A 144,179-nucleotide genomic window follows, 5' to 3' on the forward strand; every position below is an offset into this window, starting at 1 on the left:
TCTCTCTCCTTGTTTTGGTAGCTGTAGCCTTATTTATTTATTCAAGGAAAAAGAAGAATTCTGTGGAAAAATTCTAGACAAAACTTCTATTCTTCTATAAGTCAGTTCTTACATGACGAGATTATTTCTATCTTCATATCCTTTCCTGACATAAGTATAAATAAACAAAACAAACAAACAACCCCTGTTATTTGACAAAAGTCAAATAACCAACAGGAAACATCAGAAATTCCTCAGAGAATGACTTATTTTTTCTGCTTGCAAGTCCAATAATTCCTCAACTCATAATATTGTTGGACAGGACAACTACTTGTAAACCATATCTGAAGAGTTCTTGTTTTTAAGATTTCCAGAATCAAAGGTTCAACAATCCCTACAAGAAAGTAGTCAGTGAGCGCCTCACTGTCCTTCACTATTAGAAAGCATTTTCTGATATAGAATTAGAATTCTCTTTCTGCCTTTTCTACTTAGCACTTTTATTTTTTTGATTTATCATGGTGCATTGAGTTTAGAGGGCAAGGTTTTGCTGGCAGGGGGCTGCAGGGGTGGCCTCTGTGAGGAGAATCCAGCTACCCCATGTTAGGTAAGGGCCAGCTCCAGCCAGCTCCAAAGGGACCCGCCACTGCCCAGAGCTGAGGCAATAAACCATGTTGGTTGTACCTCTGTGAGATCAGATTTAAGAAAGGAAAAACAAACAAACTAACCTGTAGCTGGGAGAGAGGAGTGAGACCTGGTCCTGTAGCTCCCATGGTCAGTGCAGCAGGAGGGCAGGAGGTGCTCCAGGCACGCAGCAGCAGTTCCCCTGCGGCCTGTGGAGAGGCCCCTGGTGGAGCAGGCTGTCCCCCTGCAGCCCATGGGTCCCCCATGGAGCAGATCTCCACGCTGCAGCCCCCCCATGGGTGGAGGAGCCCCCGGTGGAGCAGGTGGATGTGGCCTGGAGGAGGCTGCGGCCCATGGAGAGCCCCCGCAGGAGCAGGCCCCGGGCCGGCGCTGCAGCCCGTGGAGAGAAGCCCACTCAGGGGGGAGCAGGGGGGTCTGGGGGGAGCTGCCACCCAGCCGTGGGGGATCTGTGCTGGAGCAGTTTGCTCCTGGGGGATGGATGGACCCCGTGGGACAGAGCCATGTGGGAGCAGGTCTTGGAGAGCTGCTGCCTGTGGGAACCTCAGACAGGATCAGTTTGGGAAGGACGGCATCCCATGGGAGGGACCCCATGTGGAGCAGGGGCAGAGAGGCACAGTGAAGGAGCGGTGGAGATGAAGCATTAGGGACTGACTGCAGCCCACATTCCCCTGCCCCACTCAGGGGGAGAACAGAGAAGAGGGTAGATGGGGAGAAATTATTTTTTTTTAGTTTCTCACTGCTCTATCTTGTTAGTAATAGGTAATACATTTCTTTAATCTCCCCATGCTAAGTCTGTTTTACCCGTGATGGTAATTGTTGAGTGATCTCCCTGTTCTTACCTCAACTCTTGAGCCTTTTCCATCATATTTTCTCCCCCTTTCCCTTTGAGGACGGGGAGTGAGAGAGCAGTTGTGGTGGAGCTCAGCTGCCCAGCTGAGTAAAAACACCACAGATGGACACAAGAATAATTTTTCCCTCTGCTATTAGAGGCTTAATGCTTCAAGTTACTATATCCTCTCTCACAACTCTTCCGGATTATGTTCTTAAAGCTAAATAACCACAACTTGCTGAAATTTGAGGGAATCATGGTAAAGGTTTCCAGAAAAAAAGGTTCAAGTATTTACAGGATCAAGGTTTTAGCTTTTTTTTTTTTTTCCTCCTTTGAAGAAGCAATTTATAAAATGTATTAGGGCAGTTTTTTTCTTAAAGCTTTAGCACCCTAAAGTTTGTCTGTTCTGGTGAAAACAAAAGACATCTGTAAAGAAGATACGGCTGCCAGTTTAGAAGACATCGCAAACAATAGGACGTCCTGTTCATCTGGGTGTGATAGCAAATAGCCACAAGGTGGTAATGTTGTTCTACTTGAGAAAACCCGTGCATTAGATTTTAAACAATACAAACGTTTGATTTACTTAGAATTGTAATTACAAACACCAGTAGAGTCTTTACAAACTAGGAAGTGAAAACAGACAATAAAGCATTGCATGTTTACTATTAGAGAGAAATGCAGTGGCTAAATGTCATATCTACTGCAAATTGACAAAATTTTGTCTCTGTATCAGAGTGAAAAAATTAAAGACATCAGTGGAATAAAGGCAGGTAAGAAAAAACACAAGAATCTTGTGCAGTGGCCGTCTGGATGCTTCACTTACATTTCAGTGAGAAATAATAAAGAGAAAAACACTCGTAAGTCAGGCCTTTTAAACTTGACCAAATGAAGTAGAATGACTGCATCAGTTATCTGTGATAATTAAATGATTGTATCATGTGATTAATTTTTTCACTCATCTTCTAGCTATTGAATTCGTAGTTAATAAGTGCTCCTTGCACATTCTTTACCATAGGGATCGAACTCAAAAACATGCTATTCATGTGAGTACCTGTGCCACATCTAAGCAGCGAAATCCCCAGGAGGTGTTGGGGAGGTAGTTTCTGGGCCCTGTCATTCTGAGGGGATCCTGACCTCCTGCTATACTAAAAATTTGTCTGCAATGTACAATAGGAGGCTCTACAGAGACATCCACACCTCACAAGCCAAATCGACCTGCTTCTCAGACCAAGGATTTCAGCATGGTCCTGCAGTATGCTAAAGAGGAATAAGCAGAATTAGCTCTGTCCCCAGAAATCAGTGGTGTACACAGATGAATGCAGAATCCAAACGCGTAGAGCTGCCTGCTTTCTATTCCTCACTATGGCTATACATACTCAAGATAGGCTACCTGGAAAAGATTAACAGCTCTTCGGGGATCATTCTGACAGAGATTAAAAGAGCTGTGTGTGCCCCCTCAGCTCTTTCCTTACATAAGCAGCATAGGCAAATGCCACATCTTTCTTCTGTGCAGTGAATACATTTCATATTCTGTTGCATTATTAGTGTTATTAGAGTGCTTATTGTCCTGAATGGTCATCACAGTACAGATCTTCTGAAATAGCTAGTTCACAGAAACCAATTTAGAAAGTTACATCTTAATTTGTCATAATTCATCTGATACTCCTTTTGTATTTACCACGGAGAGATAATCAAAATCCAGTCAATCCAGCATTAAGAGTATCAAAAGAGGACTGAGCTGAAGTAGGCAGAAAGGGATTAATGAGCGGGTACAGGGGAAAAGCCTGCCAATTCTCTTTAACAATTAGGCTAGCATTAGTGTGTGAGGTGGATGTGAATGGGATTAAATTATTAATAAAAGATCAAAGCTACAACTGATATTACATTATCAGAGCTTGTTTGAGCAAATTGTTAGAGATTGCTTCAGTTTGCTTGGGAAAAGATGGGAAAGAAAAAAAAGGAGATTTGGGACTGTCTGTAACAACAGTTCATCTGTCCCCTTCTGAAAGTCAGCAGGAGGTGGGTGGAAAACTTGTTTAAAGCAAGCACAGGAAGAGAAAGGGAGCTGTGATATAGTAGGACATTAAAAAACTTGGCCAAGGACAGTGGACTTTCTGCAGTGCCTCACTGAAACATTTGAAGGATTGAACACTACAGTATTGAGGCCTATACCTGATAATCATGGGAAAACACCTGACAATCCGTAAGACAGCTAAGGAGCAAGGAGATTGACTTCAATTTCAAAAAGGGAAAAAATATTGGCAGGTGGAGCAGGTTGATACAGCTAGAGAGGGACGGTTAGAAGGTAGCAAGGGTAAAAGCAATCACTCTTCTAATGAAAGGAAGCAGAAGACCAAGCAGAATAATAGTATTGTTTCCCCTGGAATCTGGTAAGTGGAGTTACTTGTGGATACAGTATAAGACATAAAGGGCAAGCAAGTAACGAACACTATTAAACTCTCAGGAGCAAATTATCCCAAGAGAGGGGAAATGTATTTATACAGAAAAACAACCAAACAACACATTTTTGCCACTTCAGTAGTTTAAGTGCCTGAAATTTGGGAAAAACAAAACAAAACAAAACAACAACAGAAAAAGATGGGGGTGTTCAGGAAGGAAAAGGTCTGCAGTGAGAAAGAGTTCACAACAGGAAAGAACGCAAGAGCCAAAAAGAGAAAGTACTGTGCTTACAGAGAAGGACAAGAAAAATTATAGCCTGCTGCTAAATTGAAAGGAAGAGACAGTTAACACAGAGAGAATCATCACTATTCCATTTTCCAGGATTTGGCAGATTAGATATTGAATAAACCAATTTATTGCTAACCCTAATAAAAGTTATTTTGATAAAAACTCTTTTTAACAACTCTTTTTAATATAGGAAAGTCAGAGGCCAGACTTCATCACTTTGAAGATTAGTTCATGAAATACCATCCTGGGTTTGCTCAATTAAAATAAATAAATAAATAAATAAATAAAAATAAAAAAGAAAGAACTGATCAGCAGACACACACAATAATCTACACAACAGAGTTGGGTCAGTCTGTTTATATTTCTTGTCCATAACCCAGTTCCTGGAAATGTAGATCCTTCTAGTTAGTTAAAATGAACCAAAGTTTCCCCTTGGGGATATGATTTTTCTCTTTTAAATTTCCTGAATTCATATTGCCACTAAGTGTGAGCAGATCAGCTGTGGAAAATTATTTTCTTTCATTTTTATAACTTCAGCTAGACCATTTTGGGGGAGGAAAAGTTACTTCTGTATTCTCACCATCTTTATTACTGTTTCTGTGTTAGCAGAGCTGCTAGCAGAAAAATTAAACTGTAAGGTATGCTGAATTTAACATGCAACAGTCCAGACCTAGAAAGCAATCCTATTTTCACTGTTTGCAAGATGTACATCTCTGCACACAGTGATATTTTGTACATTAGAGTTCATCTTTTTCTGAAACGTGGGAGAACAGTTAATTTCACTTCATTGTCAATTGTCAATACAATTCACATTAGTGCAGTGCAGGTTTCTGTCTATAAAACAAACGGATAGCTTAAGCTAACCTCCTCAGGGAGAAGTTACCCTACCCCTCTATCGTCTATAACAAGTATGATATTTAATAGTCAACAAAGCAGTGTGCTCACACGTAGGACCCTGATATTTCTTGCACTGAGTTATCTCAGCTGTGACCTTGAAAGACATACAAATGAACCTTTTCACTTTTCCCCTCAAAGAATAAACTTTTAGATAGCATATTTAACACTGTGTGCATGATGTGATCCTCAGTAAATTGGAAGGCTTTCCTGAAATGAAATTGTGCAAAGAATTAATAAACATTAAAACCTCTGTGTGTTAGGGTTTTTTGTTGTTGTTGTTGTTGTTGTTGTTGTTTTTGTTTTTTTTTTGCCTAACAACATGTCACACGGATCAGTGGAGTGAGACAGACAAATCATTAAGAGGAGTGCTTCTCAAAGTCTGTTTTAACTGAAGAAAACATAAGTTAATTAATTAAGTCCAGACTAGAAACAGAAGAGATCTCATAGCCTGAGCAGACTGGTTCATGGAAAAAATAAAAACCTTGATTTGCAAAATGCTTACTTATTTCTCATTACAAGCTATGGACAAAACAAAGGGTATTAAATGTTAAAAATCAGATCTGAAGTTTTCTGCAGTGATGGTCCCCAAATTACAAAAATTGTGAAACAATTCCCTTTGTAGAACTGGTAATACAGTTCTGGATGTAGAACAGGTACTGAGAAGGCCAAGTAGGGAGTAGATTCCATTAGAAGGAGAAATTAAATACAATAGATAGCTTCTGTTTAGAAGGAATATAAACAGATTATTAAAATTTGACAGTTCTACAAAATCACAAATAGGGAGAAAAAGGCAGTATGGAACAATACTTGTACATTTGTCATAATGCAAAAGTTAGTGAGGTCAAGTTAAGCTAATGGAAATTAGCTATGACTTTGTCATAGCACATTGAAGAGCTCATTACAACAAAAGACTGCAACAAATACATGGACAGATTAAAATCTAATCCCTGATGGAGTCTGTCTGATTACTAAACCTGCTTATCTAGATGCATTCTTTAACGCTGGTGACCTCTTGAGACTCAGAGGATAGAGAAGTCTAACTCCTTAAATGCCTTTTTCCTCATGGTTTTCTATAAATATCTGCAACTAGCCATTATAAACAACAGAATGCTATGTGTGATGACTCAGAATGAATCTTGTGCTCTTAGGGCAGCAAAGCTTTTACATAAAAATTAAAAGCAGCTCATATCTAAGTTCAGGATTTTGCATATGCTTAATGTTTGGAATTGCAGAGCAAAACACCAGCATATCTTTAATGTTTTAAAGCAAGATATGAAGTTATTAAAACAATCAGGTCTTTTCAGATGAAGTCACTGTTTCCGAGTGGTAAATATTTGTACAACTGCCCATTTTTCTTGGAACAGTTTCAGTAACTTATTTATCACATACCTGGTAACTCTCTGAAATCGTAATTGAACACAGAGAATAAAGAAAATCATTTGGTTAAAACAAAGTCTAAAAAGCACTGTAATCACTGCTAGAGAAAAATAACATCGGATTCAATTTGTCAGAATATTACCAGTTTGAGAACTAAAGAGCATGTGTAGTGATACATTTAGACCTTGAACTGATACCAGATTTGAAAATAACACTCTCCTGCCTCACCACAGGAAATTACATTTAAACAAGGTTTTTGCTGCATAGGAATGCATTTGCCTGTGTTTTCTGGACCTGGATAGTAGATGAGGAAGCCTGTGGAAGATGAAGTTGCAGCTCATCTTTCCTTTCATCATCCCAGTGAGAGAGAGGCAACTGGCATATGGCATTATGACATCTTGATGCTAGCCCAAGATTGTCCTACTTTGAAGAATAATCCTATGACCAGTTAAATTTACCTCAGACCTATTGTGTGTGCACCTCAGAAATATTTTTATTTCAAGCTGAACCACTTAAAGATCATTCTAATAATGTCTTAGCCTATTATAAAACTCCTTAAGCAAGTCCGACTTCAGACATTGGAACTCAAAGGACAGGTAGCATTACAGCAGTAACTCTTGGGCTATCAATCACTCTGAAATGTTCTTGAAATACTGCACATAAATCCTTAAAGTCAAAAGAGTAGGTCAGATGTAGTCCTCAATTTCTGGAGCAAATCCAAAGATACTGAGTAGATGATTAATCCTCTCTTCTTCAAGCACATTATTAATTCAAATGTCTTGTTTTCAAAGGTATTTTTAGAGGGGCTGCCTACTCAGTGACATACTGTTGGCAAACAGAAGAAAACTTCAAATTCTTCTCAGTTATGACTTACAAGCACTTGTCTTTGCCTGGTTATTAATATAATGAGATGATACTTAGAGAAATCTTCATAGTAAGCAATCACTAAAGCAAGGATAGCACTAGCTAGCCTTAAAAATAATGAGAACTGGCATTTAAAATCCTGTAACAAAATGCTTAGTTCAGAATTATTTATTTAGTGTCACAAGAGCCACATGACAAAACAAAAACAAAAAACATATGCATGTTCCCTTCTTCTAAAAACGTGCAGCTAAAGTTTTATTTTTTTTTAGCTTGCATAAAATCTTATAATCTACAGACTTTGCTCTCATAAATGCTTCCTAGCCAAAGAATTTCACATCATCTTTCTAGTTTTAAACAGCCGATGGTTCCTCCTACTTCTTCACAAGAAACTATATCACAAATTCCCAAAATTGAATCAGTTCAGAGGAGTAACAGCTAAAGATCCTGGCCCCTCAGAGCTAAGTACCATTCTTTTTCCAGCATACATCGCTCTGAAAATTTCCTCAGACAAATAGTTACCTTGACTCTGAAAATACCTTCAGACAAATAGTTACCTTGACCTCATCTGCAATCTAAGTACAGCCTGCAAACCAAGACTCTTCTCCAAACCACATCAGACAAAGTAGTGATTGTGAATTGAAGATGAAAAGGAGCTGTCAATAAGTAACTGTGATGGATGTTGTAACTGTTGCTCATTTTGTGATCTTGGAAGATACATTCTGGGTTACTCATTTCTATTGTACATACACAAGTGAGAGTGGCACCTGAAGGGGAAGAATCTCTGAAACATAAACCAGACATCTTCTAGTTCTAATCACACTAAACTATGGAGCTGACTTCAAGTTCCCAGAATAGATTTTTCTGCAAGAAGTGATTTCAGTTCTCACATTCTTTCTTCTCCATATCCACACTTCTTATAGCCACCATACAGAATGCGCAGATTATACAGAGAAAAGGAGATGTGAGTTTTCATGTGAAATACCATCCTTTTACCTGTACTATGCACTTTTCACTCTCCAAACACTCCACATACACGTGGTGGAAATAAGTAATTCCATTATAAAGCATCACAAAGCCTGCTAAGATTGTTATTTAATTGCATTACTGACATGCATTTTGTTTATGATATTGATGATTAATGACATTACTGAGTTGAGGTAGGGGCAGAATTCATCTTGCCTAAGTTTAGCTAAATAGAAGTCACTTACCCAGTCCAAGCCAGTTGCTCAATTTTCCTCTCCAGGCAACGGAAAAGAAGCACCTCCAGAGGATGATGTAAGCTATTCTAAGATGAGATCAAACCATCAATGAAGGAAGAGAGAAATAGCCCAGAAATCAGTTAATTGTCTTTGAAGTCTCTCTTGCTCACTTTCTTTCTTCATTGATGGTTAAAAGAGACTATACAACTAGCTTAGCAGAAGTGCAAAAAGCTTTACAGCACTACATTATCTTCTGTCCTGTACTGATGAGCAGACCCCAAGTACCATGTCATTTCTTTATTTAAAACACTACAAGAATAATTTGGGCTATTTAATCTAATTAATTGTCTGAGCAATGCAAATCTCAACTCATGGTTACTGCAATAACCTTCAGGTTATCTGAGACAGGAGCAGAGCCTTGTCTTTTGAAGTCAGCATTGATGTTCTGTACTAGCTGCATGATTATTCCTCTGTCTGGACCCAGTCTCTTTCATACAATTTATGCCTGTTGCTTTGAACTGGATGCTGTGTTAGAACAGTTTGGTGTTGGTAGTTCTAACTCCATGGAATTATATACTCTGCAGAGGATCTATTCCCTGGTTTGGTACACCAGCTTAAATTTAGGGGAAAATTGATTAAGGCCAGGATTTTTCAATTCAGATTTTTTAGAAATAAATTATTAAGTGAAGGAAAAATGTTAAAACATAGAAGAGACAAAAAAAAAAAAAAAAAAAAAAAAGATGTATGCCTATGCATTTCTACTAAAGCTAGAAAAAAAAAAACATGTGTGTGTACATATGATTGGAAGGAACAAAAGAAATGATCAACAACATACACTTACTCCTAGAGACAGAAAAGTGTTATGGCACTCCCCTTAATGTAAATAAATAAATAAATCTGATAAATTCAAATACCAATGTTTTTGTTGCTACTCTAATTTTTACAAATAATGGTGACTAACAGAGCTCTATTAACAATTCAGATATCATTACCAGACTTTGACAATACATAACCTATACCCTTCCATAATTATATCAGCACTAGCACTGACAGCTTCCAAATCATGGCAGACCTGCAGCAACCTCTGATTATTATTATTATTATTATTTTACTCACTGCAGTCAGAATCTCTCATGAATTACCTGTTTCTGCTTTTTACAGTATCTAAATCTTAATAGGCTTCTAAACAAGGCATAAAAGATAAGCAATGAAATGAATCTGGATTAATGATATGAAAATGAAAAACATGTAAGTAGGGACAACTCCACACTGAAATAGCTTTCTATTGTCCCCAGTCCTGCTGGGAGAAGCCCTATATCAGAGAGGTATCGTATTCTCTTGTATCACTTCTCATCATTATAAATATATAAATAAAATAAATTATTTTTGATGTAGTTACTTTGATCCTATTTGATTTCTAGTCATTTCAAAGGAGCCATTCTTTTCACCATAAATATTGCTAATAAATGACAACTACATACAACATTTGCTAAGATGCTTGCATCAAAGGAATTTAGCTTAAATTGACATTTTTCCCACCTGTTGTGTTAACTGAGCAATCTGTACTCAGGTGCTGGGCTTTGTAATCAAAGCAATTTGGTGCACCAGACTGTTCTTTTTAGTTTTTTACTTTGTATATTCCACCACTTTTTTATTTTCTTTTTTCTTTTTCACCTCTCTCTTACTCCACGGCTATCAGCTTGCATCCAGCAATTCAAACATGACATATTAAGGCAAGAGAAAGTAAAATTTGCAGGCAGAACTTGCATCAGGCATCACCAACCCAAGCTGCAGGTCTCAAACGACCAAGTGGCACCCTTTGTCTATGAATTTTGACACTGCATAATATCAGCTTTTCAGTATCCCTTCTAGACTATTTAGGATTGAATTGCTTAGCTAAATTTACAGGGAATGGCCTGTCCATTGTTTCTCACCTGTTATATTAAACATCTAATAATGTATAAGAGAAAACGTGAAATGTCACTTTTCCCCCCAAAACACAAAGAAATTTAAAAACTCAAACACAAATTCTCTAGCACACAGACTAATTAGAAGCTGGTATTCAGGTCTGCCATGTGAACAAGTTTTTACCTATTTTACCTCAGTGTAAAAATAAATCCATACCAGCTTCTCTGGACCACCCAGTTTAAAGAAAAATGCACATTTTGCATAATAAATCTACTTCAAAGACAGAAAACTGTGATTTTCAAAGTACAGAACAGAACCCCATTCACTTGTTTCAAATACATTTCCTCCATACTGGTTAACATAAGCACAAAAGATTTTTTTTTTTTAATTATTATTATTATTTTTTTTTTACCTTTAGGTAGCAGGAATTTGTGGCTAAAAACTGACTTTGTTTCCATGTTCTGTCCAAATGTGAAAACTTCCCCTCCCCCACCCAAATAATGTAATTATACCTTAATGTTTCTCTTGTTACAAAGAATTGAAGCATTACATTGCCTTTTACCAGCCTCCTTGCTAGGACAGAATACAGAGGGATGTGTTTCTAGCTGCAGTAATTACCTTAATTTTGTAGGAACATAAGATTGCTGTGTAATCGGCTATTACTAATGCAATTACTCTGAAAAAATGACTCACAATGAGATGTGTCAGGGGTGCTTCTACATCAGCACAGATTGTAGTAATTTAATAATGAGTCACATTTGGTCTCTGAAGTGGATAATACTGAATGGCAAATATCCACACTCCAATGAAGATTTATGGAAGCATTATTTTGGGGGGTATGCTTATAGGATATGCTACTGTTTTTTGCAAATTCACCATATACCTCTTCCTCTCCTTCACATGTTAGCAGTATTGCTGCAATTTTTACTACAGTAGACACCTCAACTGGGATCTGGGCCCCACTGTGTTAGGTCCGTGCTCAGGATCAGATATTCCTGACTCTTTCTAAAGGCCTAAGATCCTACTGAAGTAAAGGGAGAGACTTTGGATGGATTATGGACTGAGACCTAAGTAACTGGCAGACTAAAGAAAAACAGTAAGGGGGCCTGCTATCCTGCTTTACAGAACAGACAAGAACTATAATTCAAGAAGGCCCTTTTCCCTAAATCACAGCCACAGAAATTCAGTGAATCTCTCTCAAGACCAGACAGGAAGTCTAGAGCAGAGCTAAGAAGAGAACTCAGGTCCCCGAAGTCTCCGTTTTGCTCCTTAGCCACAAACCATGCCCTTTCTGTAACACAGAGCTCTGTGCTGCGCAATGAATTAATAACATTTGTTAACTACTAGCACTTCTCAGAAGGCCTGTCTGACATAGCTTCATTAGTTACTGACTAGGACGGTAAAAAAGAACTCTAATGAGTAAACAGCAAAGTATGCTACAGCAGGTTGCCATGCTGCAATATTTGGGATGGAGACCATCTGTGTACAGGTACCCTCTTCATTGATTACAAGCAGCTCTGCAGAATGAAGTGACTTAATTGCTTTACTCCAGAAACAGAAATACAGACATGCACCAAACATCAAACATTTATACAATTCTCACTGCAATGGCTATTGTAATTCTTTTTTCCTTTTTTCCTTTTAATTCCTGCAACTAAAAAAATAAAAAATAAAGAAAAATCACCTAAAGACAGAGATCAAATGATGACACTATCCTAGTTCTATCACACAGTAAGCTATTGCTATCAGTGCAGTAAAACACAATGCAATTAATCTAACAATTTTAAGTGTGTACAAAGTTCATCACTTTCAGTAATATTCATTACTTGTTAAGTATGCATACAGATACCCAGACCTGTCCAGGGTTAACCCAACAGGGCACCAGTGTGAGAAATTGCCAGATTCTGTAGACAAGGGAAGGGCTAAAAGTCAGCAGACCAACCTCAACCTGGGGCTAAACTAATAGGATAATAACAGAACAAATTTCTAGATGTAAAATGCTGAAAGTGCAGAGTCAGGAACTCCCTTTGTGTGAAAACTGAAAAGACAGTGAAAGGATATGTGCTGACTTAGTGGGGTCAATGGCAAGGATGAAACTATCAAACGAGGATGGAAAAAAAAATCATTAAAACTGGGAATAATGGTAAAAGAATAAAATGGTGGTGGGCTGTTTATTTGAGAGGGAGTAAAATGGGTCCCTGCTGAAGAGATCTGTGCCTAATCAAAACAACCTGGAACAGCACAATAGAACTATTGTTCTGACCATATTCTTAAGACCCCAGTGCTATGAGAATCCTTGATGGGGGCTCCATTATCACCGAGGAGCTCCATTTAAGCTCAGGCCTTTGCTCCTTCCTGAAATACTTAACAGATACAACCCGGCCCAGCTATATACCATGGTGATGCTGACTCACTGATTTAAATTCCTGGTATGACATTGCATTTACTTCATCACTATGGACTTGTTGGACAACAAATAGGACCATAGGCTAATTTTGTTACAGTCACAAGAGCTAGTTTGCTCTTTTTGATGAGGTACCATGCATATTGTTGGTGTGGTTTGTAGGCACGCAGGGCTGGATCTTCAAATGTAGTCCCTTGCAGCTGCTGAGTCTTGTCTGTGTTCGGTTTAGAAGGGCCCACGGAACATCCATGTTACATTTCCCAAATGTGCCAGCAATTTCTTGTACATTTCACACATAAATCAAGAGATTCAAAACAGTACTTACTGTGCCACAGAAAGAGTCAGAGACTGAGGGCACCAGCAACATCAAATGACTTTGAACTGGCAGAACATTAAAAACTAAAACTAAAACTAAATTAAAAAAAATAAAAATCCTAGGTAGACCTACATTACATAAGAAAACAAACAAAACAAATTCCCCTGAATTTCCTGTCTCATGTGGCTGAAAATTCTTTCATGATCCCAAAGTGATTAATTCAGGCCTGCACATTTAGCATTCTAATACCTCTGAGAAAGTGAATACAGTCTGCCTGCTTCTTGCCTCAGCATCTGTTCATGTTCAGTACTTAGGGGTTCTAAGAATGACATAGCAAGAAGTATTGTTTCTCTGGGTCCCAAAGCTGAGTAGTAGAAACCCTAAGTATGAGATTCATGCAAGGCAAATATAACATAATCTACTGGCTCTGCTTTTAAAAACCTCTTGAATATGCCAATGTACAAGAACCTAAACTCTTGTAGGACAGACATAACATACTGTCTCCAGGAAAAATGTTTTAATTATGCAATTCTTTTCATATATTTATGAGGTTCTATTTTTAAATTGTTCAGATTCCTGGCCCACACTATATCCAGAAGAGTATTCTGCCCCTTTCTCCTTGAATGGTTACGATAATTTATTTTCCATTCTAAATGTATGTGATTTGTACTCACATCTTTTATCTAAAATGGCTTCTATTCCTCTTTGATATTTATACACTGGATTTATTTATAAAGAGTCATCGTATCTCCTCTCTGCCTTCATTTGCCTAGATAAAGCAGAAAATCTCCTTTGTTTGTTTCTAAAGATAGATATTCCACACACACACATTTTCAGAACTGTACCTGATCCAAATTAACTTTTATCTTTCTTAAGCACAGATGACCTGAACTGTACTTGGTACTCCAAATGAAAACTTGACAGCATTTTATAAAATGACACAAATGTTTTCCTGTGTCTACTAAAATTTTCCAATATTCCCCACAAAAATAAAGGTTATTATTATTTATTTATTTTTAAATAGCATGAATTCTTACCTACTATTCTGGCAAGATTATTTTTTATAAATCAACATGACATGGAGAATATCTTTATTCTTTTCAGCACAAAAGTCAGAAATATTCAAGCAAATATTATTAACCTAGCATAAATACATCTAAAACCAAACAGCTTTATTTTTGATATAATCTGTCAAATCATTTAGAAAACAATATGGCAGCAAATAGCAGAAAACATATCACAGAGAAGATAAGAAAATTTTACACATTTTAGTTTTTATACATACTGAGTGTGTAGCATTTTAGATTTTAAACGTACCAAAAATAAATAAACAAGCAAAAGTTATTCAAAACTTTAAGGGAAACTGGATTGCAAAGCTAGGTTTCAGCAAATTTTAATTCTGTATAAAAGATTCATAAAATCTTTTCATAAGATTTCATAATCTTAAAAGATTCATAAAAGATTCTTCTGTCACATACTCTTGTACTTTAAGATAGGAGAAAAAAGGACGTCAAATTCCTACTTTTTATTAGACAGGCTCTATGTCTACTAAAGCTACTGTTGGAAAAAAGTTAGGGGGAGGGAGTAGGAAGTGAGGGAGGAGGAGGGAGAGTGGCACTAAGAAAAGGATGCTAGTATTGTTTTAGATGTTTTTTTCCAACAATGAACACCAAACCAATTGACAATGTTGCTCTCTTTTCCAAAAATAGTACATCAGCAGACAGGAGAAATAAGTTGCCAAACCAGAGAAGATCCAAAGCCAAACACAGCAGATTTACCTACTACCACTGGAAATTAAATTGCTTCACCATTCACATAATAACCAAAATAAGACAGGAAATTTTTACTTAGTTTCTACTGGATGTCTACTCAAAAATATCCAAAGTCATTTTAAGTTAAACTGACTTCTAATTAGAGTCTAGGTAAAGACTGGGCCAATTCTTCAGAAAATCATAAGTACAGAGAAAATCTTTTTTAGTAGGAAACGTAGTAAGCTTTCTTTTGTATTAAGTTACTTGAAAAAATGTTGGATATTACATGGATTTCACTTACACCAGCATAACCCAGAAAGAATTCATGAGAAGTCAATGAAATTAGTCCTATGAAAGATCAAGGTAAGATCATTAAGCAGCGGCACTGTGGAGACTGACAATATATCCATATTAATACTCATTGGCTTTATAATACATGGAAAATTATTGAAAACCTTCAGCCTTGCAGGTTTTAATTATGCATGTAAAATCTGGGATAAACACCTCCCAAATTCCTCCATGATCATGCGTTCACCTAGACAGTCAGAGTATCCTCGTTTTTCTGCCTCTTCAGCTTGCACCATGAGACAAGTACATGTTGCTTTCACTTCTTCCCAAGATAGATATCTCAGTCTGACAGAGAAAAAATAATTTAGTATAAAATATATCCATTTTAAATACAGAAAATAATTTAAAAGACAAACTTCAAACTTCTTAACTAAGGTACTAACAGTAAATTCAGCCTACTGCTGGCAAAGAAAACAGCACCAAGTTCCTTAAGGATTCCCGAAATGGCCTTTTACCACCCCTTCCTTTGAATAAACTCTTTAAACTACCAGTTGTTAACATTGTATTCGGCTACATTATTAACATTATTCTTTCTTTTATGCAATTCAAATAAAGGCATAATTTGGCATCATCTACCCCATCTATACATTATCCACAGCAGAAATTATTCAAATATTTTCAAAATTATTATTGTCTGAACACCACAAACATAATAACAACAATTTTCTTACTACTTCTTTGGGAAAGGTTTTGTTAGAAATGAACAGACTGGAGGGGATTATGAAGAGAATTAATTATGTGATCAACACAAAACTAACTTTTGTTTTTAAAGCAGAACTAATATATAAGTCCTTGAAGTCTCCATACTACATTCCTAAGGGATAGGAATAGTCTCCCCTGTATGTATTTATTTAATTAAGAGGGAAAAAGCTATGTGAAGGTAATTCCTTTTATACAAACTACCTGTCATTTTAGTCATTATTTCTTAGGTAAATATGATACTGGTTACATGACAAATTACTGAAGATAGACCAATGGGTTATGCATTACTATTTCCAACTATTCACCTGTCTTTCTCCAATTTTGGTATTATTTCCATTGCTGATGTTAAAACTGGGTTATTTCCTTCATTACTTCCTATGTCCATGTAGTTTAGTGCAGTCAGCTGTGGATTTTTATCTGGACTTTCTTCATAATTTTTGCAACCAATGCATTTACAAATAGAGGAACACATAATTTTAGCCTGGCAAATACAGAATATTTGTATAAAAATTATATAAAACTTAAATTAAACATACAACTGAAGAATGACTAGACCTATATCACAAGGGACTTATTCTAGATATACTGGTCTATATTCTCAGAGTGAGACTGTTGGTATCAATTTGAGGAAGCAAGTCAGTTCCCTCCAAGGATTCTCTGTGGAGAATAGTGATACTCCCTTGCTCTGTACACAGACATAGCACAGACTGCTCCCCTTCAATTTGTGGACTGAGCAATAAAGCTACCTGGATTGGCAGAAAACCTTGCCTGCATTCATGATATTATGAAGAGTCTTCCAAGCCTGGTGAGGCCTGAAGACTACCACCCATTCCTACTCTTTCATGTAGGATCTAATGAGGCTGCAACAAAGAGACTCCAAAATATCAAAAGGGACTTTATGCCCCTCAGAAAGATGTTAAAGGGATCAGGAGTACAAGTAATGTTCTCCTCCATCTTCCCATTTGGAGGCTGGGACCAAAGAAGAAGGAGATGAACAGACCAAGTGAACGATTGGCTGCATGGCTGGTGCCATGCTCAAGGTTTTGGGTTCTACAATCTCAGAGATACTTTTAAGAGACAGGGCAATGCTGTCACAGGATGGGGTGCACCTGACCAAGCGGGGCAAGAGTGTTCTGGTCAGCAAGCTGGCTGGCCTTTTAACTCATCAACTTCAGCTAGATTCAGTTCTCTAAAGTCAAAGACATGACAAGAATGAGACTGTGACCCCTATGTTCAAAAAATGTTATGATCAACAATTCAAAGAAAGAACCAGTTACAAAATAAAATCAATGTTAAAGTAATAATCAACAATAGGAAAATTCACCTGACTCACCTCAAAGCACTCACAATAATTCTTGAGACATCCTGAACGCCTGCAATTGCATCCTTTGTTATGGTGAGGTTTAACTTCTCCCAGTTTTGTTTGCCCAATCTTTGGTAGGAAAGCTTCTGGGTTTCTATCGAGACAGACCTGAAACAAAAAATGTTAAATTATGAGACATTCAAAGACATACTTTGAAACACTTGAAGAGTGTCGTGCAATATTTAACTACGAATTTCTTACTTTCTACTCGTCCTTGGTGACATGAAGAACATATATAAAAGAGTCTTCTACAGCATGTGAAAGCAGAAATTCAAAGATTCCAGAATATTAAGCTGACTGGGCTATATCACAGAAAGCAACTCAAATTGGTCAAATAATATCCTAAATGACCCATCTATTATTCACTTGGGGCTGGTTTTGTCTCGCTGCTGACCCTACTTTCACCAGAAATAAAAAGTTGCCAGTGAAAAATAGTGCACATATGGTCATGTACATCTCATGAGTATTAATGATACTTATTAATGTTCCAATACAAGAACATTAAATGAAATCAGCATTGGATACTCCATTGGAAATGTAGTTTTTTTCACATCCTAAGACCTCACAAATGCCATGGACTACTAAAAGGCTGATTAAAGGGATTCTATACACTTTATGTCCAATATTTATGGATGACACAGAAGCTAGTATGCTTTCCTCAGGCACAGACAAGATCTCTTATTCTCTAACAGGATGCCATCTGCAACAGTGAAAGACAGTCATCCAAAGACGTCAACAACCCCATCAGTACAACTACTGAAGAGCATTTGATTTGAAAACCAGTTGTTGCATGTTGATCCCAAAAACTGATGTAGCTTCCACTGGTCGAATGCAGCAAAGTAATAAATCTAATTAGATCAAATTCTTGTACCATCCAGAGATTATCTGAATGATACAAAAGAGCTCTGGAGAGTTGCATGCAAGAATAACAAAGCCATTAATATATCCTAATTTTAAAGTATCAGCAGTAGAATAAGACCTTTCATTTTCACTCTAAACTTTACAAAACATAACAGACATATATACGTCCAAGATTAAATTATTGCCCAGATTTTGAAGTTTGAAACACAAACAAAAATCAGCCCCCATAGTACTCTATCTTTCATTAATAAATCAACCAGAAAGACTGGTACAGACAATTGCAGAAGATCTGTCAATGAGAATAATAATTTGGATAATGATAAATTGTTTTCCTTTAAATACCTCTAATTTGGGGACACAATAAATTTTCCTTTAAGTGAAAACATTTCTGAAATTAAACTTGGGGTTCCATACTTCCTTCCAAGAATGAAAATTATCATTCAGTTATCATACCACCAGTTTTAATCCAAAGTATCAGAAGTTCTATAAAAGGAAATTAAATATGTATATATAGGTATTTATTTATGTAAGAAAAATATAGAGACACCACAGTGCTATTTAATATAAAAATAACATTTCAAGGAATTTTACTGGAGAAAAAACAATACTTCTGTATTTTTCATACGTATTTTTCACAAAGATGATACTGGTCTGTATTATTTTTTTTTTTTACCTTAATGGCTTTAAATCGTTCAGTTTCATGAAGTGGATTGTTGTAACAATTATTGCAGTTGCAATTGCAGCAAAAATCACCATTGGCAAAGCAATCACAATATCTGTGATTAACATATAAGGCAAAATAAGAAATGAAAAGATTAACTGCTTTTAAATGTTATACTATTTCAAGACAGAATTTATAGTTTCTACTCATGAAAAATGTCCCCTTCCTCAGTCATTTAATCATATCCAAACCCATAAAAAATCCTTCTCTCTTTCATTCAATTTTATGTTTTGTAAAACAAGCCCACTCCACAAATGAATCAAATTGTAATCATTATGTACACGGCTCCATGCATCTTATTTAGGTAAATAATGTTTATGCATGTAAACATAATAATACTGTGTGCATAATATTTATGCATATATTATTATGCATAGCAGCCAGATAGATACTTCACTACACAGCAATTACATTCCGTAAATTATTTTCTGGATACACATTGATCAATACCTTCTAGCTTCTTATTGTATTTTCCGTATTTTTTATTATATTCAGTCATCCAAAACTCTGCACTACATTCTGAGCTTGTGTGAACATTAGTTTACATAAACTGTTGATCTTGGAATAAATGGAATACATTTATTGTATGTTTCTCCTTTCATATATACACTGCTACTAGCATTTATGAAATGTTGATAAACTATTACTTACAATTTAAGACACTGAGATTTTGTGCAGTTACATGGTTTCTTAGACTTTGTAAATCCTGAACGACAAGGTAGGCTACACAGGTTGAAAAAGGAAAAAAAATAGAAAAAAAAAATACAAATACAGCTACTATGAAATTTAGTCTATACATTTAAAACAATAAAAACCTGTGTTTTTGTTTTGTTTTGTTTTGTTTTTCCCTCAGCACTATTGGAGCTACTTAACAAATGTAGAGTCACAGAGCAGGTGACAGAAAGAGAAGACTAAATAACCTGTAATCTCCTGCTACCCACCAGCTGTCTCTACCTGGGGCAAATCAGCCCCCAGTCACAGAATCCAGTGATAACTGAGCAACTACAAAGCATTCTCACCTCTCACCTTGGGGTTGCATCTGCCTTGTATTTAACAATTATCTCCAATTAAATATTATTAAAAGAATTCCATTAGTGTTAGAAATATGGGCAAAGCACATTACTTACATTTGGAAACATATTCACTAATTCAGAAAATTAAATGTTTTTCAGACACATGGACACCACAACTGCATTGATCCTAAGAAACCCTGGAAGCATGCTAGACAGCCTTGACCACCACCAACAGGCTTCATGACCACTGAGATATACACAGAAAGCATTTGTACAGAACTGCATTTGTATTACAAGAGAGAAGCAGCCATGTAACACAAAGATGTCTAGGAGTCATTTCCAGTATAAAATGCAGAAGTCATCATGGACTAAATGTTTCACTCATCTTACCCAGCTGAAGGCACTTTCACTTGCAGGTTTGATTCTGGCTGGAATGTGGCAGTGCTAGCTGCCGATTGTAAGGATCCATGTTCAAACTGTTTAAGATAAAATTCATATAACTAGTTTATGTTAAGTTTTTAAAAAGACTCTCATGAGTTAGAAGAGATAAAGTAACACTGAGAAAACGCTCCAAGGATGCTTTGTTTGCCATGAATAGTGATAAAACTCATAGAAGTTTAAAACCATTAAAATTGCACGCATGTCCTCTGTGAAACTGCTTGGTATGTCAGGATCCCCATTTCCCCTGGCGTGAAGCACCAAGAACAGCTTTCAGTGCTGCAGTATTAGCGTACTGTTTTCAACATACTGATAATTCTAGGTTCAGTTGCTTTTATTTCCAGTAGTCAACTGAAACTGGCTAGTGACTTGATAATTTACATTATGTTCATCTACCATATGACATCTAATTGGTTGAAGACTAAGCAAATTTTTAAAAAAGAATTAGATCACAGGCCAACAAAACAGACTGCAGATCTGTTGTCTCTTCAGATATGCGATTAATAACAGCCTGGTTATGGAGAGAGAAGGGAAGAACAAATAGGATTATGCTGTTAATACACGTAAAATGAGGGGCTGTGAGTAACTGTAAATCATGGTTATTTTAATTGGTGATTAATCTAGCTGGCCATAAGGAAGAGGAAAATTAATATATTTAAAGCAAGAGAAGAAATTTAGGGAACAACAGACTGAGGATAAAATTAAAGAGAAAAGAATAGCTGTCCAGCCTATATCACTATGCCAGAATGTTTAGGCACAAATTTGCTGATATACTACTTCTAGTGCTGAAAAACTCTATAGTTGATTGTTCCTTCTAGCCCTTGGGTTTTCAGTTCCCTCCTTTATGACAGTGATTGCTATTCACAACCCATCTGCTGTGCTTGTACTGACGTCACGTATTCATTTCACATAAATCAGAAGTTAACAGGTAAAAATTTGCAGTGATTTTTACTAACAGCTCTGTTGGAAGTAACACACTAGAAATCAAACTTCTGCAAAGATTTCTGGTCTTCTGTTCAGTTTTCATTTTTAAAAATAAATTGAAATGCTTTTCTACCACTTACTCCGTCAGCAAAAAAGAAACATGAAAGAATTATGATTTAATCAGATGTAATGACTACTAAATCCTAATCATGAGGAGAATGTAAAGAATTTTACTGGAAGAAAACAGTCCCCTTCTTCTGTAAAAGCCAATATGCCTTCCTACTCCCTCCCCCCAAAAGAGTTGCATAACAGTTCTGAGAAATAATATAATCTATTTAAATTCAAAATTCAAGTTCTGAAAACTGGAAAACATTTATTTTTCTCAAGGAAAACTATTTTTAATTTTGGTATTATTTCCAGAAAATTCTGAAACTGGGATGAGAGGCAATGGGCACAAACTGAAAAACAGGGAAGTTCCATCTGAACATGAGAAAACACTTCTTTACTGTGAGGACAACAGAACACTGGAACAGATTGCCCAGAGAGGCTATCGGGTCTCCTTCTCTGGAGATATTCAAAACCTGCCTGGATGCCATCCTGCACAACGTGCTGTGGGTCACCCTGCTTGGCATGAGGGCTGGAGTAGATGATCTCCAGAAGTTTCCAACCTCAACCATTCTGCTATTCCATGATTCTGTGATACCTTTATTGTCCTGGTTTCAGTTAGGACAGAGTTAATTTTCTTCCTAGTAGCTGGTAGGGTGCTATGTTCTGGCTTAGGATGAGAAGAGGGCTGATAATATGCTGATGTTTTAATTGTTGCAGAGCAGTGCTTACACCAAGCCAAGGACGTTTCAGCTTCTCACTCTGTCCTGCCAATGGGCAGGCTGGGGTTGCAGCAGGAGCTGGGAGGGGACAGACCCAGAGCAGCTGACCGAAACTGGCCAAAGGGGTATTCCATACCATCTGACATCATGCTGAACAATATGTAGGGGTGGCTAGCCATGGGGGGGGAGTGGACTGCTTGGGGTTAGGCTGGGCATTGGTCAGCATGTAGTGAACAATTGCATTGTGCATCTCTTGTTTCATACACATTATTAGTAGTAGTACTATTATCATCATTATTGTTATTATTATTGTTGTTATTATTATTTTTCTGTCTTATTAAACTGTTTTTATCTCACCTGACAGGCTTCACTTTCCTGTTTCTCTCCCCCATCCCAGAGAGGGAGAGGGGAGGGTGAGAAAACCGCTGTGTGGTGTTTAGCTGCCGGCCGGGTTAAACCACAACAGAAATTGTATTGGATGCAAAACTAATCTGTCCAGACTAACTAAACTGTCTTTAGAAAATTCATAGTTGTTATTCCTGACATAGACATAATAACCCTTATTAAGGAAAGTAAAAAGAATGTATGCTGCTACTTGATAAATGCAAAGAATAAAGCTTCTTTACCTCTTGCTCATTCAGATCCAGTTTGCCTGAAACAGGCAAATACTGCCCCAGTACAGCTGTTACAGAGTTGCCCACATCTGAAAAGAAGATATTTACCTGAAGACTGCAGAACTACTCCGTGTATACAGTTTATTTTTTGCATTTTTTTTTTAATTAAGCATACCTGCAAATAGGTAGCTTGAACTTCTTATACTAATAAAGAAATATTACTTCCCTGACACTGTCTGTCTTCTTTCTGCACCTCCTGTTACGATCTACTTTAGAAACCAAACTTACTCTACAATTGTGTCAATGAATGGATGAATGAATTGTGGCCTAGAAGTTCTCAGTTCTCTCTCCAGGAATGTTTTTTTTTTTTCATTGCAAAGAACAAGAATAAAAAGCTTATCACACACACACACAAAACAAAAGCAAAACCACCACCTCCAACAAAAAACTTAAAGAAGAATAAATCGCCAATTTGTAAGCTAGGAATTTGAGCACAGGTTGTTTTTACTCTATGACACCAAGAACATTAAAAAACAAATGGCATAATGGCATAGAGTTATAATATTTTGATAAGATAAAAATGGCTGAAACGTGTTTATGTATGGTGCCTAATATTAAAAGGCTTTCTTTTCACATTGACATCAACATACAGCACTGTAATAAAGTTAATAAAATAATACATAATTATCAACAATTTAAATAAATAAAATGTCAGTGATAAATAATGAAATAAGCCATGTTTATCTTTCTGAGGAAGCTATATTTTGGTAAAGAAATATTCTCTCAAGTGTTGTATTGCTTCTAAGATGAAAATGTATTACTCCACTAAACATCAGAATAGCTAAACCATTAACTTTAGGGCCTCAGAAAGCACCTTCCTTAAAAATGGATGGTAATTCAAGTTCACCAAATGATGCAAAAATCAGTGGGACATTTTAAATCCCAAAGCTAAAGTATACCTGAGAGCCCTTGAAGCTGCTCTTGTTTTATACAGAAACAGTGACACTTGGTGGCAAGCTATGGTAAATGCAAATGTATGCAAATATTTATGCTTGCATTGTATTCTACATATTCATTTCATCTTTCTTATTACATTGAAGTGCCTAGCATTTTTCAGTTATAAAATAATGTAATAACTTGTGATAGCTATGCTAACTGTGGCTCATCTCCCACTGTCGCTGCGTAAGAACATAAACACATGCAGTTGCACATTAACCATGATGTGCTTGCTATCTGACATGTTAGAGATAATTTTAACTTTCATTTTACCAGATTGAAGATAATTATGTTGGTCTTGATACTGGGGCAATAGATAAACTGGTTTTAGTTCCTGTGTGGCACAGTTGTGTATGCAGAGTATTTGAGTACCTCCTTCCAACTGACAGATTACCTGGAATAAATAACTAATGATTAGCTTTTGTCTAAGAAACTTTAATTCTTAACATAAAGATATAAAGGTTTTCATAAGGGCAATGCATTTCATAAAGCTGCATAATCACAGACTGGAGTCTCTCAGACAAACTCATTATTATGCATTAAGTTGTTTGCTTTTTAACCCCTTCACTTTGGTTCTGGAAGCAGTTCTTGAGGTATCTCCTCAATCTAGTTGAGATGGACTCCTGGTTCTCTAAACTGTTGCATGGGGAGTGTTTTGCATGTTATGCATTTTTGTTGTTTTGTTTTGTTGTTTTGTTTTTTACTCTAGTTTTCTACTATGCTGGTCTAAGATTTGGTTCCCTAACCAGAAAACACCACATTCTGTTTCAAGGTTTCATTTCACTTACTTAGAAGTGATTCCTTTGTGAGGTAGTTTTCATATGATCATATTTGCTTCTAGCAAGTATAGATAAGTAGAAAATAATATGTTATATACAAAATAGCCCTGTACTTGATAAAATTTAGACTGTGAGTCTGAGGAAGTCTTATTAGTCTTGACAAAGGGCTTATTAAGTAGGATTTTTTGGTGCATGTGTGGTATAAATAAGTTACGAATTTTCTTTAGCATACAATTCTGCTATCAGTTACAGAATACAATCACCACAGGGTTGGTATCATTTCTGTGTAAACATCTGGCTTCCTCCACTACACCTTGCAATGCTAATAACTTGCAGCCAGATTCGCCAACATTTGAACTCTGAAAAATTGTTCTGTCTTGGTAATTCTCAATAACATTTCTAACTGCCTCTCTTACCTCAGTCTGAAACATCAAGTATTACATCTTAATAGCCATGCTTTAAAATCTACTTTGAATTCCAAACAAATACAATAAATTTTAAAAAATAAATGCATACTTACTATTTCATCATAGGCAGAAGCATTAGTCTGAGGTAAGCCACAAATACCGCTGGAAGATTCTAGTACATAAAATAAAGAATATTTTGTTTACTAAGAGATCAGTGTTTTTATACCAAGAGATCATTTATAGTGTTAATAAAGGCAGATTTTCATGTCACTATGGCATTACAGTCTTATGAAAGAATATTTAATATTCTCTTGTGACAGACTTGGGAAAAACAGACTTCAGTATGAGTTTGTTTGATGTCTCTAAAAGGTTTATTGTGCCCATCTGGTAAAATTCATTTAGCAATGACATTACGTTAGCAAGGCAGATGAATATGTCAGCTTCCATTGTAAAGACTGTATATTGCTAACATACAAAGGATGGCTGCGGGACTAAATGCATTATAAGGGACATTATATGCCAGAAAGAACAACTTGAGAACACTTGCTTTGCTAGATAGCATCTACATGACAGTAGGCTGTCTGTTTAACACTGGCTGACATACAAGGCTTGGTATACAAAAAGGAAACTCAATCATTCTTTTGAGGGATACAAAAAACAACATGGGCCATGAAGTATCACCCTGCAAATACAGAATATTTGTTAAATAAGTCTCCTCAATGCCATTAGAGAGAGCAGACTACATTCCACATCAAAAAAGAAGGCAACTTTCTTCACTGCTCTTGGTCCACTCAGACTTCAGGAAAAACTACCCTTTCAGACCAAATCTAGCAGTCGGTTTAACCCTGAGCATGGTTGTGAACAGGCAGAATACACCAACTCAAGAGCTTACTATCATCAGCAGTATCAGTGCAAACCACAGTTTTAACACCTCTGGTCAGACTTCAAAGTGAAATAAAAACATTGTTCGACAAAATCCAAAAGGGAAATTTTGTTGCAAGAAGGAATATTTTCTTCACACTCCCCTGAATGAATGGAGAAAGGGTACAGGAGCAAGGAAAAAAAAATCAAAAGTAAGACAACTACATGGTTGAAGCAACATGAACATACACAAAGAAATGGTGATCCATTTCAAACCTTGTTTCCTTCCAAGCCTTCTTAGCTCTACTAATGTTTTCAGAAATGGCTCAATGGCTCATAATGCAATTTTCCAAATCTAGAAACTATGTTATTTAGCTATTTAAATGCTTTTCTAAGGTTACTGAGAAAAAAAAAATCCCACTCAGCCACTTGAGGCACTTACCATTTAAGCAATCTGGCAAGTTTTTTGACTGCATGGGGCTGGTTTGGATTCCCTTATATTGGTCATAACAAATACAGTTATTCTCACCTGCAACTGGAGGTATTAATGGTCTAAACGCCTGAAGAAAAGAACGTTTAATTTATAACTATTTTATATATTAAATGTCTCATTTTTAAAAAGCCAAACAAATAAACAAAAATGATTTATAGTGGCCTTCAAAATTAGAAATTATTTACATTTTCAAGATATAATTAAGCACATAAATGCTGCAAACAGCATTACCAGATACCACTGAAACATGAATATTATTTCTCCATTTTCTGTTCAACATGTAGCAATGGTTCAGATCTAATATACCTGTAACTATAATAGCATCATACCTAACATCTACTTTTGTATAAATAAATAATAATAAAGCAAATTAAGAGAAAATGGAAAAGATAAAACCCAACTATTTCTTAGTCTCTAATTAGGATTGAGATTGTTTGAATTGGACAATTTGCTCTCTGTCTTTATGTTCCCTACTTCCTCCACATAATATAGACAGCAGTGTGGAACGGTAAGTAAGCAGCACAGACACAGCCAATCAGCTTTTTTATTTTAGTAAAAGTATGCATAACCCAATTATAATTTTGTTCTAATACCTTCAAGAAACAGGACTGATTAAGGAAACACAGATTTAGTGTGATAAACTCTGAGGGTAATAGGAAGGCAGCTGGTCCAAAAGATTTTTTCTAAATCTTATTTTTAGACCCTTGTATAGAAGACCCAAGGCTAACAAATGTTTGTTACCTGCAGCTTGATTTTGAATAAAGGAACCATTGTGCCTTACTGATACCTCTATTTTCTGGAGAAATTTGAATCTTACCAAAGGTCAAAAGACTTAAGATGATTGTTATTATTTTGATTATTAAAGAACTACTGATAATATTGAGCATGAGTGTAGAGAAACTCCCAAGCCAGAGATCCTTTTAAACCATAACCTGAAATCAGAAAGAAACCTAAAACATGTAAGGTCAATATCATGGTAGACTTTGAGCATCTCCAGATGATATGCCACTGTGAAATGCAAAGGGCTGGGTAATGTAAGCAATAGGTTCTGTGATGAGAGGTTTCCTGCACAGGTAGCCTCACATCTGCCACATGACTTCAGCCTAGCACCTTGCTGGGATTTCAAAATAGTTTCTCAGACTAAGCTTTGGTGCTCCTCTAATAGCAGCCCACAGAGCAAAAACAAAATGAGGGGATTTCTGCAGAAGATACTCTACAACCATAAAGAAAGATAGAAGCACACAAAAGTATTCTAAATATGATTAGTCTGCATAAAGTACATGGATTTGGTCCTGTGAGCATCACAGAAAGTTTAATGATAGATAATACTTTATAGATAGTAACTGAAGCAACACAGATATTACCTTCAAAATACACAGAAAAACTTTGCCAAATGTAGAAAGTACACCACTTACAAAACTACTTTCTCTACAGAGATTTAACAATATAGACCACAATTTACTGTTGCAAATTAATTAATTGTTAGCTCATTTGGACCATAGTTTTTAAGATGCCTACTGACTCACCTGTAGAACTAGAAATTAATACATTATTTGTAATTTGTACAACTACCTAATACTTGCTAATACCAATGGTAATATATAAAACAGCAGTCAGAACTGCATGTTCAATGCATGTTATTTATGGTAATACAAAACATAAATTTATTTCTGTATTTACTACGAATTTTGTTATAGTATAAAATTTATGATGTAACTTCAGACATAATGTGGATCTCATGTAAGTTTTAATGTGGTAGTTCCCCACATTTCAAGCACAAATAAGCACATACAAAATTCCTATTTCACTTAATCTTACTGGTACAGTTCTGACATTTTGATCGACTGTTCCTTCCGAAGAGAAAACGCTTGAATTTGGAACACTGCAATTTTTATGCTGTGTCATGACAGAAGAAAGAAAATGGACACCATCTGAAGGCAGATAAGGTGAACATGTATGTTCATCTTCTTCTGGAAGATTTAATTCCTTGTAATTTCCAAGATCTTCATTGCCACAGCTGTTGTTTCCATGTGGATATATTTCAACTTTTGCTATTGCATTCTGATTTTCCACAGTAGAAGGATACTTAAAGTGATCCAACAGAGTCTCTCCCGCATTTACAGTGCATAAATGATTGCCTTGAGTAGATGACAATCCTTCTTCAAATTGATTATTTATTACTGCAGTTTCCAGATTAAAATTTTCAGAAATAAGAGGAGTATTTTGACTAAATATGTCAGTTACAAGTCCACCATCTATAACTGATCTTATATCGAGCAATATCTGATTCTCCATAGTCATAGACAGACCATCAGCTCCTTCTCATTTATTTGAAGGTAATTACATTTTCTATTTCAGTATTCTTCTGAACAGCTTTTATATCTAGAAGTGAATGAAATAGACTAAGTACACACAATACTAAAGATTGATTCAATTACCATGAAACTGAAAAATATAACACTGCAAGTGGTCGTTAGGGTCCTGAATCTGCTTTTTAGAAAACACAGGCCACCACTCCAACGCAAACAGCTGCTTGTTACCATAAGAACATGCCCTTGTAACTTTTAAATACGTTAACAGCATTAAGCTGCCATCGCTCCTATTTCTGGATTCAGACCATACCAACGCGGGGAGGCTCAAGCGTTAGGACACTCCAGACAGGGACGGCTGAGGTCTCTCAGCCCCACATGCACCCATCACGACCCCCTCGGGGACACCCCCGGGGCAGGACTCGCCCCTCACTCCACCTGCAGGGCCGTGGGAGCCCCCTGCCCCTTCCCCAGGGACTTCAGCTCCCCGGGGGCCGCCGCCGCCCCCTCAGTGAGCGGGGCACACACGGCCTCCCCCGGCCGTTACCGGAGGCCGCGCACGCGCCATAACGCCCCGCCCGCGGGCAACGGCCGCTGGCTCTCCACACAGGGGAACCTACCTCCCCTCACAGGGCGCCCAAGGCAGCTCGAAATGAAAAACAAACCAAAACTATGAAGTATTTCCAGGCAGATGCCGAAAGAGTAAATCTTAGTTCACTACTGTTAGGCCAGCTGGTACCAAAACACAGCAGGCACATTACAATTTCCCACTGTGTCCTGAGAAATGCAGTAGTTACTCTCCCGCTGTACAAATTCTGACCGAGCAACTGCATTTCCTTCCACTATACACTGCATAAACATTAGAGATTGCTTTTCTTTACCTCTTAAAAACAAATAAGTTGTTAAATATGGGGGAACAGCAAAGGCTGTCACTTTAATTGGTGGCAGTTCTATTTACATTTCAACTCTTGTTTCAGGGGTCGTCCTTCAATGTGGAGCTGGAGGCTCTCAGATGGGAGTTGCTCTCCCTCCCCTCTTGGAGATTATCTCACATTACAAGAAGTCAGAGTCCCAAAGCCCTGGTACTAGATAAGCTATTGTTTGTTATAGCCAAAAGGTATAATTTGTTATGCAGAAGACTGCTACTGATCAGTGGTGAGACCACACCTGGGATACTGGGTCTAGTTCTGGGCTGCCCCATACAAGAGCTACAATTGAGCTACTGCAGAGTGCCTGAAGAACAGCCACAAGTGATGGAGGGAGTGGAGCGTCCCTCCTAGAGGGGAGACTGAGAGCTGGGCCTGTTCAGCCTGGAGAGAGCTTGGAGGATTTTACCAGCATCTGAGGGATGGTGCAGAGGTCAGAACCAGGCTCTTTTCAGTAGTGCCCAATGCAAGGACAAGAAGCAATGGGCCCAAACTAGAACACGAGGGGTTCTCTCTAAACATCAGGAAGTCCTTCTGTGCTGTGCATGGAGCCCTGGCACAGGCTGCTCAGAGGCTGTGTGGGGTCTCCACTTTGGAGATCTTCAAAACCTACCTGGACATGGTCCTCAGCAACCTGCTCTGGGTGACCCTGCTTGAGCAGGGGTGGGACCAGATGGGCCCAGAGGCCCCATCCCACCTCAGCTATCCTGTGATTGTGTGATTCTGAAATAGCTGGCTTCCAACTTCTGCTCCTAAAGCCCTTTCTACAACTCACTACTCTACTGGATTATCATCAACTGTAAAGCAAAAAACAGTGCTGTTTACTGGCTTGCAGACAGTTTCACAGAAACTTTCCAGCAGCTATTTGTACCTCATAAAAAAAAATCTGGACTAAAAACTTATGTTGTTTCTTTCTACTGACCCTGAAAAATTGTTCATTACCCAGCAAAATATCTACAGAACTTCTAAAACATCCCTGTAACTACTAAAATACGCTGAGTAGTCTCCTACTACCATTCCTAACTGGATTTAACAGCAATTATTTCACAAGCCCAAAAATGGGAGCAAGGGAGCCAGCAAAAAAAAAAATACAAAAGACACAAAAACATTTTACTAAGTAGTGGTAATTGTGAAACTTTATTTTTTGAAGTCACAGAAGAGGGTAGAACATTGACACAGTGTTGAATGTAAATAACCAACCACAATAGAGTAAGTGAACAAGATAAAAAAAAAAACAAACAAAAAAACAGCTTAATACATTTTATACAAGAAAGCAATTGGTACAAAGGCTGAATTAGAATCATGATTTTCAAGGTCAGGCACACACCTCTTTCGTCCTTCAGAAGCTCAACCCTTAAAAGAATATTCAGTTTGAGTGGTGTTAATTCTGGACAATGGTAGCCTCTAAATGAACCAAAGCTCTCCTACTCTGTTGCATTAAATAGCTGAATCAAGAAATTCTGAAAATGCATATTCAAGGTATTCAATCAATTCCACACTGCTATTTAATACACAGGTTAATTTATCATCATTCAACCTGACTTTTACTACCTAGTCAATCCTAACCTGAACTCTTATCACTAATCAAGAAGTGATTCATGGGATTCAAGGTTTAGTTATGGATGAATCATTTTTCCAAAACATTTTACTTCAACAATAAAGTACATTGTACTATAAAGTTCATTCAACTCTAAGTAATTTCAATTACATTCCTATGGCTTTAGAGCAAAGAAGCAAGTAAGTTTTACTGTATGTACACATATCAAACATCAAGATTTAAATTAATTATTTATTAATAGCCTACATTCACTGTGGATTGCTAAGATTTACATCCAAAACGCATATTTTATTTACACGCTGTTGACGTTTTTAAGGAATGAAATAAAATCCTATCTGTTTAGGAATTATGATCTATCCCAAATTAAAAAAGAAAAAAAAAAGATACATTTAACACCACTTTTAAACATTTACAATTACAAAAACAACTTTGTGCCAATTATGCTTACTCTAAGAATGTAAAATTGCATTGATAACTGCACTAACTATAATTAGACTTAAAACATTTAACACCTGAGAGTCAAATCTAAACTTTTTTTTTTTTTGGAAAACCTACAAGCTAATATGCCCTATGTTAATTTAAGTATGGATTGGTCAGTGGTCAATACAAAAACAGTGCATTATTTCTGCAGCTCCAAAGGAATATATCACTAATAACGTTGTTGCAGTAGTTTGATAAATGCCAGGCCTGTCAGCTGCAGTAAGGCTTATTTCAAAGTCTCCTTTCCCACACACTGTACCCAATCGAATAATGAGAGTCTTTGGCCAATTTCTATGGGGGGTCCTTTATGTAAGCATATATTTGCTTAAGTATGCATACTGGATCTTTAAGGTTTCCTACCTCAAACATACACACAGAAGTGTTTTAATATCTAGAACATTGCAAAAAAAAAAAAACAAAACAATAAAAAACAGGAAAAGGCGTATAAAGTTAGAAATACTGGCCAGAAAACATCCAAAAATCTAATGAGAAGTTTTGTATCATTCCCCAGAATGCTTTCAAAATTAGCACAGCTCTGGAGCAGCACTTACTGTATTACTAAACATCGTGTACTTTACATTCCCAGAAAAATAAATTTGTTGCCCTACCACGTACACTGCATTGCATGATCTAAAAAGTAGTGACACCAATAAAGCCTGAGGAAGAGAAGCATCACATACCAAGTTACTTCAGTTTTGTAGTAACCATTTTACTTCTGCACTTGGAAATATTATGCCCCCTTTTCAGTGAAATTGTCCACCCTACTTCCCTACCCTAATTGCTTGTATCCTCCAGAAACTGCTTGATCAAGGGCATCTCCCAGGAAAGATTTGATAAGGCTAGGATTTCCCCATTCTAGAGTTGATTTCTACTGCCTTCACAGCTTTTCTCATGTAGATAGCTGGCCATACATAGTATTGGTCCTTCCAGGCTGAAAGAAGGAAGACTGCAATTGCTCAACCTCTACAGGCAGCCTTGATTCCCAGACAATCCAAGAGGCTTGCATTTAAATAAATTTACAGTTCCCTGGGATTCAAACTTACCTCAGCTGAGCACCGACACTATTCAGCAAAAATAAGCTGATGAGTATCTGTAGCTCTGAAACAGTTACTCCTACATTTCATAGAGAATGATCTTTGCTATTTAATATGAAATTATTTCATTAGAGCTTTGAACCTAGCTGCACCATACACAAAGATATTCAAGTCTACTTATGTCATACCCACCTAGTTATAATTTCAGAACTTGATATGCATTACTACTTCCCCTCACCCATCACTAAAATAATGTAAAACTGACTCCCAGCATAAGATTTTTTTCCTGGGTTTAGATTTTTTTTTTTTCTAAGGCACTGGCATGAACAAGCACACAGGTCCATTTATATGGAAACAAAAATCAACAATGTGGCAAATGTGCTTGTAAGTAGTAAGAAAAATGTGACACCTTCTAATTTACATAGTATTTTACTACTCACTGTAGCACATACTTTCCAAAAAAAAAAAAAGAAAAAAAATCCACTACACTAGTTGAGTGTGATGCACAGGTTTATATTATACTAGTGGGGTGTGATTCACTGTGTGTGCGTATATATATAAATATATTTATTTTTATTTATTTATTTATTTTTAACATTTTTAAGAAATTACTTTTAAGGAAGTCAATGAAGGTAAATAGCCACAAGTTTTGTCATTCATTGACATAAAGCAGCAGATACTTTGAAGAACATTCTACTATCAATATATACCAAATCAAACCTTTTGTAGGACTTGAGTTTAAGACTTGATATGTTTTATCCTTTCCATTCAGGAAGGGAAGTAGACTCAAATAATTATAAGAAAGGGAAAAAAAAAAAAAAAAAAGAACAGGGGTATACAGAATAAGGGAAAACTGCAGGAGTTAGAATACACATACCTTCATGCAATAATGCTATACTTCATCCCTAGAAACATACAAGATTTCAAAAGACACCCTTTGTGGAAATAAATTCTTCCAAAATATTGGAAAAAAAAAAATCATGAAACATTCAAGCCACTGCTAAGGTTTTCATAGATGATCAATAAGATTGTGACTCAGCTTCTTCACCAGCTACTGTTTGACAAGCCTTGCTTTCATTCACTGTTCAGAAGAGTCCCCATTCCGACAACAGAAGGTTGATTTGCACCAATAAGGCAAATCACTTTGTACAGTTTTTACTGTGGTTAAATAAACCCATGATGTCAACCATTGCTTTTTGGATGTTCTTTCCAAAGCGATGAGAATCCTTAAAAACAAACAAACAAGAACTGTGAGTACAGTCAGGCAATGGTTATCTTTTAAGCAAAAGAAGGAATTTTAACATTAAATTTTAGAACTTTCGGATATAAACCACAGAAATTCTAATGCTATATAAATTAATCCAGGTATATGCTGTTACTAACTGATGAGTTCTTCATTATGTATTTGTTTCCATACAGAGAAGGGAGAATCACCTTTTCAAAACATGTGCTTATAACTATGTATTACGACTTCAGAAAAAAGACAACTATTTTATACATGAAGATTTTGTAAAAGCTGATTTTTAGAAGACAGAAGAATCTTCAGAAAGTGTACGACACAACTTAGTAGTTGTGAAAAAGCATAAAAACATTTTTCAGTTGAGTTTCTACCAGAATCCTGAAATTATTACCACTGAAGAATTACATGAAATATTGAAAATGAAAATTACATTTACTTAAGTGCAAACAAAGTCTTCATGCTGTCAGATGAATGGTACAAGGAAGAAACTAAAATTACAAATATAAATCATTAGCTACATTATAAAACCTACTGCAGAGACAGCTTAGTATCAAGGCCAAGCACATGAAGTGCTGCTTTCCCTGTATGGACTTTTGCCTTGACTGATAAGTAAAATTACAGGGAAATCTAATGTATAAACTAAAAGTTGAAATTGTTTTTCAAGTGCCTATGTAAGAACAAAGTCGCATTTTCTAATATTTAATGATTAACTGAAGGCATCGAGATCTCTCGGACAAGTTAAGGTCAAAAGAGGAAAACTAGTTCAGCTATGTGATCCTGCCAAAACTGAGCGTGTCATAAGACAAAGAGGAAGGATGAATCAAAGCTCACTCAATAAACGCTTCTGAATCAGCAGGATAGTGAACAGATGCGACATTCTAATAGATGGGTGTTAACTCTGATAAATTATGATAATTATGTTTCCCAAGCACAGGTTACAATTTATGGGTCAACTTCCTTTCAGAACTACTTAGACCAAGCAAATTCAAAGAATAAAGAGCACACATTTCATTATCTTTACAACTGCAGTCAGAGGCAAATCAAACTGAAAATATAAAACAAAACCCAGGAGATTCCTATCTTACTGTTTATGGGACAGGTATGAGTCATTTCACATAAATTCCAGGAACTATACCTACGTAAAGATGGCCTTCCTTATGCCTGAAAGCGTAAGTGAAGTAGCATATAGTTTCCTTGATTCATAAAGCTATTAAGTTTATAGAAGTTGAGAAAAAAAATTAACATACAGCATATGTCATCCACAGAAACAGGTGTAACAGGCGTCAAAACCCACAGTGTAACAACATTGCAAGTCCTACTCATTGTCTAAAAAATTTAGTAGAACAGTTTTACAAGCAGATATTCATCAAATTCATTAAACCACAGGAAAGAATTGTCCCTTACTGTCTCAGAACAGGAGATTTTGCTGGAGACATGGAAGTGGATAGAGTTTTCATCCAAGATAATGTAAGAAACACCATAACCATCATCAGCCACCTAAAGAAAGACAAAAACAAGTGCTAATTTTTTTCCTTCATTTTCTACACGATCTTATACATAGTTACACAAAACTCTCACCGTGCAGTTTTTAACATCGGTTGCAGTTTTTCCTGAAGCAAAAAATAAGCTTTAACATTTAATCCAGCATTTCTGAAGACTGCTTCCACTTAAAGAAACAGCTCTGCTCTCATTTGAAGAGTGAAGAACATGGAATTAACTGAACTGTCATGTTCCCAACATTTTGAAGTTCCATATTTTGAAATATGCTAGTTGTTCAAAGAACTTCTATCAATGTCTGATCCTAAACAGCTATACAGCTTCAGTCCTTAAGTACAAACGAATATATATACACCTAAACATCCCGTTTCATGGAATCACTCTGCAGATGTAAAAAAAAAAAAAAAAAAAAAAAAAAAAAAGTATATACATATGGAGCATAAGGCCTTTATATTACAAGAACTTCCCCGAAGGCAGTCATCTAACATGACAGCAGTTGTACAATTCTGAACACCCATATCATGAGCAGAGCTCTGGTCAGATTTAAATATTAGCAGCATTACCTGTCCCAAGTTTCAGCCTGATGTTATACTACGTATACCTAGTAAACATGAAATATCCTGCTGCCACCCTCCTTCCTCTGTTTCCTAAATCATAGGGTCTTTCACCTCATCCTTCCAGCTCTTTGCTGCTGCTGAGCACTCTGAAAGCCTTCTCTCTATTAGTACAAGGCCTTGTTCTACTGAACACTTTAAAAAGACAAACCAAAACAAAAAGGAAAGAACAGGGAAAAACAACAAAACTAATAAAAATAAATAAATAAAACAGCCATTGAGGAAAGCCTGATGTACAGAATCACTAGACTTCTCCAGCATGGCAACGCAGAGTTTTTGGAAGGATGCAAGAAATGAAGGAAAGTACATAAACAGTGATATTTGGAAAGGCTGACAACTGAAGGAAGAAAAAAAAGAAAGGAATGAAGAAATAGTAAGAAAGAAGTGGTCAATGTAGCATTACCAAAAGCAAATGGAGAAAATAACTGTTAGAAATTGCAGCAGTCAAAAACTATTTTACTGTCGGAAACCCCTCATTTTCAGAGATTCTAATAAGGACTTAATCTACTACAGAAAGCAGCATTATAGTGATCGAATGGATGCTTACAAGGATGAGCAGCATTACAATTCATTTAAATTATTTCCAACTTCTCAAGAACTACTAAAAGTATCAGAAACAAACCTAAAATTAAAAAGACAAATACCACCACCAACAAAAAGAAGACCATAAAACTAGCTTCCATCTTGACAAACCAACCAAAATAGACTAACTATCATAATTTCTAGGAGCAATCATTTAGTCCCTCTCACTGTTCTTTTAATACAAATGCTTTTGGAAACAGACAAATCTAGTCTATCGCTTGGTAAAATCTACTTAACAGACAGTGCTGACACGTATATTATCAACTATCACATTCAAATCCTGGTAAAAAAATACTACAGCAAAGTCAGCAGCTCTTTAAATTTCTAAAAACACACTAGTTTCTTTAAAGGCTATGAAAGTTGTAGAAAGTTGGATATTTTTTTTTTCTAAATCTAGCCACTACTCACATTTAGGAGGGCTAGCATACCAGTTTAATTAGCCTAATTTGGAAAAAAAAGCATGAATATGTTTTTAATTAATCAGGAAATAATAAAAAAAGTGAAATTACTTCTACAAATGCCAACCTTAAAATCTAGTTTAAGTAATAAAGCATTTGTCTGTAATAATAGCCTGGCATAATCAATGTCTGGGCATAAGTGATGTGATAAAAGCCCCCAGCTTATCAGAACATGGAGCCCTGTACCGCATTCGGCAACTGTGCATTTCCTTACGAATAATCCATTCCATAATCCCTTGGGACAAGGCAAAAAACATGATGTTTCCTCTAAGCACATCCACCATATCTTGGAAAACATTAAACATATACATTTAAAAGTGCAGCACGTGCTTTTAATGCACAACACTAAGGTATTACACCTCTGAATTTTTTAGTCTGAAACTGTTTTCAAAATAGACACTTGTACTTAGCAAACATACTGGTCCAAATCCTCCACCGCTGGCGAGCATCTCAGGGTTCTTCTTCAGATCAATGTGTTGCTGTGGTGTCTGACTTGTTGACAGCCTCCAAGGCTCCGACAACACCTTTGTTAGACAAGAAAGGGATGCAATCAAGTACAACATTCCGCTTAAGAACATGAAGCATGAACGTGAACATTAAGAACATACTGCTTAAGAACATAAGGTAAGTTACTAAACATTCAATAAGCAATTATTAAAGATAACTCCAGTTCATGTTAATGGAACAATCAATCGTGTTAAAAGAAACAACTGAACCTATCCCGATACGCAGACCATATATGAGGTCTTGATATCAATTTCTCAAAAAATAGCATTTCTGCTGCAAGAAATGTTATTTCAAAACAGATAAATCTGGTCTATAACCTGGTAAACCCTGCATACCAGGTCTTGTTAATAAGACCAAGAATGGCAGCATTCAAATCCCAGTGAAATACTATAGTAAGTCATTAAGTTTGGAAAATCTCTAACAATATACAAAAGTTTCTTGAAAGGTTGCAGAAGTTGTACAAGGCTGTTTTATTCTTAACTTAAAGAAGGAATACACTTATTTTCAAAACATGTACTTTTTTTAAAAAAATAAAAATAAATCCCAACCTTAAAGCCTGGTTTAATAAAGTATTTGTCACTGTAATAAGCAGTGGGAAAAAATCATAATTAGTGATTTAGCTCACATTAACTTATAACGAAGTTTTTTTGCCACAATTCCAGTAGAACATTCTTAAGAGAAAGCTTGTAATACCTTGAAAATATGCTAAGAGCCACAAGCAGACAGTATTTTTTGTAATACATATTACATCTCTCTTGTAAACCTCTATAACCTGTATATAGCATTACTAAAATGCCCATTAGTAAGTGTAGATTTAAAGCAAAACGAAACCAAGTTGTAATCTACCAGTAAACATTAAGCAGTGCTACCTAAACACTTACCTATTTTTCTGAGGAAAATTGTAATTACGTAAGTATGTAAGCAGATACCAGAAGACACTAAGTAAACACAGATTATTTACTGTAACCAATAGACACCAATAAAGATCACTTACTTCCTTAAGGAAAGGAGAATCTACAGAAAGGTACTTGGAAACAACATAGAGGCAGAACAGATGGCGGTCAATGCCAGCACCAGTCATGGCAAGACGATATAAGTGCTGATGTTTGGTAGCTGCAAGCCGGAAGAATTTAAGCTTATTTTCATTCTAAAAAATGAAATAAAGAAGAAGAAAATCAGGTAATGAACTGGATTGAGGGTGGAGGTACAATAACTAAGTTACAGCAATGGCTCCTGAGCCTAGAGCATTTAAGGACAAAGTACAAGACAAGGCAGGCAACTAAGAGCAAATACTAGAATTCACTCACTTTGCAACCTCACATATTTTATTTCAGTATTAGCTATTACCTGCTGTAAACAGTACAAAAGGAAAACAAAACAATATTTTAAATGTGATATAACCACAGAAACAAACATGATTACAACTGTAGTTTATTACTTTGTATATTTCGCTTCTTAGCTACAGAAAAGCAAGTCTCAACATGACTTAAGCAGGAATTTCAACAGCTATTTTAGAAAGCTAACTGACAACAACATATGAACGTAATGCAGAGGCTGACAGAAATTATTAGTTCCAAGCTCATTTTTAGATAGCTATTTTAAGATTTTTATAATATGGAATGCAATACTGAAAACATGGCAACCTGTCACTTCTTATGTCTAGCATCACTGTATTTTATGCCACAAGCCATTCAACCCTCCCCCTCCCCCCCCCCCCCCCAGTAAAGTTCCTTAATGGGAATCAAAGTGATTCCCATTAGTTCCAAGTGATACCACAATTACCTGAAAACAATTAACATAAACCTGTAGGTTGCTAGCAATAAGCTGGACATTATACATAGTAACTTCAAACTCAAAATAAATAAATAGTGTTTTCTTTTCATTTTAAAGGAATAGTTACATATTGAAGATCATCCAGGATCACTATTTTTATTCCAGGTCCACAGTAGCAATAATTGGCATTTCTTAAATTAATTTTCTAATGAAGTGGTATATGAGCATGTAATTTTTGGCTCTTACCAATGTTGACAACGTATAATAGTCATTTCCAAATACTCACTTCTAAATATATACACATCATCTAATCAGAAAAAATAAAGTTAAACTACAACATAGTGTTTTCCTGCATGAACGTTTATTCACAGAATCACTGAGCTGGAAAGAACCAGAACTGTTCATCTACTTAGACTTCTTCTCTTCCCTAAGATCAGATCAACTAAAGCTCCTTCCTGAAGAACCATTATGTAACTTACTTTAAGAGAAAAAAAAAAAAAATCTGTTTGAGGCTTCTGACTATTTACTTTGCTACTCATTATCTATCCTTAGTAGCAGAAAATGTTTCCCTAATGTGTTTCGTGCCAAAATTTAAGTCCATTACCTCTTGGGAAAGAGAACATCATCTTTCCATCAGCTTTTTTTTTCCCCCCACTTGAGGACAACCTGGCTTCCTACCTCTTCTCACTACACTAAGTTCACTTCTTTAGACTAGGCAAGAATAAAGAAGTTCAAGTTCTCACAGATCCTGTCTGGATCTTTGTTACTTTTGTTATGACTCTCTCCAGTCCATCCATACCTCAAGTGTGGTGTCCAAAGCTGGGCATACCCTGCCAGCTAAGGTCATAGTAGGGGAAGGAAAAAATACAGGGGGAAAAAGGACTAATAAAAATAATAGGGCAAGACAAACTAAACTGAGTGCTGACACTTTCACAATGGTGTAACACTGAGCGTGCTACATCAGTGCTGAGTTACTGATTATTATAGTCCTACATCTTTGTCATTAGAACCTCTACCCATGCAGATGGAAACTCCCTTTAGCTTAGAAAAACCTGCAAACGCAATGATTTATTTAGCCTACTCTACCAGTGAAAACTATGACTATCAGTAGAATGAAGAACAGACTGCCATCAAGATGACTATCCTCCACACCAACTGTCCTGCATCCTTCCATTTTGACAGCAAACATCTTTAACAGCATTGCCCAAGTTTTCAAAACCAAGCAGCTTTCCTCTAGGCCATACTTCGTTTGTTTGCTCATCAGATCACAAGAAGGACTAAAAAGCCCACTGAAATCAAGATATGACAGCAACTACTTATTTCCTATGAATAATGTAAGCTTCCCTATCAGGGAGGAGAGCCTAACTGGCATGGCATTACTTGTACACATAACAAAAAGTCACAAATCATCTCTGTTTTCTGGAATTCAGGGTCTGTAGAAGTTGGTATTCTGGTGGTTACTGCCATTCACCTTTGGTATAGCCTTCAATTCCTGTCATACTAATGGAGGATGCAGACAATTATCTGATGCTACACTTCATTCCTCAAAACAAAGGCATAGATCTTTCCTTAAATCTTTTAAAACAATTCAGGAGCTTGTATGAATAAGTACCGATAGCCATGTGACTTATGAATTGTATTAGGAAACAACACAGTAAACTTACGCTTTCAGTTGGATCTTCCATGGTTCGAACAAAATTGCATGATTCAACAGTACATGAACGGACGGTTTCAGTCCTGCCTTCTCTGAACAAGCGCGTCATAGAGGCTTCATATGTCAAAGAAAATTTTCCCATGTCCTTTAAATTTGAAAAATAAGGACTTAAAGGTTTATTCGAACATAGCCCCTTTCTTAATCAACAGTAAGGTTCAAGGTAAGCACACAGGATACGAATCACTCCACAAATTAAATGTTAAGTTTTTAGTAGCCCACCGTTAACAATCTTATCTACAGATGATTAAAAAAAACAAGATTAATAATGGGATTTGATAAATACTAGTTGAACAACCAAACCAGAAAGGACTAACAAGGACTACACCATGCATTTTATATCCAGTCTTTTTCAGTCTGTTATAAACAGAAACTAATTAAAAAACTACCAAAAACCTATAAGAATGTTCAGTGGCTTCCTAATTAATACAACTATGGTACATAATCCATAGAAGATTATGACATCCTAGAAGACTGTGACATTCTTAAGAATATTTTCAACCCAAAGTTTAATAGGATGTAGATGCATGGAAGCATGGGGATGGAAAGCATGTGAAAGAATGTGATTCAAGGATGTGAAAACTGAAAGTGAAAAAAAAAAGTTGTAAAAGCTTATCTAACGCATTAGCAACTCTTCCTGATCAAAATATACATCAGAACAGATCACAAGTCTGTTCAGCTTAAAATAAAGAGGATAGGTGGTTAAAAGAAAAAAAAGGGGGGGAAGGAGGGAAAATAAATTAAAATTTCACTACATTGGCGCTTTCTGAAAACAGACTGCAGAAAAAGTGAGCTACAAGAAAAAGAAACAGGCAGGCACTTTTACTAATCTTCTTTGGGAATGCCCCTGACTACCCAATTAAGGGGAACTTCCAACTAAAAGATAAGTTTAATACCATTTAGATAATAACACTACTGGAAAACACACATGCTAGAATTTTCATATCTACAAAGTATCCAGAGATAGAACAACTAACGGGAAAAGAAAAAGCCGCATTAGCACCAATAAGCCAACCTTTGGACACCGAATTTCCAGCAAGTAATCTGTTTCGCATTTCTATTAACTTTCACGGAATGACCTTGCACAAGCAGTGCGAAGTTAAAGTACAGCGTACTTTACACAGCCACGTGTTTTAACCACAACAAACAGTTGTGTACTAATAGTACGCAAACATACTATTCCCAATTTAATGAGATTCTATAATCTAGACGACCGTTCTTGACAGTTGGACTAGATGATCTTGGAGGTCTTTTCTAACCTGAACGATTCTATGATTCTATAAGCCAGAAGCAGTCTGTTCTTACCCGATAGTGAGCAAGCTGCAGGGCAAGCTGAACGAAGGCATCAGGGCTAGTTTTTGCTTTCTTTATTAGTCCCTTCCCAAAAACGTCAAAATAAAATGAACAGAAGTCCACATCATCTGCCAAAGCCGTGGCAGTGCTCAGAGACCTCTCAATCACTTCTTGGCACTATAATAAAAAGAGACATTGCTTACTTATATGCAAATATATACATATGCATGCATTAGAAGGCATCTAAGAGTAATGTTGAAGAAGAGCATGCATTTTTAACTGACACATAAAAAATGTTGCCTTTCTGTGTGCCACGAACATCATTGTCTAATTACTCTTCCTTTGGAGAAGCTATCTTTGCGTCAAAGTTAAGATTCAAAGAGCTTTAAAAGAGTTTTAAGCCAATACTCATTTAGAGCCCAAAACTGGGCTTAAAAAACAAAACATACTTAATTAGATGTATCACCAGCCATTACCTTTTAAATTAAAATAAAATAGGGTTATGGCAGTTTCTCTTGAACTCATGAAAAAAATAAAGAAAAAGCCTTCTGTACAGAACTTTTAATACTTAAAGACAGCTAATCAAAAGGAAATGTTACACAAGCACAACAACGAAACCACAGCAAAAAACTCTATTGCCATACAGTTACTGTTTACAATGGATGGCCACTTGTTTTTGATATGTTGCCAAGCAAGAACATTTCTAGTAAGAAGTTGAAATTTCCTGACCAGAATTTTAAAAAGCGGGTGTTAAAAACCCTGACATCATTTTAAGTGAACTGGGTAAGGTAAAATAATATCTTACAGGGGTCAAGGAAATTCAAGCTATTTATGAAGTTATCAGTAATTACCGAACTGATTTGACTGCTCAGAAAAAAAAAAAAAAAAAAAAAAAAAAGGACCTCCTAAGGACCTCCTTCCCCAGAGCACTATCTGCTCTGTACTTACTTCTTCTGGAATGTCCCACTGTAGTTTGGTAGGCATAGGAATATTTTGATTGGTATCTCCTTTGCAGTGTCCATCCTCTGAATAGCCCAGTTCAAGGTACTCAGTTGCCATTACATTCTGCAAAGATACATTTTCAAAATTGTAACATATTGCTATGAAATTAGAATTTTGAAGTCAGCATAATACAATTTCAATAGATAGTGAAGTATAGTACACGGTCTGTTTTCAAAGAGTGAGGATGGATGCTTTCCTACTACTTTAAGGGATTTTTGCCTGTCTTCTTCACAGGAAAACGTGAGATATGTACAAAATACCTGACTGCTGCAGTGCATTTTGTTACATGGTACCGAAATAATCAGTGTTTTAATTAAAATCCCACCTCCAACTTAGCAGTAGTAACAAAAAGTCTTAGTCTTATATTTCACAAACTTTGTTCAATTTTGATTCTGAAGAGTTTCTGCAAGGTTATCATCTGTCTAAATTTGTTTGTAAAAAAAAAAGTTTTTCAGATTAAGTGCATATCCTTGCAAAAATTTTATCAGAAATATTTAATTCTCTTTAAGATTTGCATCCTATTCAGTGTTTATATATGTGCATTAGACTTCTTGTGTGAGGAAGTGGAATGTTTTCAGGATGGACAATACAACCTGAACGACAGGATAAAAAATTTCTACCTCATATGATTTCAAATGACATCCTCAACGTAAAAACACAAAGCAGAAGATTTCAATCTGCTCAACATGGAAAGAAAAAAACTTGACAAAAGTCTGTTACACATACATACATATTTCCAGTCTCTTAATTTAACTTTCTCACTTAGATGACAGAACATGCTAACTATGAAAAAAATCATATCTACAAAACACACCACGTATAAACACCTAACAATAGATAATTTCCTAGGAAACTGAATTCTTCTCAGTTTATTTTGAGCTTTGTAATTCTTCGCAGAAAAAGGAAAAACTAAGAGTAAGTACAAACAAATGAACTAAGTATATCTTAGTATATTCACCGAAAAGTAACTTTTCCATTACCCAGAACAGCTGGTCTGAACTAGACAGTCCAGTCAACCTCAAACAAGTTTTGACATTCTCCCCTTGTTAGTGAGTGCAATTAGGACTTCTTGTTCTTACAAATAGATGCTCTCAGGTAATAAAATCAGGACATGACCTGGGGGCATCATTCAGGCCTGAGTCCCATTTGCACAAATACATAATGAAATTAGAATTAGCTAATATTTATGAGTGATTGAGACATAACTGTTTATAGGCTTAAGCTTTGAGAGAAAAAAAAAAACATTCAAATAGGATTTCAGGCAATAAACTATGCTCATGATGGAGAAATCTGTCAAAAAGTGCCTTCATCCCATTCATTGCAGTGAAACGAGCTAATCTAAACAACATACCAGTCTACACCTCATAAAAAATGGCTTAGAGGAAAAGTCATACTCCAGCCTATATCTAAGTTTTACAAATAAGCACGGGTTTTGGATAGCACAAGGAAGCTTAAAAGCTTCAGAAGCATGCATATATGCACCATAAAATGCTGTGTCAAACAGGCAACAGTGTATTTATACTGAATACTATAAACAAGTGGGATGGAATGCCATATCACTTTTCTGCGAATGCATCTGTTGTCATTAAAATACAATTAAGACTTAAATTTAAGGCACAGCAACTTCCTAGGCATTTTTTAAAAAATTCTGTGGTTGCTGTGTAAAACCGAAAATAGACAAAACTGAAAGAGGTCCGTAAGTCCTCATCAGCTCAATAAATGCAGGGGACTGAAGACAAACCCAATGATCTTCAGAGGACCAAATAATGTTGTTATCTTCTACATTCTTTTTTTTTTTTTTTTTTTTTTTAAATAAAACACTTACCTCCCACAGGTGTCCAACAATAGGCGCATCTGCCCAAGAATGCTCTGCATTCAGACCTATCCTGCCATTTTTGAATACTACAAGAGTAAATGTTTTATCAAACCACCTACAAAAGAAATTGAGATTATGTTATGGATTTTTATACTCTAAAAACATTTTTACACTGTATCTTCATCTCGATCAAAAAGACATTCAAATGCAGAATGCTTTTTTGTTTGGGTTTGATTTTTATTTATTTTTTAATAAACAGACAAACTTATTGGCTTAGAAGTCACTAATTCACATATTAGCCACATGAATTAGCAAAATTCTAAAAATAAGATGTTTTCCACAGAATCGATACTGTACCTGTCATAACATCTGCCATGTATTAGGGACTTCGCATATGTATCCAGTGACTTCCCTGGATCTTCCTTCCTGTACCCTTGCTCGATGTCGTCCAACGTCACAAAAAATGCTGCTTTTTCAACAGCATCTAGAGACTGTTTGTTCTTTCCACGGCTAAAATAAGTCTGTCGAGCCTTAGCCCATGGTATTCTGCAGAAAGAATTTGGTTTACAGCCAAGTTACAAAAATCAATCAATATTTTATTACCCTTAAAATCACTATGCAACATTTCTCCTACTTTTATTAAATTCAAAGCTACTACTTTCACTATGTTTAAACTACATCAGAAGGGGAAATTCTAAGAACACAGATATAATGCAAAGCTAGGAAGCAATTCATTATCAATTCCAAAGTGATCTTACAGCATCCTTCCAGTACTTAAAGGGGGCCTACAGAAAGCTAGAGAGGGACTCTTGATCAGGGAGCATAGCAATAGGATAATGGTAATGGTTTCAAACTAAAAGGAACTAAAAGAGTAGATTTTGATTAGACATCAGCATGAAATTCTTTACTCGGAGGGCACTGAGACACTGGAACAGGTTTCCCAGAGAAGTTTATGTTATGTCTCTGGATGTGGCTTTGAGCAACCTGGTGTAGAGGAAGGTGTCCCTACCCATGGCACGGAGGTTGGAACTTGACGAACTTGTTAAGTCCTTTCCAACCCAAACCATCCTATGATATCATCACACATGCAAAGCTTACTCTTCAGAAGTTCAACATGTCTGCTGCACCCGAAACGTATAGCATAGATCTACATTTAGTAACTGAACAAATAACTGATATTGCACCTAGAACTGAGTATATACTGCTTTATTTTGTAGGTGCAAGTCATAAATATAGAACAGCAGTTACTGAATTAACATTATCTATCTTAAATTTTAGGATATTCTTTAAGATGCCAGGAAGCCTCAGAGCAGATTTAAGCTTTAGTTCAATATGCTTAACACTGTAAAGCTTCAAATTACTATTCTTACAGCAAACAATTAAAGCAGAGTTCCCCAGCTTTTCAGCTAAGTATAAGGAGCCTGTATACAGCACTGACACTGCAAAATTACTTTTAACTCCCTGTTATTACAAAGGACTGTACAGCCGTTACATGTCAGCAATATACTTCTTAATATATTAATTTTTAAAAAATGATAATAACCATACCTATCTCCTGCAGTAAGAGCTGCTAGTTTTGCTTCACCAGCCTGAGGCTCTGAATCATCATCAAGAATTCTTTGCATCTGCTGTTCAATTTCTCGAGGTTTCAACAGTCTACCATCATGGTACAGCCACACTTTGAAGTAACGCCCCTTATGGTACACAACGATGTGCTTGCTGTCTTTCACATGCTGGAGAGTATCTAGAATTGTAATCGCTTACGTGAAAAGAAAGCTGAAGTTTCAAAATACCAATAACACACTATATAACATCAAATGCCTGCTGTATGTATTACCAGTTAGCCACAGCTTGCTTATTTTAACAAAGAAATAAAATGTGGAATAAGAGGTACCACTCCCACACGTTAATTCAGGATTTTAGTACACAAAGATTGCTGCACAAAACAGTCAAATACCCAGATTTGGTAATCACGTAACAGTTCCACGGTGGAGACAACTAAAGCAACTACATCTGCATTTCTGTATCCAAAAAGTAAGCAGTACCAGTGTAGCCTGATGAAGCAGTCAGCAAGAGAACATGCTGGGTAAGTCTGGCAGAAGGTACATCCATGTTCATAAGCTTTTTTTCATGCTTACCCTGGCACATGCAGACAGAATACTACCTCTATAGTCATGAAGTGTCACATCACAGTAGTCAGTGAAGAAGAAACCTAGGCTGCAAGTTTGTCCTCACTTTATTTACAAATATAAATCCACTTGGGATAAGCCTAAACTTATGTCATGAAGGCATTGTGTCAAACCTCAAGTGAAGGTTTGTAAGCTGCCAGGAAAAGTCATCATTTGATAAAAACTGTTCGGTTCTTTCACTACTCCAAAGAACTGTTTACATTCTTATGCATCTGAGGAGACCAGTTAATGAGATGGTAAAGAAAAAAAGCCTAAGTCCTGATTCTGAGAAATTTGAAAACTGTTGCACCAGGAAAGAGTGCTCAGAGCACTCAAAGTATAGAACTCTTAATAAAGTATAGAGCACTTAATGAAGTTTAGACAGGTATGCTCCATCCATTGATCAGAAGCATTTTCATGCTTCTGTGAGCCTATTATACTATTAAAGAGCACCACTATCACTTGGAAAGCACAATCGAACATGCAGATTCATCACATCATGGAAGGCATTTTAAGATAAAAATAAAAATTGAGGAGCTGGAGTTACCCCAGAGTTACATGACTAACTTCAACAGGCATAGGACCTAAAGTGAAAATGAGAGGACCTAAATGAGAGGACCGAAAGTAAAATGTGACAAACCCTGCTTTTCTATCTATAGGCATTATTAACGAACACACAAATCTGCGTTCCCTCAAGATGTATTCAACTTCTGGTGTCTGTAATGAGAGCATGTTTACACCTACAATGAGAATGTACACATGAACTATCTTGTAACAAACTTGAACTAACTTGCAGATACAAATGTTTTTGGGGCTGAGCTAATATGATTGCTTGTGGTGATCATATAAACGTATTTGTAATGTTCCGCAGTATGCAGAAGTTGCAGAAGGAGACTGAGGTAAAAATGACCCTACTGTAATTCAACAGCTGCCTCCCTTTATTCAACACTAAGATGTGAAAATGTAGTTACTCATCACTTAGGATAATCAGACCATTACTAGAGTTAGGGTAGGACAGGAGCTCTCACCACCAACAACACTGTATACATTTTCTTAATGCATTACACAGAAAGTTTTGGACAATCTCCTTATTACAGGTGATTTCACTTATCTGGTATCTTACAGTGCATACAAAAAGTGTCAAGACAATACTGGCATTGAAAGAAACTGACAGGACTAAGCCTGCCTGTAAACCACATAAACAATACTGTTGCTCATATTGAAAAGAATACATTTCGATGTTATTGTGAATAATAAACAGAAAGGAAAAAAAAACAAGAGATGACATATTTTAAAATAACTTTGATAAAGGAACACAACTTTCACAAAAAAACAGATATCAAAAAGGAACCTGAAACAGCAGAATGGAAAAAAAGTAAAGGTTATGTACACATTAAAAATATGGGGCAAACAATTTATTGAAGTCATCTTATAAAGGAAGAGACCAAAAAAACACTAAACTTTCAAAATTACTCTGAAAGAGAAGTCATCTGTACACTTTATGTCAATTCATTACTTCTTCAGAAACAACACTATTGGTGTCCTGCCTTTCAGATCCTTACATGGGAAAATACAATTTTAGCAGAAAATTCTCCCCAAACTGTAAATTCCATGATGATGCTTTTTCTCCTTGAATGGTCCTGCTTACCTGATTCCACCCCTGGAATACGGGACGTGTTAAACATCCGCTCCCACTGAGCTGAGCAGAGCGGAACAGTTGATCCCATCAGAAGAATCTGCACCACAAAAACACATTAAATTGTAATTTGTATACAGTTAGAATATTAACAAGGAAAGAAAAACACAGTCTGGTTAAAAAACAGGCTGTAGAACAATGAGATTTATAATGCATCTGTTTTTTTGTGGTCTTTATCTTGACTTCAAACACATGTGGAAAGTTTCATTGACATTCCAGTAGCTGCATTTCCACATCCCCCCTCACCTTACCAAAGCTCTCCCTTCAGGAGGCATAACTAAAACTAGTTAGCATCAGAAATCCAAGGATCTCTCTATGGTCAGTCTGGATGCAAAAGATACACGTGCAGCAAGCATTACCTCTTCACTTCTTTTTTTGTTCCTAAACAGCCAGAAGGAGGTTTAAAAAGTTCCAATTTCTCAGACATGCAGTTGCATACAACTAATTGCACCCCTGCCATGATCTTCAACAGAACTCCTTAATTGCTTTAACAATATTTGTTCACTACAACACACAGTCACAGAGTGGGATAGAAATTCAGAATGGGATTCATCTTGCCTATCTCTGCTGCCTACAATTCAGCACAACTCTCCATAGGATTTTCGTGTCATCTACACTTAGGCTACCACTGGCCTACTCTTAACCTCAGGGTCCACTCCTTGCCTCAGCCAGCCCTTGCACTGGCAGTGAGTGCAGAGTCAGAATGGTATGAGGTACATATCTAGTGGAAATCAAGTGTTTCTACACTTCTGTTCAAAGACTTTTTTTTTTAGTTTCTCTAGCATCATTGTTGCATCAGGTTAAGAAACGAGTAAGTTCAGCTATACACTGCAGATTTTTATTTCCCACCTTGATAAATTAAGTAAATACATTCATCATATTTGGTGGACCTGCTAAGCTAGATAATTATGAGCAGAAATCCAAAAGAACAACATGAAAATATAGCAAGAATTATGGCATTCAGTGTAGCATACAACTTTCATATGCTACTCCACTTAAAAGCCATCCTTAAAGCCAGTATTAGCAAGAAATATGGAAATGTTTTCCTATGAGATTTTCAGACTTCAGTGGCTTGGAAGTACCATTACGTGCTTGGTACATACCAATAATTTGTGAGGTGGTACACTTAACATACACAAGTGGAAGATCCTATTTTCTTCTGGGCAAATAGGTACATCAGTTTCAAATACTGAAGTCAGTTAGCATGACTGAAGTCTGCGTTTCTGATAGCTGGTACTTTCTGCCTACATGCAATTCAGGTGATAACCAAAACGTTTTGAGATCACAGATCTAGCTGCACCTTACTTATTGTTCTGGCATAAGATATTCCTCTCCTTTCCTGCTCCAAAAAACAGATCAACTTCTTACAGGCTGTGCTGGAAGAGATCAAAAGCCATTTAAACTTATATACATACTGGCTTGATTTCTTGTCTGTCCAGTTTTTTCCGGTAGAGCAAGATGGCATGGATAACATTACCAGCTCTAGCTGCCTGTAGGGTTGTGGGTGTTAAATAAAGGAAGTCCTGTAGAACAAATAAGAATCTTAAGTTAATTATCACCATACTACACTGGGAAAAAAAAAAATACTTAGTACTTCTCATTCATTTTTTTTCTTACAGTTTATTCTGATCAGTAAAGAAGAGGCTTTAAAATATGACGGAAGTATGCTAGTGCAGTGACTTGATGACTTCAAACTTAAATTTCTTCAGTAGTCAAAGTCTCCATAAACAGCATCAGTCTGAAAACCTACATGACAGCTATTAGTCATCCCAAATACTACTACTAAAAATTTAAATACAAGACTACAGTATTTCCTAATTTTGTTTTTAACATCAGGATCTTTTGCAAATGTCTGTACAAGAAGTAAAATTGTAAACAAGAACATGCAGCTGTGTTACCAATGAAGTTTTACACTGAGATTTTAAAGATCGCTTGTGGCAATAAGTACAGAACTGGATAACAACTCATTACTGCATGAGTCTGCTTAAATGACAGATGTGCTAAGTTTATTATGAAAATAGCACTGTACTTAAGATATTAGTTTCAGGTTATACTCAAGAAAGAAAATCACCACATACTGGAGTTCCAAAACAGAAGAAATGAAAAAAATCACTGGCAGAAATTTTACAGTGGTTCTATGGCAGATAAGATGTTCACAACATTTACCTACCATTGCAAAATAGTTACTATTAACCATAATTGGTCCACGTCCTCTAAGGTAGATATATTCTTCCCACCAATCACTAACCTGCAGCATGAAGAACAAGAAAATGAGTAAGACCTCATCATTTCCATAGTTTGTGTTTATGTTAATGACTCGACAACACTCCACACAGAAGCAGCATGAAAACTGATAGCTTGCCCTTTCACTTAGGAAACACACAAACAGACCAAAATCCTCCACTAAATTCTGTTAATATTTATGGGAAAACAACAACAAAGGTTGAAAAAAAAAAATAAATTCAGCTCTAGCTCACTGATCATAGGCTTCTGAAGACATCATCTTCATATAATGTTTAAAATGCATCAGATCTCCTGAATGTGAAGTATGCCAGGGTAACTGTAGAACATCATAGTTTACCTCAGACTAATTTGTACAGCTAGATTTTAGATAATATCTCAGGAAGGAATTATGCTGCACAGTTCTCACTATGGTATTGGAGTCTGGATTTTCTTTTTGATAAAAAAACTACGTATTTGTTATGATTCTTTACTTCACTTTCATATGCTTTACCTATTCTATATAAAAAAATTGTTCTAAATCCTTCTTCTACCTGGTCAGCCACACCCAGTGTTGAATTATAAATCTTAACAAGGTAACGAACAGCTTAAAAGCAATCATTACAGCTAAATTACCAGCTCCAGAAGAATAAACATAGAAATGAAGATCCACTCTTTCAAGTTCCATTTGCAACACTGTTTACTAAATCCCAGATCAAATCATTTCTGTGCAAATCAAGTGGTCTCCACTTTACACAAATATTAGTCAATTTCAGTTGCTTTCTTCAACATTCATTCCTTTTTAAATGTTAAGCCAAAAATGCAACAAAGAACAAATAAAATAAGGTCAGTTGAATAGTTAAGACTCCTGTTTATCTACTTACATAGTTTGTGGCCCACCAGGATTTTAGCTTCAAATACCACTGAAGCCTTGGTCCCAAATTAAAAGCAAAGTCTTTGGCAAGACCTTCCATTCTTTTGAACTCTTCATCATTCATAAGTGGCCGGACTGATTCCAGATACTAGAACACAGGAAAAGAATCAGCATCAGTGTAGTCACCGACACATAGCTTCTTATCATTTCCACACAAAACATTTGAACAGTAGACAGGGTATTCAGACTGAATACATAAGGCTTCAAATGCTATGTTGTTACAGTTAAGAGTATACTCTATTCTAAACTTTTGCCTGTGAAGTATAAAAATTAGATCTTTTCCACATATTTGTCAGCAAATTGAAAGTGAAAAAGGTCACTTTTCTAATATACATTCTCCCCTCAAAAGCAGAACATATCTTAAAGTATTTATTGTATTGAAGAACTCCGTATATAAGCATTAACTCATTTCTTTTTTCCTTTTTCAAAGTTGGAAACTTTTGCAATTGTTTTTCTTCCTTAGAAATTAAATGATTCTGCTTCTTTAGCATGATGCAGAGAGCTTTGTCTCAAAAACAAGAAAATCACATCTTCAGCTTCTATGACATACTGCCCTACTTTGCTGCAAGACTTTTGTTTCATAAAACACTTTTCTGCATGTGTTAGGGAATGCAACAAAACCAAGATGTATCAGAAGCCCTGGAAGTCACATTTCATTGGACAGCATTATGTAAGTTGATATCATATTGTTCAACATGAAGCAAGCCAGCTTCAAATTATCATTGGTTTTAGTGGTTTGTCATAGGCCCTGTTTTAATATCTATGGAGACATTTTAATCCATTAGACAACATTAATACTACCATGCAATGATTTTAGAAGACATGGGAAAACAAACAAAACTGAACAGTCAAACAAAATCACAATGGTATCTAAATACTGATTAAACCTTACTAAGGAAAGTGAATTAAGTTCAACATACCCTATTGACTGTGTCTTTGACAGCTGGAACTGGCAATCGTGGTAAAGATGTCTGGAAACTGTACAACATGGGCTTACGTCCCGAGAAGAGCTTTACAAGTGACTGAAGAAAAAACAAAACCAAAATACACACCCCGAATTATTAGATTCCACAAAGGAAAGCGACAAGAGTAATAAGGAATAACATAGCTCTGAGTTCCTTTCATCAGTAAGCGATACATTTAGCAAACTACCACCTTTATCATTGTTTCACAAAGTTAAAAAGGCACTGACAGAAACTAACTTCCTAAAGGTTAAAACATTGTGTCAGTTGTAGAAATTGTGTCATGGAGTCTTCCTGTCTTCCCACACAGTCTTTTAGATGTTAAGCAATACTGTTGTTCTTGTGTGGCATGCTTTGATTTCAAAGAAAAACAGAGATGGTTACTTAGTGCTTTGTTTCTTCATACATTTCCTCTGCGAAGGCTAAAGAAGTGAGTCTACCTGTTGATATTTCACTTTTATAATAGGCAGTAAAAAGAAACACCCTACATAGTACTTTAAAACAGGATTCATTATCAAGCCTCTCATTCAGCTAAGGATCTTAGATAACTACAGGCATCATTAAAAATAATAATAATGCTTTGGAATCATGATTTGATATTTTCCACAGTTAGAGCTCAGTATCAGTATTATAGATTTACAGGGAGTTTCTTTAAGCATGAGACTGTCCCAGGTAGTCTACTGCACAATTTGAACACAACAAGCTGTGTGAGCATGCTGGTGTTATACTCAGTCCTTCTGTTATCAAAAAAACAAAACAAAACAAAAAACAACCAAACAAAACAGCCAAAAGCCAACAGTTACCATTTCAGCTTCAGATTTCAGAGCAGTCCCTACTTTTCCATGAGATTGAAGACAGAAACAGCATTTCTATCTGTGACTGCCTCTGAGCTGTGACATGCAGTAGGCTGAAAGTCTAGCCCATGCAGCTTCTGGATTATACACAGAAAGATACTGGAACCATCACCCCATTTCAGCATGAAAGTAAAATCAAGCATTAAACCACTGATTCAGTGGAACCTTTATTGTGAAATCCAATCTGGGCCCAACAGGCTACACAGCACATTGCACACAGTTCAACATACTAAATGGTCCAATAGTCTGAAGACAGAAGAAAACTGAGGATTTCCTTTCACTGTTTAATTGCAAGAACTTGCCCTCTCTACCCAAATTACAAACAACTGACAAGGCTACTTATTAAAATATTCACTCCTCTCAATTTCCTTGGTCAGCACAGCTACAGGAGGTTGTTTCAGGCAGCAGAGATATTAAGAGTTTCAGTGTTAGCAACAACGAAGACCTCCCTGCAACAAACAGATCTGTTAGATGTGCCACAGTGATCAGCCCAATGAAATCTGAATGTGCTTCATGACAAGACAAATTTAAAGCTGAATGAGAAAAACACTCAGCTTTTCACAGGAAAATCTACTTTCCTTGCATGAAAACAATTGTATTCCAGAACTTAGGCAAGGCTGACACTTTCTTCAGACAGAAAGAAAAAAAGTACCTGCTCAACTGACAGACAGAAAACATTTCACAGTGTTTCTCTTAAATTCAGTGAGAATTTAACAGTTTGAGACCATTAAATTGAACTGACAGACACACATCCATAATTACTTCTCCACTTTCATATCCAGACACAGCAAATGATCTCATTCTTGCACATGTTGCATCTGTTCCAAGAATGTTTGTCTTTTTTTATTTTTAAACTGTAACTAATACTTGGAATTTCCCCTCATGCTGATCAGAAAATTTGACTTATTTAGAGGCTGGAATTTTCATCCAGCCTGCAAATCAATTTATACAGTGACTGAATCACAGCTTAAGTTTTCTATCTGCATGACTATTTGAACAGAGAACAATATACCCACACTAATATTTTCATGCTGTTAATGAACATGAAAAGCAGCTGAAAAAAAAATCAAAAACCCCACACATACACACAGAAACCTCTCCTGGATGATAAAAATCTAGAAAGCTAAGGTACTTGGTACTTTCATTAGGGAAACCAGTCTTCTCTTTTGTTGGAACTAGCTAATGAAAAGGTAAGGAATTAAAATAAAGATTCATATTAAGGAGAGATGGGACACTGTTGGGCGTATATTTATATAGAGACTTGTTTCTAAAGCATATGTAACGCACAAGAAAAGAGAAAAAAATATATGCAACCTATAATATAGGGAAGTATATAAATATAATACACAACAGAGCATGGTAAGTAGCATTACAGTTCACACTATTGAAGGCTGATGTTATAAACTAAGATTAACAGCTTTAACACATCTATTTGGTAAGACATGCTGAAAACCCTGACAGCGGGAGCTTCAAGCAACTGACAGAAAGCCTTACCATTCAGAGCCTGTACTGTACAAATTCGAGTCATGAGGCTCTTGACAGTGCTTCCAGGAGAAACTAGTGATTAGAAATTTAATATTCATCTGTTACAAATGAAATTTTATTTTAATCTATATTCTGGATACTGGATATATTCTGGATGCTGTTGATTACCTTCCATAATAAATCATTACATGTTGTTAAACATAACTGTTAATTTTTGAGGCTAGAGACACTTATTTTATCTTAGTAGAGCACTTTAATTAATTTCTACATTAATATTGGAAAGAGAGTTAAAACGACCAAGTCTGAGTAACAAAAGTCGCTTCATTTTTGGAGCACCTATATGTACATTTCCTCACTTGACACTTATCACTGCCTTTCAGGGAGATGACAGCCTCTTAGATCCTTTTCCAAAGCATCTCAATTACCGAGAGGAGCCAAATCACTCAGATCTTGTGTAAATTGTGTGACGAGCTACCTACCGCATGTTTTTGCTCCAACTCTTTTTCGAGTCATACCACTAAAATTGATTGAAGGGACATTTAATGTTATTTTCTTCGAACGTGGGATTAAGTTTAGAATGGATGACTAGAAACACCAACATTCAACTTCAACAAAGAATTTGGGTAGCACTTTGTGGGGGAAAAAAAGATTTTTTGGTGCCACGTGCCAAGAGAAGTAGGTATTTGAGTCACAGAATCCCAAGACGTTGGCAAATTTAGAAGTTATTCTTAGAGTGTTTACTCTTCCTTCTACAAGGCCATACTGAAAAGTTTAATTATAGCATCAAAAAGATGATAGTAATTAGAAATATTTAACAGCCTCCCATCTTAGGATACAGAAATGCAAGCGAGAACGAAAAAAACCTACAAAGTTATACTTTTTAGGACCTTGAAAACAAATCAGACGCACACTAAGATAAAACAGAAAGACAATATATCCTTACCATCCAAAGCTTAGTGCCTGCAGAAAGTTTGCCGTGTTCAGCAAACATCCAACCATGGTAGGAAAGCAGCATTTTAAGAGAGTACCGCATTGTGACAATAAGGGCAACCCAAAGCCCTGTGCCAAAAAGTATTCCACTGACGATGTTCTGTGTTTGATTTGACATATAGCCACTATTTTAAGAAAAAAAAGGCAGTATCTGTCAGTTAACAGCAGTTTAAGTTTTAGAGAGAACTTTATATTGCAAACCTAAGTCCCGTGGTACTACAGGCAGACATTACAGAAGCCTGTTTGCCCCTTTTCATTAAACTCCTTTACAAACATCCTCTCATACACGAAGAACAAAGGCAACAGAAGTTACCAACTGTGCTTCCCAAACACTCATAAAACAATGCAGTAATACTGGTACAACAACCTACATGTTTCATACCCTTTTGCTTTAAGATTTATGCTTACTCTATCACAAACATACTGTTCAAAAACTTACACAGTTATATATATAAATACTCTTAATCTAAATCCTGTCAAACTGATTTGGTTTAGAGAACAGTAAGTTTTCAGGCTACTTACGTTGTATCAAGGGTTCGGTTGATTTTAGCTATTATTCCTAAAGAAGGATCAATTTTGGCATACATTGTTGACATCACACCCACAACTACAATAAGCCAGCTAGATGGGCTAGCAGGGTAAACACCAGTGATAATTCCATTCTGGAAAGAAAAGCCTTCACATAATTTTTTCATACCAAAGTGGTTGACTTCATATTACCATGGAAAGAAACAAAAATCAACACATTTAAGTCATTTAGTTTTAAACAAGAAGTTAAGATTATCCAGCATTTTCTTATACGTGCTTAACTCATGAGTAAGGAATGGATTTTAGTGAAGTTTGACTGCTACTGGAAATTGTCACAACAATACCAATAATTAAAGGAACTTCAAAAGTTTCTTTGTATATGATACGGACAGTGCTTCAAGTCTTACTAAAAATACTGAAGTCAGTAAGCTTCCTTGGAGCAAATGGCACTTCAATAACTCTCACTTAGCTCTGGATCAGGCCTCTCTAAATGAATAAATGGCAGAAAATATTCTACTAAGCAATACACTGAAAACTGGAAAATTTCTGTCATTGAAGCAGTCCTCAAAGGTTTAAGAAATCTTTATTAAGACTACTTTAAAATATATAAATTTGAGTGTTAAGAAGATGCTGAAATTAACCGGTAGTTTACCTAGCTTTTTACTAATAAAATAGATACATTTAGAATCCCATGAACAAATAAATTCATAGAAATCTGTATCAAATATCAGTTTCATTTATATCCATAATACAGATCAGAAACATTACTACATAGTATAACTCTTTCAAAAATTGCCTGAAGATCTGCCTTGAATATACCACACATTTTCTGTAATTTGAAAAATTTAATTTTGGTAAAGATGTAAATCAAGAGTACATTTTTTTTTTGTTTGGTTGTTTGTTTTTAAGTGACATGACTTTTAAAGTCACAATTATATTTTTGACCTGTGCTAAAAGATTACATAATTACATCATCTCTTATGAAGATAAGTAAACTAAAACTATTATTAATTTTTACACCTGCTTCATCTTGCTTTCCACAGAACAGATCAAAAAGATGTATCCTTGCAGTCTTGACACTGTCATTTTAGCACAGCATCAGCCAGTGCTACCTTCCTTACTATCTCTTGTTAACTAAAATCCGCACAAGTCATTCACAATAAGGAACTTTATTTGCCACAGAGGCATAAAAATTAAGTTGTGCTTAAACAAAACTTTAATAAATCTATGAAACACTGAATAACCTTCACATTTAGTAGGCTTGACTAATTTTAAGTACCTTGAATCTGATGAACTTTTTCTTCCATGAATGGATACCAGATAGATAAATTTGTTTGAGTGCCTCATGGCTCATCCGCAGGTCGATCCCATCTGGAGTTACTGTAAATTGAAATGCTACTGCTTGATGGGCTTCCGCCATTTTTGAAAAGAGTTCTGTCAAAAAAAAAAAAAGTTTAAAAAAATTAGACTTTGTTCGAAGGTACTAGGAACTAGCCCATTTCTGTCAAGAAGTCTTCTCCACAGTCATTTTGGAAAACATTTCAAAGTATGACAAATTTACACATAGAACTTCCCTCTTCTTCACAGGCTATGCTTGCACTTCAGTCTGAGCCTCTGGCATGTTAATTAAGGTACTACTTCTAACCACAGCTGCTGAAAATGGAGACAAAACACTCATATATAATTTCAGTGTTTTGGCAGGCCTTCATTAAGCTGAATATCGTGCATACACATAATATATAAATCCCCAGCACAGAGCAGGAAGTTAAAGATATAATATTTAGAAGAAGTGTATTGCAGGTAAGTAGCACCTCATTCTGCTACGATAAAGGGATTTTTTTTTCTTCCACAATTTTAGAAACAAAAGGTATTTAAAGTCTTCAACTCAGCTAGCAAAACAAAGCAGCTTTGGGCCATGCCTTCTTCTGAAATAGTCTCCTTCCCTTACTTTTAAGCTGAGCAGTCAAAACAATATGACAGCACAGCTCCAGTTCTCACCAGCAAATAAATGCAAAAATTAAAGCCAAGCAGGGAAAAAAACCACAACTATCAGAAAAGTAACCTTCATATAAACAAATCTGAAATTAAGTAAAGAGGAAATTTAATTGAACTAATTATGCCAACATAACAAATCAACAATAACACAAGTACAGAAGAAAGACCATCATAACGGGCAGGCATACCAGGCTAAAATAAAAACCATCAGCAGTTAGAACAGAAACCCAACTGAGACCCAGTTCACATACATGTCTTAACTCTCTCTGAGGATACTGTCAATTTGAATTGAACTTTAAGTTCTTCTTTATCAACTTATCTTCATAGCTTCTTTCTTCCCATAAGCAGCATTTCCACACAGATACCCTGGAAGGTACCCCTACTCATCATCACAGTAATGTTGTTTGAGCATCTACAATCATAGATGGTCTACAAGACACAGATTTTTCTAGGCAGGCTCTATGAATAGCATAGTTGTTTAGTCCACATACTACTGAGGAGACCATTGTGATAACAAAGTCCGTTGTACACACGCATTTATTAGCTTACCAGAAATTCTGTGCATAAACTTAAAAACAACATCCCCTTAGAAGTACAGCAAGGAGGTAAAGGAATCCATATTCCCATTTGTAGGTCAGGATTCAAGGGCAGGTTTTAACTTCACATTTTACTGGTACAAAATACAATGTAATCAACACTACGCGCTCTAAAGTAGCACTGGCATTTGTCTTTAATCAGAAAAGTACAACTGCTTCATACCTTTTGAATCCTAAATGCTTAAATTTCCATTTCTTCCACAAATCTGAAGCTTAAACTGCTTAGCAAAACTTAAGTTCTGCTTGACCTTCATCCCTTGTAAAACAGTAAGTCAGAGCTGACCAGTACATTTTAGCTGGGCAATTCAAAAGCAGTCTATTATGCTATAATGCTCCTCCCCTTTGCTGGAAATATCCTATAACGTGAAAACCATCTGGAGGACAGAAGGTGTAAAAAGGTCTGTGCATGCTAAGGATTATAAGGGAATGCTACATTAATAACAGGCCTAGGAAATAAATATAGGAAGAGAAGGAGCAGTAGGCAGAGAAGAGGAAGATAAATGCTGTTGCCCAATATCTAGTAAGGCAGTAGACCAACAAGTAGTGACTGCAATATATGTAAAGTACCTGTCCCTCAGCCAGCCTCTAATGATCTGCCTCTGCAATACAACTGCTCCTACAGCAGCTGATGGTAATTCAGAGATCTCCCAAATCCGTCAGTCACTGCTCAAGTGTTAGAGGCTCAAAATCCTGGTGAATCAGACTTTTGGCTTCCAGAAGAGTAGCTAAAGCTCACAATGCCGTACAGATAGAATGCAGTTGGATCTACGCTTGTACAGCATTTCATTAAGACAATGAAGAAACAAAATCAGCTTTTAACATGAGTCTCAGGACCTTTAAGTCTCAGGTCCTGCATGCTGTAGCAACAACTGCAATCTGTAGCACTTCATGACTCAGTCACTAACAACCGCTCATTTGCAGGGGCCGTGCTGTTGGCAAGCATCAGGAAGTCAGTCAGCTGGGTATTCATTCATGTAAACTGTGCATCAGCTCTACATTGAGGCCAAAATTGTGTGAGTGATGAAATAGGCAATAGTAATACATGGCACACCCTGGACACAACAGGGCTCAAAAAAGGAGAGAGCAATCAAAGAATTCATCGTAAGTTTAGTGCTACTATTAAGACCAGGGTTAAAAACAAAAAAACAAAACAAAACAAAACAAAAAAACAACAAAGACACACACACACACCATATCCCTATGTGGAGAATCATGCTCACAGACTCATTTCGAAAGAGCCACCTGGCTGTCCAGATCACACATAGAGTAAGACACTGGCATCCCAGAACATAAAAGTAACAGATGAACTAGTTTCTGTTACCCTTCAAGTCCCCTATGGCTTCTCAGCCTGGAAATCCTCCTCCTGGTTTCTGAAGAGAAAGGAGTTCAGGAAACCCTCCCTCTGAAGTGCATGCGTTTCTATTGTCCAATGTAGAAAAAGTTATAAATAGCATTCATCAGAAACCGTCAACCTGATATATTAACGACACTAAATTTAGCATGATCATTAAATATGTTTCAATAGGGAAAAGATTCCCTATTACCAAATGAAGCACAAGTGAAAGAATATTAATCCAGCAAGAACTAATCCTAAATCAATTAAACAAGCCCTGAAAACAAAGACAGGTTTAGTTATAGGACTGTATTACTTGACCCTGAAAGATATAAAACCAAACGGCTTGTTTCTTTTCATATCCTTTTCCTTTACCGAAGGAAAATAAGTCTTTAAGACTAGTTTGTTTGTTCTGAGTTATGATGGCGAAGTACCAAAGAGACTTCCTGGAGTGCCTTTCTTTGAACACTTCTTTTAGCTCTTAAAGGCCAATTCAATCATAAGCTGCTGTACACTTCCCCTCCTTTGCATTCCTCTGCCATCACGTGCTTGCTCACAAAGTAGGTGAAAGAGCACAGGCTGCAGGAGCATGCGCGAGATTTTAGACTTCACTTACCACTGTTGGTAAGGCAGAGCCCACATCAATCAGCTAGCTAAGACTGAAACAATAACTTCTTTTAACTTCAGGCATTTTGGTCAGCAAAATATTTCTGTACAGCATATGTTAATTAGCCCTATTCCCAGCAGCGAGCCATAACGAAGAGTTTACGGCCTTAGCAGCTTGGCCAAGTCTTACTTAAAGGAAAAAAAGAGAAAGATGAACACAATTTCTACAAGTAAACTTAAACAGTTATTTTCATACTTTTGAGTGTTCTTTTATAGAATTAACATATCTGACAGCCACGTTTGCCCCCTAACTTGGTTCAGTTTTATTTTATTGAAGGAGAAAGCTGTTCTCAGCTCTCTTCTGGTTTTAGTTCAATTCGAATGTGCTGTAACAGCTGCAAATGCTTCTCCTCCTCCCTTCTCATACTGCATCTTGAGCCAATCAAAACTTACCACATTATTTTTCCATTGTTATAAACAAAATACTGCTAGGTTGGAAGTCAGATTTTTGGTCAAGAAACACAAAACATGCTGTGAGGCTCAAGCCCTGATAGATCTAATGGTCTGAAAATGGTAAAATGGAAAAACTATATTGGTTTGTCTACTACACATAAAACCTCTTCATTGTGCTGTTTCTGCAATTTCAGGACATTGTCACGACAAAGACCAAGGTTTAACTTTTTAGCTTCTCATGCCCACAGTCCTAGTGATTTCAGGGTGAAACCCCCAAACAGCCAGCTTTATATTAGGGCCTACAGGTTCCTATTTCCAAGGAGATGTTGGTCTCAGCTCTGGGAAATCTGAAGCTAAAAAAGATCCCATGTCCAGGAAACTTCCATTTAGTCAGACATGTAAGAAGATACTTCTGGTTGGTAACCTCTCTGAGAGATACAATACAGAACACAATGTCTAAAAAGACAGTGAAAGAATTTTCATGTGTATCTTAAAAAGCACCAGGCCATCATCCAAAAGAGTTAAACAGATTAGTGTGCATTGAGTGAAATAAGGTATTAATTCCTGAATCAGCTACTTTTGGAAACGCTATTGAGTATGAGCCTTAATATGTTTCTGCAGATTTCATAGGCTTTATGTGGATAAAACGAGAGTGTTTAAAAAAAGCTAAGGAAATCTAGCACCTCCTCATCACAAAAAGCAACTCCTCTCCATATCCATATTCCCTCTAATGTCAGAACTCATCCTAGCCCCCTGCTCAACTCATACATTTTCTCTAATTCCTACTCCTCTTGCAATAGGGAAAATCCAGCCATCTCTCCTTGCATATAGTCCAGTCACCAGGAAGAGACGTTATTTAAATGCAGTTTTCACATCCACAGATCCTTCTCCGGCAAAGGAAGGAAATTAACAAGTGCAGAGTAAAAACAGAGAAATCTTATTCATACAGCCCTGAACAGCTAAAATCTGGGTGAAAAATTCTGTGACTCCCACTTCAAGCAATCTTAACAATTTAGTTTGAAGCTCTCTTCATACTATTTTGACATCTACTTGTATATTAGCTTTTATATATGGTGCATATATCTGTCGAGAATCAAACTCAGTTCATCCAACAAATCTCTTCTATGATTCTACTTTGGCAGTCAATGGTTGACGCTTTTCTTGAAGAACGGTGACTGCTGGGAATGCCATCACATACCACCCTGTGCGAGGTTTAATCTACCACAGTTCTCAGACAGACATCTCTGACACCCAAACTGTTGCTCATTGGTGGTGGGCAGACTTGCAGCATCACATAGCCCTGTGCTAAGAGTTAAAGTATGCTACTGGATTCAGCAGAACCTGGAAACCTTTATAACCTCACACAGACGCACACATCTCTAAGGAAGAAAAACAATTTGAACTTCCTTCAGGAGATGAGCTTGCCACAGCTTTTAGAAGAAATGGTCATCCAAAAAAAAAAAAAAAAAATCCCATTTGCATCTTCATTTGTTAACATTATTTTGGTGGTTTAGGATAGATCACTGAATGCCAAGTCTAAGGACAGACTTAATGAATCTGAGCCCTGGGTTAAAACACTAAAACACCTGCACTGTGTTTGTTTTAAAAGACAAATCAAGTATTCTGTCTCTCCCAATTAAGCTCCAATATATAAATATGCATTTTCTACTTCCTTGGAAAGTCAAAACTATGAGTGCATTTTGTTATATAAACCAATAATTGCTCGTGACTGAAACTGATCACTTCATACCAGATACTAAAAGCAGATAATCATGAGCACTGAGGTGCCTAATTCTCTTCCTGGAATATTTCTTATTTCTCTTCAGATTTCTGCCATTGACGTTCCTCTGTCAGTTACACTTACATTAAGCAGCAGGATTTCTTCTTACACAAACATAAAGACATTTTTTGCAAGACTTTAACTGTTTAAGTGTAGCTGGGCAACATCAAGGATGTCTTTACCTATTTGAATTCTGCAGAAGTTCTCAGGTCTTATCAAACTGGCACCTTCCCAGATTTTTGGCAGAAAAAGTAGTATCTTTCCAACTTTTTAAATAAGCTTGAAATAAAAAAAAAAAAAAAAAAAAGAGAAAGAAGGAACGACCATTCAGCAGATGGACATACAGGTGGGAGTGGCTGACAGACCAGGGGGTTGTATTGCCACTCAGATGGGCTGAAGAAATGGGCAGGTTAAAACCTCATTAAGGTCAACAAAGAGAAGTGCAAAGTCCTGCATCACAACACGGTGCATTACCACATGCTGGAGACCTGCTGGAAATCAACCCTGCCAGTTGCACAAGGAGCCAACAAGAGGCTCCTTGCAGCAGAGGAGGTTCACAGAGCCCTGAGACACATCAGGAAGAGCTTTGCCAACAGGTCAAGGGAGGTAATCCTGCCCTCAGGACCGCTGAGGCTCCATCTGGAATTCTGTTTTAGGCTCCCCAGTACCAGAGATGAAGCTACTGGAGAGAGTAGTAATTAAGTGAAGAGCGATTAAGAGGACTTGAAACACCTCTCCTGTGAAGGCAGGCTGAAAGAGCTACAGCTGTTCAGCCTGGAGAAGAGGCTTGCTCAGGAGGGATCTTATCAAAGGGTATAAATATCGGAAAGGTAGGGTACAAAGAGGACAGAGTAGGGCTCATTTCAGCGGTGCCCCGTACCAGAACAAGAGGCACTGGACACGCACTGAAACACAGGAGGGTCCATCTGAACGTGAGGATTTTTTAGTTTATTTTATACTGCGATGGGGCCCAGCACTACTTGTCCAGAAAGACTGTGGAGTCTCTGTCCCTTGGATATTCAAGAGCTATCTGGACATGGTTCTGGACAACCAGTTCTAGGTGATCTCGGCTTGAGTGGTGGGGCAGCTGGATAAGATGACCTCCAGAGGTTCCTTCCAGCCTCAACCATTCTGGGACTGTTGGCGTAAGAGCAAAATAAAACAAAAATCCTGTATTATTTTAGCAAGGGGACACGGCATTCAAGGACCTCGAGTCCTGCAATCAGGGAGAAGAAAACAAGCACTACACACAGAGCAGAATAGAAAAATGAAGCAATTGCACAAAGCGCCTTACAAACAGCATGCTTTTCTTCTTTAATCTTCCTTCTACATATTTATGTACCAGGCATAACATTTCAGGAAAGAATACATGGAGAGCTGGAAGAACGCCTTCAAAGGCATGGGAAGAATGACAAAGTTTAGAATTTCAATGCTGGGTTCAGAAGAAAAAAAAAAACTAAACATCAATACAGAAGAAGAATAAAGTTCTCAGTCAAGTTGTGCAAAGTTCATTATCCCCTTAAAAAAGTCCCTTGGGATGGCCTGAGTGCAACACAAAGCATCCAAACTCCAGCAGTCAGTATCTGTAGCATCTCATTTACAGTGGAGCCTGCACGTAGAATAAAATTACCAGTTTATCATTAGTGCTGCTCATGTTGAGCATAAATACAAAACCTTTCTCAAAAACAGAGCTTTAACTGTATAGCTACCACAGATTCTTCCTGAAATTTGATTTTTTTTTTTTAAGTAGGTCTACTTCAAAAAAATAAGGCCTGAAAAAGAAATCTTTGGCATAAACAATTCAATTGCTTTAAAAGAACAGCACACCTTGGAAGTCAAATTGGGAACAGATGTTTAAGTGGAACAAGTTCTCTGCAACTGACAAAAGAATACCCTTACTTTGGAGAATAAAAGCAACTGAATTTTGCAGTAGGATTTGTACATTTGTAGATTTTACATGAACTTACTGTTGCATGTATATAGCTAGAGGAAAGGAAAACAGCGACCGGCCCTATCAAATCAAGAGCCTGTGTTCAATAACAAAGCTGATGTGACTTCAGTAAGGCATTTTCACAGTTTGCTACAAGTACAGCAGATTTAGTCACTGAAGTATAGGCTGTACAGCAGTATCCAGTGCCAATGCAGTAACTCAGTCAAATCTGCTCTTATTTGAGTGCCTCCGTACCACTGCCTGACACAGCCTATCCTCTAGCATTAGGGCAGAAGTTTGGTAGGGCAGGCAGCTAACCAGAGGATGCCAAAGACACTTTTACTCACAAGTATCTGGTGCTCCTGTGATGCACAGCTGAACAAAGCTCAAACCAACACGTAAAGAATCCAGTTTGACAGAAATCCAAACAAAGATCAAAGTTGTCTGAATATACATGCATTAAAGTTTCCAAAAAGGTCACTACGCCTCCCAAAGGAAACTGTTTTTGATCTATAATTATCTTCAGTAAACAGCATCAAATATACAGCCGAAACATTTAATCATGACCAAAAAGACATTTGTTTGTTGAATATTTTACTAGCTAATGCCACTTTCTTGCAGTGTAGATTAGAGTTCTGCAAAAATGTAACAAGATTGCTCAGAAAGAGTATAGGGCTTATTCATAAACCATGTGATATTTTGCAAGTAGCTGACTTCTGAACTTGCTGTAAAGATTAACCAACAGTGTTATTCACTTAAGAATCTCTATTTCTAACTAGCTTCCTTGCATACCAATTTTCAGTAATAAAAAATCATGCTTGAGGCTGCTGCCCAAGTCTTACCAACAACTCACTTACCTTACAGTGATTAAGCATACTCTAACAGGTCTACAGACACAAAATCATTAAGAGAAATCTGAGGAGTAAAGCCAAGCCATGCCTTTGCAATAAACAGTCACGAGGATTAAAGTCACTCAATAGGGCATCTCAGGTGAACCTGGTGACTACAGCATAGAAATAAAATAAACCAAGCAATCACTCCCCTTTAAAATTTGCATTAAATGACGATCGATTGAATGCGATGTTAATCTGTAAGTTAAACTGGCAGGCTCTCTCATGCCTTGTTAGTTGTGACTGAAACAAGCTAAAATCAGTTTAAGTCTCCTAGAAGCTGAAGGTGATTTTTATTTATGCATGAGTTCTCTTAAAGTTCCCAAAATACGACTACTAGGCCAATGTGTGAAGTGGCTTAACCAACGCATCAAAGAGAAAGGAGCTTTTCCCTCACTACCCACTATGAAAGTTTTGCAGGGTGGTTTTTGGTGGTTGTGTTTTTTTGTTGTTATTGCTAATCATTGGCTGTGATCTCTCTCTTCCTTACTTATGGCTGAGGTCCCCTTACACTGCAATGTTTTAAAGAATTACTTACGTGTAAAAATGAACAAATGCTGTGGTTTAAACCTAGCAGAAGACCTGAGTACACATGCTTCTACAGGTACAGCAACACTGCAAACCTCACCCACAGCACACTGAAATCAGAACACTTCAGCAGTACTGCCCCACTGACCAAGCTATCAGTTTGTGACCTGTCCAGCATTTTCCAAGATCACTTCTGGGTATAGATTAGCTACCCTCTGCAGGCAACTTCTTTGGAATCTTGGCCCAATTTCTTTATCCCCTTCCCAAGAAGGAAACTGGAATGACAGGCATATGTGAAAGGATAAGATAACAACAAAACACCCACAGACAAACAAACAGACCAACAAATGAAATGTGAACATACCTGAACAGCTCTGTCTGCTTCAGAAAAGGACTTGAAACCTGCTTGTCACACAGAAGTCTTCTGCCCCACAGGCTCACCGCAGCTGGACTCTTGGGTAGGTCAGGACACGCTCAGAGCCAGATTCATTCCAATGCTGTCAGCTGCTAATATCCATTAAGCTACAGCAATGGCAAACAGTTAACTGCAGCTCTGAAACAGAAAGTCAAGAAAAACAGTTTGAACTTTGAGTCACACAGAGCTTTCAATGGCTCAGGACTGGATCAGACTGGAACCATTTAGGGAGAACTGATGCCAAAGGAGAAAATTGTCACAAACAGCAGCTTTGATACAGTGTTTTTTACTACACTGGATGAATACACTGGCCTGATCTGTCTGTATGTAACAGGTCCAAGATGGCAAAGAACCGTGGGATGAACAAAGTTCATCCACTACTCTGCTACCCTCCCGGTTATTTCTGGGGGATGAAATTAGTGGTTGCTGGCTAGCTGCAGTAAGAGAGGTGATCTTGGGTGCCTGACTCCAAGGCTAGTTTCATCTTGCAGGTTAAGACAAGTAAATGCAAGTGTTTTCTTATAGGCTTTAATCTTCCATTACAGTCAAACCAGATACTATCAAGATGTTTTGGAGACACATTCACAGAACAGATTGCTTTCACTGACACCTCCAGGAGGAAGACCACAGATAGTAAGCTGGCTTCTCACCTAGCAAACAGCCAGGCAAAGAAGGGAAAGTATAGCAAACAACGCGCTAATTACCAGGCTAATCCCTACAGCTTATGGATCATACGGCCTCTCTCCTCCTCCTGAACAGCATGCTGCTATACAACACGGTTCTGTAATGTACACTCCATCAAAAACAACTACAACAAAAAACCCACTGCTACACTCCACAACTGTAATCAAAACTGAAACTCTTATAGTTGTCATTATTTACAACATTTTCATTATAGGTTTGCACATACTGCACTGTTCCTAGGTATTTTAGATAATTCTAGTCTCCACTGCAATATGTTACACAGTACACATTCCAGCATGCCACCTCTTCTGACCTTCTCAAAATTCACAATAATCTTGCTGAGTAAGAGATAAGCACACACACACACAAAAAAAAACCAACAAACAACACTGAACAGCTACTGTACTACGCAGAAACCTCACTCCCCCCTCAAAAACCTAAGCACTAGGATCTGGTTACTTTAAATACTGCTATAAAAGCCATCACTTAGGCATTTCATTACAGTAGTTGTCTCCCTTCTTTATCCCTTTGCACTAATTAGCTTCTAAGCTCATGCAGTAAAGAATTATGTTTATCCCCTCTGTGGTAACAAACGTTTCTAGAACTGCAGGCCTTTCAGCAGCCCTACAAGATGTCCATCTTCCAGCGTCTCTGAAGTCCAAAAACATGACCACAATGTCAGGTGACCAAGGACAAAATGAAGGAATTACTATCACAGTAGTTCAATGATTATTTGCTGTGTAAGGATGAAAGTCTGGAATACCGAAGAGCCACATCTAAACATTTTCCTAATATTTAAGCCAACCATCCAAAATAAAGCTAATCCAGACACAGGAAAGAGGGATGCTTTCCAGCCATATAGCTTGTCTTTCTGGAGTTTGGGACTATGATACAGCACAGTGCAGGGCAAAGTCAGTATCTTCAGAATATATAAAAAAAAAAAAAAAGAAAAAGAGAGAGATAAAAGTGTATTTCCCTTAAATAAAAGCTTCCACTTAGGTCACTTTTTACGCAAGACTTTCCAGAACCGGCCCCGCACCACGCCGGGGACGCAGCGCTCCAGCCACCCCTGCGTGCAGCCAACGCGCACACCCCTCCGCCACGCACGCACCAGCCCTCCAGCCGCTCCACGCGCTGCCGGCTCGATCCGGTTCCCCTTAATCCGGTTCCCTTTGATCCGATTTGTCCCGCTGCGCTCCGCTCCCCGCCGCAGGGCGCCCGGAGCCCGCACCCTGACCACGCCCCCTGTGGGCGGGGTCAAACCCCGTAACCACGCCCCCTGTCCCCAGGCCACGCCCCCCGCCCACGTGACCGCTGCCGGGAAGTGGGTGAAAGGTCGCGGCGCCGAGCCCGAGCCAAGGGCTGCCCCGGAGGCAGCGCCCTCAGCTCACACGCCTCAGCTGCGGGATGTCGCGGGGCTTTTTTAACCTAGGAGCAGCCTTTCCTTGCAGCAGGATGCTCTGATCGAGGCTGTGGCACCCCCAGAACATCCCCGAGCTCCCAGCAGGTCACGGCTCTGTCAGAGCCTTGTTTCTGTGTGAGCAGGTGAAGCTGCGCTCCTGCGTTAATTAATGGAGAGCCACGTCACTCACCTGCAGCATCACAGCTCGGTAATTATTAGCTGTATCAACGAACCAAGAGCACGTTCCCGGTGCTGACTGTACAACTCACGCGGGGCAGAGGACACCCGACCGCGTTAGCCGAGCGCGTGGATCCAGAAACTGAGGGGGGCGGGCAGGAAAACAGAATTGAGAAACCCAGCACAAAACATCGTCCCCAGCCCTGCTGCTGCACTCCGGCACACGTGATAAGGAAATGAGTAGTCCTCGGTACAGTAATTTCCTCTACGCTGCGGAGTTTCAACACAATCGCCCTTCAGGGGCGGACAAACTGCCAGGTGAGAGGCGCAAGGGGCCGCCTCTCCCCATCCCGCTTTACACTTTTTCCTTCCCCCCCCCCAAAAAATGCACCTGGCGCTGCAGCTCCGCCACCGGCACCACAGCGATAACCAACAACCAAAGTCACGCCCAACGCTGCTTTTTCCCATTGAAAACCCAAGACGCGGCACAAAACCTTCAAAACGCGGCGAGCAAGCGGGGAGCAGCAGCTGCTGCTATCCCTGAGCTCTCCCTGCCGCAACGAGCCCAAGCACACCTCAAAAACCACTTTTTTTACGGCGACCGCGCTATTTTCCTGCAAGTTTCACAGCTTTTAGCCCCGGCGGCACGCAGAGCTCGGCAGCGGGGATAAAATCCCTGGGGGGGTCGCTTCTGGAGCCCAAACCAGGGCGCAGCAGCCCCACGGGCTCCCCCCCTCCCCACAGCCCCGTCCCCACCGCCGCCTCCCGCCCCGGGGACACCTCACGGGGCACGCCGGCGGCTCAGCCCCGCTGCGGGGGGCTCCCCCGGCCCGGCCGGCCGCCACCCACCTGCTGAGAGCCGCGGCCGCCGCTCAGCGGCTCCACCAGGGGCGGCCCGGAGCCGGCCGAGCGCAGGAGACCGGCGGCGGAGCGAGGAGGGAGGGAGGGAGCGGGGAGGGCGGCGGCCGCTCCCCTCACACGCCCCGCCGGAGCCGCGCTTGCCGCCCGCCCCGCCATTGGCTGCCGGTGGGGAAAGGGGCGGGGATTCGCCGGCGGGGCGGAGGAGCGGGAAGGGAGGAGGGCGCTGATAGGTCAGCGGTGGGGGGTGCTGGGGTGTGATTGGCGGGCAGCGCCCAGGGGGGCGGGGTTTGAAGGGGGGAGTTATGGCGGACTGAGGGGAGTTGGGGGGGGGGGGATGGAGCTGAGGCGGGATGGGGCTGTGGGGGTGAAGGGGAGCGGTGTCAGGGGGCTCACAGGGCTCCTGGGGCATGGAGGCGGCCGCTCCCGGGCGATAAAACCCCAGGGGTTGCGAGGAGAGGCAGTGGGGGTGTAGAGTTGTTGGGATGTGGGTGTAGATTGGGGTAAGGTAGCACATGGGGGACCTGCCTGTGGTGCCAAGATGGGCTCCCTGCGAGGGCGCACCGAATGCAGGGGGCTGAAGGAGGTGCGCTCGGTGCTTCCCAAAAGTAATTGCAGGCTTCCAAAAATGCAAAATCATGGAAGCAATCTACATGAAAGCGACAGTCCCAGAGCATGCAAAAGTTGAAATGATTAAATTTTATGCTTGCAATGGGCCAGTCGCTTTTGGGTGTCAAGATCTTAGAGCCTGAATATCTCTGATGCGCCTTCTGACTTCGGTATGACAGGTGCAGGAAGTCTCTGTCCTTTCTGAAATGACGTCAGACTATGGTGGTGTCGACACGAAGGTTCTGAACTAGGACAATTTGGGATTCATAATCTTTCCCTTGTGGGCAGATCCACCCAACCCCACAGTCCTGCCAGCTGGAATTTCCAGGATGTGTCTGAAGGCTCCAAAGCACACAAACATATGATGAAATCCAGAAGCGTGGACACTACAGACTGAGCCTCTCCCACATCCTTAAGATCATGCAATGTCAATAAAATGAAACACTACTGGTCAGAATTTTCACCTCCAGTGTTCCATGCCTAATGATGTGATTTTAAGATGTTACTACCCCAGGAAGAAGCATAAAGCCCAGAAGAAAACGAGGAGAAGAGGCTTAGGTCTATTAGTATTAGTAAGAGTGGAGGAAAAAAAAAAAAAAAAAAAAAAAGTAAATCACCACAAACCCATTTATGCCCCCAAGTTCAGCAGCATCCATGTTTATGTGTATTTAGCCATAACAGGTATGGCTAAATAATGTATAATGTAACTTGAAGAGTTAGAAGAAGGTAATTAATAAGTTTTGTCTCTGTGGTGTACGTGTTCTACAAGGAGATTAAAAATAAAAAATCATCTGCATATTTTTCATTATGCACAAAGACAACCTAAAATGTCTTGATGTTTGTTGTTGAATGTTTTTTCTTCTGGGTGCTTTTTATCTTTGAAATATTAAACAAGCAAAAACCACACATTTACACCAACGCAAGTCTGCTTTCTCTCATTCTACCAGGAGTTTCCTCATATCTTTGTCCCCAGCCAACATGTTCATCTACACGGTAATCAGGAAGGAATCAGGCAGCTGGGAACAGTTGTTGGTGTTGTTTATTTTCTTCTCATGAATTAGGGAACACCCAGATAAACTTGTGATTCTAAGCCCCCTGCAACTAACCTCCATAAGGACATGAAAAGCATTGCATTACATGAGGTTGTGTGATTGTGTCTTAGCCAAACTTGACTTGGCTCTGTTTTGCTGGCAGATGTAAACATAACATTGCAGATAGTCCTGTGACTAGTTGCCAGTGGTCCTGCCACTATCACCTAGGTCAGGCTCTATTCACCCATTAACCCAGGTGAAACAAGTCAAATACTTCCTGGAGTAAGATCATCCTAATCAGAACATGGACCATCTTTTACTGTGGCTACTGCTCCATTCCCTCTGCTAAGAATGCTTTCTCTTCATCTAGAGACATAAGGTGATTCTGCTTCTCATGACTGCAAGCCTGCACTGTGGCCTGGAATTCTAACCTTTCACTGCCCAGCAAAGATAAGTCATTTTTTTTCCACCATAATTCACGTACCAAATTCAAAAAAAAAAAAAAAAAAAAAGCACAGACAATATCATCAGCACAGACCATATGTGCTTGGTACTATAAGACCTCCTAGTAATTAATTCTGATTCTTACAATCCAAAGAAATCAAAAAAATCAATGACAAGTGATATTTATCTCTACCTATGCAGACTGAAATAGTTTAAGTGTAGCGTTATAGATACGTACCTCTTGAATTAAATCCTTCTGGTCAGCTTACCCCAGTTCTTCAAGATTTCTTCGCTTCTGTACATGCAACATGGCTTCTTTGCAGCAGCTTTTCTTCTCCAGTACTGCTCATTATTTTTGCTTTTGTCTATTTTTGACAGATTTTAATGATGTCACATCACTAAACCTTAAGCCTGGATCATGTTTGGAAGTTTGTTATCCTCAGTGGAAACTCATTATCCTCAACATGATTTTGCATTGTTCTCTTTTGATGTTTTTATTACTATTATATTGATGCAGTTTCTGAAATAACTCAAGTCAAGCATTTTTAATATAGACAACCAACTGTCTTGAATTGTGTTGAAACTGATTTATTCTGCTTATTGGAATTGAATTGTTCAAGATTTTCAGCACACAATTGTTGGATGTAGTCTTAGTTGCTTCACCAGCTATTGTCCCAGTTTGCTTGCTAATCAGACAGTTTCATTTTAAGCATCACCAAGACATTTTATTTTATTTTCCTTTGTATTATCTCCTGTGATATCTGAACATGAGGGTTTCCGTTTCATAATTAGGACACATAGCCACTGGTAACCCAGCATCCCTCAGCAATTTATCACTGATAATTTGAGTGGCAAAACACATCAGTAGTAAGTGAATTGAAGAACAGCCCCAAAATACACCTCTTGTAGATAGCTAAGTGCATGCATGTTTGTATGCCAGGAGTCAAGGGTGAGAGCAAGGCAGGCAAGGCAGTGCCCTCCCTGACAAGGGCACCATCCCATGGCACCTGAGCAAGGGGAGCAGAACAGGTCCAGTGACAGTAAACAGGGTCAGCCAGATCATTTGACACGTCTGCAGCAATGAGGAAGTCCAAGGTTGTCAAGCTGGAAAACTGAGTCAGGGTCAGGGTCCAGATCAACAGGGAGCGTGGCCAGGTGGGGGACTGGCTGCAAGGCCAGGGCATCAAGGACAAAAGCCTCAGCTGAAAAGCTCCTTCCAAGTGAAGCAGGGAGCCCCGCTGAGGCCCTTAGATCCTCCCCTAACAGCTCTTATCAAGGCTAGAAAGCTGCACCCTGTATCTGAGGCCTTGCACCCAAAAGCCACGGAGGCGTTGAGGAGCCTGCTCAGGGTCCTGACAGTATACACACATATGCACGTGCACACTCACAGAACAGATGCATTTATCTGTAGGAAAAGTGGAGATCTTTACAAAACCCAACAGCCAAAAGGTACAGGATTTTATGTCAAGAATCAAATTTATGTCAAAAATCAAAAAAGAACCATTGCAAAACTGCATTCACCAGTCAGCACATATACTGACTGGTGAAAATCCCTGAATGATTTTGCCTGCCAGAAATAATACCCATGCATTGCCACATCCTTCTTTTCTTATATGTTTCAGCCCACTCCTGACTCCCAGGCCCTTACTGCTATGAGTCAACCATCTTAGCCACCGTTGTTAATACTGACTAATGCCAAAATGTACCAGCAGAGTAATGGAAAGGAAGACTTTGATCTGGCTTGTTTTTTTCTTCATTCTTAAATACTGTCTCATGAGGATATAGAAGCAGTCCAATTGATATTTAAACAGAAAAGAGTGAGTTGTCATGTCTTACCCTGCCTTTTTTTTAAAAAACAAAAATAAAAACAGATAAAATGGTCACTACTGACATGGCTTGACTGCATTGTCAACAGGGATATCAGCCTATCCTGTGACATTCAGACCTAGCAGAATGCATGCTGTGTGTATCTGTGACTTCAACAGCAGAAAGAAGTTCTAAGAAAATAAATATGCTCTTATTCTCTTGAACATTACCACTGTTTCAACTGAACTTCTAGTATATTAATTCTTCTGGAGTGGGATGAGCATTCTAATTTTACAATCATTCAAACTGTGAAATGGTTGCTCAGAACACGTGACAGGTTTTGTTTAGAGTACCTTTCCAGTAACTACTCTAAACCCCTGGTTTAGGCTGTCAAACTAGGCTTTAGGGCATCTTTGGAAAGTCAACACTCACAGATGCCACTCAACTAGTAAGTGCAATACAGTGTTGCTTTAGAAATTTCATAATGATAACTTCAGGTGGTGAAAACCCACCTAATATCCCCAGATTTGACCCAAGAATTCTCCATGGCCAGGGTTATGCTCCCTGTGCCTGGACTTACTGTTTTGTACATATGAGATATTCCTACATTTTGCAACATGACCTCCGAAGATATGACCTGGACCAAGTGAACAGAAAAACTAATCAATACCCACTGAGAAGCGTATAAATATAAGCCTAACATGTTGCTGACTGAATTGTCCTTAAATTTAGCAGGTCAGTTACAGAAGTTTTACAGGAAGGGTTAAATTTATGATCAAATAATGATGATAGAATCCACTGAGATTTTTTTAAAAGTTCCTGAACATATTTGAGAAGAAGTCCAAAAGGAATTGTGGCATCTGCATGCTTAAAACACCACATTCCAAGCACTGCACTACTTCTCTAATATATTTTTAATACATATTGAACAGTAAGAGCAAAATGAACAGCACTGCAGTGCCATACAGATGAGACTGTCCTTTTGGACAAGCTCATAGGTGTTCCTCTGCTCAGAAAAATATGTAAAGAGCCTATTTGGAAGGAATTGACAGCACCTGGTAGATTCGCCACACAGAGAAATTTTTAAATTATCTGTTTTTCATAACTCTCCTTCTGATGTTTCAGTTCTTTTCCCTGAATTTGAGTATTTGTCCTTCACAGTCGCATTGGGTGAGGAATATGGATCACCTGATATCATCTTTGATGTGAGAAAATGGATGGCATCCCAGGTATAAAGGGCATTACTTACAGTATGTGCCTAAGGTTATGTTGACAGTAGCAAAATGGAGCCTGGCCAAGTTTTGAAAGGGAAGCATGTAGGCAGGCATTTTCTAAAGTAAGGGAAAAGTCAAAAGTACAATACCAAAGGTCCATGTATATTAATTAGAAAAAGCTTTTAGTGAATGTTGCAACCTAATAGTGGTTGTGTTTGGGACACTCCCTAAATTCTGAGAAAGAAAATCATCTGGCCTGAAAATACATACCATTATTTCTAGCAAAATTAGAGGCTTATTTAGAGGTTATCTGGAATTTTATTTAGAAGTCTATTTGTTCAAATTGAAGAATCTGGCAGGGACTTTTGGGAAGACATCACGTCTACTTGTAAAACATTTCAAGTAATCCACTGTCAATAGAAAATCTGTCTCTCGGACTAACATTCACCCACAAATTAATCGCATAATTTCCTTTAACAGTTTCAAATACTAGGCATACCTTGAGGGGTTTGTACTGCAGATTTTTGGGGCTCATAGGGTAAGAGATACTGTATGTACTATTTTCTACTTGTTTGCTCCCCACATAGGTCTGGGAGGACAATGGCACTGTCAAGTATCTGTGAACATTTGCTTCATTTCTAGTATACCAGTTATATGCCTTACAGTAATTCCCAGACTGTGTCCAGAGACTGAAGGAGATTGATCTGCTGTTTAGCGTCCAAGCCGAAATCAAAGGAAGTGAGTTCAATTCCTTGCTGCACTTTGGACTTTAGGGACAAAGCACATCAGCTCAGTTCCTCAATGTTATTCATTGTTCAAGGTAAGCAGAGCCCGTGGGAACACCATGCAAAAAAACAATAATAATAATAATAATCTGTGCAGCTGAGGAGCAGGGAAGAGAGAATCCTTTACTTCCCATGATCATGGCATTTTAGACAGGATAAAAAAATGCAGACTACTTGCCTCCAGCTGAATGGATTAGATTATTCTTTCACTTTGTTCATAGCTTTTGGAAAAAAAAAAAAATGCATTTCAACACTCACTAGACCACTATTGCTTATGTAGCATGGCTATATCAGTCTAAGTCTTTTCACTTTAAATGCTTGCAGTTCATCCATAGACAACTGAAGCACGTCCACAATTCCTCATGTCATTTTCCTTATGAATTATCATGCCTACTCAGGTATGTCTTTAATGACCAGTAGAGCTTTGTGAGAACACATTTTATCATTCTGCCCATTGCTTTGTGATTGTATTGCTCTACATTTCAGAATACCTCCCAGAAAATAAAGGAAATGTGGACCAGGACAACCCCACCTCCCATCGAGCCTCTTTTGGCATCTATTACCAGTGCCAGTGATATTTGCAAACTGAGCCAGCGAAAATATCCTGTACTGAACACCATAGTCACAGTCAGCAACTAAAATTCACAGTGCTGCCCTTTACAAGGATTGTTCACCAACCGCTCTTTCAGGAAAGAGAAGGATATTCTTACTATGCATAGTCCCCAAAGACATCTCCATTTCATTATAGTATTTATGCCAGCATAAAAACTATCTGTGCTTTAGTTGCTCTCTTGTTGCACCAGTAGGTTTCCATAAACAGGCTTCAATATGAACTCAATTCTACAGCCCTTGTTTCAGATGTATAATGCATAACCAAGAGATTTTCAAGCCCTGTAGATCTGCAACATATGCAAGTCTCATCTTCAGTCAAGGCTGAGTGCACACATACAATTAAAATCTACCTTTGTACCTTTTCTATTGAATTTCCTTATCTTTCTATACCTGCAGCCATAATAAAACATAGTGTACTTGCCACATGCTTCCTTTACCTTCCGTAGTACCACCAACATAAATGAAGCAGAGCACTGAGTGGTAAGAAGGGGGGAAAAACCTTCAGTAGTTGGAGGAAGATGGAAGAAAGCAAGTGCCAGACAGCTTATAGAAGAGGCAACAGGTGAAGCCAATGATAGCAGCATTGCAACAGCACATCTCCAAGCTTTGAGTTTTCAAAGGAAGTTCCACTGTCAGCCCCAGAAGGGAGAAGCCTTCAATTATTTGAAATAGACAGAAACTCTGGCTAAGCTAAGTATTGGCAATGTTTGAGTTGGAAGGAAAGCAGCTTAAAGTCTCCCTGCTTAGTTAACCTGAATGTTGCACATCCAGGTTACAGACACAGCTCCTCACCTGCAGCAGCGTGCCATAATTCTCTGTGTGTTGGCTGCGCCACAGCTGTTGGGACACAGCCTCAGCTTCCCTGGTCATCCCGTGTGCTTGTTGTGTAAGCAAATAGCACTACTGATTTGGGGATTCGTGGTGCTAATCAAGACCAGAGTGAAACGCTGGAGCAAGGAAAATGTGCCAAAGAGATCAGATCAGGGAATGCTTGAGCAAACTGAACATATATAAGTGCATGTGCCTTGGTGGGTTGCACCCACAGGTGCTAAGGGAGCTGGCAGACATGATTGTGAGGCCAATCTCTGTAATCTTTGGTGAAAGATTGGCTTTGTGGGTAAATAGCTAAGAAAAGCACCTTAATATTTTTCAGTTTCCGAAGGCATCAAAGGATTTAGTCATGTTTAACAGTCTTGTTGTGTTCATCAAACCATTCTAATAAGTAATAAAAACTGCTACAGAAAGCAAAGTGTTTGACCTATTTACAAACATTAACTACAGCTCCTATCAAGATGGGCAACAGAAAGTAAACCAAGCAGTGTAGAAGTACTCCTGTGCTGTTTGGCTAATTTTTCGAAGTGATGTAAGCATCCAGTGGACTTTGTCCGTATTTGTGACTGAATAGTTCAATTCAGTGTAGAACTGCTGAGTTTTGTGATCATGCACCAAGCACAAATTCTACCTATACATATCTAAAATACACATCCAAATTACTGGAAGAGCTGAGGACAATAAAGAAAGGTGAATGAAAGCAAAGATCATCAACATGTTTTGAAAACAAGCTTTTCAGAACCTAAGGAAAAATAATATACATGACTTTGTAGGCTATTTACTGACCTGTAGGCAGGTCAGCTTCCTACCTAAGCTGTATCTGCCAGGCTGCTTTTCAAAATACAAAATACTGTCAGCCAGGGAATTACTATTGCAAAGCCCCTTGTTCTGCATGCTGGAGCCTTTGCACTCCCATCATCTGTGAGAATTAGTTTTGCTTGCATTTATGCCTGGAAAGCTAATGAATTTAGGAAGTGCACAGATGACATGCTGGATAAGTAGAATACCATCACACATAAATATGTTCCCGTACCTTAATGAAGGAACAGAAGTAACAAGGGAAAAATCACTAAGATTAGAAAGCCATTAGAGTGAAGAATTATTAAAAGCACAGAGTGCAAAAAAGTCTTAAGTGTTCTCCTATATGACAATATACAAGTAATTGAATTGGTCAGAGATGGGACTGAAATTAAACCTCTCCTCCAAAAAGTATATTTTTAGAATGATTTTAAATGACAAACAGTGGAGAAAAGTAATATTTCTGTACATCACAGAATATAAGAACTGACTACTGTCTACCAAATTGCATGAAAATGGCAGTGTTTCTCAGGATTTCTTAATGCAATCCTAATATTTGTAGCAAAGTGTTAATGACTCTGCTAGTGACTGATCTTAGGCGGCTTTTCTAGGAAGTTAATGCGATTTGAATCGTGAGTTTTATGCAGGAAGATTTTGGTTTTAAAACCAAATACATGAAAATGACTTTGTGGAAAGAACACGTGGGAAAATTACATGTACAGCTAAAACAGTACAGTTTTTTAAAAGGCCATAATATTAGGTCTTCCATAAATATTTTAATTTTCATGAATGCTGAATTTGATGTCAGAAAATGTCAAGGCACTGAAATTATCACTGTGAAAACTTAGTGAGTTATTTCACTGTTTCACAGTAGGTCCTTAGTGAACAGATATCAGCTACGTATTTTATCGAACAAGCGTTTTGTGCAACATGTTCAGTACCCGAGCAGGGAAGAATCTTTCTTCAATAGAAAATAGGGCTTACTGCCCTCGTGTGGCTATTGATAAAAAAAAAAGGGCCTTGGAAAATTTATTTTCCAGGACTGAATCCAACATAACTACTAGAAGCAAGCATTCACAAAGCACAGATAGCGCATTTTTCTCATTGTGAAACTTCCTGATCTTGCCTTTGAAGCAGCTGTGACTTGTTGTACCCTAGCTCTTGACTAGATGACCCAGCAATTTTATATTGCCTATTTCTGTGCTCTTCTAAATCTGAGGTGGTATTTAGCTCCTCTGTTTGTAGAGAGGAAGCAAATTGTGGATTCATTTTTTTTCATCCAATGTTTTCTCTGACTAATCTTTTGTTATTTCTTAATTTGCTCAGAACTACTTGTAGGAAGGTCAATGTTCTTAAAAAGACCAGCTTGAAATTTATTTAAGTAGTTTTTGATTATTGTATTTGAGCTAAATGCAGAGATCTTCTCTTGTCCTTATTCGCAAGGTACTTCTCTTAGGCCCTTTGAAAGTTTAAGGTTTTTGTTTGTTTGCATTTATTTTTGTACAAACTCCTACAGATTGCAGGTTCTCCAGAGATATCTGCAGTTACCACTGCCCATTCTCCCCAACCCCACCCCAGGATTTGAGCTGGACATGCTTTACAAAGAGAAAAATGTGTGGTTCTGCTGAACCTCCTGTGAAAGTATCCAAAATACATGAATATATATGTAGATGTGACTGGAATATTTGGAGATTTGGTAACATTTCTCACACCTTTCATTGCTAGGCTTTGTAGAGGGGCTCCTGGCCACATCCATCACTACTTTTCAACAGCTATAACAATAATGAAACACAGATGAGCTTGCACAATCTCTGTTTTTCTTCTACAGGGTGCATGCTTTCACAATCCTCTTTTGATGGGGTGGTTACACTGAGGATACTATCAGCCCTGTGAATTCATGATTGGCCTTCCCACATTGTACCTGCAGTCTGCAAGTGGAAATATCACCCTGTAGTGTAATGAGATGCCAGTATTGCATCTCATTGCACAGAGCAAGGCTGTTCTTGCCTGGAATTATGCATGTAGGGTGCTGTCAGTTGTCCACCCTCCTTAGCTGAAGGAGGGACGTTAATTAATGCATGTGGCCTGTGCAGGTGTGGTACACATAAGGCAGTATAAGTGTAGAGTAAATAGTCGGTATAGGGCTGCACGACCTGATTTTACTGGGTAAAATTAGGTATGTCTCCCATTCCTGCTCCTCCCTACCAGACTTGCTTGCTGCAGTCAAGAGTTGGTGGATACCTTTGAGTCTGACCTTGAAAGCAAATGGCAGGGATAAATAGAGGGAGGAAGTCTTTTTCAAATAGCCTGTCCTTTTGAAAAAGGACACAGGTACAAAAACACTTCATATCCTTGCCCAGAATGGACTCCTGAACTGGACAAGACATATGGTTCAAGGTTTAGCAATGTATTTATCTCTCCCTCTGTAAATACTGGTGCTAGGACACTATCACCTATTCTGGTGTTTACACTCCAGACTTCTGACAGAGGGGGTGGGCAAGTGTGGCTCAATCACATCTTGTTCAGCAGAATCCCACCAAATACTATCCATTGACATGGCAGAAGTGTTTTGATACCTGCTGAAATGGACCCAAGGGAATGGCTTGAAGCTGTGACAAGGGAGATTCAGGCTGGATATCAGGAAAAGGTTCTTCACCAAGAGGTTGGTCAGGCACTGGAATAGGCTCCCCAGGGAAGTGGTCATGGCACCAAGCCTGCCAGAATTCACACTCAGTAGTAGCTTTTATACTAAAAATTGCTTCTAGGTTTTGCAGCCTACTGTGTTCCACAGCCACAGAGAATGTGATCTAGGGCTCAATCTCCAAGACCACCTAAACAGGAGTAACAAATAAGACAGAAAAGTCCAAGAACGTGTATTTTTGGTGCATGTCTAGTATTTGAAATACCCTTCTCTCATAGATGCTGCCACCAGATACTTCTCAAAATTCACTGTTATAGTTTAACACTGGCAAGCAGCTAAGCATCACACAGCCACTTGCTCACTCTCCCCAGGTGGGATGAGTGAGAGAATCAGAAAGGTAATAGTGTGTGAACTCATTAACTCTAGCCTGGTCAAAACCATGACAATCCTCTCCTCAAATATATGTATTATTAAGGTATGGGGATAAGAAGTAACACAGTGTAAGTTACAGAGCAGATTGCTGAGCAACCCATAGTCAGCACCAAAGGCACAAAATTGTGCAAGAATCTCTTGTAAACTAAGGTGTGCTTATGGACTACAGGTGGTAGTTAGTAGCACATCTACTTATTGGAAGTACTTAAGTTTTCCCAGGAATATTTAGTTTACTTTAACTAAACTCAGTTGACTGTAACAGAAAAATCTAACGGTTTAAAGACAAAATAAGCTTCAGAAAAGAGAAGAGCAAGACTGGCATGTGAATCAAATTGCTAGAGCCAACTCTGCAGCAGTCTCAAGCTGCATGCCCAGCTTGTCCTCACAAGCAGCCCAAATGCTCAGTGCTTTCCATTCAAAAGTCTTGTCCTAGGAAACGCTGAGCGAGGATCATGGGTCAAACAAACATGAACTTGGAGGCCTTTGGGCCACTCAGAAACACACTCAGAGGCCCCTGAGACACACAGGAGCACAGAAGTCCCAGGGGTTATCCAGGAAGGCACATGGATGTCCCCAGGCCACACACAAGGGCACTCAGGGCAAAGAATAGCACTTGGAGGTTCTTGACAGGCACTAGGAGGCACTTGGAGGCCACAGGACCTCACTGAGATGCACACAACAACCACTGGGCCACACAGAAAAGGCCAAGGAGGCTCATGGGTCTCACTAAAAGGTATTTGAATGCTCTGGGACCACAAAAAAAGTAACACTAAGGACTAAAAGGTGAAGAGAAATTTAATTGGACAACCCCTAGGCTGCAAAGTAAGGCACTTGGAGTCCTCAGGGATGCACCAAAACACACTCGGGGGCCCTTGGGCAGCACAGAAAGGCACAAGGAGCCCTGGAGGCCTCACTGGAAAGCCTAGGAAGTCTCTGAACTGCACAGAAAAGCACCTGAAGGGACATAGTAACCTACCCAGCCCTGTGTGAGAGGCATGTCTGTGGAAACATCGTCCTCTGCAGTGTGCTCAGTGCAGCTGCAGGGCCTGGGCATGGAGATTCCACACACCAGCCTCCTCAGCACTGCTGCAGGGGCAAGGAGACAGGAGCTTGGACACCTCACCCGCAGCAGCATACACACGTTCTTGAATTCAGCAACGTAACCTGAGAGATACCAACTCCAGATGTCTTTGAGTGCCTTCTGATGAGTGCGATGGTCCTCTGAGTGCCTTTTGGTGTGCTTTTGTTTGGATGAAAAAGATCTGGAAGTGCATTTGGTATTTCCCAGGTGCCAAAGCCCATTCTTGACAACTACCCTAAACTTTCCCTGACCCTAAAATTTACCTTAACCCAAAATACTAACCTTAGCACTCAACACTAACTCTAAACTCTACCCCTAAACCAAAATCAGGTGCCTTAGAGTGCTAAACCCTAGTCCTGTCATTAATCATAACCTTAACTCTAGCCCTAATCCTAAACGAGACTCAAATACCCAACTGCTTCTAAACCCCTAACCTAATCCTAATCCAGACACGGACCCACTTTTGGGAATCTTCAAGTGCCATCTGATGAGCACAGTGGCCCTCCGAGTGCTTTCTGAAGCTGAGAGAGCACTGAAGAGCAACGGGAGAATCTGTGCTCACTTTGTCTCTCTGTTTTTGTCAAGGTGAGCCCTCTGGTGGACACCAGGAGTCTTGGCTAGATTTTGACGTGCAGCAGAAGTGACTTTAAGGGCATACCAGAACTTTGAATGCAGTTTGGATACCAGCAGGGGCCTCTCTTTGTCTTTTGTTAGAAGTTAAGAATGTGGAAGTGCCTTTGGTAAACCCCAGGTGCCTCAGAGTACTAATCCCTACTCCTACTATTTATCCTAACCCTAAAAATAGCTGAGTTACTAAATGAAACCCTTAATGTCTACTAAACCTAACTGTGTCCAAGAAACTGACCTACTTACAATAATTTTCAAGTGTCCTCTGATGAGCATGGTAGACATCCAAGTGCTTTTCGGTGTGCTTCACCTGAATCTGAGAGGGCTGTGAAGAGCAGCAGAGGTATCTATATCTGTTTTGATTCTCTGCTACAGACAAGTGCCTTGTGATGTGCACCTGCAGACTTGGAAGGACATTCTGTGCTCCAGAGAGGCCTATGAGTACTTGTTGATGCCCACAAGGAGCTAAAGTAATGTTCTGGGCATGCCAGGAATCTAAAATTAGGTATGGGAACCGAGCCCTCTGTGTGTCTTTCATTAGAATTAAAGAGCCCAGAAATGCCTTTGGTATTGCCCAGGTGCCTTGAACTTCAAAACCTAATCCCGACAATTATCTTAAACCTAAATTGACACTAAAATTTAGCCTAAACTTCAATGGGAACACTAAACTCTGATCCTTAAACTAAATTTAACCCAACTAATGCTAACTCTAACCTTAAACTGCAATCCCTAAACCTAAATCAAATCCAGGTGCCTCATCTCTATCATGAGCACCATGACCTCCGATTGCTTTTAGGTGTGCTTTACCTGAATCTGAGAGCTCTGAATTGCAGCAAGGGGTCTGTGATCAACCAGAATCTTTTGATGCACCTGTGGCCTTGTAGGGTTTTTCTGTGCTCCGAAGAGGTCTGTTGGTGCTTTCTAATGTGCACCAGGATCTCAGGTGACTTTTTTGGGCATGCCAAGAATCTCCAAATGCATTTAGGTATGCCAACAGGGCTCTCTGTGTATCTTTTATCGGAAGTAAGGAATCTGGAAGTGCCTTTGATACACCCCAGATGCCTCAGAGTACCTACATGTATATCTAGTCCTATAATTTATCCTAGCTATATCCCTAACGCTAATCCAAATACTATGTAAAATCTCAAATATAATTACTTCTAAACCCTTAACCTAATCCCAAACCAGGCCACTGATCTACTTCCAGTGGATTAAGTGCCATCTGTGTCCCTCTGAGTACTTTCTGGTATGCTTCACATGACTATGAGAGGGCACTGAAGTGCAGGAGGGACATCAGTGCAAGTTTCTGCCCTCCATGATGGTTTACAAGTATCTGCTCCAGATCAGCAAAGTTTTACATCTGTCTTTGGTGGCTGCTAGGTCCCTCTGAGGGCCAATGCCTAACTCCAACTGTAAGCCCCCTATCCTAACATGAAGCCTTTTCAATATACCCAGTGCTTACCCTGACTCAGACTAAAAATAACCAAGACCCAGTGTTCTATGAGGGCCTTCTGTGCATCACTGTGGCCCCCTGAATGCCTTTGGTGCGCTCCAGTCCCATCTTAATGTTTATTTGAAACTCTAACCCAAATTCTAAACTCAATCATAAACCATACCCTAACCTTAATTCTAAACCAAACACCATCCCTAATCCTATTCCCTACCCTAAATCTTAGCTCATTATCCTAACTGTAACCACCCTTCTAATCCTAACGCCAGCCCTAATCCTAACACTAACCCACTTGCAGTTGTTCACAAATTCCTTCAGATGTTCTCCATGGCCTTGTGAGTAATTTGTTGTGCAGAAGATCCAACATTTGTTTGAAGTGCAAGAAATGTATAGAATCACAGAATGTAGAAAGCTGGAAGGGACTCACAAAAGGATTATTGAGTCTAACTTCTGGCTCCACACAGGACAACCCAAAAATCAAATCATATGTTTGATAGTGTTGTCTGAATGCTTTTTGATCTCTGTCAGGCTTGCTGCTGTGACTGCTTCCCTGAGGAGCCTGTTCCAGTGCCTGACAGCTTTCTGTGAAGAACATTTTCCTCATACCCAGTCTGACCCTCCTCTGTCCCAGCTCCATGCCATTCCCTTGGTCCTGTCACTGTCCCCAGAGAGCAGAGCTCAGCGCCTGCCCCTCCGCTCCCCTCGTGAGGGAGCTGCAGGCCGCCATGAGGCCTCTCCTCAGCCTGCTCTGGGCTGAACAATCTAAGCAGGACATCTCTGGCCCTGCTGCTGCCTACCAGGAGCCCTCACCCCTCTGCTACTTGGGGCACAAAGAGCTTTATCTCTGCAGGGAGCCTAGATAGCTGTTTCCCTTCAGCCAGCACCACCTGTATTTTTTCCATCCCCCAGCAATGTCACTGCTGCCTCTTCTTCCTTTGGCCACTTCCACTCGTTAGGCATTTTCTACCGCTTTTTTTTGCGGCTCTTCTGGCCCTGCTTGACCAGTACTGCCAGCAGGCGCTGGTAGCCTGTCCCTGAGGATGCAGGTAAAGCAGCAGAGACACAGAGTCCTCTGTGCAGTTTTTAGTTTACCCCAGACATATTTTTGCCTTGTGCTGTCCTTTACAGCTCTTTGAGACTCTGAAGCCATCTGCAAGTTGCCAAAGTACAGGATAAACTGCAAAATCTTTTATCCCAGCTAGCTCTTTTCTACTACTGGACAAAGCTCAGCCAAGGGTTGGGGTTAGAGCACCCACTGATGTGTAGCGGCAAAGGAGCTGCCAAAAGAAGGGCAAGGCTGCAAGGAAGTTTCTTCCCCAAGTTTTTTTTCCCCTATGCTATCAGGGTAGGGGGTGGTCCTCAGCCAAGGTTCTGGTAAGTCTTGGGTTAGGATCCCAGAATCTCTTTTTTATTTGCTCCCCAGAGTCTTTGTTTTGCCTGGTGGTCTAAACCAGAGAGGTTGATTTGCCTTTTGATGCACCTAAGAGCCACCCATGTACCTTTTCATATACTCTGTGGCCTTCAGTGTGCCCCCCTTTGTTAGCCCCTGTACATCCTCAGAGTTGCAGTAAGATTGGTGAACAGACGATCTCTGTACCTCATGTTTTTTCCTAAGTCCTTTGTCTGTAATACAAACCTCTTGTCTTCAGTCCAGTGTGGAAAGCTGAGTGGAAGGCAATCTATTCAGAAGGTGCAGTTGATTTATAGATTTTTTTTTGTCTAAGCTAACCATGCTTTTTTTCCAAAAACTAGGAAAAATAATTTTATTTTCCATGTTTTCAATTAGCCCATACCTTTATTATATTTTTACCATCATTACCACACCCCTAAATGAAGGTTCTTTTAGATTTCTCAAACCAGTGCCAGTTTGAGGACTTACAGGGCATGTGTCCAATTCTTATCTACTACAAGAAATTCTCAGCTGAATTCCCACAAACACAACTGAAGAAGGTATTTTTCTAGAGGCATACATGTAGATACATGTAATGTATCCACCCCCCACACACACTTCCAAAATGATTATGTTGAAATGCATAGTTCATTTTGTACTAGTTTGAAAATATATTGGAAGTGTACTGGGGACTAAGAATGCCAATAATCACAGCATTTCCATGAAGAGGGAAATACAGTATGGCTGCATACCAGCTTATAGAATCTGTTCTGGTTCTGCCTTCATTAAACAGAAGAGAATGCAAATTTTTTCCTTAAAGAAACTAGGATTATTTCTTACTAGAAAATTACTAGCACTAATACACATTTGCTTGCAAGTGCACGGTTCCAGGAATTCAGTTGCATTACTTCTTACTTTATTACTCATACACACTACTGGATAATAATACTGTTATTTTTATCTTTACGGCTAATAACCATAAATATAGTTTATGGACAGAAAACACTAAACCAATCTGAGTATTTTATATTAGCAGCTGGCTTTCACTGCTCTTACTACTTACTAATGCCTCCTTTGCTATAATTCCTCAAAAAATCCTTCAAAAAGAAATACAAAAGAAAGTTAGCTATTTTACTTATCAAAGAGCTTGGATCAGATTTGTAAAATATAACAGATCAAAGAAACACACATGAGGAATGCTCCAAAGAGTACCTAAGTAGGAGGCTAAAAAAAAAAAAAAAAAAAAAAAAAGAAAAAAAGCAGTAAAGAAATTTTGAAAAGTGAATTGAGCTTGAACTGTATTTTTGCGTGGCAACTGGGAATGCCTGGTGTTGTTGCAAATACTCTAGAGAGCAATAATAGGAGCAACGCTTATGTTGTTATTCAACTACGTATTACAACTGCTATACTCCAAGTGTAGTTTGTAGTTTATTATGATGTAAGTGCATTGTTAGGACACCACACTAATTCAAAATCCTGTGCAATTTCAAATGACTTCAAGTAAGGAAACATTGTATTAGGTGTTAAACATTGCACATGAGGAGACTGCCATGAACTTGTGTGTGCAGCTACACACCAGTCCATAGATCTGACCTGAACACATGCTCCGAACTGCTTCTTGGCCTTGTTTACTCAGACACTGTTAACAAAAAGTTTCTCCCTGATCTAAGCATTCAGCTCCTGCTGGCCTTATTCACTTTTAACATATCTGAACCAAAATATCAGGAAAGAACAAAAGAAATATTCAGATAACTTCACATTGATCGGAATTGCATCCTTCAGTTCTTATCCATTTTATTCTTTCTTGGAGTCCCTCGTTGTCCCTGCTCCTCAGCTTACTGGGGATGCAAAGACATAGTAGGCTATATGTGGCACCAAACTTTGTCTTCCTATTTGTGTAGGTAGGCATCAAGCCAGAGCTCTCCTGAATTCTTCAAAGAGCTGAGAGAGAGAGAGAAAATGGGCACATTACATGTAGGTGCTTAAGGGAGTGTTGGTGAGGACAAGGGAAACAAACATCTCCACGTGCAGGTTTGCTAGAAAGAGCAAGACAACCCCTGTTCTTAAAAATTCAGTCTCTCCTATATCCTTCTTCAATTTTTTTCCCTATGTGTTAACTGTTACTTACTGCACGATGTCTGCAAAGGCGGTGAGCAATGGTTTGCATTGGTACTCAATGCCATGCTTGGCACACAAGGATTTCACAAGAGGAGCCACCTTCCAGTAGTTGTGTCTTGGCATTGTGGGGAATAGGCTGTGAACGGAGACAAGTTCTCTTTCAGTGCCCCCACAAGAAATATCACCTTTCAAACATTCCTGTTCTGTTCATTATTACTTCCTAGGACTCTTACAGCCCACACTAAACAGAGCTTTTTGCTGCTTCTGTCTCCTCTTTCCTTATGTTGTGCTTGTAGCCCAAGGAACTCATAATATTTTCCTGCTTTACCCCTCCCTTATTCTTCTACTGTTGTCTCTCATATGTCTGTTTTTTCCAAATTAAGTGATACCATAAACTAGGAGAATCCACTTCTGCCCCCTTTCTCCAGCCGTAATCATCTCCGTAACTAGTCAGCACAGGAATGGAGATGGGTCCATCCTTCAGTTGCATATTTCACTACTCCATCAGGGTATAAACAGGTTGCCTTGGCACACACATTTTCACAGATGCATATGAACTACCACTTTGAATAAGACTTGTTGCTACCTGTATGTTTCCACAGATCCTGCCCATATTCCATTTTCAATCATAATTCCAATCTTCCTGTGGGCCCACAGTGAAGGTATTGAATTAACACTATCATGATCTTTAGGGTTTTCAGATTTAGACAAACTCACTGGTGCCAACAACAATTTGTAGGATTCAGAGCAGAGAATAGTTTTTTGTTTTTTTTTTTTTTTTTGTTTGTTTTTTTTAAAAAAAAAAAAGAAAATAAGAAAAAAGAAAATAAGAAAAAGAAAATAAGTATACTCACTGATGTTCAATCTGAAAGTTCAGATGCCCGGTAAACCAGTCATTGAACAGGGACTGCTCAACATTACATGTTGCCTGGAGCTGGAGAAGGGGAAAAGAAAGGCAAAATTAGTACAGGTTTGTTACTGCAGCCTTTTCCATTTGTCTCAAGACAAATGTGCTATACTGTGCTACTCTGTTCTGTTGTTCTCTTTCAGACCAAGCTGAGCTACCTCAAGGCAAGAATCATAATCCTCCTTCCCTTGTGTAGCAGCAGTTATACAGACCAGCTAGCATGGACCATGGTAAAACTAGGGGTTGGCTCTGTGCTCCTGAATAACACAGTCATGTTCTGAGTCTTCTCAAACCTACATCTCCAGAAAAAACAGATATGGACAGGTGCTTCTGTGATGGTTTTACTGCTAGCCTCCAGTAAGTCACTGTGCAAAGAGGGGATAGTAGTTGACATCTTGTTGGTGCAAAGGAGCTCAGCCAGAGCAGGACATGAACTTCCATCTCTTCAGGAAAAATGGTCCGCCACTAAACCATGTCCCTAAGTGCCACATCCACATCTCTTAAACATGTCCAGGGATGGGGACTCCACCACTTCCTTGGGCAGCTTATACCAAGGCCTAACCACCCTTTCCACAAAGAAATTCTTCTTTATATCTAATCTAAATTTATCCCAACTTGAGGCTGTTTCCTTGTGTCCTATCATTTGTCGTCTGAGAAAAAGAGACCAACACCTATGTTGCTCCAGCCTCCTGTCAGGTAGTTGTAGAGACTGATGAGGTCTCCACTCAGACTCCTTTTCTCCAGATTAAGAAAGCCAAGTTTCCTCACCCACTCCTCACATGTTGCTTTTTAGTCCCTTAACCAGCTTCATTGCTCTTCTCTAAACATGTTCCAGCAACTCTTTTTTTTTTTTTTCTGCAGTCATCCTATTAACCTTCACTTCCCAGCAGGATTCACCCTTAGTGCAATACAGTAGCTGCTCGTCTTGTGGTTAGAATTTGTACCTGTATGGCCACAGTTCCCAAGGGGAAAATATTTTACCTGGGTAGACACCCAGTCCAAATTCTTGTCGTAGTAAATATCCATTGGGATATGGTTCATCTGTGAAACCCAGACAAACCAGCTGCTCTCCAGCATCCTGCACAACCAAACAAGAGGCCAGAATTCAGTAACAAGTAAATGAGTCAATGATGAGCCATTGAAATGACAACATAGCCAGGCTTACAAATGCATGGGAGAGCACCAGCCTGGCTAATCCAGCACCTGGAAGTTTCATATTTCCTTATAAAACTCATCATTACTTAATATGTCTTGGTATGAAAATGAAGTAGCCTGGCATTCATCCTGGTTTTATTTTTAACTAAGGACCAAACTAGATAGAAACAGTAAAATGATCTAAGCAGAGTACGTCCACTGAAGGCTATGCTGCTGATTAAAACATTTGCAAGCCCAGGGTAACCCTTTTTCCTGTTAAATATTCTTTAATTAGTGGCAGAACCAATATCAAAAGCACTGAACATTACATAAGACAAGCATTTCTCTATTTGGTAATCATTCAGTTACGTCTCTGCTTTCACAGAAAATTATTAAGCAGAGTTTAACTTAAAAAAAAAAAACAAACAAACAAAAAACAAACAACAAAAAAAAGAGTTGGTAAAAGAGAACACAGAAGAATAAGAACAAGGAAGAGGCAGACAGATGGAAAGAATACACAAAGGAAGGCTGAAGAATCTTTTAAAAAGATGTTACCTGAATATAAAGTAATATGCCAGGAGACTCTTTATTTCTAATAGTGATCCATAGGTAAAAAAGAATCTGATATAGAAGGTCAGCATCCAGGCCAAGTCCTACCAAACCCGAAGACAATAAAATCATTAGAAACTGCATTTCCTAAATCTTTTTTCTAAGCATCACGTTATACGTAAAAGAGAACTTTATACATTCAACTTCTGTAGGTTTTTGCTGTAGTTGTTTGCTAAATTGAAAGAACTAGAGAAAACCAAGTTACAATAAAGTATCAATGCTTTCTTTTCACTCTATAATTGAATTAAATTTTATCATTTACTCCTAGTAAGTGGATTAATATGTTAGCAAATAGCTAGGCATTCAGAAACCCAAGTATAAGACATATCAAATCATTTACAATGACTCCACAGTGAACAAAGTGCTAGACCAGCTATTTTATTTTGCCTGGAGGTTGCTCTACCTTTCTGTATTCGTAACACATGCAAGAGAAGGAAAAACGAAGCATAAGCACTGTCTGCCTGGCATAGGAAGCAATGCAAATTATATGCATACTGCTGACAAATAGAGGACAGCAGCTCCTGCAAATCCACATTCTCCTGTTTCTGAACACTGTGGACATGCACTTCATGATTTTGCAAGCAAGACAAGGCAGTGCAGGTCAAATAGCCCACTGATTGTTTCCAGGCCTTTATCAGCGAGCTGGGGAACATAATGTGTTTAGCAGAAAGGATACATAGCCACTGAAAAATGCTGCACCAACCTGACTGTCTTATTAGGCCTAACTGATGAGCAAGCTGGGTCATGCAGCAGGGCCTGAACTCTTGAGAGAAGTAGGCTCCATGTTCAGGAGAAGGATTGGAAGCCCACAGCTAACCCCATGGTTGCACAAACAGCAATACTTACCACCCAATACCTCTTGGTATATGCGATATAAAATGTGTGGCAGTGGAAGTAGGTGGGAAACAGGAGCGGAGGAAGAGCTGTAATGGAGAAATCATTATCACTGGTAATATCGTTTACTGAATGACAGATATCAAATCGCAAATTGGAAGCAAAGGATCCCTGAACAACTACTCAATATAGATAGTAGTCTGAAGTATTTTAGGGCTGCTATCATCCAGAAACTTCTGGATGATCTCAACATGCATCAAAGAAGACTAACATTTAGCGATCCTTGAGCCTGCTAGTCTCAGGAGGTAAAACAGAGATAATATGAGAAGCTCTTTGAAGTTTGACTGCAGCTCCAAAGTAAGATCTATAAGCCCCATTAGTAATAAGTGTCGCAGGAGAATGAAGATACTCACTAATGAAGAAGTATTTGTGCTGGTGATTATATGGCATGTATTTTTTCTTTTTGATTCCAAGCTGTGAAAATAAACAATAAAACAATGAGTGGAAACTAAGTAATCCGTACAGGTAACTTGCCATTTTCCATCATTCTTCCCCAGAAAGCACTCTTTTTGCACACTTTCCACAACCATCATTACTGTCTCCCTCTCATGCAACCGTCCTATTACTTTACATACATAGCATACATTACTTTACATACATAGCGTCCTATTACTTTACATACATATGCTTTTGCTACAAACCCTCACTCCAGTGACTGCTTTAATGCTTTACTCTGTGAAGTCCTACAGAAATAAGCATTTAAGCAAACCTGGGACTTTTCTTCAGGAGGAGAAAAGTGAAATGTGATTGCTGAAAAGTAGTTCTACATATACTTAAAACATACCTTGGGACATAGCAGGAAATAAATTACCGTCAGATACCACCATTATCTGTGTTGGAAAGGAATAAGGTAGTAAAAGCTATACCTGAATGTGTTATCCATTAAAAGATGGTGTGACCCATAAGCATGAGTTATGATAAAAATTGAGAGTAAATTGAGGTGAGTTTTAACTGTTGAATCTCTTGTTTTTGTGTTCTTTGTTCATTCATAAGTCACTTGGCACAAGCTTACATACCACGGTACTAAATTATACTACCAGTCAAAACCAGTCGTTTTCTTTGTTTTCATTTTCTGCTTTTTTCTTTGATTCTGTAAACTTAAGTGACAATTTCAATGGAAGAAAAAATAAAATCACTGCTGTAGTTCTTCTGACAAGGCCTCAAAAACTGATTAACTTGTGCAGTAAAAGGGCTGCAGCATTGTCCTCAGCTGTTGCTCCTGGCAGTGGCCTAGCAGTACAAGCTGAGAGCACCTTATGTAGTCAAATAACTTCTGCACATGAGAGGCACTTGACAATAACCAGTCCCAGAAAATCGCAGAAACAGCCAGCCACTGTTTCTTCAGCACTGTTGTGCCAGCTGCCTTTCACGTCAAGGCATAAAGAAACCAGAGCAACCTGCATCTGTGAGCCTTAGACATTAATATTAAGAAATAATCCCAGACTAACTGCATACATGCTTTATATTAGTGTTCACAAGTTATCTAATAATCAGTCATTACTGAGCTGTTACAAAACCTAGTAGGTCATTAAGTTGCTATAACCATTAGTAGTCTTTTCCTACTGGATTTTCCCTCCTATATGTAATGCACATTTGTCTCTTATTTGTTTACAGCAACTTCTCAAATGCTTGAGCAACTTTTAAATAGTATAATATAAACTATGACCTGCTCACCATGTCTAAAGAAAATTGACAGATGAAAATCTTTTTTTCAGAAACTATGATTACAGTTTTAGATATTTATGATATACTGTGCTTTTTGCTGAGTAGGGCGTTCTTCTCAGTTGCTAGTACATGACCACATGCACACACAGACACTGACCTCCACAGAGAATTTCTTCCCCAAAGTAAACAAGAACGGGTGCATATCAATATCAGGATCTTTCTGGAAGCAGTTGGGTTTGGCATGGTGTCGGGAATGCAAAAGAGTCCACCATTTGGCTGATGCTCCCTGTTTAAGTGAAGAACAGAGCATGAGAACCACAATGCTCTCAGAGACAGATTCTTTCCCTTCTTTGCCCAGTGCTGAGCACACTCCTACAGAATCTTCAGAACACACACTTGCAGAAAGGCCATCAAATCAAGCAAGTTGTTCCAGGATCAATCACTTACAATCAAGTGGCACATGACAAACTTATGCAGCAAGTGGTTCCACTTTGTCTTCTTGAAGACTGAGAGATGTCCTAAATCATGTTGTAGCCATGAAGCCTGGACCTGAAAGAGGAAAAAGGAAATCTTGGGAGTAGCACAAAAGGGGAGTCAAGACCATCATTGCCTCTAAATTGGAGAGACATGGATTTGATGGATGGACCACTTGGTGGATAAGGAAATAGCTGGATAGCCACACTCATAGTTGTGGTTAATGGCCTGGTCATAGAATCATATCACAGAATCATGGAATTGCTTGGGTTAGAAGGCACCTTAAAGACCATCTAGTTCCAGCCCCAGTTCCTTGGGGGAGAATGCCACCCACTAGATCAGGTTGCCCAGGGCCCCATCCAACCTCACCATCAACATTTCCAGAGACAGGGCATTCACAGCTTCTCTGGGCAACCTGTTCCAGTGCCTAACCACTCTCTGAGTAAAGAATTCTCTCTTAACATCTAATCTAAGCCTCCTCTATTTCAGTTCTAGGACAAGGAGGAATGGTTCTAAGTTATCTGCCTGTGTAAAAAGTCACAGATGGCCTTTAACATCCCTTCCAACCCAAACCACTCTATGATTCTGTGAATACATCTCGGGGAAAGAAAAAAAAAAAAAAAAAGCTACAGATTAGGCATACTGGGAGCTCACCACAATTAAGAATTTCTTCTTTGCATCTTCTGTGAAACACAAGTCATATAGAAGTTGTCATCTTAAGCAAAGGAGAACTATACCAAGTAAGGTAGTGGAGAGCTACGAAACTGCAATAGTATGTGTATGAAAGTTGACATAAGTCCATGCATACATGTTGTGGACTCTGTTGCTTACCTGAGAAGTGCTCAGCATCACCAGAGAGACAATAAAGGGCATTAAGGATGTTCCAAAGTAGAAGAGAACGAGCCAAGCAGCAGTATCCAACAGGAGGATGTGAGCAAGGTGCAAGAAGAAGAAGAGTTTATTTGGCTTCAGAAGTCCCATTTTCTCAACACTGGCACGCAATTCACGGAAGTCTTTTACAAGCATTTTCTGTGGAAAGCACAAGTGTTACACATTCCCTGCTCCTAGAGCGTAGCACTGCAGCCTTAAAAGCCAATAAACATTTCAAGCAAAGAAAGAAAGATCAAAGTCTGTTCAAATGGACAAGAGCTGGACTTGCACACCAGTAAACTTCATCACTGTTCTCCTACAACTACTCTATACCTTTGCCCAATAAAATACATAGAGCAGAGGAGTAAGCAGAAGCCATTACAGAGCAAAATGTCTGTACCCCCAGCCCCTAAGACTATGTCTAGCACCTGTGCTTCTTCCACCATCTCCTTGGCAATAACACAGGGGTCATGCAACAGATGTTTAGGGCTGTAATATCTTCTGAGTGCTATTGGTCCATAGTCACCAGAGCCCAGCACTACTCAAACATTGCCAGGCAATAGTGAAGGCATGAAGATTAAAAAGACATCCAGAACATTTCCTCAAATAATCAAATTAGGGGGAAAAGTGTGCGTGTGTAAAGCACTTATTAGAAGGCATACCGTATGCATATGATGACATTAATCCTCCTCTGCCATCACTTTCACCAGAACAATGCATGCCTTCACTTTACCCTTCCCACAATTAACAGGGGAGGGTCAAACGTCTGTACAAAAAATGGAACCCATAGCCCAGCTGACCTCATGTTGGTCACTGAGGAAGTAATATGGAAGAAGAAGGGACCACAGTACACATACTAGACCAACTTACCTTTGTCTTTACCAGCTCAGCAGATACCTCACAAGCCTGGCTGCTGTCTCCATGAAGCCCAGTCCAAAGGAGACTGCCAGACCAGTTTGCCAGTCATTTCTGGGAAATGGAGTTTGCAAGGAGCAAGGCACATGCAGGCTCTAGTGCAGGCCAGCTGTGGGGAATCGGCAAGGCACAGCCTCACATGGATAGGACATTCTATCCATATATATAGGAATTATGAACTTGCTGTTCTGGGAATTGTTTCTAATGCATGGGTTACATGATGGCACGTTACCTTGTTCCCCTTCAGCATGAAATTATGCAAAGGAAGTCAGGGCAGACAAGGAGGAATAGAAGAAAACAGTCTGGGATATAGGAAAGCAATTAGGTGCATACAACCCTGTGGACAATTGCACTCCAAGACTGCTTCTGATCTATTGTCTGCACCCCTCTTTGGCATGTAAGATTGGTTATTCACACACTGGCATCAGCAGTTAAACAATTTGACCTTGAGACTGCTACAGTAGACTGTCCAAAAGGGCAATGAATTAAGTTTCACAGTGTATTGTCAAGGCTGATGCACTCTACCTGCATTCTGTCCCTACAGATACCTACAACAGAAGGGGAATACAGTCTGAAAAGTTACTATCTGTTGAAGAGAACTACTGAGTGGTTGCTTAGATCTTTCTCAAAGCAGGGGAAAGAAAAGTTGATAACAAATATTCATGAGAGCCAAACAAGCTTCTATACCTTATGCAGTTGCTGGGATAAAAATTTCTTAGGAATCTCATTCTCTGACAAATAATGTGGATTTAGACTAATACTCGTTTAGGATTTTTAAGTAGTAACAAAAAATTGTGAAGAACCTGGATCACATTGTTCTAGAAACTACACTGATCTAGAAAATCAAGTAATAATCTCAGAATATTTGCCTTTAATCTTTGGTTTATGAGGATAAACTTACATTTTTAGTGGGCTCAATACTGGGTTGATCTGGTGCCAGCTCCCCGATCAGCAGTGGCTTCAAGTACTTGTTCACCAGCAGCTTGTCAACATGGAATGCTACAAACGCATCCTGCAAACGCAGAAGAGTAAAGAAAGAGATAAGAAAAACCATCGTGTTACTGACACCGATCTCCTCAATATGCTGTGCATGCTAAAACATGGAGGAACCACAGTAACAAAGACCTTTCTATCTCCTCATTTTTTCACCTTCCCCTCCATTACCTTTACCATAATCTCTTCTTAAATGAGATTTTATTATTTAACTGGCAAACAGAGAAGGTCTGGCTTCAAAAACTGAAATTACTATGGGTATGCAAGCTGCATAATACAAAATTGAAATGAACACAATTACATGTCTAAAGTGGAATTTAGTTTCCTTGCCTTTTTTCCCCTTCTAACCCCAATTTTAGTGATCTTTCACTCACCCTTGACAGTCAGGTGTCCAAAATACCTTCCATCATCAAACTAAAAACATATTTATTGTAAATTTATCAGAAGACTGTTTGCCTTTTAAATCCAACTTCTTAAAGGAAAAAAGATCTGGTGGTTGTTATTCACAGACATAAAGGATTTTGACCTTTCAGAAATATACCATTCTCAAAGAGTAAATTCTTACTTTTCCCCAACTAGTCAAGTAATAGCATCAAGACTTATGTTATATTAAGGCTAAGTAACGATGGAAAACTAAACTATAAGTAATACAAGCTCTGGAGGAGGAGATGGACAGGTGATAGCAATGAGAAGCCTGATTTAGGAAACGTGTCACAGCAACAATCCAACCAGCCCTGGGAAGAGAAATCCACTCCCAAATTAACTAATACAGGATGGATTTCGTTGAGGACTAAGTGACGTATGTAGGGAGCTTTTTTCTAGCACTTGGAGATATTCGTACAGAAATTAATGCAAGAATGCAATTTATATGAACAAGCCTGGTTAGGTGTTACTGATCTCTCACAAAGATAAAAGCATGAAAAAACAACAGTGTGATAGCTTCCAGGCAGGGCTAGGGACAGAAAGGGCAGAAACACAGAGGAGGAAACGACTTCACTGACAGAAAGAGCATGTAGGGAGTAGCTGGAGCCCTGAAAAAGACAGGAGTATGCTGATATGCCACAGCTGAGAAAAAGCTGAGCTGAGCTGTGAATTCACTCCACCCAAACTCCTCCCAAAGATTCTCCAGCTGTGGAAAATGGCTTTTATACATCCAAGCAAACTTACTTCAACTTACTGCTCTTCTGGCATGTCTGCTTTTGCACCGTCTTTCATCTGTATCAATTTTTGTCAGTCTAACCCAAACAGAGTGTTTTACTGCATTCCAACACCCTGCAGGGCTACTCTGTGCAAGCGTGAATTAAGAATGGTTGTGTGGCAAAAAAAAAATTAAAAAAAAAAATCTGTTCAGCTAATTGCTTTGAGTGAACTGCTACAGAATCTGTCCTATATTCTGAAATAACAAAATAACACAGGCCTGGGCAACTGCATGACTAGCTATGCTGCCTATACGCCTCAGACTAAGTACTGAGCACACAGTCGCTATCACAGTGAATCTCTGCCAGCAATTCCAGCAATTGAATTTGGCAATAAATCCCAGTTTTAACAACAAACAAGAATTGTCTCTGCAAAACAATCTACAGCAAGTAACTGTATTTCATGCAACACTGCACATCATTACAGCCTTCAAAACTCAAGCAAATTTGGTTAAACTGCAACCCAGCCTCAAGACAGTTGTTTCTGTTTCCTAAGTTACTTCATTCCTTAACTCTGCTTTTCTATACTTTGTGAGAAGACACTTCAACAAAATCAGCAGTAACAGGGCTCTTCTTTACAGTTTTGTGCGGTGCGACCCTTGCTAATATTGTGGCATTAATCATACTCAGTATTTCCGCTCCTCTTCTCAATTTTGTTAATTAATGCTCCTTCCTCTTTTTGTCTGCATCCACTACAACTAAAAGGCCTGTGAGATTCACGCCATCTCATGAAACTCCACTGAATACAGAAGAGGAATTACTTCTGTACTGGGTCTGTCTGGGATGTTAACTTTCCCTGCAACATTCAGGTTGTAACTCAGTGTGGAAATAAAGTTTGCTCCAAACAAGACAGCTCAGGTTCACATATAAACAGGATACAAAGTACAGAATTCCACAAACCCTAATTTATCTTGCTTCTGTTATAGATTGACCAGTGCCAACTTGGTTCTTTCTGCTACATGATCCTGCAGTCTAGCTGTGCCTATAGCAAATATTCCATCTTTTACTTGCTTTCACCTGTTTTTCTGAGGCTGAGATGCACAGCCTGCAAGCATACACAGTTCAAGCAGGACAAGATACTCCAGTATCACATGTATCAATTAGCTTTGGAATTAAAAAATCTGAGGATTCTGCCTTGTCAGAAATAATGATACTACAGTTATATTTGTTCTTCAGCCTGTCAGAAGCAAAGTGAAAAACCTTCCTATTAATTTTATTTGGAGGCCTCAAGCTACAGTTTCATCATATTCCCCCCTGCCTCCTTCCATACACATATAGCCACATGTTTTCCCATTGTAGTGTGCAGCTTATTTCATGTGCACAAGCGTGAAGACACTTCGAACTTTTGTCTCACAAAACTGGCTAAATTCTGACAGGGCTTATTATTTGGATATGGCATCAACCAGTAAGAGCTAGCTCAGATCCTAGAAACAAAGCACCTGTATTTTTCAAGTTCATCCATTATCTGGGACTACCCAGCATCCTAAAATGAAAGAAGTCTGACAGTGCTAACTAAAGCAAATGAATGATGGAAAATATGGAATGCAAAGTGTTGCTAATATAAAATTTGAAGTTTCAACTCAGTGGACTGAAAATTATTATATTTTTTCATGAATATCAGTCATCCCCCATGTGTGAGAGATTTAGAAACTATTTACCTCGAGTTGTTTTTCAAAATACAGAGCAAGGATGCAATCCTGTTTGTCATATCTTTGTATAGATGCTGATTTACTACTATTTTCAGCATAACCTATACATACTAGAACACCAGAACTCCAGAGAATTTGCTGAACAATTTCCTTTGTTCCTACAGATTTCCATAGCTTTAAAGATAGTGGTCAAAAAGGAAAGGTGATGAGCAGATGTCTTTTTGCCCACAGACTAACTGACCAGCAGCTTGACATCAGATAGCCATCTGATTCTTCCAATTTTGTTCATTCCAGGGATCATAGGGACTATGGGCAATAACTGCAGCAACTTTCCTAGAAAACTGCTTGGGAGAGCATGCCACCTTCACTTCCCCTCCAAATTAAGTCAGGGAAGCACTTTGGAAGAGATTTCTTTACTAAGATAAGGAGAGCAACTACTGCAGTTGCCACAGGACTGCTGCAGTACCACTTGCAGATTCCTCACCATATGCAACCACCACAGTACGCTTCCAGTAGCTCTAAAGTGAGCTCAAGAGATAAGAGCCATCCTGAAGTCTTCATCTGGATTACAACCACAACCCTGGTGCCCCCACCTTCGCTGCCCTCTCCATCCATCCCCAGCCTGTGACATCCCTCACCGTGACATCCTGCCCGGCATGGCTGCTGAGGAGCCGGGCACCCCCGGGATGCCTCTTGTAGAAGTGGCTGATGTCGTACACCTTCCTGTCGATCACCAACCACCGGTCCTGGGGTGGCGGACCCCGACCTGAGTGCTGCGCAATCTCCTCCCAGGTGAAGCAGCGGCGGGACCACAGGGCCGAAGAAGCCACCACCGGGTCTGGGTCTGGGTCTGGGTCCGGGTCCAGGTCTCGGTTCTGTTTCTGGTCCTGTTTCTGGACCTGGTCCCCAGCTGCCCAGTCCCCATCGCCTTGCAGCAGCACCATCCTCCTGCTGCTTCTCCTCCAAAGGCAGCCACCCTGCTCTGTGCCTCCCCAGGTGTATAAGGGATGAGTCAAGCCCCGACCCGCCCCCCAGCCCACACCTCCCTCAGTTTTTCAGCCCTGAGAGAAATGACAGAAGTGTTGAAGAGCGTGCCTGGATGCAGGCAGAGCCCCTCTGGGCTTCACTTATTCCCCAAACAAGCAGACAGACAGACTCACAGCCTCCTCTTCCCTGTCCTGGCCCCTGCATTGCAATCCAGGCATAAAAAAATGCACTACTATTGAGTGTTAGACCGCTTTTTCTCACCTAGCTCATTCTGTTCTCAAGATGTGCTTACTGGGCTCTCCAACCATCAGGGAAAATCTCGCTTAAAATATACCTCTTGTTACCTCCTCCAAGAAGAATGAACATCCAGAATGCAGAGAAAAATGGGAAGGATTCCCCCAAATCAACATTCTTCTCAGGGATGGAGAAGTTAGGATATTCTCAGGAATAATCAAAACACTTTTCTGATGCAATCGAGCAAAGAAAAGATATTCAGCAAAACAGAGATGCAGCATGCAGCACTGCAACCTTCCAAAAATATGGGAATGATCAGGTTTCTACAGCTCCAAACACAGGATGAATTAATCTTTGAGGAGGAGGGTTTTTCTCAGACATTCTGTCAGCTTTAACTTGTAGCAGTAGTACTACCTGGGTATCACTGGAGTAGCAGAGAATTTGAAGATGATTTTCTTGTCCACAGCCCAGTTGCTAAACGCATGGCTGAAGAAGTGATACTTTGGCTGGAACAACTAGGCCCACAGGCTTCACATTATGAAGAAAAATTTAGGAGGTAACTTGTTACCTCTCCCCAAAAATATCACTCTGTATCTCTGTTGGGATATTACAGCCTATGAACCTCTTTGTAAAAAAGGTGATTTATATACCAAGAGCAGGGCAGGGAGGAGGAGGCTTCCACAGTGCCCTTTGCACTGGAAAGTCTCCACATTTTATGCTTTTTTTTTTTTTTTTTTTTTACCTTGGGTAAGCTTTAGATGGCAAGCACAAAATATTATGTGAGGTTGTGATGATAGGCTATGATAGGCTATGAAACTGTTTTTTTCTCCCCCTGCCCTTCCCTCCCACTTCTAAAATTACTAAGTAAACTGTCAGGGGAAAAATAGTACTATTAATTCCAGGAAATTAGAATTAATTACAAAATAGCACTTGGTTCAGCTTTTCTTGTCTTTCTTAAGAAGGTCATAACATTCACATAATTTTCTCTTTTAATTTAACAACAGGCCATAAAGTCATGAAAATATTGTAAAAACACACCTGAATCAATGATTTCATTATTCCATATAAAGAGAACTCATGTTAAAGCCTGTATCAACATCAGTCAGGATGGAGAAGCACACAATTCAGATAATTTTCAAAGGATGTTATCAAATCTGAAAAATAAATTTGTCAGAGTTACCACTATTATATAATTTGCAATATTCCCCTTGATCTAATTCCTAAACATTTGTAACATTTCTCACACACTTGCATTTTTCTTCCTTTACTTTTGAGTCTGCTTGGGATAACAAAGTTCTCACTTAGTAATAATTCTGCAGTCCATGGTTCTGGTTAGAAAATTATTAGATCCAAATAACCATCAGAAATCTTACAGCTAACACAGTTAAGCTGTTTAAATAGTGTTTATGGCTTTTCTCCTTTATAAGAAGAGGTGAAAAGACTCAAATTGAATTCTCAGCACAGCTGCCAATGACAGCCAATAAAATAAGATGCCTTAGAAAACGTTTAGCAGTCATTATCATCGATGTGTTTTGTTTCTTCTCTTCTTTTGCAGTAGGCAGTCAGAAAACATCTTTTTCTTCTTGTTTCTGGGCTTTGCCATCCCTCAGTCTTACTTTTGGTACTTTTTACAGACTATGTTTGAGATAAGCCATCTCCAGTGCACCAGTACACGCCTTTGGGACTACAGCACAACGTGTTCCTTTCAACATCCCTCCTACATTGAATACTCAATGTTGAATATTCAGTAAAGAAAGAATTCAGCTCCCCTTGCCCTAGCTGATTCCTCCTTATCTGCTTTTTCTGACCATAAATTCCACATGAATTTAAATAACTTCAACAATATGACTTAGACATTTCCTATTTTTCCTGTTTCAACTTTATCTCTACCTCTCTGAGGACACCGAGATGGCCAGGGAAATCTAGCAGTACACAAGAGATTTAAAGTCACATCCCTCTGATACTTTAACTTTTTAATGATTCACAGGTTACTAAGTAAAATACCTGAGAAAGTACCTTTTTTTTTTTCCCCAATCATCTTTTACATAAAGCTGCAGGTAGCACTGGATCACTAAGATGGGCGTGGAAAAGCTCCCCCCTGTATGCTATGGCTTTTAGTACACTAAGTACTCAGTATTCCTAAGTGCTTAGCTGCACTTGGTAAGCTTCTTGATTGGGGCCAGAGTGGAAGATGTGTATGCCTTTAGACTCCTACAGGTGTGAGGTTAAAAAAAATAAAAATAAAAATAAAAATAAAAATAAATAAAAATAAAAATAAAAATAAAAATAAAAATAAAAATAAAAATAAAAATAAAAAAAAAGCATGATTCATTCAGAAACTGTTGGTTGGAAACTTTAGTGAGAGGTATTAAGCAGCACTGAGAACCTGCCTCTTTCAGTAGATAGTTAGCCAATCTATTAAGTACTTTCACATATGTATGTATGTATGTTGAACCCTTGGATAACTGAACCTTTAATTACTCCAGAACGCACCACATAATACAGTCAGAGAAGAAACTGCCATGTAGTTTGGATGGAACTCATGACTTCACCATTCCTCTCGGTCTATAGACATTACTCTGAAAAAAATGCTAATAATAATTGCTACTGTATCAGCCAACTGATACAATTGAACAATACATTTGGTAACAAACAGGTCATTAATCAGAGTCACAGCTATCTATTACATGAAGCTACTCTTTTTTTTTTTTTTTATTGGAACACCCTCCCACCTGCCATTAAGCTAAACTTAGGTATTTACAGTATTGCTACCCTCTGTTTTCACATTTTGCAATGTCATTTCACAAGAACAGATCAAGCTGCTAAAAAGATAAACATCAAATAATGACTGGAGAATCTACCTACCTGCTATCCAGTTCTCTCACGTATCACACATCTCGTTCTGTGATCCACTCTTCCTCTCCTTTCATCAGGGTGAAGTGGAACAAACCTGCATCATGGTCCTCTTAAACTCTTGTGTCATGTCAATGCGTAAATCATCAAGCCTAAAAGTAAAAATAGTTTTTGGGGTGGAGCTAAATGAATCTTGAATACAGATTAGAGTCTGAACACTGATTTTCCAAACTGAGCTGTTGCACCTCATAAGTGATTCAAATACTTGCTGACTCTGAGAAGAACTCTGTTGGTTCCCTTTCTGCAGGCCATGGACCACATGGCAGATTCTTGAACACCAGAGAAACATTAGCTAGATGAATGACACCAAAGTCATGTCTTTAACCTTCTTTAGCATGCACAAACGCTGAAAAAATAGTCTTTTATTCCCATACAGAGTATGACTTGAATACTGATGGACTCCATAATCAATTTCTACATTTGGAAAATGTCCTAATAAGTAATCCAAGATGATTAGAGCTATAATAGTGATTGCATTTCTGCTATGCTTTAGACTAAATATGTCCCTGCCTGCTAACACACTATCTGGGGGGATGTTCTTTTACCCTGTCAGGAGGGGCAACCGACAACATATTTGCAACAGTTTTCCTACGACAAATATTTTGAATTGTTCTGAATGACAAGAAAGAAGATAAGGTATTGATTTGCTTGATTATCAGCATATCAGGCTCAATATGCCTTCCTGCATTTGCTATTCTGGACTGGTAGAAAATCAATTCAATGTATTGCGTAGACTGCTTCCTTTGTTTTTGTAACTGAGTAAAATCTTTTTGATGGCTTACTCTTTCATTACAGTTGTGTGGGCAATGGTAACAATTTCTCTATGTCACTATGAATTTCAACACAAGTAACTGATGTATATAGCCAGAACAGCCACAGTGCAGACACCAAAATCTCCATAAACAGGGATCTCTAAACAAGCAAAATGATGCACAAACTGGAGGGGAAAAACAAACAAACAAACAAACAAACAAACAAAACAAAACAAAACAAAACAACAAAAACAAAACAAAACAAAACAAAAAAAACCTATAACAACAGAAACAAACAAAAGTGCTGCAGCATGTTCTCACCTTGCAGGAAGGTGTTGGAGCTACTCTTTTTGATTAGTGAGAGTTGGTGGGACAGATATCCTTGACCTGTAGAGGTCAGGCAGAAAATCAACTTGTTCACTACCCACAGCATGGGGAAGTCTGCTATGTTCGCTCCACCTGCACTGGCTTGTGGCTGGAGTGATGCCCATGCTCCAGTTCCTGTCAGCCAGCAGAAAACACTGCTCAAAGCTCTTAAAACTGCTGTGTCTGCTGTAGTCTGCACTGGGGGAGCTGTCCTCCTAGACATGCCTCTCCTGCCTGGCCATCAATGCCAGGTCACAATACTTTCTGGTAGAGCTCCAGAGCATGGAAGCCAGGTTGCTTCACTCCTGGTCCTGGGAGCCAGCATCAGTGTCCTGTGCTGTCTGCAGTATCTCCAATGCAGCCTATACTGTCATGTCTGGCTGCCCTGGGCCGCCCATAACTGTGGTTTTTACTGGAACTGGTGGGTCTGTAGAAGATACAGATCTTCTGCCCTCCAAGATACCTTGTCTGCATAGACAGCATCAAATAGTTTGTTGGTATTCTGATTTCCCTGGTGAAGGAGCTCCAGGGATTGTAATTCGTGTAATTCAAGGAGGCAGATTCAGGGTTCTTTCCCCAGGAGTGCCCATGGAAAAAGCCAGGGGCTTCTGTGAAATGGACAGAGCAGATTTTTTACAGGGTGAGGAGAAGGTAGAGAAAGAGACGTTGAAGGCTTAAATGTCTTCATGTCTTTTGCTAGACAAGACACTGTGTCTAGGCTCCAGGCAAGGTAGTACATAACAACATAAATATTGTGAAATATTTCTAAGTGGGAAGGAGAGAGTAGCCTCACCAGGAGCTTCTAAAAAGTCTAGTAATTGTGCAGCACACAAATGTACACATTTCTGTTATCAACTGATTCAGCAAGATCTGCTCATTAGCTAAGCTACTCAAGTATCAAGGACTTGAGCTGCATAAACATTATTTTCAAAGTATTTTTAAGTCTTAGAAGAATGCTGATGAACTCTGTAAAAAAACAGTGTGAGTGATGCTATGAACAAATCTCTACAAAGAAATAACCCCTCTACCTTTCCTGTTGAGTGCTGCACAAATTAACGTCTACTGAATATGACTTGTCATTGACAACTAACCAAAAATTATGTCCTTCACTTTCAAGACAGCTTGTCCTTATCCTGTGCTTTTTAGCTTTCATTTTAATTGAGGATAAATGTCAATAGTGGTGGACTCATATAAAAATATAACAGAACATCTCTTAAACTCTTCATAGCTTTTCGTGAGGGCTTAAGCAGGCTGCTCCATGTTCCCCTCCAGTTCAAAATGCTGACCATGAACTCTGTTTTTTCTGCTGTAAGTTGAAGATCATGTTTTAGAGAAGAGATTACCAGTGGCATGTAGCTTGATCAGAACAGCTCCTCTAGAACCACACAGCAGAAGCACATTATGGAGCACTAAGCCACTTCTGCAGTGGCCTGTTGTACATCTTTAGAAATTCTTCACTGAGCATTTTTCATGGTCCTGATCACTGATTTAGAAAAGACTCAAGTGAGCAAGCCTCTCATAGTATTTAGAGCAGCTGATGTGGCAGAGCTGATGCTGACATATTCCTTCCAGATGTTTGACACAATTTGGGTGTGCTCAACTGGTTAACTAGCACTGTGTTGAGAGGTCCTCTTGCTAATGACACAGCAAAGTTGGTTTCTATTTGTGCTACTTTGCAGAAGTTTCTGAAAAAATAAATAAAGTAAGCCAGTGGGGGTCAGTAAAGAGGCAAAGCATATGCAAAAGATAATATTCTGACTGACAGATTTGTTATGCTTACACCTATTAACTTGCTGCTGCACAGCAGTCAAGATGGTCACGTACACAGTTGTGCTATGGCTCTCATGTTTCCATGGGATATCTATAGGAAAGGTGTCTAAGGAAATAGTAGACTGATACTTGATGAAATCAGTCACCTAACAAGGAAAAGGCAGAGGAATTTAATGCATTTTTTTGCCTCAGTCTTTCACAGTAATGACAGAACTTGGGCTGCCCACTCCTCTGAGATGTCGAACACTGGAATAAATTTCCTATCAAGGTGTTTGATGCTTCATGCCTGTCCGTGTTCAAGAGGCATTTGGATAATGCCCATAATAATGATCTTTAAGTTTTGGTTAACCCTGAAGTGGTCAGGCAGTTGGACTTGATAACCTCTGTAGGTCTCTTCCACTCTTAAACTAATCTATGGTAAGCTATTTTATACTATGCTATTTTATGCTATTATATTAACAACACTGTAACACCTTGCATTTTCATGTGATGCAACATGTTCTTTCATAATAACAGATCTTATCTACTGCCCCCCCAAAAAGCATCAGTGTATGACTCAAGATTTGCTGTACAAACATATGCTGAATAGAAAGAGTGATATCATCTCCTTTCTGTCACACCATGCTACACCCTTTTTAGCTAGGACAGCTGATTATGCTCTGTTTTGGTGATAACTGCACACACAGCCACTGGGAGGATGCCTTAACCCCTTGAAGAAATTATGGAATCATATGGATCACTCTCACACTTTGTCCCCTCTTTTAACTTTTTAAACTCTTAAGAAAACCCTGCATTGCTCTCATTTACTTCATTCCAGACTGCTTGTCAAAGCACCAGGTGACCAGTTAAAACATTCTCGTTATATTTCTAAATCAGACCAGAAGTTCCCTGTCACAAATTCAGTGCTGAAGAGTTACTAAATATGTGTCTCTACATAATTGAACAAACACTTAAGTGTGTCAAGATGAAGGAGAAGCATTTCAAGGTGATGGAAACTCAGAAACCGATTTAAAAGTCATTTGAGCCAAGCTCTAAATACTGTGTCAGAAGAATAGGAGAAGAGATGAAACAAAATATACAAAGATGAATAAGATGAATACAATATACAAAGAATGTATATTCCTTGTGGCATGGTGGTTTGGGGAACTATCACTACATGTTGCAAGTGGGGAAGGATAGCTCAGCAAGTACCCAAACAGCCTGAATATTTTTCAAGTTTCTGTCCAACTCATGCAACATGGCAAAGGAAATGGAGGTTCCTCTAACACTCTGGTTCCTGGGGTACGTTAACATAGAATAAATTCTAGTGCTGCTAATATGGCAAATGGAAGATAAGCTGAAAAAGAAGCTAAGTACCAAAACTTATGGAGATTATTGTAGTCACATGCTTAAAGATGCATAAGATAACAAACATTGTAACATTAATGGAGATATGATTTCTCTTATCAGCTTTCTTTTTCACATCTCAAACTTTACAATGCCTGACAACAATTATCTTGCTAATACAAAAGAATGTAGAAAAGGAAGACATATTAAAGAATCACATACCACTTCTACTCAAATCTATACACAAAATTAGGTGCATGATCACTTACTTACACCAGGATGCATGAAAAGACTGAAAATAAAATAAAAAAAAAGTAAAAATAAAGAGTTAAAGTTATACCCAGATCTTTATGTTATTTGAATGATGTCCTATTCTGCCAACTCCTCTCTCTCTCTCCCTCTCTACCCGTACATACACACATACTCAATTTAATTTAGTATTACAATGAACAGAACTTGCCTATATTTTCCATACCAGGACAAATATTTAGGTCTAGAGTCATACTTAAACTTAAGTGTCTAACTTCAATTAACTTTCTGCACTAAGAGGCCAGTTAGACTCTCCCTGGCTAGTGCAATGAGAATACACGCCTTGAGTGGGTGATTCAATTTTTGGCAGGCTGTATCTTACTCTACACACTAACTCAAAATTTGGACCCTTTTAGCCTCTTGGCCATGATCCTGGCACCACAGTTTCACCTCTCTAGAATCAAAAACACAGACCAAACAACTGCTAATCTCCACAGCACGAGAATCCCTATTTCCTGCTACTTGATATAATCTATGCAAAGCAGCATAAATATGAGTTATGACTGAGTGTTTCAAAGGATGCACGTAACACTGTCATCTGTTCAGCAAAGCATCAGAGAGAGGGGTTGAAATCCCATAGAAAACCTTAGTCTTTCCACATAATCCTTTATCACAGCACCGCTAAGATGCCCTCTCATTATCCAGTTCGTTAACTGGATTATTGACTAATTATTGATTAATTATTGGGTTATTATTATAATAACATTAACTTGGAAGGCATACCTGGAAAATTTCCAGCTGATTTCCACTTCACATTGCCAGTCTGTGGAGAGAGTGATAACTATTGCATATATACTTATACTTATTTTCTTAGTCCTCAGTTTTCAGAAATGTGTCTTATAACCATATTACTTCTTTTCCTAATCTTCAGAGATTGATGTTCTGATGTGGATAGTATATGGAAAAGGCTGAATAAAACAGTCTAGCAACAACTACAACAACAACAAAAATGATGAAAGGAAAGGAACAAAAACAATCTCAAATGATATGGTGTAGAAGGTAGGACATGCTTCTCATTGGTAGTGGAGAGTCAGCAGAGAAGCTTCCTAAGGATAATAGTTTTGTTACCATCACACCAGTAGCAGGAATGGGAAAGTGCTAAGAAGCCAGGAATCATGCATGCCTTTAGAGGAACTCTTGAGATAAAATTGTGACAGTGTCCACAATTATTGTGCATATTCTTCTGGAAAGAAAGACAAAAAGAGGAGTATTCTTTACGTACATGCCACTGCACCTTCTCGTGCACCTACAAAGGACAGGAATTGTGAATTTCAAGAGGTGAAACAGCACAATGCTAGTAATCCAGTAAAGATTTCCTGCACATGGAGCTTATAGCTTGTGTCCACATTCTGCATAGACTCACAGATATCATTTGGAGAAAGCTTGTTCTGTGTTAGTAGTTGGAGAAAACTGATTACTACAACTTGACCCACAAGGTAAAGATCCACCCTGCCTTCCCACCTGAGGTATGTCAACAGGTACAGACAAGTCACATCAAATAGTAGGTGAAAACACATTGCATAACGCTATAATTTATCTTCATGAAGAGTCACTTCTGCAACAATAAAGACATAATACATGCTTCTTTCACTAGATCTCATGAAAGGTGCTTTCTTTCTTTAAGCACTGCATCAGTGAGAGTAAACGTAGCATTTCTTTAAGCCTTCAAAGAACAGCTGAAAATCATTGTTTTTCGACCGAATTTAGATACATACCTACTTACACATATATGAATTTGGAGAAAAATACTGAAGAAAAACAACCTGAAAATGTGCTTGGTTCTTTTTGTTTCCTCTCATATGAGCAACACCGCAATTCTCTGATTTACCTAATAGAGGCCCCTTTTCAGGTTTGAATTAATCTTCCTGGGGTCCTGGCAACCAACAGTTTACACAGTCATCTAGAAGAGATTTTCCCAGTTTTGTACAAGAGCCCTAGCATTTGTCTTTCACTGCTGATAATTTTTTGTCTGATGGTTTCTAAGTTTGCATTTTTGTTTTTCATAGAGGCAACAACAGTATTGGATCACAGAGGTCATTGGTCTCCCAAGGCTTTCCCCCACTTTTTGCTTCCAGGTTATTATCAGACAGTAGCCCTGTCCATCTTAAGATATCATTAACAAAGACAGCACTTAGGATTTTATTCCCCAATTTGGAAATCTATTACATTCTTCCTCAGACTTTGAATTCCTCTGTGGTCCCAGACAGATCATGTTGACAAAGGAAAAACTCAGTGTACATGTATGCGTACTCTAAACAAACAAAAACATGTTAACTTGAGTGAGGCTGAGCTCATATGACTCTGGAGTTAACTCTTTTAGATAACTGAGGCATTGGGAACAGTATAGCTACATGACTTTTTCCTGGGGTAATTTATCCAGTATGGTAACACTGCAAATAATAATAATAATAGTAATAAAAACAACAGTAATAATAATAATAGTAATAAAAACAACAACTTTCTACCTCTAGAGGGCACTCAGGCAATATATGAATAATAATGAATGTGCAGACTGCATAAATACTGTAAATAAGTACTTTGAGCAGCAGTCTTTGCTCTTTTTATGACTGACTAATATAGAAACAGAATGACCTGAAAATGAAATAATGGAAAAATGTTACCATAAAATCCTAGCAAAAAAAAAAAGGAAGACTGAAGCATACCAGTAGGACTAGTTTTCAAGTAGCACTTGATTTAAGGGCTTTATAAGGCAAACTGGTCTTATTTCATGATAATATTCATGTTACAGACTGAATGCTACTTTCAGTTTTAATTTTGAATGAATGAATGAATTTTACCCCATTATCAGATCTGTTTTGTGTGTGTGTGTGGTAGGGATTTTCTTTCTTTCTTTCTTTCTTTCTTTCTTTCTTTCTTTCTTTCTTTCTTTCTTTCTTTCTTTCTTTCTTTCTTTCTTTCTTTCTTTCTTTCTTTCTTTCTTTCTTTCTTTCTTTCTTTCTTTCACTAAAATCCTTTAGTGAATATAGTAAACATGCTTTAGTGAATATAGCTCTTCAGTATCATAAAGTTTTTCTCTATAGTGGTGCCGAGATAGAACTTGCTCCATGGCATCACTCTGTCTAAAACAGGATAAGGTGAGCATCGGAATAATTCAGGTACGAAGAATGAATTCATTCACTTAGCTTTATTTGACTAAAACCACATAGTCTAAATGACTTACTTATTCTTTCTCTGTAATTGTTTGAGAAAAATGGAGAGCATAAATTTGATCTAGAGATGATCTTACCTTTGCACCTTTGCTTTCATAAATGGAATTACATAGGTCTTTAAGGAACTGTACTTTCAGCTCTTGCCACACTTGTTTATTTTTCCCTGAATGATCAAAACAAATTTCAGGAAAAGTCTTAAGAAATAGAAAAATCAAACAAATCAAACAAACTTTTGCAGAATTGCCCTCCTACAATTACCATGTGCACTCATCACTCCTCAGCTGTAGTAATGAGTCTGATTTTTCTTATTCTTCCCAAGGAAAAGAAAATATTAAAATCATGGTCAATCATTCAGCCAATCTCAACTGAGAACTGGTGCACTGAACACTTAAGAGTTGTCTTACAAAATCCTAAACACCTACTCACTTTGTGAGAACAATTTAGTCACTTTTATTTGAGGGAAACAAGGGGGAGCAAAGCAGGGCAAAGTAATTAATTCTGTCAGTTTGGAACCACTATCAAGATTAAAAGGGAGGATCTATATTTTGTAGCTGGACTGGTTTCTTGCACAACCTTTGCCTAGCACCTACTAGGTTACCTCATTGTCAGGTGTAACCCGAAATGATTGGATCCACATTTAATCACAATTCATCCTTTCTTTTCAGATTTTCTGCTTCCCTGCTAAGTGAGGATGTAGAAGAACACAGCAAATTGAATTTACTACTAGAATCAATAATACAAGAGCTATTGCTCCAATTTTATTGTATTTACAATGAGTTTCATAACTAGTATGGTAAAGTTTTTAATTTCATGTCTCTGCTACCAGGCCCCTTATCATAAAGTTTAACTGTACACTGTTCTATGCAGAGTTTAAGCTCAGCTCTCTGATCCTAGTGGTCATTTATGGAAAGTTTGATGGGTCTCAAGCAGGCATAAGAAAAAACATTCATAAATTATGGCAAATACTTTTTTTTTTTTTTCTGTAGGAATTAACTAAATGATACATTAAAAGACAACTGAGAATTGCGAGTAATGATCTGAGGGGAAATGAGGCATTAAAGAAAGGTTTGTTTGTGTATGGAATGAGTGTTATTAAATTCATCTGTCTAGCTCAGTTCTGTTCTTATTACGCAATTATGTTGGAATATGGAAGGCTAACTAAGTAGAGCTAGGAGCTGTATTCTGAAAGGCCTTTATGCGTTGCTGTGAGACAGTCCAGGCTTAGGTTTGCATATGACCACCAGATCAATAGAACTGATGATATAGAAGAATCACGTTACTAAGCACGTGTAGAATCTTATCTTGGGAAAAATCTATATTAAAAACCGGTAACTATAAGCATAAGTATTCCACCACTATTTCTAAAGAATATGTTTCTAAACCAAAACTGCTTCTCCCTAAGAAAAGGCTTCTCCCCTTCCACACTAATCCTAGCTCTCAGAAGTAGTGTAAACAGTATTGCATAATCTGAAAATATCTAAGGAAAAAGAAAAAAAAAAAAGTTAAAAGATTTTGGTAAAAAGGTAAAAAAGCAACCTTCAAAAGATAAAAAAAAAAAAAATAGTTACACCTGAGGTTGACAAAGCTGTTATTGAGGTAAGAAAACTTAAGTTTACTGAGGTAAGCCAGACTCAAAAAAGGATCTGGGAAAATATCTGTTGTGTAATGAGCATTGGTTAGCGATAGGTTGTTGGAAGTTGTGTCTCAGAAGAATGCTTCTCACATCTTGTCAACCAGTACAATGTGAAGATAAGAAGCAATTATACCAGAATGTAATATGGATAGTAACTTAAGATGCTCATCAGATATCTTAGAAACAATCTCACAAGACCCTCTCCATACTCTAATGGAGCCAGGTAAAAGGGAGCCCCGAGCAATGAAGGTGAAAGGCTCACACCTGAGCATCTACAGGAAATACAGAAATTGCTCAAAGACATTGCAAAAGAAACAGCACAGAGGTGTTAAAATGATTGAGATCAGTGACCTCACAGAATGTTTTTTTGTTTGTTTGTTTGTTAAAAAAAAAAAAAGTGTAAAACCAGATATAGAGGATATCTGGATTGGATACATAGTTTTATGTCCCAAAATGTTTTAAACTTGGCATTTTTATAATGCCATGTTTACATATGCATCAGTTCTTTGAGGTCAGATTTCAGTGTATTTGTCATTTTTCAGTTGCTATAAGTGAGATCTTGAAACAGAGGCTTGAACATACAGCCAAATTCTAGGGAACTGGGCAAGATCCACTGGCTTTTGGTAAGGCTGACCCATTTAGTCCAGCAGACACCTGGGCCATAAGAAACATGCAGATGAACTATCCTTTTGGTTCGTCAATGTAACAGATAAATGATATTAAATGTTAGGAAAATGAACACCTAAAACCATTATAGCAACAGGGCATTATCTGATGGGCTGGAAGTCCTCTGTGGACAGACCACTGATCTCTGAAAGGATATTTGGATCAATTAAAATGGGAACTGGAATTAGGAAAAAAAACACCTGTGACCTCCATATCTGAAAAGGCCCAAGGCCACATATGCTCTTCTTGTTGGTGTTCTCTGTTTGTTTGTTTTTTTGAATCACTGCAATTAGGTGCTACCATTCTCAAATGCTCTGCAGAGTTAATATGATACAGACCAGCCTTATTACTGAACATGGGAAGCTGTATGTTATTCTACTCTGGTATGATTCAGAAAGGGTGAATCCATACATGGCCATAGACAGAGAAGGGACACTGTAAACTTCCTTATAAGTAGTTGGGAGAAACAACATAACTATGAAAGAAAATAGTTTGTCCTCAACAACACCCTTGTTATGTGTCTGTTTTTCATCTTTTGCAAAGACTCACAAAATAGCTGATATTACTTCCTACATAACATCAAGCAGAGTTTGTATGTAGTCCTTCACTGAATTTCAGGCACAGGACTGCAGTCCATTTCTTTTTGGATCTACATCCTTGAAACCAATGAATCAAGAGCTATCCTAGAATAGCTGAATCAAGAGCTATCTGACTCACTGAGGCACAAACCCTAGATGTTTGCTTGGATTTGTGGATTACTGTCACATAGGTTAATGAGATTGAATGGTTTTCTTTTTCTTTTATGTCTATAGACACCATGTTCTAATGTTTTGTCCTCAGATGTACTGTTAAAAATGCTTAGTCTTCATAAGTGTAGCCCAGCATGATGGATATTAGTGGCTATCATATTTCATTTTAATTCTCTTAATTGCTCCTAATCCTGCCTGATCAGACAGAGGCCTTGGACTACACCTGGGGGGTTACCTCTAAAGATCCAAGCAGAGTACTAATTGTTTAATCTTAGCCCTGGGCAGCTACTAGTTGCTTATATACTGATTGCTCACAGACTATAAACCTAAGGAAGAGGTGATGCCAGACAAGCAAAGCACTCCACAACACATTGGTTGGCCCAGTGCTGCAAGTGCTGTCTTTTGGACATTAAACATAGAGCTTGACAGCAGCTGGGATTACACCTGGATAATTTGAATCTTGAAGTAGGACCTATAAAACAAGATCTCCCAGTGTCCTTAGACAGAAGGCTACAGGCAACATAATTAATTTGAATATATCAGAGACATAAATTACATTTTCCTTTGTAGAAGGCATACAACGGTTTTGTGAGTTGCAGATTGAGGCAAAGAAATGAATTTCATTAGCCTAGGCTGTTGGAGTCAGTCCCAACCATCACTGCTAGAGCGTCACAGGGTATATTATACAGAGGGAGCAAAGGAGACGCAAATTACTCCAAGACCATGATACCATATCCGTTCTCTCCATAGTCTGCCACTAGACATTAACCTAATCAGGAGAGAGCTGAAACACTCCTGCTACTTCTGATGCTTTGGCATTTAGCCCAAGACACTGACCTGAGTTGTTTTATTTTTTATTTTTTTTCTTGTGGATGCATTTTCCGTTGTGGTACCAGCATTTGTTATTCTATTGTGAGCTCTGCAGTTCTGAGTTCAGCCCTCAGTAGTCAAAAAAATGAGTAGAATTCTGTATTTATGAATAGAATTGAGAGAAGGGGAAGAGATGCAATAATTTTTCATCTTCTGTATGATCAGATGAGGTTGAAACTGATCTCAGTGCCTAAGAGGAACCCAAAAACCAGTCAGAACTAAAAGATGTTTTTTTGAGGTCAGAGTAGGAGTACTTCAGTACTTACAACATTCACTTTTTTTTTTATAATATTTAAAGCTTTAAAAAGCCCTAAGCTATTGAATTCTGTCACTTGAATCTTGGGGCTTGACAAACTGATTTCAGAGATTCCAGAAAAGAACCTGCATGAGGAAGTGGGAATCCACTTTTGACAATGTTCCTGTGTTCCCACATCATTCATGAGACAGATTGGAACAGGTTAAGGTATTACAATTTTACCTCAAAGGAAACACCTTCTGCAGTCACTGTGATTTTGCCATTAGTTTTCCACAGTGAACCAGATTTTGATGTCCTGCCAGCATCACACCATAGGGAATCTATGGACCCATATGTGACCCAGCCACTTGTCACCTCACTTTACTTGCTGTTCTTCCTTATGCAACCAGAGCCTTCATCTACCCTGGAAGCAGAAGGCCAAGCACTAAATGGGCACAGTAAGCACAAGCCACTTCCCTGCTTAAGTACTTTCTGCTAAGTACCCATATGCAGAATTACTACACACAGCTTTTAAAATATTCACTTCTTTTTCTGCTGCTGATGCAGAGGTTACACATGGCAATTGGCTGTGGAAAGTGGTTCACAGATTTTTCCATGCAGTATGATGGGATTTACCCTGGTGTAGTGAGGGAGGGTGGATGTCATAGTTGGACCCCCCTCAACAATTTACCAAAGGTCTTAGAAGTCTGAAGTCCAGTCCCTGCTGACTGGAAGGTAGCCAGTGTTATACCCATATACAAAAAGGGTATGAGAGAAGACCCAGAAGACTACAGTCCTGTTAGTCTAACCTCCATCCTTGGAAAAGTTAGGGAGAAGATTATCCTGGGTGCTAACAAAAGAATTGTCGTAAATAGAGCTGCACCTGGCTGGCAGCTGGTCACTAGTGATATTCATCAGGGATCAGTTCTAGGGCCAGTCCTGGTCAACATTTTTATCAGTGATCTGGATGCAAGAGTTGAATGAATCACTTGCAAGTTTGCTGATGTTACTAAACTGGGAGGTGCTGTTGACTCCCAGCAGGGATGAGAGACCTTGCAGAGGGATCTAAATACCTTGGAGAACTGGACAATCAACAATGGCATGAAGTTCAGAAAAGGTAAATGCCAGGTTTCTGCACGTGGATGGATTAATGCCAGACACAGGTACAGAGTGGGAAATGCGTGGCTAGAGAGTAGCTCTGCAGAAAGAGAAGTGAGGTACTGGTTGACAACAGGCTTAACATGAGCTAGCCAAGAGGGCAAAGTGCATTTTGGGGTTCACTACATACAGCGTAGCAAGCTGGTCAGAAGAGGTGATTTTCCAACTATACTTAGCATTGATGTGGCCTCACCTTGAATACTGTGTGCAGTTCTGGTCTCCACAATATAGAAAGGATGTTAAGGTCCTTGAAAGTGTCCAGAGAAGGGCAACAAATCTGGCAAAAGGGCTGGAAAGCACGTGCTATGAGGAGAGGCCGAGAACATTTGGGTTCTCTAATTTGGAGAAAAGGAGGCTAAGAGGTGACCTCATTGCTCTCTACAATTTCCTGAGAAGGGGAAATGGAAAGGGAAGCACCAATCTCTTCTCCCTGGTAATCAGTGACAGAACACATAGAAACAGCACAAAGCTTCACCACGGGAGATTCATACTGAAAATTAGGAAATAGTTTTTTTTTTTTTTTTTCTGTAAGGGTGGAAAACCACTGGAACAGGCTTCCTGGAGGTGGTTGATGCCCCATGCCTGTCAATGTTCAAGAGGCACTGATATCCTCATTAGCATGCTTTAACTGACCACTAATTTGGTAAGGAAATGGATCTTTGTAGGTCCCTTCCAACTGAACTGTACTCTGTTCTCACTTACTTTGACGGTCAGTGTATTTTTTGGATAACATTTCCATGTTAAGCAACACAAGACTACTAGTATTGTATATTATCAGTGTCTCAAAGGCAGGAAAAACTGCATTCTGTCTTTGTCATGTCTGAATAATACTGGCTGGCACTGAGTGTTCAGAAGGCCAAGGAAGCACTAAGCTATCTGCTATGGACACAGATGGTCCAGCTTGAGCAGTAAACAGAGAGGTGTTCATACAAAGAAAAGAATGAAAGGTCAATCCACTTCTAGGACTAACTTCTAGGACAGTACCACAAGAGGGCAAACTAGTAATATTTTTCCTAAAGCTTTTCCTTGATATCGGATGGACCTATGTATAGTGTTCTATTCAGACTGAAAAAAAAAAAAATCTTTCCTGTGGAATTAATGCCAGGACCACGCACCTGTTCTGACACTTCAGCAAGTAAAAATGTTAAATGACCTGTCAACAACAGGACATAAGTCAGCTCAGAAGTCTGCAAATACTCAGTGAAGCTGCTAAGGCTAATCACAGAAAAACCTAGGTGGCACTCAAGGTACAAGCTATAGCTGCAGATCAAGAAAGAGAAGTCTGTTGGGATGCAGCAAAGCCCAGCAGCTCCCTTTGTGATAGGGAGTCAGGAGGGCCACAGCCAAGCAGGGCCATGTCAGCCAGGGTCTATCTCAAGGCCAAGAGAAGGGCAGACCTGCGATGACAGCCAAGTTCAACTGAGGCCACATCACCATAAAAATAGTTTGTGGTTATAAGAGAGGTCCTCAGGTCAAGGATAGGGGGTGCATGGCTAGGGCCAGCTGAGCTGAAGCCCAGCACTCCTAGTATGCAGCTCAGGGAGAGGGAGAAGACCGAACACTAAGCTTATATGGGACAAACATATGAGACCCTGGGCAGGGTGAAGGTCAAAAGTGAAGCTGGCCAGGGTCGTTAAGGCCTGTTAGTGTACTCAGGGCTCTCACATGTTCCATCTTTATTAGAAAAAGCATAGAGAAAGAGATGTCATTTATGATGTGTGTAATAGCCTCATAACTAAGTAACTCACTCAAAGCTGTCTCCTCACTTTTCAGTGCACTTCCTCACAAGCTGAAAATGTAAGAAGTCTCTTTCACTCTGAGAAAGCTGGCATTGTGCAGCAAAAGGTGCAAAATGCACAGAAAAAGACAAAACAAATACAGAGTACTGCAGCCCATCAGATAAAGGTTTGATCCAATGCAAAGACCATCATTGTTCCTGATGAATGTATCACACAATACATTTTGTCACTTAGGAGGCAAGGACAATTCATAGCACCGAACTGTGTCTGTCTTTATACGTTAGCTGCAGTAAGGCTATGCTACTAAAAATATATTCAAGTAAAATGGTGTGAATAAAAGTCAAGAGGAAAGCATAGAATTGCTACAGATACAGCACCTTAACAAAACAAACAAACATATCACAGAATGAAAAACAGGTGAAACTGAAGTCCTTGTTCTGTGTGCTGTTAGCACTTAAGTGAAACTTGTCATAGGTAGGAGAATCTTGACCACCACCACCAAGCAAAACCTGGGAGGATCATTTCTGGGGACCACGAGCAAGCCATAAATGACCTCCATTTCCTCCTGGGGATGAATCAACAGCAAGATTCCAGTGAGAATGCTGAAACTCAGTGAGCTACTGATTAGTGTTATGGGAGATAGTGAGCACAATGTATAGCTCAGTTGATCTTTTATTACAGCAACCTTTCAGTACATTAGCTCTGCTTTTTCCCTTTCTGACTGAGAAGATAATCACAGGACAAGAACATGTTGTCAGATGTTCAATATGAGAACAGATAAGTATTGCAACTGAGATGTGCAAAGCTTACCCTGAAGGTAAGGAGATGTCTATAATTATTTGGATTATAACACCTGTTTAATAAGGAGAACTTACAATTATCGCTTTAGCATTTTGAAGGGCTAAGTCTATAAAACATAGAGTTCTAAGAAACAACCTGTTCTCTAGAGCAAAAGAAAGAATACTAGAGATTCCTCTTTACATAGTTACAAACACTTCCTCTCGTTATATCATAGACCATTGGTCACACTCCCAAGGACAGGAGAAGACAACAAGTGGTAGACAACAAGTTGAATATGAGCCGGCAGTGTGCCCTGGCAGCCAGGAGGGCCAACCGTGTCCTGGGGTGCATCAAGCACGGCATCGCTAGTAGGTCAAGGGAGGTGATTGTCCCGCTCTACTCTGCGCTGGTGCGGCCTCACCTCGAGTACTGTGTGCAGTTCTGGGCACCACAGTATAAAAAGGACATGAAACTGTTGGAGAGTGTCCAGAGGAGGGCTACGAAGATGGTGAAAGGCCTGGAGGGGAAGACGTACGAGGAACGGCTGAGGGCACTGGGCCTGTTCAGCCTGGAGAAGAGGAGGCTGAGGGGAGACCTCATCGCAGTCTACAACTTCCTCGTAAGGGGGTGTCGAGAGGCAGGAGACCTTTTCTCCATTAACACCAGCGACAGGACCCGCGGGAATGGAGTTAAGCTGAGGCAGGGGAAGTTTAGGCTGGACATCAGGAAGGGGTTCTTCACAGAGAGAGTGGTTGCACACTGGAACAGGCTCCCCAGGGAAGTGGTCACTGCACCGAGCCTGACTGAATTTAAGAAGAGATTGGACTGTGCACTTAGTCACATGGTCTGAACTTGGGTAGACCTGTGCGGTGTCAAGAGTTGGACTTGATGATCCTTAAGGGTCCCTTCCAACTCAGGATATTCTATGATTCTATGATTCTATAAGACTTTTCAGGTAAACTGGAGCAAAGAATGAAAGAACAGTGTTAGCAAGTTATGCGACAGGATAGGCAGATTGTGTTAGGAGATGTGACATTTCCATCAGTTGCTGATCTCAGTTCCACTATACTGAACGTTACCTAGATTTGATGGCTGCTAATTTGAGATACGCAGAAAAAAATGGGAAAGATTATTTCTCCCTTCTGTTGAATGACTAGAAAATAGTACCAACAGGACAGATCAATTAATAGCAGCATGTTAACATAGAAATCAGAGAAACCAGTCAAAGCAACAGCAGTGAATTCCAGTCACCTAGGAGCAGTGAGCTTAAGGTTTGAGCTGATAATAAGGCTTAGCCTTTTATTAACCCTACGCAAAACAGATTAAAAAAAAAAAAAGTGTATTAGTTTCAGATCTCAGTTGCAATAGGTGTATCAATCTATATCCATAATGTCATTACAAACCACTGATGCTTGAAGAATGATACATAACAATATACTCTCCAATATACTATAACTTTTAATTATTAATGTGACAAAAATCAGTAGAATGTTGTACAGAAATGTTGCAAGTTAAAGAAGAGCAAAAGTTCAGTGCTAATGAAATCACCTTTTGTATTTTAAGGTTATTAATACAGTATGATACTAGTTAAGCAAAGCTTCACAATGAGACCAAAGAAAATACAAAGCCAGATTTGCTATAACCTTAAGGTACAGATCTCAGTTTTCATTGTGCAGTGTAGCAGCATGCTTAATATCTTAAGCTGCCATAGTTGCAGAATAATAAAGAGAAACTTCAGTCATTATACAGCATTCCCAAAATAAGTTAAAGAAGTCATATCTGAAGTTATTCTACAGCTAGTCATCACTGGAAATAATTCTTTCTGATAACACCACCTAAGTTTATCCTCTAGCAGTTCTTCTACCATTACATGTTCTACTATTTCTATCCTTGATGTAGCTTGCTTACTAAGTAGAGAAAACAGTTGTTTTATGCTGTTAGAACAGAGCAGTATTATATCCTGAGTGAACCAGTAGAGGAAAGAGAGGATTTTGGCATAACTACTGCTTCCAGAACAGGAGACCTTGCTGTTGACCACCATCCACCTACTCTGCAGGCTTACAACAGACACTGGAGTCCAGGATTGAGCATGCAGTCAAGGATCAAAAAAAAAATTGAGACCAAAGAAAGGAACTGCAGCCCATGTCTCAGTTTTGTGAGACTGAGCAGTCTGTGATGTAGGCCTCAGTTTGCTGAACCTTAGTTTTTTCTGCTTCATTAAATTTTGCTCAATAAATAAATGAATAAAATGCTGATGATGCAAGTAAGTATGTAAGTAGGCTCACAGAAGGTAAGAAAACTAAAAAAGTTTTCCTAACTGAAGCAGAAGTGAAGAATTCATTGAATCAGTAGCAGCAAGTACCTCAAGGACTCAAGAGGAAATTACTGACATGAAAGACAATAAAGACCTGTGGAATAAAAGCAGGGAGAAAGAAGACAATAGCTCAGCAGGACTGGGGATCTGCCCATTCCAAGGAGTTGCAGCAGTTGACGTTTCCCCACCCAGATAATGACTGCATGGATATGACATTCACTGGCATTGGTGAGCATGTGGTGCTTTGCCTAACACTGTGCTGATCCTGGCCATTTACTGTGTGCATTAGGCAGACTATAAATAAGATAATTGCTGTGGACTCAACGTGCATACAACCCTGCTTGCATGTGTAACTGCACACTAAATAAAATTAATATACATGGCTTAGGCTTGCAAACAATAGGTATTGATAGAAAACGTAAAATTCTTCAAACTCATGCAACACCTGTGAGGCTGAGATGTCAACGCTGAACTTGCAGGCTTTCAATCCACTGACCTCCTTTCATCTGTCATGCAACGTGCCTTAGAAGCGACTAATGGCAAGTGGAGTCTTCTGTGTAATTCAAAGGATTAAGAAGCAGGGACTGAAACACAATTTTAATTGGACGATTTTCATCTTTCATTTTATTTTATAAATCTAAAATAAGAGTCAAACACACTTAACTCATCATAATGCAAGTTTTAACCTGCCAGGAGGCAAATAGTAGGAACAACCCATGTTGTTACAAAACCATCAAGCCAAAGAAAGCTATAAATGAAGCTACACATACAAATCTATTTTTTCACTGTGATACAGCATACCATCTTCAAATATTTTGTCTTGCTATTGCCAATAGTGGCTTCTTACTGTAAGTGGTAAACTGAAAAATAAAAATAATTTTAAAACGATATATTAAATAAACTAGTTTTTAATGTATAAGACTGGAAAAGGAAAACTGAATAAGTTACACACTGTTCATATTACAAGGAAACAAGCTCCATTTATCTGTGTTTACCACCGAACTTTTTATTAGGTTACAGCTCTTTTCACTCTTGGCCAGTGCTGCAAATTCACAACATACTGTTATTTCAGCTTTCCCTGAGATCTGAGTATAGAACAGGAACCAGTGGCTAATCTCCAACAATTACTACATCCATTCATTTAAGATAGATAAATAAAATTCAGCTTAGCATGGAGCAGAGAATAAGGGGGAGCTTAAATAGCGGTTGTACTAGAAATATACCAAGACATTTGCTTTATCAGCTTTGTGTTCTTATTTGCTGCCTTCTTTGTAAGTCTTTGGGTTATATTTAAACCTTAATTGAGCAAGAGCCTGAAAATAAAAGCAAGACTAGAGAGCTGATTTCTTAAATTCAAAAATGAGATTGTAACATGTTTTTATAATTATAGATGCTGTGACTTTACTAAATAAGTAAAGGTTTGATTATCACGACTGTTAAGTGCTGACTAACCAGAACTTAGCAGTAAGTATAGTCTTCCTAGACTAATCTTCTGAAAAGATTGGTTGATTATATTTGAAGTTAAATTACTTGAAAATTTGAGATGAGAGACAGTTTTAAATGTGTTCACACTATATCTAAATCTTTCTTAATTCTGATTGTCTCAGTTGTTCAATCATTTGTACTGATTATATGTTACAACCTAAAATGCTATAATCATCCTACCTCCACCAAAATCGATATAGTATATACCTGTTCAGATATATTTAGACACAGTCCCAGGAAGTAATAACAATAAAAATAGGCTCACCTGTGCTTGGTGGTTGGGCTGAGCTGAACAGTGTGTTTGCATTTTTGCCTTTTCAGTCAGAAAAAATGGATATGTATTTGTTTTTACTTTTCAAAAGATTAGTCCCTAATTATGAGTAACATAAGTGAAGCTCAAAGACTACATTTTTTTTTTCATTGTCTTCATTCTGTGGAAAGAAGATATAAAAGGAGCACTGATACCATTAGCAATATGACTGTTGCTAGATGGATTTTTAATCTAACAAGTGCAACACGTTACTCCAGTTTGTGCCTAAGTCCTACCTAGAGCTTGCAGGATATCCCTTCTCCTGACCCCTTGTAATATGTAAATCCAATAGCATTACCAAAACACAGGTGCTGGGTCACCAGGTTGTGGTAACACCCATCATGGAACTGGGAGTCATAACAGTACACAGATTGCTGCTTCTACAATTAGGCAGCTCCAAGCCCTAAGTGGGACTTGGACTGGAACTGCTGCTGAATGGCAAAACTCATGACCTGCCAGAGGTCAGGGATGCCTCCACTGTTGTCTGTTTCCTTTGAGGACTGAGGGAGCAATTCATGTTCTTTTAGGCAAAGCTGGAATCTAGGTTATTTTTATTGTACTGTGTGCTAATAAATGAGGATTTGACCCAATCTGCAGAAGGTCCAGGTGACTAAGAAGTCCATGTAACTGAGAATTCTGGAAATTCATTGTAACTGTAAGCTATGGTAAGTGCTAGAAGTTCTGAAAAAAACTATAAGCTACACTGATTGCTAACATTTTATGTAATAGTACATCCCTAACTATAATCACAATCCTGTTGGCAGCCCTCATTCTTCCAACAATCCCTAAAGAACCTCTCTAACCTCTGTAGCATTGGGTGACAGCATGGCTGAGCAGAAGCATATATCCAAGAAATGCAAGAAGGACAAAGCCTTCTTTCCTTCACATCTCTCAAGAGAATTATTATTCTAATATGCTTCGACAGAGCAGGTGTTCTGCTCCTCTCTCTGCCATGACCTTCACAGATTTCAAGAGAGCAGAAAAAAATAGAAGTTAGGAACAGCACCCTCTCCACACCACTACCCCATTCCCTTACCCATCCACCCCCCAATAAATAAATAAATAATCTTGCCATGCTGTTCTAGCACATTTTAAAGCCTTTAAAGCAACATTGTAAAGTTTTTTGTTTGTTTGTTTGTTTGTTTGTTTTTTAAAGCTTTTAAAGAAACAGGGTATACACTTTTTAAAAAAATATACACAGTGCTGAAAGGCTGAGTTTTACCTCACTGGCTATCAGTTGTCACAGCTTACAAAAGAGTGTTTTTTGTTTCAAAGTTGGTAAGAGCAGTCAAAACAAGTGAATTAATAAAAAAAGGTTTAGAAAGTACCCTGAGAACCTCTCTTTCATTTTCACACACCCACAGCTTGCAACTATATTCACAGGGTTAATTTACATCATCCCATAGATTGAGCAAATTTTGTATGCTGCAATATCAAACTTTTAGTTTATGTCCCACAGCTGACATTTAAAGCTATTATAATGAATATTTTTATGATCCGTACATGCCTCCCTTCCTTTGTTCATTCATGTGTATAGGTGATGTATAAAATCATTTCTGATTCAGCAAATTGGAGTTTCATAATGGTGTGTTGAAACACTGCATCAGAAATATGAGCAGGCACCAATGGAAGGCAAGATACAACAGTCTGAAATTTGTTACCTCTGTTCATCCCGGCAAAATGTTGATAAAAAAGGGAATCTGCTTGAAATCACATTTTTAATGGGATGTGCATTCTCTCAAAACACAGGAAGGAAAAATCATGCAGAAACAAAGTGGTAATTATTTTTTTTCATATATATTATTAGCTTTCATACATATTATTATTGATTTTTTTTTCTTCATCATGTGCATAACCCTAGTGCCCATTTCAACAAGTGTTTAAAAAAAAAAAAAAAAAAAAAAGGAAAAGAGGACAAATCCTTTTTTAGCTTCATGAGCACCCAGAGCCTTGTAAAATCATATCTACTGTAACCAGCCAAAGTTGCTATGGCTAATTCATAGTTCAAGAGGAATAGAAGACAGACTAAGACTTGGAGAGGGTGTGACTGCAAAGATCCTCGTAGGTTGATGGAAGAGGAATGACTAAATTCTGAGAAAACCTACCATTTAAATCATTGCCAACAATAGTTTCAGTTGCCAGAGTTGCTGCTATTCTCTTTCCCCGCTAGATAAGTCCATGTATGAAAATAAAATAGACATTGTAATTAATCAGTGTTGAATCTGATTTTATATCTTCCTATATGAGCCTAATTCTATGAGTGATGAATGCATGCATAGGACAAAGCTGCACCAGACTTGTATTAGAACTGGGTGTATAAATAAATTTCTAAAGAATATATTCAATGGATTTAAAGCCTAAACAGCTAGGAATGTATAACAACTATGGAAAGATCTTCTTTAGGTTGCTCACTGCAAAACTTGAAAGACTCAGTCAAATTCAGTGTAGTCAGTGTAAAGCAGTACGTTATGCCTCATATTATGTAGTAGTGAGAGATAAGGCACTTAAAATCACTCACCACATGCTAACTGTAAAATACTTTACATTAAAATGCAAAGCTGCTATCAGTGTTGCTTTACCAAGGCACCTACCTTTATTAGATAGTTGTCAGAGTGTCTAGAACAAATATCATTGTAGATAGCCCCAAAGACATAGGTAATTGAAGCTTTGACCTGACTGTGTGATGCTGATATAGCAGGTTGTATATGGGTAAGCATGCCCATGTAAGCAAGCCCCAGTTACATACTGAATGGTATGTAACTACCATGCACAATTCTATTCACAAAAGTAGAATTATGAGTCAGAGCAAAAATTACAGTCGTGTAGATTTCTGAATGTGGCAAGTCTTGCAGAGCTTATAGGCTTTATTTGCATAATTAGCTTGTTCTTACACAATGTTCTCCATACTGTGCTGGTATAAAACTGCATGTACCAGCACATCATTTTTTGGCACAAGAACTGTGCAGTGATAAATAGAAATTCACAGTATTTTTTACTCTAGATATTTAAACAAAAGCAGAGTGAAGCTGCTCTCACAAACTTAAAGAATCAGAGAGATCATCTGGTATCGCATAACATAAAGAACAAAGTTTATGTTGCAGCTTTTCCTTACACAGTCTCTTTTGTGCTCATCTGTCAATTATTAATACTGCTACTGTACTGTGAAGTTTGATACAGACCAGCCAACATGATTCTACACACGAGAGAACTCACATCACCAGTCACCATACAAGGATGGCTTCCCTAAGAAATGGGGTTTCTAAAACAGATCAAAGACTAATTCACACTGGAGTATGATGCTGGAGATTCTAAAGGTTCATATTACATTTCTTGGGTATTTTATACAATAAAGAAAGCCAAAGGGAAAGGAATACTATTTTTAAAAATTGCCCCTGTTGTTATTTGCCTAATAAATTCAGTAGTCTGAGTGTCTTCTACCATGTCAAAGATCACAATAACAGATCTAGTCGATACCTTTGTGTCAACACCTTCAAATAAATCAACTCGATTAATTGGCACAGAAAGATTATTTGGCTCACTATAAATGTGAATAAAGGTGAACATTCTGATTTTTCAACGTATCACATCATATTGTTAAGGCCCTCAGCCTTCTCCATGTCTGCTGTCATTAATTATCCCATCTTTTTTATCAGAGGGGTCTCTCTTCACTCTTCCCTTTCTGGCTAATGTATCTGTAGAATACCTTCCTGTTATTCTTTTCATATTGAACTTTGCCAAGTTCAGCTACATCTGTGCCTTGGTTTTCCTGATCCCATCCCTGTACTCTTCCCAGGCCATACATCCCTGCTCCCACTGCTTATGCGTTTCCTTCTTACACTTCAGTTTGACCAGTAGGTGCTTACTCAGCCATACTGGTTTCCTGTCTTCCCTGCTTGATTTGTTGCACATGGGAACCGATACCTCTTGTGCTCTATGAAAAGTGTCCTTAAAGAGCTGCCATCAGTTAATTTATCTCTAAGGACAATTTCCCAGGGAATATCATCCACTAGTTCTTTAAACTACTGAAAGTTTGCTATCCTAAAATTCAGGATCCTGACTCTTTGCCAGGCCCATATCTCTCAAGGTTACACACTCCACCCATGGAGTAATCACTGCAGCCCAGCCTGCATCTAATCTTGATCTCTTTAATCAGTTCACCTGATGGTGATCACCAGGTCCAGTAATGCTTCTCCTCTGGCTGTTACATGACATATCACACAAAATGTCAAATCATCACTCTGGCCTCTTCCCCACTTCATTCCCCTGTGTCCATGTGACCACTTGCACTCAAGAGTTCATTAGAGAGCTCCTTCCTGGCTCTTGATTTTGCTGCAAACAGGCAAAGCTGTCATGTTCAGCACCAAACACATTGTTGAGAACCAGGGAATTAGCAAGTTGGCTTTGTTCAGCCTCTACTCCAACTTGTACATGTCAGAGTCTACCAGGTAGTTGACACAACGAGCACTGTGTAAGAGTGGAAGCACTAAGACATCACATACCAGTTTCCAGCTGGCTCTTACAGCAGTATCATAAAAGTTGCCACTTTCTATTGCACAAGCATCTGTAGTCTTTTCAATAATTTCATTGTTTCTCAGTCAGAGCTTGTCTGACTTCTGCATACAAGTATCCAGCCTCTAGTACTCAAGGCACATTGGTGTCTTATTTTAGGTGGCAGTAATGACTACAGAGGGGGAACAGAGCACTTTCATCATTTTAAAATGCTTTGTTCTGGTCTCAGAGACATATCACCAACCTTCTCAAACTCTACAGCATATGCACAAGGCATGTTCCTTAAGAGCAATTTCCTCAAGAAGGATGTCAAGAAACAGCATCAGAACAATTGACTTAGGCTTGGCACACCATTTTCTAGCACATGGTTGAGACTGAAGCAAGAACAGGCTCAGAAGTACAACTTAACGGTGCCGAAGGTAATGGTTTAGATATTATATCAGTCTTGCTCTTGTAATCATCACTAAACATTGTATCTAAGATTTAGAAAGGACAACTAAAATGGGGATAGAACTCCTACTCAAGAAGTAAGCTGAGAACCCAGCAAGAAACCCCCTAACTTAGAGGCCAGCTCTGTCACTCTTGAGTTCTTTTTAGCACTGTGGTACAACTTCCAAGGAGAGAGGAACACGACACTACCCAGACCGCAGGTAGGAGAGGGGTGGGCATCATACTTTCACTCTCATGAAAAAGTGGAGAAACATCTCTTTTATCCATTTTAGAAAGAAAACAAACATAAACATTCTTTGAAAAGCACAGAATGTCAAGGTTGTTTCAAGCATGCCTATGGGATTAGGCCCCTCAGGCAATATGGCAGAGAGGAAAAACTAATATGCTCCACCCTTAAGTGGATGATAAGAGGAAAATTGCTCGGTGAGACACTTCTGTACATGCACCGAAGTATAACTCAGCATTTGAAGAGCTTTAGAATAACAGCAGAACCTACTGAGCCAGATACAAGCAACACTTGAAGATATTTTAGGTGGGAGACTAGGACATAGCTCCCTATGGCATCCAACTTTATTGTAGAAGTTGTCTATTGTTGATTGCCCCATAACAGATATTTATTATATATACTTCGTGACTTCCTTCATGTCAAAGTTGTCCTCCAGTCAACTATTTAAGAGTTTATGAAATAACACTGAAGAACTCCAGTAATATTTTGCAAGGGCAGGTGGGAAGAGGAGTCAATGAGCAAGTCTAATATGGGACTATTTTTTTCCTTTGGAAGAGAGAGGTCAGAGAGGTCAAGGCTTTCGTTTTTTATTTTTTTCCCCCCTCAAAAGTCTCTGGACTCCATAGTTTTGATTATTCAGGAAGGCAACACCTTGAAACAAACATTTTTGTTTAACAACAGACCAAATAACTACGAATTTAAATCTACCAGAAATGACTGGAATAAGGCAAAGAAACTTTGAGGATGCAGAAACAGTGGGGTGTACAAGCTGAACTCTGTCAGGCTTTTAGTTCCCATTATTTCAATTAAAGTTTGAAACCCTATGAGAATCTGGGAATAGGATTGTTGCATAACAAAAAGCACACTACATAACCTGCATGACACATCATATTTAAATGAGCAGAATTCATTTCCTAACAAATGTGTCACGTTTCTTTGGCTCTACAGTTCTTGCAACCCTCCTTGCTGTTAGAGCCCTCTGAAGGCTGATATTTGTTTACTGTATAACAGGGTGGCCATCATTGACTTGTGGGGAAAGGATCCTCTGAGATACCCCTGGGAATCTGACAATTTTGGTGTATCTGTATAAGAAAAAACACTACTAGCAGAATCTTAGCATAAACTCATGAAGAAAGCAGTATTCTGCAAACTGCTTCCCCGATTTCCTTCCTTCTTCAAGGCATTCCAGATTACACACAGTGCCTTTCGGGGAACATTAAGTTTATGAAGAACTTTGAATGCCAAACTAAGTGGCTTGATCACCAGGAGTTGCCCCAAACTCCTGAAGTTTGTGAACTGTTAGAACTAGGCAAAGCTACACCAGCTTCATGCATGTTAATAACCTTTACGAAACAGGTAAATAGAGAAATCAATATTGACACAGAGCCCACTGCAGGATCAGTTAAGACAAATATTTTAATTAAAAGGAGGTTGCAAGACTGACTCAATCAATTAATACATTCAGACAAGTAGAACGCTAGCAAAATGAAATGAATAATCACATTGATTCATGAGACTGAAACGAGGAAGAACTGTTTTGTGCCAGTCTTGTCTTTAGAAAATTTCAGCAGGACCCAAGATCACCACAGTTTTTAAGTCTCACTAGTAATACAGCATAGGGATCCTTAATACTTAAATTACCTTCACCAGGATGTGCATTTTATGATGTCTTCATATTTTAGCAAGTAGAGGAGGCACAGAAACCCCTGCATTCATCTTAAGACAGTGCTATCACTTAAACACTCCTTATAAAATGTTACTACTGTTACACATAACTGCGGATAACTGACCTAGGCTTTAGAAAAACAGAATTATTTTAGGTAGTAGTTAGAAAGAATTTTCAAATTACACTCAAAGCAGTTTCTGAGTAACAGTATGTTTTAATCTAAATCCTTTTCAATGATATCCATTGGCTGTTTTTAGGAGATAAACAAATGAGTGCTATTAGTACCTGCACACGCAAGTTGTAAATAAATAAAAAAAGTGGAGATGTTCTTAAAAAAAAGTTCAAACTCCTTCTGCTTTTTCCTCTTGGAATCTTTAACTTATGGATTTGGTAATATTTGTCGCTTAGAAGAACACTGACATTGTCTGTAGCTTGTAATGCATGCAATCTGCTCCTCAGTGGGTTGCAGATGTGTCTGCTTGTCCACAGTGATATTACACTTTAAGGTCTTTTATGTTTTCCTCTTCTGAGTGGTTAGTCCACTGAGAGCCTGAGGCACGGAGTTCTGGATTTGAATGGCAGAAGAGAAGAATTCCTTTTCTTCCACTTGGTCTTTGCTCTTGCAGGCACATTGTCTACTTATTTGGCATTACAGACTGCATTCACAGTTTTAGGTCAGTTAGGTAAATACACTACAGTACAGGTTCTGCTAGTTTGGCTCAGTTGTCTCATAATAGACTATATTTGTTATAATTCATTTTAGAAAGTGACATCATTCAATAGTTCCTTTGCAAGGTCAGCAAGAATAATCAGAGGTCGTATGCTCTTTCTAAAACAGATACGAGTAATCTAAAAATCATGATGAGGTAATTAATTGTTATTCTTAATTTCTTTTTCCCTTTATTTTAGCTTTTCCAAATAACCATGTTATCATTGCTCCGCTGTTATTGCCTTCTTTTGTTTTTGTCCTGCTACTAACTGATGTCCACACATCTCCTCTGTTCTTTCATACATCCTCTATTTCGTCTCAGCTCTAGACCTACTGTGCCTTCCACACAGGTTGTCATTATGCATTCCACTAGCAGAAAATGCACAGGACCATACGTAGGGAGGGGCTAGGTCCTTCTTGGGGGCCAAGCAGCTAAGTACAGGGTACAAAACCTGTTTTGTTTGGAAGTTTGGAAGGGAGGGATGAGCAGGTTCCTGGAGATGCTGAAGTAGAGGAAAGTTTTGTGAGAACCAGAGAGGCCTGCATGGAATCAGAGTTTGATTTACAGGTATGATTTAATTGTTTTTTCTGGATACAGGAAACTTAGTTGCCTAACAGCCTAGGTATGCAGATTCCCATATGTCCTTGAAATCACTTGGAAATAAGTATTTCGATAAAAATTAATACATATAAAAGTCAATAGAAGCAAATATTGGACCCTAAATAACCTTGTTACCTGGAACCATTCCTCAATGCCTAGGTTCCTGAGTCTCATGCAGAGCTGGTCTACTGAAATTAAGTTTTAGAAGTAGTCTAACATCAGCAAAAATGTATAAAGCATTAAATCAGAAAGCTAATCAGACAGCACAGTCACCACTCAATTAAATACATGTATTTATACATATAAATAATACATACTATACAGACTTTTTGGACTGTATTTGAACTAGCTATTTTAGGTGTGAAACTTAGCATCCAGTTATCTACTTCCCTATGCAATCCATGAGCAGTACAAATTATAACACTAAATTTCACTAGTTAGAACAAGTAGTGCACATATGATCTCTAGTGCCGGTAACATACCCCGGACCATCTCGTTTTTTGTATACCTATTTTATCTGTTCTAGAACATCCTCTAAAGATCATCCCTAACGTGTTCTGAATTCCTGCAGTTTGATTTGTCCTATCCATTTTCACTGAGCCACTAAGCCAAAACCACTATGAATTTCCATTTAAATTTTCCCATAAGCAAGAAGCTGGGCGGCTTTCATCCCCCACCTACACAGTAAATTGGCCAAGCTGATTCAAGAGCTACTTCTCCCAAATTTAAATAGCTACTTTAACATGACTCTGAATGCTGAGTTTGAGAGCAGTACAAAATAGAAATATTGTGGTTCAGAACAAGGAAAAAAAAAAAAGGTATCTTTAATCCATTCCCCACCCCTTTCTTTCTGAAAGTAGCTTTGCCCAGCTCCCAGGTTGCTGTGCCAAAAGCCACAGACACTCTGTTTGTCTGCACTGACTCTTTGCAGCAGCTGTCTGGTGAAGAGGTTCCCTCTGAGAGCTGCCAGTTTCTATCCATGCAGATAGGCTTCAAGCCAGTGTTCCCCAGACTCCTTCAGTGAGCTGCCAGAAGAGAAATTAAAACACAACACTTATGGAGAAGCACTATTCGGCTTCAGGGAGACAAATTGCTAACAGTAGCAGTTCGGAGGGGAAGAATATACTTGCTAAAGGAATGAAGATGGTTTGAAATGGAGAAAACATGGAAAAATAGATTAAAAATTGCATTGAGAGACTTCTTCTAGAAACAGGAGAACTGGGAAGAATATAGTTATTACAACATATGCGTGGCATAAGCTGTGTCAGAGACAGCAGCAGTGTCTGGAAAGGCTCCAATATACTGTGCCTGAGCTAACAAAGCAGAATTTGGGGCTCTGGATAACACCAGACACTTCTCCTGTTCCTGACAGGTGGCACATGCAGCAAGGTGTGGTAGAAGGGGAGCTCAAACCATTCCTTCTTATTAAGAGAATATCTCTCCTGGCTTCCCTGAGTGGGCTTGACAGTTTTAATCCCCACACATTATGCTAAATACCTAGCAAACATTTTTAAACAGAATAAAAAAAGCACATGACAGATAATATGGAATGTTGTTTCCTTAACAGAAACAGCACTTCTATATATAAGGGTGCCTGTACCACGGCTGAGGGCTGAAACACTGTATGATTGGACCTAATACTGGGCATTCTCTCTCAATGAGATCATGGCCTCTCTCTTCATCTTATCAACTGAAGTTAAAAGTGCTTTAAGGAAAAAATAAATGTTTGATCACTCCATGGATATCAATTTAAAATGGTTGCTTATGTGCACGCCCCTCACTTGCATGCTATTACAGAGCAAAACTCTTGTGTTAGTTAATTGATACTTACTGCAAAATATCTACAAAGGCTCCGAGTAAAGTCTTGCTTTTATACTCAATGCCGTGCTTGTCACAAAGGGCTTTCACAAGAGGAGCTGCTTTCCAGTAGTTATGTCGAGGCATTGTGGGGAAAAGGCTGCAGAATTGAATAAGATACAGCTATTGTAGGGCTTAGCTTGCACCGTGCCCTGGTCACACTGTTCAAAGCATTTCCCAGCCACCCCCCAAAATGAGAGCAAAGGATCTTCTGATGAATATGGTTTCACGTGAGACTACAAGACTTTTACCACTTTTAAGTGCCCCATATTATTCCAACTAATCATACTCACTGGTGTTCAATTTGAAAGTTCAAGTGCCCAGTGAACCAGTCATTGAACAGAGATTGGTTCACATTGCACGTTGCATGGAGCTGGGAGGAAAAGAGACATGATTTAGCTATAATATTATTTTTCTGAAAATCCAGATAATTGAACCCCAGCAATCATTTCCCATCCTTATCTAGCATAAAAGGCAACTCAGTGACAGGGATCATTACCTTCATTGCCCTTAAGAATTAAAGAAAGTCTAGATTGAAATGAATCATTAAGATATAGGTTAATTTGGTTCTTGGCTCAGGAATAGCTTCTTCACTGACCTACACATAGCCCTGAATGTGATTCTTTTAAGAGCTTCTTCTTGCTTCTTTCATTTGGATAGAAAGAAAAGATGCCTAAGAAGAAGAAACAAAAAACACTCTTCTGGACTCCTCCAACTCGTACAAGTGGAATCAAATTGAAAAATATGAGGACAAAATCTGTGTACACATGGCAGATGAGCTTCTTCTCCAATAACTTACACATCTTCAGTCTGAAATCTGCATCTGAGCTCTTCAGTTAAGAATCCCTTTGGCATCAATGGAGAAAAATAGAAATTTCTGTGGTGCCATTACTCTGATCTGTTTTAGATGTATATTTCAGGGCAAGATGTAAATCATGCTGTAGAAATGCTCATTTTCTTCAATTAATGTTACAAGTATTCAGATGTAGATATTCAGGACAGATCAGATGAATACCAATCTTTGTCTTTTCCCCTTAATGTATGCTTAAAACCCATTCTGCAGGATTATACTGCTTTAAGCAGGGTAGATGCCTTGTATAAATAAGCTGTATTTACATACTCATTTTTATCAGACCTAAATTTTGTCAGATTTATCTGCAGAAGACCTGTTACCTGTATATTCAAAAATAAAAGGTATCTAATTACAGTTTGCTTCTCTTTAGCTGGCCTAAAAAGATTGATTCAAAGTTCTGTCGCTGTCAGCACTTTTTCATGATGTTACCAAAGGGAAAAGTGTTGTGAAAGATGTGTCAAAAGCATTCAGTGAGGGGGGGGAAGATGTTTTTTAAGTCTATATGTCCTATTTTCCGTCTTAAGAGTTTAAAAGTTTTTGACTACTACAGAAATATACAGCTGAATGCAGAAAACAGCAATGACAAACTTCGTTAAGAAAGCATTAATGTTAGCTATGAGAAGAACAATACTATCTTTGTCCTATAATTCAGAACTACAGATCGAGTTTCCAGAAGAAAGGAGATTCTCACCTGAGTAGATACCCAGTCTTTGTTCTTATCATAATCAATGTTCATTGGAATGTGATTCATCTGCGAGACCCAAATAAACCACGTACTCTCTAGATACCTGACCAGATAAACACAGGAACACATTTATAGTACCTCTAATCCCATCCAAACTTGTCATTAAAATACAGTTAGGCAACTGACACAAATGGGCCAGGGAGTAGGGCGGGGGGAGAAGCTTGCTTTCCACTGGCAGTTAGTAAGAAGGCCCCAAAAATCAGTTGCCTGAAAATACTTATCTATCTAGCCTCTTAAGTCTTGTCTTATGTAACAGGGCACTTCTACATAATTCAGTATTTTCTGTTCCCCTCTTTTCCCTCCTCTTAGGAGTTGCCTCCCAACTTTTGAGAGCTACTAAATCTGTAGTTGCAGATGGCCCTGAGCAGTCTTCCCTCCACCTCCAATTTGTAGTGTTTTTCTTGGCTCACTATTTGTTTCTGTGAAAAAATACAATTTCGTGAAGTCTGACTAGTATGCATAGTATGACTGAGTTTTATTGATTCCCATTCATGCTCATTATTGTTTACTGATATTAGTTGTGGGGACTTTGGGTATGCTGTGTGTTACCTGGACATCCAGTAATACACCATGAAATTGCTAAATCCCATTAAAGGAACATACATGAGACAAACTCGGATGTTGAAAGACACAACCAATAACAGTTCCTGTATTAAAAGAAAAAAAAAAAAGCCTTTGTTGAGGAAGTCCCTCTGTCCCTCCACTTCCTCCTCTTCACTTGAACCACAGCATTAAATACGTTCTTTGTGCAATCAAGAAGTAACATTATCATTCTGCCTCCTGAATGTATCCCTGAAATATTCCCATAGCACTCACTTGACCATCAGTAACTAAACACCAGCAAACAGCCCTGTAATCCCACTCTATCTAGGTCTGATAACTTTCTGTTAGCTTTTATTCTGCTGCTGAAAGCCTCATCCCAAAAAGTCACTCCAGACTTGTTGAGAGAGGGGCATTCCTGCTGCAGCAAGTCTCAAATCAGCCTTTTCTACCCCAGACCCCACAGTCACCTCAGCTGAAGGGTGATGTAGCCACATAGCAGTGTTGTAGGTCAACACTAAGGGGCAGCTAAGCACTACACAGCCCTTTGCTCACTCCCAGGAGATGGGGTAAGAGGAAAGGAAGAATAAAAGCAAGAAAACTTGTAGGGAGAGATAAATATTGCTTAATATATGAAGAATTGGTAAACAGAAAAAATACAACACAAAGCAAGTGATGCAAAAACAATCACTCACTATCTCCTACAGGTAGCCTGACACTCAGCCTGTTCCCCAGCAAAAGATGGCTAAGCCCCTAAGCCCCTTCTTCTCCCTTTTATTGCTGAGCATAACATTTTATGGCATGGAATATCTCTTTGGTTAGTTTGGGTGATCTACCTGGTTATATCTTGCACTAGTAACTGGTGGGTGTGGGGGAATGAGGGGTAGAGTGAGAAATGGAGAAAGCCCTGATGCTGTGCAGAAGCTGTTTAGCCATAGCTAAAAATGTTAGTGTATTAGCAGCATTTTTGTCACAAATCTAAAACACAGTAATACATGATCTGCTATGAAGAAAATTAACTCCATCCCAATCAAATACAGTACAAGTGGCAACATCGGTTGAAAGATTTCTAGTCAGTGCAAGCAGTGCTTACCAACCACTTTTTCCTCTTGATTGCGAAGTAGAATATAGACAGCTGGAAGAAGGGTACAAGGGCAAGTGGGGCCAATACTGAAGGAAAGAATGAAAGCAGAAAAATCTTTTATAACACTCTATCATAAATCTCACAGAAAGCATTCTTTCTTTCACTGCAAAGAAGGATCTTTCTCCCATTTACACTAACCTTTCTGTTTCTATATAATCTGTTCCTCTTCTCATTCCAGCATCCATCACCTCTTCTTTTCTTTCCCATCCAGTTTTCTTTCCCATCCCTTTCTTCCTCACACCTGATTAACCCTTTTATGGTACCCAACATCACATAATCAGGGCAGTTACTCCTTACATGAATTGTCCTTAATGTGTTTGTCCCTGAAGCTGTGACTTTAATGGGAGTATCTTTAATGCCATTATTTTGGGAAGGAAATGCAGGTGTGTTTATTGGGTGGGGTTCCTACAGCACTCCAAGAAAGCAGAAATACTCACAGATGAAATATTTATGCTGATAATTGTAAGGCATGAACTTCTTCTTTTTTTTTCCAAGCTGGGGAAAAAAAAATAAAATTGTACTGGGCTAGTTTGAGAACTGAGACACTTCATGAGATATTCCTTATTCCTGTATAACAAACTTATTTAACATACCACTTAAATGTGCCTAATCCTACCTCTCTTATTGAAAAGCGGGTAGTGAAGTCCCAAAGCAGTACCTCAGCAGGAGAGAAACAGATTTCATCTGAGCCTCTACATCCAGATATCAATACATGCAGATGTCAGAACACAGCAATTTTTTTAGGAAGAGTTCCAAAACTCATGATAGGATAGAAAAGTACTCAAAAATAACAAAAATGCTCAGAAGGCATTTGAATTTTGCAGGGAAAATTTTTGGTGATGGTGATGAACATCCCAGGTTTTTGAGTGGTAAAGAAGATAGTGGTCAGAAAATACAGAAGAATTAGGATGTTATCCTATAATGACTAAAACCATTTCTACAAGATCCAAGTAGTAAATACTCTATAAAGGCATCTGCCTTTTTGTCAAACATTTTAACTTCATGAAACAGCAAAGAGATTAAATATTTGTATAGAATAAATACTTTTATTGAATAATACTTTTATTTTATTTAAGTGTTGTTTTTTTTTTCCACTATTCACTCAAAAGGATTCTTGATATCATCTGCAATTTTTGTGCTCCTTATTCTTCGAAGGACAAAATAATGAGGTAGAGCAAACTATTTCCATAGCTCCCCTGTTACTGAGAAAAAAAAATCAAAAATATTTACACTAGATCCAAGCAACTGAAACCAACTGAATTGAATTAAATTAAACCACTGAAATCCATTTTGCCCATCCACAGTGTGTCTGACTCATTTCTGTTAAAAGCAGAAAGAGATGAGAACTAATTTTCTACACTTTCATTCTAGATACTGCATGTTCATGCTAATATACAGCCATGAGAGATCTTTCAGAAGATAACTGGCTAAATTCTTTCAGGTTTCAGCTAACACTTTTCTATGAATAAATACTTTGTATAAGCTCTCTTCCCAGGAACTTTTCTGAGACAGTGGAGCTGGAATTTTCTACATGCATTGGAGAACTGCAATTTCTTTGCTTATTACTAGCTGAAGGAGAAAGATATATAATTTAAAGAGGATGCTTTAGCTAACCAAGAGGCCCTTTCTTCGCCCTGTGAGTAAACATAATTGCTGGGAAAGAAAAGATAAAGAGACCTTATTTAGCCTAATGATATCTCAAATCACAGGAACGAGGGGAAGCAGTATTCATGGTTTTAATTTTTATGAAAGTAAAAAATTTATGATTAAGAAATAATTTGCTATAGTGGTGCAAAGCAGCTCCCACAACCAAAAAGACCACCACAAGGGAACATCTGACTATCTACAATATCACTGACAACATCTAATAACCAAGTGGACTGACTCATTCTTTGGAAGGGTTTCAAGGTGCTTACCATGCTCTTCTAGCAACATAGAGAACTTAAGTACTGATTTTAAGACTTTACTTCCCAGGACCTACTGCCTAAGCACCATGATAACCAGGTCTGAGGTAGGTGCTTAGGTTAGATACATCAAACTGGAACCTTGGCATGAATGATAGACCAACAGATAGAACAGATAGACCATGAGACTGTCAGACCTTCAAACATTTTGGAAATTATCACAGGTTTAGGCAGAAAGTGACAATCCATGTTTTTATCCATGTTTTTATCCATGCTTTTATACTTCAGTCTATAGCTTTCTGTCTTTAAAATCTTTTATGGCATAATCTTTTTGACTATTTGCTTTTCCAGGCTGTAACTTAGCATTGTCCAGATGCCCCCACGCTCACCTCCACTGAGAGTGTCTTTCCCAAGCTGAACAAGAGAGGGTGCATATTGAGATCAGGGTCTTTGCGGAAGCAGTTGGGCTTGGCATGGTGCTGGTTGTGCAGATGATTCCACCAGCTAGCAGGTAACCCCTGCAGGAAAAGTCAAAGACCAGGAATTCAAATTCAAACAATATCAGCAATTCCATCGCTATTTATTCACCTGTTATTGAATGTTGCACTGCACTTTCCTCACAAGTAGTGCTGCCTGAAAGCAGGGACACTCCCATTCATTGCTTCGACCAGATTAGCCCCAGAGAATATTCCCACAGTGAGGCAATACCTTCAGAACATTTATCACAATGATCTGCAGCAGACGATTCCATTTAGGCTTCCTGAAGACAGAGCAGTGTCCCAGATCATGTTGGAACCAGCCCATCTGGATCTAGAAGACAATAGGATAACCAGAGAAACTGAATCACAGCAGTGCTGTATTAATTTGCTCATGGGAGCCTCTGTAACTCCACAGCGTTGGTTCATCTCCCTTCTGCTTTGAGGAAGAAACACCACTTGCAGTCCTATCTGCTCAGTGCTGAGAACTTCCTTCCTGGCCACTGTCCATCAAAGCTGCTCAATGTCAGATATGGATTTTATTGTAGCAGCAAAGCAACATTACAATTAATTACATTACAAATAATTACATTAATATGGCTGTTACAGCATATGCCTATGACTGCCATTGCAAATATATACAATTTCCAAGTAACCGTCTAGAAAATGTAAGACTTTCTAAATCCAGAGCTTCCGCTCATTTCATGAATGGATGGACAAACGGAGGGTTTCAGCACTACTAAGGAAGTCTTGCTTTCCTCTCACCCTCCAACTTCTCCCACCCAAGGGCCATAGAGTCCTGTTTCCTCCTTTCCTACTCTAACCCTGGCATGTTTCATGCCTTTCTATGAATTGAATTAGTTTAGTAATCCAGCAGAAAACTCTTCAGGGCTAGCAAGTGTAGTCAGCTCCTAAAGGACCCAATAAACACCAGAGCCATCAGACAATAAGCAGAACGTGGAGCCGGAAGAGGAACTGGGAATGAACGCTGCCTCTTCTCTCTAGTGTGAGTGATTAGATCAGTTCATCTCATCTTGTGAAACTGCCAGCTCAACCTCACAGCACCCCACCAGCCATGGTGAGCAGCTTGTCAGCAAACCTAGACTTGCTGGAAGCAATGAAAATTGTGATGTAGAACATGGCTGTTGTCTTCAGACAGCTTATTAGATCTAAGAGGAGGCAATAAAGTGATGACTGGAATCTATTTCATTAATCCTCTCCATCTTGAAGAAATGACATATCTGCGCTGATGAACTGCTGTCAGTGTTTTACCTGAGCAGTGGTGAAGAACGCCATGCCAACAAGGAAAGGCACTAAGGATATCCCAAAGTACCAGATCATGAGCCAGGATGCAATGTCCAATACCAGGAGATGAAGAAAAATCATGAAGAAAAAGGTGTAACTTGGCTTCAGAAGTCCCATCTTCTCAATAGTGCAGCGCAGCTCACGGAAGTCCTCTAAAAGTGATTTCTGTGGGTAAAGTGAGTATTAATGGACTAGCTACTTTAAAAACATAATGCAGCAGACACAGGAATCCCAGAGTAGCAATGGAACTCGGTGGAGATCTCTACCAGAAGGGTCTCTGTGCAAGAATGAGCACGAGATCAATAGATATCAGCTTTGCTTTGGAATTGGAAAACAAGTTGCTGACGGGCTCTGTTAGTGAGACATCAGAGTAGGAAGAACCGAGAAGACTTTGGCCATTTGTCACACCCAGGTGTGGATCTAGATTTTCTGGAACAGCGCTGCATGTTTCCATGCGTAACTACTGGCAGCTACCTCCCCACCACCCAGCCTGTGGCACCGTGTCAGTTATGCTGTTTCAGAAATTATATCTGCTACTCCTCTTCTTTTTTTTTTTTTTTTTTTCTTTTCAGTTTCTCCTCCCCTCCTGAACTGCAATCCATTCCCACAGCTAAATTCTAGGACACTCACTTTTTTATTAGACTCAAAGCTGGGTTGATCTGGTGCCAGCTCCCCGATCAGCAGCGATTTCAAGTATTTTCTCACCAGAGCCTTGTCACTGTGAAATGCTACAAAGGCATCCTGATAAATACACAAACAAATGCAATAAGAAAGGTATACTGTTAAATGCCAGATGCTAAGCTCCTTTTTTTTTTTTCCCAGATTGCTGATATAATACATGATCTTGATTCCTTTTTTTTTTTTTTTTTTTTTTTCAGAGACCTTCAGATAGTTGTTCCTTTAGTTCCTTGCCATCAACAGGAGCTAGGTCCAAGTAAGCTGGAAAAGTTTCAAGAAACTAGATGGCATAAAATCATCTGGGTGAGGCTGGTAATAAGCATGAACACGTTTGATGAAAAACTATTTGCAGAGGGAACATGCTCTTTCATCTGTTAGTTTCAACACAGTCCTTCCTTAGAAGGCTTCAGCCAGCAGCCCTGCCCTATGGATAGGACTCAGGAATATGAAAACACATCAGTGAATGATGTGTCTCTTTGCCATGCTTAGAATACAATGATGTTTTTGAAATCCTGTCTTTATTACACTAGGGCCAAATGAAATGTATGCTGAAGTTCCATACACAGCAGGAATAACTGGTTATCTCTTACAGTTCCCTCTTTTCAGGATAATTGATATTCTGGGCAATTGAATTACACCAGTGACGCAAACTGATCTGTTCAAGAACCATTCGTAGTACCAGTTTCAAAATGAAATATAAAATATAGAATATTAATTAAAAAAAAAAAAAATCACAAGAAACTCCAAACAAACCACTGCTCTTCTGTAACTCATCTCCTCAGTGAATGTTCTGGAAGAAAAGTGAAGACACTGACTGCACTCCTTTATCTTCCAGAAAGAGTAGCTGCAGCAAAACCCTCAGTGTCTGACCACCCATGCTCATGCTTATTTTAGCTCTGATAATAAATGGGGGTGGTTGGTTAGTCAGGACAAAAACAAATCTGCACACTTCTGGACAAGAATAGGATTTCCCTTGTGCAGTCATTCCTCTTGACTCTCTGTTCAGATAAGGCCCATCTTTGAGCACTAGAAGTCAGAGAAAGGTGACATTTTGAACCGATCAGCTTTCAACAGACACCTAGTGGCCCTTTGTCAAGGTGAATAATCAGAAACCCTGACCAGACCCATAGGTCTGGGGAAATCTTTCTGTTGTTTTTTGCACTCTTCATCCTGCAGTTTTTTGTATGTTTTTATGTAGGTTCCTCTTCCCAGGAATTCTAAAACTGAATAAAGCTGTAAATATCTATATGAGAGCTTAAAAAAGGTGCCAGAGGCCTTTTATGTATAAGCTCCTATACACAATTTCATTATTACAGATCTGTATCAGAGACATTAAAGTTTTTCTATCCTGCAACATGTTGTTTATCCTCTTTGCTCTTGGGTTCTGATTAACATCTTATGAGAGGTTAACTTTTAGGAAATCATTGGCAAGGCACCTGACCCCCAACATTTGACATCCACGTAATGCTCTGCAAAGCATATTGTCTATACATGCAAAGTAATGCATATAGAGGAAGATAATTCTCACCATGTATATAAGATTATGAACTGTATTGGTCAAGAGCACTTGGTAAAAAAATAAATAAATAAAAACCCTGGACTTTAGGCAATGTCATGTACTAGATGAACTGTTGAGACATTTCCAGTCCTGCTTTTATGTAAAAGTGTATATTTCTCAGAATATATGAACAATGCATTCATTAGCATTTTAAAAACAAAGATAATAATAAAGTTTAGCTGAATAAAAAAAATCAAAAACATGACAGAATGTCATCAAAATTAATAAATCCATGGTGCTGGATGACTGCATGTAGTTCTGGTCCTTCTGTCTTCAAAACAGTGTAGTATAACTATACACAGGCAACAAAGATGGTGAGAGTTCTGGAACAGCTTTCTTACTGGAAGACTACCTTGGAAAAGAGGTAACAGGTTAAAGAGTTTTCAAAATCATGAGTAGCATGGAGAAAAGAATGGAAATATATTCGCAATTTCAAAACATAAAATGATCAGGAATAGGGTTTAAAATGTACGAAAGTGAGGCACAATGAGGAAAAAACAGATTGTACTATTGTCACAAGAAATACCACAAGATCAAGGGTCATTCTTTGAACTCATTCATACCAGACAAATTCACTGTTGATAACACCTATGTGTGTCTATAAAGCATGGTAATCTAAACACAGTCTTGAGCTAGAGGTCCCTAGCAGTGGTGGCTGTAAAAGCTGGGAGTGCACAGCTTGGGGAAATAGCATTCTAAGTATTCCATATTCCTATGATCCTTTTGCAAAAGTCCAGTAAAGGAAACAGCAGTATACAGCACTGGGGATCACTAAAGTGGCTTGGTCTGTCTGGTCTTATGTTCTTAAGTCTGGCAGCCTCAATGTTTGTCCCTTTTGCTGCAGCAAGCTCATTACAGCATGGCACAAAACATCAGCTGAATGGGTTATGTACATTTAAAATTGGCACATTAATCTTTAAAAACAGTCTTTGTGGAAAGAAAGACTTTTAGCATGGGCAGCATGCTTAACTCTTTTTAAAGACTATATTGAGTTGTTATACAGAAGTTTTACTTGAAAAGAATGACAGAGAAGATTACAGGCTGGTTAGAGAGGTGACAGAGGCTGGTGGGCAAGATTGGTGCCCCTTCTTCAGCCAGCTTTTGATGCAGCACTGTTGGCAACCTCACATCATCCTATACAGATGCTTGACAGTGGACAAACAACCTTCCCTTTAGATCAGTGCTGTATATGGCAGCCTGTGAACTTACCAGAGCTAGAGAAAAAAACAAAGGAGACCCAGAAGTTTTTATTCATTTGAGAACAGTAGGTATTTTTCTGCCTCATATTCAGCTAGGGTGAAAGGAATGATTTGTGAGTAATAATTGCTCTGATCCATTTTGGTCTATGAATTAGGAAATGCTATCCTATTTTACAAACTGAAAACTGATGAATAATCAGCTTTCTTGAGTTAGAAAGTCTTTCATGACGAGAAAAAATCTGGGTTCCCATACTGTAAGTTTATGTCCTAATCCTGGTCATGCTTCTAATGTGCATATGACAATTCGGAAATTCAGTATCAACTTTTAGCAAA

At 38.7% G+C, this 144,179-nt stretch overlaps 4 protein-coding genes across 7 annotated transcripts in view; all 4 read right to left on the reverse strand.

Annotated features, from left to right (window-relative positions):
• Positions 1-14,333: 14,333 nt before the first annotated feature.
• On the reverse strand, positions 14,334-28,496 carry TESMIN (testis expressed metallothionein like protein). The gene is made up of 10 exons (XM_068684354.1): positions 28,020-28,496; positions 26,151-26,268; positions 24,961-25,019; positions 23,935-24,055; positions 22,678-22,754; positions 20,253-20,338; positions 18,802-18,904; positions 17,238-17,375; positions 16,210-16,385; positions 14,334-15,487 (listed from the first exon to the last, which is right to left on the reverse strand). The coding sequence occupies exons 1-10, from the start codon at positions 28,494-28,496 to the stop codon at positions 15,331-15,333; spliced, it is 1,512 nt and encodes a 503-aa protein (XP_068540455.1). The 3' UTR covers positions 14,334-15,330.
• Positions 28,497-30,554: 2,058 nt separating this feature from the next.
• On the reverse strand, positions 30,555-70,624 carry CPT1A (carnitine palmitoyltransferase 1A). 4 transcript variants are annotated; one of them, XM_068684557.1, is made up of 20 exons: positions 70,477-70,624; positions 67,314-67,502; positions 58,118-58,272; positions 56,833-56,972; positions 56,264-56,435; positions 52,940-53,041; positions 51,970-52,107; positions 51,036-51,113; positions 50,281-50,388; positions 48,818-48,905; positions 46,550-46,745; positions 45,359-45,547; positions 45,011-45,116; positions 43,132-43,248; positions 42,196-42,360; positions 40,844-40,978; positions 38,401-38,553; positions 37,319-37,423; positions 35,153-35,245; positions 30,555-33,734 (listed from the first exon to the last, which is right to left on the reverse strand). In XM_068684557.1, the coding sequence occupies exons 3-20, from the start codon at positions 58,256-58,258 to the stop codon at positions 33,648-33,650; spliced, it is 2,313 nt and encodes a 770-aa protein (XP_068540658.1). In that variant the 5' UTR covers positions 58,259-58,272; positions 67,314-67,502; positions 70,477-70,624; the 3' UTR covers positions 30,555-33,647. The 4 variants fall into 4 exon arrangements, with proteins under 4 accessions (XP_068540658.1, XP_068540657.1, XP_068540659.1 ...); XM_068684556.1 differs by lacking the exon at positions 70,477-70,624 and adding an exon at positions 69,641-69,787; XM_068684558.1 differs by lacking the exon at positions 70,477-70,624 and adding an exon at positions 69,160-69,298.
• Positions 70,625-86,720: 16,096 nt separating this feature from the next.
• On the reverse strand, positions 86,721-100,677 carry LOC137857703 (acyl-CoA (8-3)-desaturase-like). The gene is made up of 12 exons (XM_068684560.1): positions 100,299-100,677; positions 96,724-96,834; positions 94,869-95,066; positions 94,011-94,112; positions 93,721-93,849; positions 92,252-92,312; positions 91,851-91,927; positions 90,951-91,048; positions 90,243-90,339; positions 89,209-89,288; positions 88,365-88,490; positions 86,721-88,177 (listed from the first exon to the last, which is right to left on the reverse strand). The coding sequence occupies exons 1-12, from the start codon at positions 100,602-100,604 to the stop codon at positions 88,126-88,128; spliced, it is 1,437 nt and encodes a 478-aa protein (XP_068540661.1). The 5' UTR covers positions 100,605-100,677; the 3' UTR covers positions 86,721-88,125.
• A 30,865-nt stretch (positions 100,678-131,542) lies between these two features.
• Positions 131,543-144,179, reverse strand: part of LOC137857622 (acyl-CoA (8-3)-desaturase-like) — a 13,621-nt gene continuing 984 nt past the window's right edge. Inside the window, exons 2-12 of the mRNA XM_068684355.1 lie at positions 141,042-141,152; positions 140,379-140,576; positions 139,339-139,440; positions 139,020-139,148; positions 136,865-137,131; positions 136,676-136,780; positions 135,592-135,689; positions 134,989-135,085; positions 133,738-133,817; positions 133,419-133,544; positions 131,543-132,612 (exon numbers count right to left, since the gene is read on the reverse strand). Coding sequence (XP_068540456.1) covers positions 132,561-132,612; positions 133,419-133,544; positions 133,738-133,817; positions 134,989-135,085; positions 135,592-135,689; positions 136,676-136,780; positions 136,865-137,131; positions 139,020-139,148; positions 139,339-139,440; positions 140,379-140,576; positions 141,042-141,152 — 1,365 coding nt within the window. The 3' untranslated portion in view covers positions 131,543-132,560. The remainder of the gene's footprint in view (positions 132,613-133,418; positions 133,545-133,737; positions 133,818-134,988; positions 135,086-135,591; positions 135,690-136,675; positions 136,781-136,864; positions 137,132-139,019; positions 139,149-139,338; positions 139,441-140,378; positions 140,577-141,041; positions 141,153-144,179) is intronic.

The sequence above is a fragment of the Anas acuta genome, chromosome 5, assembly GCF_963932015.1.
Source record: "Anas acuta chromosome 5, bAnaAcu1.1, whole genome shotgun sequence".
In the NCBI taxonomy this organism is placed as follows: Eukaryota; Metazoa; Chordata; class Aves; order Anseriformes; family Anatidae; genus Anas; species Anas acuta.

Bases quoted from the DNA above. Each gene is read 5' to 3' on its own strand.
- CPT1A (XM_068684557.1), bottom strand. From the start codon at position 58,258: ATGGCGGAAGCCCATCAAGCAGTAGCATTTCAATTTACAGTAACTCCA. The intron at 56,973-58,117 runs GTACTTAAAATT...TTTTCTTTCCAG, and splicing joins AAAAGTTCATCAGATTCAAG to AATGGAATTATCACTGGTGT. The intron at 50,389-51,035 runs GTAGGTAAATGT...TTTGTTCTACAG, and splicing joins ATAGTAACTATTTTGCAATG to GACTTCCTTTATTTAACACC.
- TESMIN (XM_068684354.1), bottom strand. From the start codon at position 28,496: ATGGAGAATCAGATATTGCTCGATATAAGATCAGTTATAGATGGTGGA. The intron at 26,269-28,019 runs GTAAGATTAAGT...TCTTTTCTTCAG, and splicing joins AAAATGTCAGAACTGTACCA to GCGTTTAGACCATTAATACC. The intron at 17,376-18,801 runs GTAAAAAAAAAA...TTTTTGTTTCAG, and splicing joins AACGATTTAAAGCCATTAAG to GTCTGTCTCGATAGAAACCC.
- LOC137857703 (XM_068684560.1), bottom strand. From the start codon at position 100,604: ATGGTGCTGCTGCAAGGCGATGGGGACTGGGCAGCTGGGGACCAGGTC. The intron at 93,850-94,010 runs GTAAGTGATTGA...TCACTTAAACAG, and splicing joins TTGTCATGTGCCACTTGATT to GGAGCATCAGCCAAATGGTG. The intron at 91,049-91,850 runs GTAAGTATTGCT...CGGGTTTGGTAG, and splicing joins ATACCAAGAGGTATTGGGTG to GACTTGGCCTGGATGCTGAC.